At 38.3% G+C, this 144,179-nt stretch overlaps 3 protein-coding genes across 3 annotated transcripts; 1 reads left to right on the top strand and 2 right to left on the bottom strand.

Moving 5' to 3' along the window:
- Nucleotides 1-41,633: 41,633 nt before the first annotated feature.
- Nucleotides 41,634-106,822, bottom strand: lmbr1 (limb development membrane protein 1). Its single transcript, XM_038297934.1, has 17 exons — nt 106,611-106,822; nt 100,157-100,229; nt 96,664-96,703; nt 95,769-95,908; nt 93,330-93,433; nt 79,574-79,700; nt 77,753-77,821; nt 77,582-77,646; nt 77,260-77,332; nt 66,954-67,043; nt 60,677-60,753; nt 60,117-60,194; nt 56,193-56,266; nt 55,863-55,953; nt 55,211-55,277; nt 48,192-48,353; nt 41,634-43,691 (listed from the first exon to the last, which is right to left on the bottom strand). Exons 1-17 carry the CDS (start codon nt 106,671-106,673, stop codon nt 43,606-43,608), a joined length of 1,479 nt encoding a protein of 492 aa, XP_038153862.1. The 5' UTR covers nt 106,674-106,822; the 3' UTR covers nt 41,634-43,605.
- An 8,633-nt stretch (nt 106,823-115,455) lies between these two features.
- Nucleotides 115,456-129,462, top strand: nom1 (nucleolar protein with MIF4G domain 1). Its single transcript, XM_038297877.1, has 10 exons — nt 115,456-116,548; nt 116,641-116,753; nt 117,953-118,148; nt 119,316-119,639; nt 120,678-120,788; nt 121,192-121,424; nt 124,147-124,282; nt 127,376-127,507; nt 127,596-127,705; nt 129,040-129,462. The coding sequence occupies exons 1-10, from the start codon at nt 115,628-115,630 to the stop codon at nt 129,215-129,217; spliced, it is 2,454 nt and encodes an 817-aa protein (XP_038153805.1). The 5' UTR covers nt 115,456-115,627; the 3' UTR covers nt 129,218-129,462.
- A 4,671-nt stretch (nt 129,463-134,133) lies between these two features.
- Nucleotides 134,134-140,481, bottom strand: mnx1 (motor neuron and pancreas homeobox 1). The gene is made up of 3 exons (XM_038297867.1): nt 139,852-140,481; nt 137,970-138,130; nt 134,134-134,708 (listed from the first exon to the last, which is right to left on the bottom strand). The coding sequence occupies exons 1-3, from the start codon at nt 140,360-140,362 to the stop codon at nt 134,418-134,420; spliced, it is 963 nt and encodes a 320-aa protein (XP_038153795.1). The 5' UTR covers nt 140,363-140,481; the 3' UTR covers nt 134,134-134,417.
- Nucleotides 140,482-144,179: the final 3,698 nt, after the last annotated feature.

The following is a 144,179-nucleotide window of genomic DNA, read 5'->3' as shown; positions in this document are numbered from 1 at the left end:
TGAACAGGTTTTGAACAGGTTTTGTCTATGTTGAGGACTGCTGAAAATGCATCAAAACACAATTCAATTTCGTCATAAAATTGATTTATTTTCACTCTTCATTTAAGTGTAAAATATTTGCTAAGCATTACTTTGAGCATGCAACACCATGACGATATATGTTCCTTTAAAACTAGATTTGCAAAAGTCTTATTTAGTTTGAAGAGTTAGATTTTTATGCCTGTGGATAACATTTAATAAGGATGTATTAGCAGAAAAGTGTTGTCTCCCCTGCAGGATCCTGGGAATGTTATTTGCATTTTGCTTGTGTATTCTGTATATCCGCCACCTGCGGTGGATGGCAAACCAAGGAACTTAAAGGATGATAATCTCCTTGGAATTCCTCTGCGTTTTCTTATATGGATGAGAGGAGGGCTGGACAGTCGGGTTGAAAGGTCAACGGGACCAGTTTGCTGAGACCCATCTGTCGGCCCCTGTTCTGTTTACGCACCATCTCAGGAGTGAAAGGCAGGCGTCTCAAGAGCTGTCCTGTTCTCATAACACCGCAGTGCTTCATGTAGCTGAAGAATCCACAGAGGAAAGCTTGTGGTGGTCTGTGCACAACGAAGAGCAGCATTCCTCATCCCATTCATCACTGGATAATAAGCAATAGACTCAAGTTGCTTTTAAGCTTGAGGCGGCGTGGACCACTACGAGACTCTCACGATATAAAAAAATGTTTTTAAAATATGTTTAAATAATGGTCTGTTCAGAAGAAAATATGAAACAAAATTGTACACTATTGGATGGTCAATTTGTGAGAAAATTTGCTTAGGTAGAGGCTGCTGTTGCTTGATTTTCAGGGCAGTTGCACATTAGCTTGTCAACTGAAATCTTTGAACAGTTCCAAATAGGGCCCAAATTATTATATAAATTCAGATTGAAAAAAATAGAAATAAAAGAAAAAGGCCTGTTATTATTATCCTACTTTGAGTTCTTTTAGTTCTATATAACAGTATGATTTTTACTTTTAACACCAAGAGCAGTTCCATTTTTTTTTGTGTGTGTGCAAATCGTTGTATTTCTAAACAAATGAATTTATCTTCACTGTCAGTAAGAGAAAAGGGTAGGTAAGGAAGATAGGAAGAGAACAGCAACGAGTGGGGGATGGGCAGTACTGCATAGCATTTTGGGCAATATTGTATAGCAAGTGTCATTTTAAAAATTGCATTTTTGGACTTTATAGAAAAAAAAAACATAGAAAAATGTATTCCTAAGGGGTTATTCTTATAATATTCCATTAAGATGAACAGAATTAAAAAATAGAAATCATACTTAAAAAAAAACTACTTTGCAAAATCACAATATAGAGATGTATTATCACTTTTTAAATACAAAACAGTATCAAAAGAGAAGGAATTCGTTTCTTATGAAGAAATAACTGACTTGTTACTTATTTTAAACTCAAATCAAATACATCATGACAAGTTTGTGTGTATTCTCTATACTTGCCTTCAGATCAAAGTAAATCTAAGCTTGTTTGAATTCATTCCTTTAAAATGACACACTTCCATCTGGAGGATTGCCAGCAGTAAAATACTCTAACTAAAAGTTTCATACCTGCCACTTCACTGAGTCGTTCCATTCACAAAATCTATGATTATGTGTTTTAATAACACCACTCCACTCGATGAGAGAAAAGGATGGCTCAGGCAATATCAAATGTTGATGTATGCAAAATTAGATGGTTTCCCCACTCAGGTGAAACCATGATACTGTATTTAGAGTGCATTTTGCCTTAACTTGTAAAAATTACAGCCTTGGCTATGTGTTTAAGAGGAGCTGACTAGAGTTGGAAGGCAATATATGAAGTCTATGACCACATTAAACAGTACTTCATTATCTGACTTCAAAGTAGAAGGGAAAAAGCACCAGGAGCAAAAACAATAATTTCACACATAATTATAAATATTAGTTAGGATTTAAAACCATTTTAGATGTGATTTTTACACACTGACCTCATGTGATGAGAGCACTGGAAGACGGATGACAGTTAATGCCTTATCACTATTAATGATTTTTTTTTTTAAACATGTAAATGTATGGAATGTAATGGACTTTAATTATATAGTTTTTCATTGTTATAAATTTATATTTTTAAATCAGAAAATGATATGAACTACCTTGATTGACTATATGATAATCATAATCTAGAATCCGACAAATCTGTAATTTTAGTTCCTGTTTTTTTTTAAACTACTAAGGGAGCTAATGCTGGTTCTAGCTTCTTAATTTTTTAACACAGAAAATACTACTAGATCAGTGCTACTGTAGCTACTTTGTTTGTCTGCTTTGTCTGTGTAAACACCCAGTTGGCAGATTTTCATACACATTTAACCTGGTTGTGCCAGAGAGTTATTCCTGCATAATAGAAGTTTACCTTTCCACTGTAACTAAATCAGTTTGAGGGACTGTTGCAAAGCCAGTGGCACAATGCATTGTAGCTTTGCTAATCTGCTTCAAGGTAGTGAATTTATTCTACAAGGTTTGAATAAAAATCTTTTTTTTCTGTTAATTTACAAATAATCTAAACTTGATTAAACAGCATAACTACAATGAATGGTATTTTATGTACTTGAATTTGAATATATTTGTATGATTCAATAGAAATGTTTTTTTTTTTAAGCAGTGTACATTTTGAACCAAGTATTAGCTAGTAATAAATTATTTTTCAGGTCAATATACAACACTTGGGACGTATCGATGCTCTGTATAGCTGCCCTTCTTAGAAACAAAATCAACTAAATATTTTAGTTTATATAGCCCCTATTCACAGACAAATGTTGTTTAAAAAGGAACTCTATATGGTACCAAAATATATCCTGAATTAGCCCAGTCCAGTTAAACCATATAGATGCATTTATTTTCACTTTCATATATTGCAATATGCTCATTTTTAATTCCGTTTATCATGCAAACCAAATATGAGTGTGTTGTAAAAAGATGCCCAAGTTCGTATATTAAGTCAATGATTTTGTCAAAACCTCTTTAGTGTGTTAGTATGTGGTGACAGTGGTCAGAATTGCATTAATATCAATTAACACCATAATAATGTGCAACAACTAATTTACTCCATCTCTAAACTTATCTGCAATAGGAAATTATATAAATAGTTTTTTGTATAGTTTGTTCACTGGCTTAAGATATTAACTCACTAAATTCTTCAAGCTAGAAAAGCCATGGAAATTACTCTTCAGGAACCTACCCATATTCAGTATCCAATTTGGCGGCCAAACATGAAAATCAAGTAGGAATTAGTAGAAAAAAAAATAAAACATCAAATTTGTATTTTATGTCAAATTAAAAGACGGGAACAAACGCTACACCACTATCTCTGTTTTCCTTTATTATTAGAAAACATAAAATCTGGCTTTGATTATAACATTGTGGCCTATATTGCTACTTGTAGTTACTTGTAGCCTAGGTCTATGAACAAGCCAAGTGGAAATTGCTTAGTTTTTAATTCGAATCTAGAATTAATTTACCCGGGATGAGAACTATACAATTCCAAGATACTTATAGAAAATTGTACATGGCCTTTATCTGTATAGCACTTTCAAGTCCAGGGAGTCAAATTGCTTCACATTACACTCAATCATTTCCCGTTTACACACATGTTGATGGTGGTAAGCTACACTGTAGCCACAGCTGCCCTGGGGCAGACTGACAGAGGTGAGACTGCCATACAATAGGGTCCACCAGGTCCTCTGACCAGCAGCAGCCGAGAAATTTGAAGCGTCTACCTAAAGACACAATGACCGAAAAGGATAGAGCAGGGGCTTAAACTGGACACCCAACAGTTACAGAAAACCTTTACCTCCTAAGTCAGCAATGTCTCAAAGCTTTTCACATCATCTAAAAACAGAAGGATGTTTGACACATACTTTTGGTCTGCCATATGCAAAAGAAATATAAAAAACTACACAGTCCTAGGCAAGGCCAAGCACTTTCAAAATATTATGATATAGTCTTTATACTGTAGATGAAGCACTGAAGACCTACACAATGTAGAGGCTGTGGGAGCTTAGATTGCAGTCCATACAATGTATGAACTTATTACTAGGCTGTATGTTATTTTCAGTTTAAAAATCTATCTTCGTATTTTTTGGGTTGTTTAATAGTAATTATATTTCATTGGATTTCTAGTAACAACAAAAAATAGCTTTTAGAACAAACAAAAATTGAACATTTTGTGTCTTTGTGTACCACTCAACTCTCTGCTGTGTGTATACTATTTTGTATGTTTAAATGCAGGTAGCAAGGCTTTCTAGAAATTTAAAGAGAAGAGACATCATTCTATGTTTCTCTGGAATAAATATTTTGCACATTATAATGCAGAAGCCTGTGAGGCTGCACAGAAATGGTTTATGACATGTAGAACTTTGGAAGAATGAGAATATGATGAAAGCTGATTCAATCACAGATACTGTTAAGTAATAATGGTAAGGATTTCTGGGGGGGATTCAAGATAAATTTCGTAAATTCTAATTATCTCAACCTGGTACCATAGATTAAGTTTCAGGGACAGTATAGTAGTACTGAATAGTACTGATAGTATTACTGAACTACAATGATAGGATCATTGTACTATATTAAACTGTGTCATCAGCAGACAGTGTTGAACTTTATGCGCATTGAAAATACTATTGAAAAGGCCAAGATGGGCCAGTTCAAGTAAAATGATTGTGACAGCCGGAGTCAGCACTCTGCAGGCTGCGCCTAGGAACCTGATGTATAAATTTATACAGTTTGCATAATTCTAGTAATAAGATTACCATGGCCTTTCTAACCCCCGGTTCAGCTCTACTGTACAAGATAGATTTCTCAGCTCTGGACACACAGGTATAGTTCTATTTTGTTTGATTTTTAAAGCAGACTCACTCCCAGCTCATCAAAAATTGGTCCAACCTCCTGGGTTCCGTTAGTTCTGTTAGCTCTACACCTGCCAAAGACACAGACGTCCATCCTCGTTAGGGGTGGGTATTGGCAAAGAAGTCACGATTCGATTCGAATCACGATTCACATGCCACGATGCGATTCTATCACGATGCATCACGATACTTGAAATATTGCGATGCATTGGGATATTTTCACTGAACACTGTAAGAAAAAGATACAGCCCTTACCAGTGGCTGACTGGCTGTGTATGATCTGGATAGTGTCTTCAATTGATACATAACTGAAAGCAACTGAATTCATACATAGCTGTATTTATTGAAATTACTTTTGGAGGTGTTGTCATGAAAACAAATACTGGACAGAAATATTACTATTACTGGTGTGGACACACTGACAAAAAGATCTTAGGATTCATCAAACTTAAAATAACAAAATGAGGATAATCAGTGCCATTTACATGGCCTCAGTGGTCTTTTAAACCAATTAAATGAAAACATTCAAATGTAAGACATTTCCCCTTTTGGAAATTACGTGCGTCATATCAATTTCGTTTTTACCTTCTTTGTTTTTAAAGCCAAAATGCATCCAAGCATCTGACTTGAAATGTGATGGAGCCGCGGGGCGAATTTTCTCAGTCTCCTCCATATTTTGTTTACGAATGACTCTTCTCAGTATCCCAAGGCCGGACATGCTTGCAACACAAAGCAGCAGGCGTCAACACATCCGCAGCGACATCTGCTGGACTGGAAGTGGTATTCCACTTGGTTTGATTGATGTGCGCCAACCATTAATGTATTTTATTTGTTCTTTTTTTTTTTATAATCGATTCTTGCCTTCAAGAATCAATTCAGTAGATCACAAAAATTAGAATCACGATGCATCGATTTGACGATTATTTTGCACACCCTTAATCCTCGTGAACACTGGGACGTAACTCAGTGGTAAAGTAAATTATTCTTATTTCTTATTTCAACTGTTGTGTATATTAGCTACAACATATAATTCAAGATGCTATGACCGAAAACATTAGATTGACAGATGAGAGCTGATATATGATTGGCTGAATATAGGTGTACAAACTGACATATAACTAACTGGCCTGCATAAAATAATGGAAAAAAAAACAGGTTTTAAGACAGGATTTTTTTTTTTATAGAAATTTTCTAACTTTATGGACAATATCTGTCTAATAAAGGGTACATTTATATACATGTATAAGCCAGAATGATTTGAAATTTAAATCTTACTTCCCTACGACTGCATTAGTGTATTTGTACTATTTTTTATGTGAAATTTGGGTCACAAATAAAAGTATCTTTTATCTTACAATGGACTTATGATATCCATCATAGAATAAAGTAAATGCAAAATCTTTACTCTCGCTAGGAAGGTTACAGCCCAGGCTTATTGTACCTTTGACCTAGAGAGGTGATAGTCTACATTGGGACAAACAGTTTATCTTTATAAGTGAGTAAAAAAACAAAAAATTCACTGTAGTACATATGCCGGACACTTTGGTGGTGCTGTGAAACGACCAAAGGAGCAGCAGCCATCCAAACCAGTGACAAAAACACAGGTTATGCGCAGACAGCGACATGGCCATGATGAGGAGCACGCGAGTTACAGTGGTAGTTTGAGATATGTCACCGTTCAAAAAAAAAAAAAAAAGGAAAAGCTTGTATGTACACACTAACACAGGGGTTTCCAACCCTGGTCCTCCAGATCTACAGTCCTACAGGTTTTAAATGCTTCCCTGATCCAACACAGCTGAATCAAATGAATGGCTTTTTACCAGGACTTTGCCAAACTTGATGGCATATTAAGGAGCTAGTTCAGTCATTTGAGCCAGCTGTGTGGATCTAAAACATGAAGGACAACAGTTCTTGAGGAGAAGGGTTGTGTTCTCTGATTTTTCCCACTATGGGCCCCGGTTTCTCAAATGTTCATTTATGCTCTCCCAAATCGTAGGCTCTGTTCAGATACTTAGTTTAGGCAAACCAAAATCTTTGTGGTTTGCCTAATCTCATCTCTGCATGGATAAGGCCCAGGCCAAGACTTTAGTCTCTAGAGCAGAGGTTCCCAAAGTGGGGGTCGGGACTCCCCAGAGGGTGGCAAGGCACCAACCAGGGGGTTGCACAATGGCTTTTACAGTCATCAAGATGTGTTCCATAAGTTATATGGTTGGCCAAAAGGCTTAATGAAATAAATCTCCAATGAAAAATGTACACATAACAAGTATTTATCTATCAAAAAAATAATCAATATAGTAAATTTACAATTGTATTATACCTGATTCAGTTACTCAATGCCAAATTTAATAACTAAATGTCCCATTATGGGAAAACAGTGGCGTTGGATGTAGGAGTTTGCCCTGGAATCGAAGGATTGACGGTTCAAGCCCTGACTCTGACTTTAAGTGTCGTTGTGTCCTTGGGCAAGACACTTCACCTGCATTGTCTACTGATGGTGGTCAGAGGGCCCGGTGGTGCCAGTGTTCGGCAGCCCCGCTTCTGTCAGTGAGCCCCAGGACAGCTGTGGCTACAATGTAGCTTGCCACCATCAGTGTGTGAGTGTGTGTGTGAATGGGTGAATGAATGTAGTGTAAAGCGCTTTGGTCAAGTCTTCTGACTTGAATAAAGGCGCTATATAAGTACATGCCATTTACCATTAAATAATGAAAAGCAAAATCTAGAAAATAAATAAGTAATGTCCACTTATTACTTCACCTTGTATTTTTACATGTTGCCAGTCTGTATCAGTGTTATTTTTGGGTTCGCAGCCTTAACTGTTTGGGAACCTCTTCTTTACAGCAGAAGTCTACAGGTCAACGCTGAAGGCTTTGCTTTTTCAATTTCAGCGCTACACTAATCCAGAAACAAGACAATATTTGTTGTGCGGGAAGGAACATGCCTGAGGACAAGAGGTAGCACATAATTCCATTTTTACCAATTAGGTGGGAGGATTTCCACCAGGCCTAGTTAAAATGTAAACAAACCCATGAGTGAGACAAGATCCAAAAGGAAAGAATTGGTTACACAAGGCTGGTCAGGGTAAAATAACAGCTAATGCATTTACAGCCTTGCTAACACTAGACCAAACATCATCTTTTATCCTATATCAATTAGGTACTCTTCTTTCAGGCATTAGAAGAAACCAGGCCAACAATTGGTCTAAAAATGTATGATTAGTACGTTAGGGCATCTGAAGCTATTTTTGTTGAGGGGAGGTGGGGGAGATTTTTGAATATTATCTCTAGGAGTATGGTATTCATGCTATGTGTATATATATATAAATATATATATCGACATTATTTAAAAACATTTGCATATTGACCTTGTTTGTTTTCTTAAAGGTTAATCAAACCACAAGACAAGATTACAAAATTGCATTTTGATTTGAAGAAATTGTATAATTGCAAAACAGCCCTCTGATCAATCATAATTACAATAATTGATAAAGATTAGGTCGGCTTAGATGAAAGATTTGAATGTTATCAAACACTTAAGCTCAATTAACCTTCCAAAGAAAAAGGAAACAAATGAACATAAATCTTCTGTGATAATTTCTGAGCTGGAGTTGTGTAAACTGGGGAAATTCCTATTGTTGGCAGATGTACCATCAAGCTTTGAAAGTCCTTCAGGCATCTGTTCTACAAGTCCCAGCTTTACGAGACATAGCCTGAGGAGATCTGCCAAAATATTCAATCCAAGTATACAAAATAAGTCATCACATACTCTAGATGAGAGACGGACCAGGAAAAGTCTCATGATGATGATATGCAGGGAGAAGAAAGACATTTGTGTCACTTTAATTTTATGCTGTTCAGTAGGCATAAAATAATAATGGTTTGTGACAAATACAAACATAAAAGATCCTTGTGAATCATTTTGACTTGCGTTGTGCAGACAGGCATTCGCAGGTCTAAACAAGCCCCAATGAACATTTAATAAATCTAACATTGAAGGAGGAAAACCCTCAGCAGATTGATTAACTGCTGACAGCTTTATGACAAAATTACTATTGTTGCACTGAGAGCACTCATCATTAGTTAAATCAATAGTAAGGTATGATCATTTATAGTACACCACACTTCTAGGGTTTCTTTCAACCCTTTCATTTTGTTCAAGTCTATCACCAGTCACCTGCACTACAACATACAGGTTCTCCTAATAGGCAGTACTTATGAATGGACAACCTGTAATGTGACACCTTGAAGCATTTGGGGGGAAACATACCTCTCTAGGTCTGCTGTAAATCCTTCATTTTGTAAACATACAGTTGTTAATGTTTTTATTTTTTTCTCAGGGTTTTAGTTTTAGAAGTGCAGTGCAGACTGCTAAACAACAATTGCTGAGTCAGCAAAGTAGGAGAGGTTTCTATTATACCAAATCACAATAATGTCTTTATAATCATTTCTGGTATGAAATGATGGTACCAGAAATGTCCAACAACTAATTAGGAACACAATTAGTTGTTTTCCCAATATTTTTCTGCTGATGGGTCCAACATTAATAGTGGCACATTCTGGTGACCCCAACCTTTACTAGTGGAAACCAATAGCAGCTGGCAATAACTTTAAAGTTAAAAATAGGCAGAATAGTAGAATAGTAACTACATTTTCATCTCTAGCTACAAATATTAAATAGAAAAAATTATGCTTTTAATATTTTTTCCTTAATTTCTTTCTGAAAAAATAATCTCAATATTCTAAATTTTGTTGTGACCAACAGTGGGTTTACCTTGACCCTATCATTAGAAACCCCCAAGAGAATTGAATTGCTCTTGTTTAATTCTGCTTTTATATAACTTTACAGTGACAGTGCTTTCAGTCCTAATTAAGATCCATGATCTGCCTGGAGTAAAAAAAATAATTAAAAGCAGAAATGTGCCATATACTTATTTTTTTCATGTTTATTTTTGTGATTTTTTTTACAATGGATTGTAAAATTTTGGCTGTTATGGAAACAAATAAACTAAATAATTATTCTGAAAACTGAAAGGTTATTTTTATGATTTCTTTTTTTTTTTTTTCGACTTTTATAGACAGGCTGGATGACAGCATCTTTAAAGCAAAATTCTTGTCGTGTCCCTCAGGGTCCTATCCTCTGCCCTTTGTTTTTTTTTTCCTTTAATGTTTTGACATAGCATTAAATCCTTAAAAAGAAAGTTAATGTTTTACTTTAAAGTGCACTGTTTTCCGTTAAGGGTTGTGCTTGACTGTTTAAAAAATGATAAGGCTGAAAAATACTAAATCTTCCAAAATTAAATCTTATAGAATTAAAATGTAATTCCACTAAATCCCTGATGTTAGCTCAATGGTCCATGATCCCAGGTAGACCTGTATGGTAGCTCCTTCCAAACTGTGGCTAAACTCTCATCCCAGTCTCTTATACACTGGACATTTTTAAAAACTAAGTCACTGTCCCTTCAAAAGAATAATTTTACTTCTGTGTTTAGATATTGACATGAATGTAAATACTTTCTAAATAAGGCTACAGTAAATAATCAATGACTCTTTGACTATGCTGCTCTAAGGCGTATATATTTTTATAGGTATTATGTTTTGTATTTATTATAAAAAGTACCTGCTAAAGCAGCAGATATTCAAATGTAGAATTTATTATTTTGTTTTTTTTTAAAGCTTTTTGCATCAAGCTCAGTTTTTTTTTTTTTTTACTGCACTGTACATTCCTTCAAGGGTTTAGGAAAAGAAATAACCTTCAAGTTGAAAATTTTTAAAAGTAAAGTTTCACCTTAAGTTGTTGGCACCTATTTGTTTTGGCAAATATCGAGTTTCCAGGTGCCAAACTCTTGTAGTCGTACTTCTTAAAGAAGAAAATTTGTCATTGTGGAAATTAAGGGCCTTTTTAAATTTGTGATCTCTTAAAGTGTTATCACAAAAAGCAAACAGTAATATCGCCAGTCATAAAATCAAAATGATGACCTAAACAAGGCCAAATTGCTTAAGGATAGCCAGATTCTATAGGGATAATTGTCATTTGAAGTCTTGGCTTCCATTCTTAAACCTTTTACTTTACACAAGTCATCTAATCCATTATGTTTGCGTAATCTCACAAATATTGCTTGGTGAACCTTTAGGTTGTTTTAATAAAACTGTCAAGAATTACAGTCTTGCTTTGCTTACTTAAGCTAAACATTAAGATGATATATCATGATGGTCAGCCTTACTTCGCCATTTTCTTTTTCAGAGGCAGCATTTTCTTTAAATACAAACTGCCAGTAGAAAAAAAAAAACTCCTACTCTAAACAATACCAACTTGTTTGAGTGAAACGCTTAAGTTTAATCTCATTCAGTCAAACAAAGTAGCTTAAAGCATGAAGAATGTTATGCAAGTTGCCTTATAATAGAAAGACTGGAAAGGAGATTTAGAAATACAAGAACGTCTTATAAATACCAAAGAGTTGGGAAAAATGCACATATGTCCCCAAAGTTTACTAACTACAGTTAATTTCAAATTTGACAATTAGTAAATGCATTATACTGTCAGTTTCAAAAGTGAAGGTTTTTAATAGGATTGTTGTATTTGATCCATCCAAGGTTGTGTATATTTGTAAATTTAAGAAAATATTGCATGGTTTGACATTTTTCTTACAGATGTAATCTTTGGAGTGTAGCATGCATTTGAATTCAATCCCCTTTATGTTGATCCCCTTTACCTGAAATAAAATCAAGTTTTGCCAGCTGCCATCAGAAGGCCTCTATAGGTGTTCTGTTAAGGCCTCTGATGATTATTTGAAAAGATTATTGAAGAATCACTATCATGAAGACCAAGGAACCCGGTGGACAGACCAGGAAAACAGTTGTGAAGAAGTTTAAAGCAGGGTCAGGTTATAAAATAATATCCCAAACTTTAAAAATATACCAAATCACTGCTTCGTTTATTACCATGAAAAGGCTATGGCACAAACAAAAACAAACCCACACACTGACACCCTGAACTGTGTGTGGAGGCCCAGCATTAGGGCAGGAATTTGCCATTTTCAGTCCTGCACAAGAAGAGTCGAGAAAAAGAGCCCTTGAGATTTTAAATTTGCCAAAGGTTATGTTTCCATTTGGAGCTTTGTTTGACCACAGTGCGTAAATTATCTTTGGAAAACCGTAGGTTTGGAAAAAAACAAACAAAAAAAAAACAGTGCATTCCTCTCTTTTTCTTCCATTGCCTTTGCTGTTTCGGCAGGAGGTGTAGGAATGGCGTGGATATCTCTGACAGGGCACAGGAGCTAAGGTAGCTTATCTTACCCTTTAGAGCTAATCTGCCCAGGAACATGTAGGCAACCAGTTTCTCTACAGGGAATGGCAGGACACAAATAAAAAAAAAGATTTGCTTATAGGGTGGAAGTTTTACCTCTAGCAATAAAACAACAATAAGATAACATCCAAGACTGCAATGAAAGTTAGATGGAGAAAAAAAAAAACATTGCTGCATTAGAATGCTGCTATTGAAATCCACACAGAAATCCATATTAGAATCTTTGCCTAGCCTTGAAAATGTTTAAATGCACTCTCCATCCAGTCTGACTGAAGCAGTTTATTTTTACATGGTATAATGGCCAAAAATAATCTGTGTAGATGGGCAAAATTGAAAAGGGACCTAAAGCTCTAATTACCAAGGGTTGGTTTTCTTTAAAAAAAAAAAAAAAAAAAGAAGATATCCTCTGTGTGCTTCAGTGGCACAGTGGTTAGCATGCACAACCCATTTAAGGAGGCCTTAGTCCTTGACGGGGCCAACCTGGATTCAAATCCGACCTGCAATCCTTTGAGGTTGGACAGGGGTGGCCATGGCCACCCCGTGCAATGACCTGGCCACCCCACTCGTCAGTGTAAATTGTAGTACCATCAGTTCAGCATTTCATCCCATTAGGCACAGCTAGTTAATGTCTATATTACCTTCTTACAATTTGACAAAATTCTTCCAGTTTACAAATAATTTGACTTAGGTTAGCCGAGGCAGAAACACGTCGAAAATGTCCATGAAAGCTCTGGAGGGCTTATATTTAAAACCAAAGAAGATCCTAAACACTTGCTGCTGTAAGTGCCATTCAGTAGTATAGGAGATGAGTGCAAACACACACCGTACTTTTAAAATGATAAGATTTTCTATTAAAAAAAATAAAAAATCATGCCTCAATTTACTTTCAACTTTTAATAACGCACAATTTGATTTATCCAAGAAAAATTCTGAGGAAATTTGAATGTTTGGGATTATAAGGTAACAACAGGTGAAAAGGTTGAGTTCCTAAAAGGGGTCAACTGAGCAGGCATAACCCATCTTGCACTTAAAACATTTTGACTAAATCCTGTACAAACCATATCTGCTATTTGAGCCTCACTCGACACGTCCCTCCTCAAGAGGACACCCTATGCCCACTTCCTTCAGCAGCACTCAGTGAGCCACAGCAAATTGTAACTTCAGCTCGTTCTCATCATTTTGCTCAAAAGGTGTATGCTGTTTACAAAACCACAACAAATGTGACACTTGGCGTGTCGGGGTGTACAAAGCCTCAGTTGAGTGATCAAGACCTGGCAGTGAAAGATGAAAGGTCTCACCAAGACTGGAGCATTCGTTTGACACTCAGACAGACAGGTGGAAGGAGAGGACAGAGAAGAAAACCAGGAGTACAGGACAGGGTGGTGGGGGGAGGTTAAGCCAAGGCCAAAGCTAACTTCTTTCCTGTCTGATATACTTTGATATGAGCAGTGCAGGCTGTGAGTGTAAAGGGGTGATAGGCAGGGACTTGTCAGACTCTTTATGGGATGCACCGTTTGTTTATTAATCACTAGGTTCTGTGATGTGTCTCTCATCACTCCAACAGGTATAATTAAGCTTTAAAGGGCATGAGGGAGGCTTGATGTGTCTGCAATTCATTTTATCTCCTTGTTCCTTTTGAAGTCGCTGCATGTGAGTGCACACTGCAGGGTGTGTGTGTACAGTAGGTGAGTAAATCTCTGCATGGTCAGGGGGGCCATTCCATAAGGAATCTGTCTGTGGTTCATGTGTTGCATGACCTGAAATGTCTGCTTACACGCCAGCTCATTTAGACTGACACATCTTGTTCAGCCTCTGTGGATGCTGTCATTTCGAGCCCTGACAGTTCAAAGGTAGGCCGATTTTGATGGCCTTGTATTGTGCTGCGTTGTGGGACATCTTGGGTTCCCAGTAGGCAGCTGCGGTGGCCCTTTTTTCCTCATCTGCTCACAGAAGGTATGTGGCAGGTGTCTGTGGTGAAAACAAAACAAAGGGTTGCATTGTTGTGATTGGTGAAGTGCTGTTGACCAGAACCAAAAGGTTAAGAGAATTGGAATATAGATCAGAGAAATGTTCTTTCTTTACCACTTCATCTGTCCTAAAATTTACTTGTGGTGTCAAATGAGATATTTTGAGCGGGACATCATGTAGGAATGTAAACAAGTCAGCACTGCTCCTCAACAGCCTTGATCTTTTGGCTGTCTTTCAGCAAGATATATTCTTACTCATTTTATCTTTAAACTGGTAAAAAAAAAATCTAGAAACTTTCACAGTCTAGTGTGGTATCTTTTGTTGTTTTTTTCTCACATTTTATTTCTCACAAGAAGAATCAGAAAAATAACTTCACAATCTGGATACATGCTATCAACACCTTTGCTACCTTTAGGTATCCCAGACCATTGTCTAAAGAGTCTGATATTCACAGTCTTTTATTCTGTGTGCTTTGGGGCAAATCTAGGTCCGAAAAGAAGAAAAGAAAAGCTTAAAATCCTCCTATGATTGATGATGTCAATAATGCTTCAAATATTGTAATAAAAGAAATTAAGAAAAGATGCTTTCTCGTTTTATATGTGCTTTTCAAAAGTGTTTTTGCACCTTAAACCTTTTTCTTTTTTACAACTGTGAGTTTATGCTTCTATTGGGAATTTATAGTCTTATAAAAAGTTGGACAAAAAAGTTTTTACTCTTTTACTCTTATAATTTCTGTATGAATTCCAGAGCCACCAATTACCATCTACATTCTGCTAATTAGTAAAAAGACGTTTTATTGCAAATTGCAAAGGCAGACGTGAATTTTGTTAAAAGGCTTACACGCTCAAAGTGAAGCATGGTGCTGGTGGTGACACATTGTGAGATACTTTTCGTCCACAGTGAAAAGAATGGTGGTCAGAGTTTGCAGGAACAGAGATGAAACAAATTGTAACAGTGGGTCTGTACAAGTAGGAAGATGAAGATATATTAATCCAAAACAACACATACAATAAAACAGACTGAAATATTGATTGTAGTGTTAAAAAAACAGTAAAGGAAAATAGACGGTATGACTTCTTTTGCAAAGTACTATGCAGAGAATTTGATAGAAACACCAACCGAATGAACGACCATTAATACTCTGATGACAACTGATGATCCATTTCTGGATTTGAGTAACAAGTTCTGATTGTTACTGTTAAATCTGTCTGTCTAATATGCAATAGTACTGCCTGTAAGGCCGAGTTTATCTATATCCCTTCACTCTGAAGAAGTCTCTAGGAGAAGGGAAGAAACACTTTAACAATGAAAAACCTGTCCTGAGGACTTACTCAACTTTTTTTCATTTGTATTCCTTGAAAATAAACATACATCAGGACAAACTTAACTATTATATTTATTAATTATGTTTTATATTATGCATTAAACATCTAAAAGATAGATTTAAAACTCTTAAATATGTAAATTAATTAACTAAAACAAAGGTTGCGTTGTCTACCGAGTTGTAAATCATGTTTTAATTATGCGTATTGCTCACCTTGTTTTTTTATTCTATTATATGTTAATTTAGACTTAGACAAATTTACAAAACGAAATGACGTTGCTTACAGCTTCCAAAAGTGAAATTAGCAGCTTACAATGGTGAAATTAACATTTATAAAGTGCAGCAGTGACCATCATGTAAACAGTATAGAAGAAAAAGAAAACCAGTAAGAAAAAATAATAATGATGGTACAAAAGGGCATCAATATGGAAGGTTCAGTGCAGTGCAAAATAAATATAGTGCAAAATTGCAGTACAACTTTGAGTTGAGTCTTATTTAAAAGGATTAGAAAAGTTTCTGCCACATTGGTAATGCAAAATAATGCAGAATCCGGTTTAGAGTTTCAAGAGTTCAACAGTCTGATCGCAGCAGGGAAAAAGTTGTTGCAGAAACTGTTGGACCTGCAGCGGATGCTGCAAAGCTTCTTTCCAGAGGGAAGCTGGGAGGTGTCAGGGGTGGTTGATGATGTTATGGGCTCGGGACATGCAGCGCTGGGATGAAACATCTTTAATGGAGGGAAGAGGGGCTCCAACGATCCTAAAAGAGAACAAACAAATAGAGAACATGCTGTTCTCTATTTGTTTAAACCACATTAATTTTCTTATATGGAACATTTATTAAACTGATAACTGTAACCTTCCTACACTCAGGCAAGGGCCTCCTGCTGGTGGTTGCTGCACCAAGTAGCTGCTTAAATAGCTAATGCCTTGGGCCGACCCTGCAGCTGTGCAGCTTTTTACACCTGAGTAGTTTCAGGCTATCAAGCATTGCACTTATATCATAAAATGTGAGGTTGTTCTTTTTATTTTTAAGGCAAGAGAACTTCTAATCTCTAGATGAAATCTTGATAATACGTAAATGATAAGTTAGTTCCTCCTGATAACAGGTTGGAGTTGTCAGTACTGAGCCATTTGATACTTTTAAATAGAACCAATAAAGCAGAGTGTCTATAAATAAACATTTATCAGATTATCAGAGGAATACACTTGATCAAATAGATAGTAGAAACAAAAACATCTGCGGCTGCACCTACTTTTGGCACACTGAGCTACATGCAAATTGCCTGTTCATGCTTCAGTTTTCATCAAGCACTAAGATTAACACTTCTGTTTGACAGGCCCTGAACAGGATACAGCTTTGTTAGCGACACAATGGTAAATTACTGGCAAAGCAATATGAAGGAAGAATAGTTTAGTTTTTTCCACTTCAGGATGCTTTTAAAATTAAAAAGGTTTTGTGTTAGTTCGATTGACCAAATAGAAGTTATGATAGATGTGGATTTGGAAATAAGGAGTTTACAATTGATATTTCTGTTTAAAAAACATATATGTAAGACCTTTTCTGGTAAATAATTGAAGCATTCTGGGCAAAATTCAATCCTCTTTATGTTATGTTATTAGAACATTTATAAACATCTTTCATAAATGAGTTGCAGATAGTTTAACAGAGGGTGATCCAATTACCGTTCTAGTTTTTGCTCAATTGGTTTGCCTTGCAAAAGTTGTCTTAAATATTGTTAATGTTTTACATCTTACAAGAGAAACATATTTCATATGTTTTTATTGTATTTCAATTTTATGTAAAAGAACAAAACAGAAAAAATTGCAAAATGTGAAAAAAATATATATATCTTCACTGTTAAGCTACACCTCAGTGCAAATTATTTTGAAGGATCTAAGAGATTTTCTTCAAGGATTTTATTGCAAATGGTGTCCGTCACATTTCCATAACTTTGACTGTTGTTTTCTAAAAACAAATTGCTAGGACCTCTCTTCATTTTTCTATTTTGCATAAACAAGTATTAATTATCTTTGATTCTATGTGTGAGTGTGTTGGGAAAAAGGTATAGCAATACTTTACGCCTTATAAAACAATTGTACTCATGTTCTTACTGGTTGTCTTCTTGAAGACACTTATTTGTTTGGCATGACAAATAATACTTATGTGCTACGTAGAAATACATTAGAATCAAATCTATTTGGGAATTGTTGAGATCATGCACAGAGGACAAATGTTTTTAAACAGTGGTGAAGGGAACCATCTTTGTCAAAAGAGAAAAGCCACCTCTGTGGGAAGATTGTGGTTTCAGCTACTAAACAGATACAACCAATGATTTGAAACTCAAACCAACTGTGTGGAGTCTCAAATGGCCAAACGCTAAACTAATACACACCAAACAAAAGACTTCAGTGAACCAGAAGAATTACCATTTTTTAATTGATTTGCATCTGACTTTGAATACGAGGAGGATGGGTCTTAGTGTGCCTAAAAATATCAGTGCTCCAATCACAGGTTGCTCTAATAGAAAAAATGTAGTTGGAGAAAGTATTAAATCAAGAAAAAAACAAAATGAGTACAAATTAATGCAAAAAAATCTGTCAGATCTTTGGATCTTAGATTTCATAATGTCACATCATGTTGGTTTATTACGTAAAAGAACACAAAAATATTACTTTAAAGAAGGATTAGGAAATCAAAAAAACAACAACAATCTATTCAGTTAGTTATGTTATGCTGAGTGTGTTTAAATTAAATCCTTTCTGAAGTTCTTTTTGGGTTACAAAACTGATAAATGCAAATAGAAAATTAGTTAATGAGTTGGAAACCAGAACTGACACAGTGCCAACATTTCATTTTAGAGCAATTTGGTTTTTACTTAACTGGTGATATTTTATGTAAACTGATGTTGAGCATACAGATTCCCAACCTCAGGACATTTGCTTGATGTCTTTTCTCTCAGTGAATAAAGATAAAAATGATTTTCTCACTGGTTTTCCAATCTTCTCCAGCTTGATATGATTCAGTTTTGGTGTGTTAAGGTAGCAGGGATGAGACAGTGGGAAAGTCCCCATTTATGTGGTATATCTAGAGAGAGATTATGATATCCATTCTTATTGCCCAAAAGACTATTCAAGACTCCCCTCAAACGCATTCCCGCTAGCAGCACAAGAAAACTACAAGTTTTATAAACCTTTAAAAAAGCCACCAGTTTCCCTATGTGGGTGCTCTTGTTTTTTAATATAGAAAGAGCTAATGAAATAAGATCTTTTACAAAAAGGTTGTTTCAACAGTTCAAGGGGTAAAAAATGACATTTTTAGATGTTCAGAATATTATTAGAGAAGCCATTAATAGACCATGATATGTGAGGCAAATGCTGAGTTTTCTACCTATAACCTTCTTTACATCTGAATTACAGGCATGCGTTGCACCTTTAGCGGTCCATAAAGGTCAGCTGATTGCCTTTTGAGCCTAAAGGGTATGATTTGTCTCAACTGTGTGTGCATTGTATATAATCAGCATGGTGTCAAAAGGTAAGGACAAAAAGTGAATGCACAGAGGTTGCAATGCCCGCTTAGGCACAACGGGGGTGATTGGATTTTCAGTGCCCTCACAGGCCACAATTTATGGCCATTATGGTGGTCTATTTCCAGCTATAGCGATGGATTCTGCTCAATTATTGTCCATTATGGAGAAAGATGGCTGCACAGCCATTCCAGAAATGACTGATTCCTGCAGCAGCACATCACACTGAAATCATCTCTGCTTGTTGAGCTAAACCAAAACTAAAGAAAAATTATATTTTTTTGTTTTGCCACTGATTAAGAGATTCAGACACACAATTTACTTTATCAGAAAGCAATCTAAGCTCTCTATTTATGAGAAATCTGTCTTACACATTTGAACTGACTCATTCTTTTGAATGAAACTGCCAGGCCTGATTATTCCAGGGTCAGAAGAGCCATAAAATAAGTAATATAGTCAACATGAAGTAGGTTAAAAATTTTTAAAAAGGTAACACATCCTGCCCTGGTGTTAAGAAATGTATTAACAAATGATACAGCTTATTCAATGGGCCTCCAATGAACCACAGTTTATCTACAAATATATCTACAAAAATATTTTAAAAATATGGGGGGAAAAAAGTGAACCCTTCCTCAATTAGCCTACCTATCAAAATTATCCCCTAAAAGCATGAACTGCTCCTCAGGGAGGTTAGAAACAAAATATCTAAAGGACTGCAGACTTCAAGTGGATAATAAAAGTTCAATATAACCTGGGAAAACCATAGCATCCATGGCAGAAAACCAAGATAGAAAAAAATAAAACAAAGAAACAACAGCTACTAAAAAACATTGGCTTCAAAAAGGAACCAAAATCTTAAAGTTACTAAAAATGCATCTGCTGATCCCCATAAGTTGTGGAAAGTTTTTGTTGACTGACGGGACAAAAATCTGCATTTTTGGATGGTATATGTCTATTTGCATCCGGTATAAAATTACCACCAGATTTTTGAGAAATAGTATTTTAATGGTTGTGATAATATAAAGGCCAGAGGCAGGTTTACGGTATAAACACACTAACATGATTTGTAATGTTTGCTCTGATGCAGCATACCATGAATGGACCAAAACATGTCCACAGTACTGACACCAATCAAACAGTGAAAGCAGTCAGGTGAGCTCTCGCCATAAAGCATATTGGGATTTGTTTTGCAAATCCCAATATGCAGGTAGCGTGCAATGAGCCAGAGTCTCATGACCAAGGGGCAGCGAAAAGTAGTGATCATCTGGTCGAACGGTCAGTTAATTGATTTCACTATAAAGTCTACTATAGAGTCCCCACTCTATATTGTGATTGAGGGTTTTAGGGATTAGGGCAGATGTTCAGACACGGCCTCTGTCACAGTAAAAGCTGAGCCCATAGCAATGTCTAGGAGAGAAACAGGACTAAAATTGGAAAAACAGGACCAACTCTGTCAGCTATTATGGTAGTTGTTGGTGGCAGCACCCACGCTTATGCCTCCCTTCAGGAAGATGTTGCAGCTCAACAGAACACCAGTCCAGGTGTAAATACTATGATGAGAAGAAGCAGAGAGAACACAAAGTTAAAGTCGTAGGGAAGTCATATTTACATGTGAAATTATTCTGGCTTAAAAATGTACATAAATGAACTCTTTATCAAACAATATTATCCCAAAAGTTAGAAAATTTCTATTTTTAAAAAATTCAGTGTTTTTTTTCAGTTTTTATTTATGTAGGCCAGTTAGTTATACATCAGCTTGTACACCTAATTTCAGCCAATCATGTATCAACAGTCATCTGTCAATCTAATTTTTTTGGTCATAGCATCTTTATTCATGTGTTGCAGCTAATATATGCAATGCTTGAAATAAGAGATAAGAATAATTTACTTTACCATTGAGTTCTGTCCCAGTGTTCACGGGGATGGACGTCTGTGTCTTCTGCAGGCGTAGAGCTAACAGAACTGGCAGCGTTGCGAGGTAAGGGCTCAAACATGCACGGCTGTAAGCCTTCTACACCAAACCAAGCTTCTGCCGCCCTGGTGTCCTCTTCCACAATAACTTCGTCCCCACTTTCCTCCTCTAAATAAAAAATTTATGACGGAGGAGACTCATCCATGACCTCCGACACAAAACTCTCCTCCTCTTGCACGTTTCTGCTGTCCATAGCATTCCTTGACAGTATCGTTGGTAAGTGCTACTTGGTCCCAATGTAATTTTCCATTGGGAACCTACTAACACTAAGTTGCTAACTGGTTAGCAAGATGCTTCCAACAAACCACAACCAAACTTGCATGAGAACCTTCCACCACAACAATCCCCCCCCTTGATAATCGACCAATAGCATTCACTTTATTCACTCGTGTAAATTTGGGCACCACTCGGGAGAATTCGGAAATGCAACGGTTGGAACAGCCATTTCCTTATGACTTTTTAAGTTTAACAAGCAATGCAAAAGTGAAGCGTTGGTTCTGAAGTGCTCTGTTAGGAAGATAAAGGACAAACGGATCTGATATAAGATGGGGCTCGGTTTATTGGGGCTAAGACACATGAAAAAAAAACTTTCAAATTGTATTCCCGATTCAACAGGAAGCCAAAAAAGGGAGGCTGAAATAGAAGAAATATCATCCCTCTCTAAATTTTCATCAGAAATCATTTTGACTGGCTCAGGTCAAAATCAACTAAAGGCTTTTGAATATAGTTGGTGGACTTCCTGATCATAAAGAATGACAAAAGTCCAACCCTGATCAAACGAATGCATGGACTACATCTCAGCATCCAGAAAATTCTAAATACCAGTTCAATATGTGATTGAAATGACAAGTCCTGATAAAAAATAATATTTTTTTACATTATTAATGGAGGCCAATATGATGCAGTCCATATAAAGTGACTCTGATTCAAAGACACTAACTTCTGTCTTTTCTGAATTCAAAAGCAGGACATTTAGAGTCTTCCAGGTTATTTCTTCCACCCATGCATGTACTCTATTTAGCCTGGTCCTCCGGGGCCACTGTCCTTCATGTTTTAGATATATCTCTACTCTAGCACACCTGATTTAAATGATTGCATTTCCTTCTCGACAGCCCTCAAATGCTGCAAAAGCCGTAATTACCTTTTCATTCAGGTCAGGTGTGTCAGGTGTGTGGAGGCAGGGAAACAATAAACATGCAGGACACACACTTGGCCCTGAGAACAAGGGTTAAGGAACCCTGCTCTATTTAACCATACAGCAGAGTACCATCAGCATAACAGTTGAAATTGATCCCATACTGGCTGATCATTTTACCATATAGATAGGCATATAGAAAGGACTGGACCAAGCTTAGATCCCTAAGGTACTCTGCAAGTAACCCAGCAGCTTGAATTTAAATCTAATTTTGTTGAACAAATAAGATTTAAACCACCCTAGTGCTGTTGGCTAACTCCTACAGCACATTCAAGCCTTTCTAAAAGAATATTGTGATTGATTGTATCAAATACAGCACTGAGTACAGACAAGTCCATTATCTGAGGCCATGAGAATATCATTAGTGAAATTTACCATTGCTGTTTTATTGCTATTCAATTCAGGGAAGCGATTTAACATATTTTAAAACAAGATGAACCTAAGAAAGAATTCAAATTCAATGATAAAAAACTAAAAGGCAACAATACGGGAACATAAAAAAAGGAAGAGGCTACAGATCAAACTACAGATGAAACATGAACCTTAGATAAGAAACTGAATCAAACACAAGGATATCATCAGAATTAGTTTGGATCCCTGTTTAAATCCCTGTAATGCTGTGGAGAGGGGAGAGGTTTTTATCCACCGAACCTACAGGCACATCATCACAGACTTAACAAGTGCATTTATATCAAAGAACTTATAGCTTCCTCCACTATTAAGCTCAACATGGACATATAACTGGATCAACTCAGAAATTGTTCACCACAAAGCTTCAATTAATCTTCCCTTGTGGCCGTTTCAGATTCTAGACTTAAAATGGACCAGTGATACTACATCTACCTGGTACAAAAAAAGGACAATATCATTTAATTTTTCTAAGTACTTTTCACCAAGTGCAAAATACATGTTCACCCAATAAATAAAATGTATTAATTCCTCTTTTCATGCCAGAAGTTTTACTATTTTTTTTGAAAAGTTGCCAACTTATAAACTTATAATTAGGCAACACATTTCCTAGACTTTGGTCCTGAGCCACACCATTAACATGATTTCTAAGAAGAGTCTGGAAGCAGGAGGAGCTGCTGTTGTTACGGGCATTGGGGCACTGCAGTGTCTGTAGCATTGCCAGAGCTCAAGCTGGCAGTCAGCACAAACTGCAGGTAATTGAGCAGTCAGTTGAACAGGGGGAGACTCAATGGGCCTCTGAATGCCACAAGCAGACATTAATCAAAATCTTCGATCAATAACTTCTCAAGTGCTAATAAGCACTGGCACATCTAGTGATATGTGAGCCCCTTTATCATTTCAACCACTCGTAGATTTATAGGAAATCCATTGTTAGGTCCAAAGTATGAGGTAATGTAGCACTTAGTAAATGAAGTAAAACCAAAAGCCTGGAGTGATTTGTATTTCATTTACAAAGGACATGTCTAATCATTAGAAGCTCCATCTCTCAAAGAAGCAACAAAACGGCTGTAATGATGGCTATGTTCTTTTATAGTTTACTTACTCAGCAATGATGCAGGACATGACAGCAAGATAGTAAAGCCTTGATGTCCTCCTCTAACTGATCTGCGCCCAGATGGCCACGGGGACTCCAATGCACCATGGAGTGATTAAAGTCATGTTAGGGAAGCATTATCGGTCAAGTCATAAAATAATTTGATTTCTGTTCCCCCTCCACTGTCTTCTATCAAAGTGATTGGTCTCCTGGTCATCTCACTGGCTGACATAATTGGTAATTAACCATTATGGGCTGCCCTTTCTAATCTATATCGCACAGCAGTCATTTATTTGACAACATGCAATGTACAAAAACTGTGTAATGTATGGATAAAGAGCAGATTTCTGCAGTGTAACTTAACTTGATTCTGTAAATTAGCTATTGAAACTAGCATGGGTCTTGAAGGGATAATAGTTTGTTTTTTTAATGACAAGTTGTCAGCCCCTCCATTTGAACTGCTTCACACTTTCTAATATTTCAACCACACTCTTCAGTCTATTTTATGAGCATTATATTCAATTAATCAATACAAAGTAGTGTCCGATTTTATTTGGGTAAAAATTAGTTTTTATATAAATACAAATCTGTTACAGTTTCTATCCCTTACGTATTTTCAATACACAACACCATTTTTATTTTTGAGGTTGTCTCTATCAGCTATGTATATTTAAAAATAAGTATTAATTTTCTTTGCAAATTTGCTCAACAAAGTTCAATAGCTAGGCAAACCTCTCTAGGCTTTTTCACCCTGTGATGGAATTTCTCCCAGGAATGGGCTTATTTAGCTTTATCTAATTCACATTCAACTTACGACATTCACTGATGAAGAAAAAGAAATCCCCACCATGCTGCTGCCTCCCCTATGTGTCTTGGTATTGTTCCTTGGTTCCTTGGTATTGCTTGCTCTCTAAATGATCTCTAACAAACCTTCAACCTTACAGAACAGCTCTGTTTCTACTGAGATTACATTTACACACAGGTGTTCTATTAAATAATTATGTAGCTTCTAGTGGCACTGGGTATTTAGATATATCAGAAATCAAAGGTTCTACTTTTTTAAAAAGCAATATGTGCATATCCCAATCTATCCATTTTATCCACTTCACAGTTATTCAACACCTGGTCTACTAAGTCAATTCCATATAAGATATTGGGAATTTTAAGATATTCAGATGATAAAAGGTGACAAAGTTCAAAGGGAGTAAATTCTCTCTCAGGGCACTGACCTTAGTGAGAGTTTTCCAGGCTTTCCCTTCACATTTAGCTTTCAAACCTTGATCAGCCCATCAGTTTTTCCCCAAGTTAAAGTTGGTTGTCTTTTAAAAAAAGCTCCCCTGAAAAGGCAAAGAGGTGTGGGGGGAAGAAAGTTAAATAAAAAGCTCTTTAAAACATTACTCCCAGACAAAAAGACAAACAACGTCCCTTAAATCCAATCTGATGACAGTTGTAAGAATGAAAGCTTTCTGGTGGACTTGAGCCCCATCTTTGCCGCATCTTTTAAGGATGATTATTTACTTTAAAACAACAAACCAAAGCTACTGGTCTGGCAATGTGGATCACAGGCCTTTGATTGAGCCCTGAGCCTGAATTCTTGGCTAATAAATTGCTCAAATCTTTTGTTTAGGGCATTAACGGCAGTGGTCCACGTTTTTCTAGCCCTAATCTCAAGAATGCGGCAGTCTCTTGAGAAGCTCAGTGGTTTCCTACTCTTTCAGAGATAGGTCATCTCTTTGTTTTCTTAGAGGACTCCTCAGATTGACAGGGCTTGCTGGTAGCCCTCTATTTGGCTAGTAGTTTGGGATAATTCTGACTCATCCCATCAAATTCAAATCAACGCTACAGAGCATTTTAAAAGTCGTACACACCCAAATTGAATGTGGTAAATAGAGAAACTCATCAGCACAAACTTTTGAAATGTGTGTTTATCTTTACAGTTTTACATCTAAGGGCAAACTGGGAGGGATCCCTTAGCTCACTGCATAAGTATGAGCAGCTTCGCTTTGTTCAGCACCTACTCTGACGACAGCTCAGTGAGTCACCTGGACACACCAATGAACTCCCCTTCAGTCAGGCTCCAACTGAACCCTGACAACATGGGCTATAAAACAATCATTAGTTAAATAAAGACCCTCACCTAGGGAGCAGAAGGCTGCAGAATAAGTGCCACCACAAATATGTAACCAAAATAGCCTTTGACTAAAAATATATTTCACAATGTTCAGCTATAAAACAGTACATTTCCTAAACATAGCAACTATCCATTGTTTTCCTTCTGCAACAAGCGGAGGTCAGTAGCATTATCTGATATTGACCTATTTACTGTACATACATATGTTATCATAAAGCTGCCAAATTGAGTATGGCAAAAAAAAAAAAACTTGTTTTATAAAACTATGTGCACTTACAAAACAAAGCAATTTTGTTTTCGAGATCACAGATGTGCCTCAAAGTTTATGCAACATGCTCCACCTCATGTTCGGCTCTCATCAAACCCACACCCAGCAATAAAGAGGACATGCAAAGCACTGCATGATTGTCATTATATATTTAAAATCAACCATGGCGACCGCAGCCAAGAGCGCAGACAAAAATAAGCTATTTAATGAGGGAGAAATAGAAGGTCCTCTGAGCGGATTGGAGATTCACATAAATAGGTTTGGTAGCCACAGTAAATAAAAGGAAGCATTGTTAATCACACCTTCAGAATCTGATGGTCTGATAATGAACATCCAGCAGCATTGTCTTTATCACTAGCTCTGATATCTCAGATTTATGGATAAATTCACAGAATTATTTTTTTCTTAAAAGTGGCATCAGGCAACTGTTGATTATGTTAAAGACGTGTGCATTTGCGCTGCAAGAACTGACAGGTACCACAAAGTGGTCAACAGCTGTATATATTAGAAACAACAATATGTGCAATTTTTCACACATATTAAACATAGGACTAACCCATAATTGCTGAATAAGTTTTTAATTGGATATGTACCATGAGGGGGTGACAGTGGCACTGGACGTAGGAGTTTGCCCTGAAATCAAAGGATTGACATTTCAAGCCCTGGCTCCGAGTTTCATTGTCTTTGTGTCCTTGGGCAAGACACTTCACCTGCATTGTCTACTGATGGTGGTCAGATGGCCTGGTGGCGCCAGTGTACCCAGCTTCTGTCAGTGAGCCCCAGGGCAGCTGTGGCTACAATGTAGCTTGCCACCATCAGTGTGTGAGTGTGTGCGTGAATGGGTGAATGAATGTAGTGTAAAGCGCTTTGGTCAAGTCTCCTGACTTGAATAAAGGTATATATAACTACATGCCATTTACCATTTACCATGAAAAAAGCCTATTTTTCAAACAATGCACATTGACCTCCTGTTTAACCCCTCTGATGAAACAGGATGACGTATGTCTAGTGGATCTATCTCTTCGATACTGGATCCAGTCTACATATAGATCCAATAGCAATACTCTAGGTATACTGATCAGCTGATAAATCAGTCATCATCCTGGGTCAGAAAACATTGGTAATTCCTGAAAATGCATTCTTTCCTAATTCTTCTATTGACAAATTCTCTAGTATATTAAATAATCCATCGTACACCGTTACAAACAGATTGTTCAACGTTATTTAAATGTTAAAGTTAAAGTAAGTTCTTCAGACCTTGTTAGATTTAAACATTTTGATCCATGATACAACCAGGGGTGAAAGTATTTCTAAATTTTTGCCGGTAAAAAAAAAAGAGCCTTCTAAATAAAAATAAAAAGAGCCTACAGGAAGGGCCACAGGGAATTACTGTGGAGTATATAGAAGCAACTTAAGGTCAAGACATGAGAAAGCAAGCAGGCATACAGAGGCTGGAAAGCAAGCCCCAGAAGAACAATATCAGAGACATGTGGTCAGGAATGAAGATGATCACAGGCTTCAAGCAGAAGGATGATCAGACAGTTGCAAGTCTGGACAAAGCCGTAAACTGAATAAATTCTTCAACAGGAACAGTTCAGAAACAAGCTCAGCATTCTTCTCCACAGTCAGAGACATCTCACCCTCCTTTAACCCAAAGCTTCTCTATTACACCTCAAATCTTTAGCTTCCACCTCTGCCATTGACCCTCCTACTTCTTTGCATTTGTTCTCAGTTATATCAGAAGGTTGTGATTCTCCCTCCACCTTTCACTTGTCTTTTTCTTAAAGTCAAGAGAAGGGCCACCAGAGAGGTCCAGATGATATCAGAAGATGCCATCATACAGCTGCTTTAAGAAGCCCTCTGTCCTGACTGGAGAAAAAACTGAAGTCTAAAATAAGAAGACAGGAGCAGACTGAAGCCTGACAAGGAAATGTATGTCCTTCAGAGTTTGCCGCAAGATGTTGCATATCTGCTATAAGTCTTTTGTGGACGGCGGGATATTTTCTGCCATCATCTACTGGAGTAACACCATCAGACAAAATTACTTAACTTTGAACCTTTTAAGGTACCTTGTCATTTGAATATGTTATTTGGAGAAAATAAAGCTTAACAAGCTAATAAAGAAGGCTGGCTCTGTCCTAGGAACTCCTTTAGAACTTCTCAAGCTCATGTGTTATACAACAGATATACAGTATATATACACACACACACATACATATATGACAGGTGGGGACCACAGACAACCTCTCAGTATCTATGCTTTCTGGCTGATGTTTTGGTCACTTTAGAATGTTGGTGGTGCTTTCACACTCCTGATAGCATGAGGTGGACTATACAACCCAAGTGGCTCAGGTAGTGCAGCTCATCTAGGATGGCACATCAATGGGTCCTGTGTCAATAAGGTTTCCTGGTACTTTTAGCACAGTGTCCAGAAGCTGGAGGCGCTACCAGGAAACAGGCCAGTACACATTAGGGCCACACAGCCCTCCATGTGTTTGCCAGAGGTAGCATGAATGCCCTTTGGTACCGAGATGAGATCCTCAAACGCCTTGTGAGACCTCCGGCTGTTGCGGTTGGCCCTGGGTTCCTTCTCAAGCTTGATTTATGTTTGATGTGCCTCCATGTACCAAATGACATCATTTTGGGCTTTCATGCCCCAAAAATGGGAAACTTAAGGATGACTATTTACTTTTAAAAATTTGTATAGATGCAGAAAACATGGTGAGCAGGCAGGAGCTCCTGCTGGCGTGGGTTCGAAAATGTAAACATCTAGATCCTGTGATTTAGGTCATAAACATGACCACTATCGAACAGCATGAAGACGCTTTATTAAAGTTGTAAACGGCTGTGTTTTCTACTTCCTTGTGTAGTGTGGTGTTGTCCGTGTGTTTTTCCACTTCAATTTTGTGCGTGGATCCCCTATTGTTCAAATCCAGGCCTCCGTTGATTTGATTTCCCTTTTTGATTTTTGTGTGATTTTGAGTCAAGCACATTCATCGTTCTACAGAAATTAGTCAATGAGAGTATTTCATTTATTCAGAACTATGATGTGATTTGAGAGTTCCCTTTTTTAAGTATATATATATATATATATATATATATATATATACATACACTCACCGGCCACTTTATTAGGTACACCGGTCCAACTGCTCGTTAACACTTCATTTCTAAGGAGCCAATCACATGGCGGCAACTCAGTGCATTTAGGCATGTAGACATGGTCAAGACAATCTCCTGCAGTTCAAACCGAGCATCGGTATGGGGAAGAAAGCTGACTTCAGTGACTTTGATGATTGTTGGTGCCAGAAGGGCTGGTCTGAGTATTTCAGAAACTGCTGATCTACTGGGATTTTCACGCACAACCATCTCTAGGGTTTACAGAGAATGGTCTGAAAAAGAAAAAACATCCAGTGAGCGGCAGTTCCGTGGGCGGAAATGCCTTGTTGATGCCAGAGGTCAGAGGAGAATGGCCAGACTGGTTCGGGCTGATAGAAGGGCAACAGTGACTCAAATAACCACCCGTTACAACCAAGGTGGGCAGAAGAGCATCTCTGAACGCACAGTACGTCGAACTTTGAGGCAGATGGGCTACAGCAGCAGAAGACCACACCGGGTGCCACTCCTTTCAGCTAAGAACAGGAAACTGAGGCTACAATTTGCACAAGCTCATCGAAATTGGACAATAGAAGATTGGAAAAACGTTGCCTGGTCTGATGAGTCTCGATTTCTGCTACAACATTCGGATGGTAGGGTCAGAATTTGGCGTCTACAACATGAAAGCATTGATCCATCCTGCCTTGTATCAACGGTTCAGGCTGGTGGTGGTGGTGTCATGGTGTGGGGAATATTTTCTTGGCACTCTTTGGGCCCCTTGGTACCAATTGAGCATCGTTGCAACGCCACAGCCTACCTGAGTATTGTTGCTGACCATGTCCATCCCTTTATGACCACAATGTACCCAACTTCTGATGGCTACTTTCAGCAGGATAATGCGCCATGTCATAAAGCTGGAATCATCTCAGACTGGTTTCTTGAACATGACAATGAGTTCACTGTACTCAAATGGCCTCCACAGTCACCAGATCTCAATCCAATAGAGCATCTTTGGGATGTGGTGGAACGGGAGATTCGCATCATGGATGTGCAGCCGACAAATCTGCGGCAACTGTGTGATGCCATCATGTCAATATGGACCAAACTCCCTGAGGAATGCTTCCAGCACCTTGTTGAATCTATGCCACGAAGAATTGAGGCAGTTCTGAAGGCAAAAGGGGGTCCAACCCATTACTAGCATGCGGTACCTAATAAAGTGGCCGGTGAGTGTAAATATATATATATATATATATATCAAGTGGTTCCCAATTTTTTGTGAGATTTAAACTGCAGTTTCCCCCACTTGAAAAGGCAGCTTGCTTCCAGAGATTTCACAGGCTTTCACTCAGAACACCAAAGCTGATTCTTTCCTTTTTTTCTCTTTTATTTGGAAGTTCAGTCAACAATAGTAGCATTACTAGTAATAGGTGGAAAACCTTTAACCATAAACACAGAGAAACAATGATTAACATCCTTTAAATAACAGAATTATCTCTGAAACAAAATATAAGATTTAAACCCAAATCAAACATATGGAAAGTATTATTCAGTGATAATTTTTTGTATTGTAGTATTCATTTACTTTTCTCAAACACATTTCAAATAATTCCTTTTTTAACATTTCATAACATTTTAAGATTTAAATCTGAATATTCAAAAAAATTGTGGCTCACCAGCTCCTTCTCTCAAACTTTCCTGCAGAGTTTTCACCCTCATAGTGCTTATGGCTGCCCAGTGACTGAACATCTCCCAACTAGTCCCTTGATTATCTTCACCTGGAGTCTCCAGGTGAAGATAATCACCACCTATACTCAGTAAGAGGAGGTCGGAGCATGAATACAGCTTAACACATAAATATATATATATATATATATATATATATATATATATATATATATATATATATATATATATATATATATATATATATAAACAGATTTACAGTGGGGGAAATAAGTATTTGGCCCCTTGATGATTTTGCAGGTTTGGCCACTTACAAAGAATGCAACACTCTATAATTTTAATCATATGTACATTCTAACAGTGAGAGACAGAATCCCAAAGAGAATTCCAGAAATTCACATCATATGAATTTATAAAAATTGATAACCATCTGATGAGGAAAAGCAAGTATTTGACCCCCTACCAAACAGCCTGTTAATATTTTGTAGAAAAGCCATTACTGGCCAGCGCAGATGTCCAACGGTTTTTATAGTTGGTGACAAGGTTTGTGCACATTTCGGCAGGGATGTTGGCCCACTCCTCCCTGCAGAAAGCCTCCAAATCATTCAGGTTCCGAGGTTGTCGCCTGGCAACTCGAATTTTAAGCTCCCTCCAAAGATTTTCAATTGGATTCAGGTCTGGAGACTGGCTAGGCCACTCCAGAACCTTGATGTGCTTCTTCTTCAGCCACTCCTTTTTTGCTTTGGCGGTGTGCATAGGGTCGTTGTCGTGCTGAAACACCCATCCTTGACCCATCTTCAACTCTCTCACTGAGGGAAGGAGATGTTGGTCCAGAATTCCACCATACATGGCCCCGTCCATCCTCCCCTCAATGCGATGGAGTTGTCCCGTCCCCTTGGCTGAAAAGCACCCCCAAAGCATGATGTTGCCACCACCATGCTTGACAGTGGGGATGGTGTTCTTTGGGTTGCAATCAGTGTTCTTTGCCCTCCAAACAGGATGAGTTAAGAGAGGCGAAAAAGTTCTATTTTGGTCCCATCTGACCACATCACCTTCTTCCAGGCCTCTTCTGAGTCGTCCAGGTGGTGAATGGTGAACTTCATGCGGGCCTGTATATGTTTCTTCTTCTGCAGGGGGACCTTGCGTGCGCTGCAGGATTTCAATCCATGACGGCGTAGTATGTTACCAACCGTTTCTTTTGTAACTGTGGTCCCAGCTGCCTTCAGTTGATTCATCAGTTCCCCCCATGTGGTTTTGGGATGGTTCCTTACCGTTCGCATAATCAGGGACACCCCACGAGGCGAGATCTTGTGTGGAGGCCCAAACCAAGGGAGGTTGGTGGTGGTGTGGTGCTTCTTCCATTTCCTGATAACTGCACTGACAGTTGATCTTTTCTCTCCAAGTTGCTTTCCGATTCTCTTGTAGCACATCCCAGCCTTGTGCGGATCAACAATCTTGTCCCTAATGTCCGTAGAAAGCTCTTTGGTCTTGCCCATCGTGGTAATGTTGGATGCTGATTGTTTGGGTGTTGACAGGTGTCTTTTATACAGGTAACGAGGTGAGGCAGGTGTATTTGATGTAGATAATTGGTTGGGATTGGGGCTGTGTCTTAAAGAAAGACTAACTGGCTTGTAGGAGCCAGAATACTTGCTGTTTGGTAGGGGCTCAAATATTTGTTTTTCCTCATCAGATGGTTATCAATTTTTATAAATTCATATGATGTGAATTTCTGGAATTTTCTTTGGGATTCTGTCTCTCACTGTTAGAATGTACATATGATTAAAATTGTAGAGTGTTGCATTCTTTGTAAGTGGCCAAACCTGCAAAATCATCAAGGGGCCAAATACTTATTTCCCCCACTGTATGACAAATGAAAAATGGAAAATCAGGATGAATGGAGCCAAAGAAAGGCCAGGTCTGTACTGCAGAAGGGATCAAAAATTCCCATTAGGTCTTTAGGCTCAGGTATTTCTCTACACAGCAGGTGCTGTTAAATCATTTCCCCTTGTGCTTTTTTAATGTCTGTTTTCAGGGAAAGCTGTATTTCTTTCTACGTGGACAGCAACACACACACACAAAGAAATTTCCTTAGTCACCCTCCTCCCCAGTGCTCTTGGATGTTTAAAATCTGTGTAGACAACTGTACAAATTTGCCCATACTGACTTGGAACTCAACTGTGACACGATGATGTTGCAATCAGTGTGTTACTGTGAGGGTCATTCTCTTTTACATCTTTTTGATCCCCACAAGAATGTGTGAAGAGAATAGCCGGCATCACAAAGCACAGTTGCCATAGATGCATGTGTAAATATTAGTTTGACTCAGGGCAAAAACAAAGTGAATGGCAGCGCACTAACATGGGAAAGTGACAGGAAAAAAAACCTTTGTTGAGTTTCCATTTTCCTACAAGCCTTTAAACTGTGACAATGCAATGGTGTTACAATCTTCACTTCACTGATGTGACTGTTGAAACAGCTTACAATAGCAGTTGTGTGAATCAGTGGTACAGACTAGGACAATCGCAAATTTAACAAGTTCTTTTGTCATAAGAATATTAGATTAAAGTTAAAGTATAATTTACAAGTTATTGTATCAGTATATACTCACTGTGTAAGTTTAAACTCTGTTTTATAGTAAAAGAGACTCTACGTTTAGCTAAATGTCAAAGGGTCATGGAAATTGTGCACTGCAGGGAGCCCTTTCACTGGTGATGGAGTGCACTGGCCAGGTCAAAAACAATGGGAAATCAATATGCCTCTCCCTTGCACTCAAGAGGTCTGAGTAAACTGGTTTGTGTACCAGGCTCCATGGCTTTGGTTGTTTCTTTTCAAATGATAAAAAGCTCTCTCTCAAAGGTATGAGGATGTAGTAGTCCAGGTCCTATTTGGCCCACCAAGAGGTTAGAACCAATCAGATAACTAAGGATGTGACTCAAAACTCTAAGCAACATGCTTTTTTTTTTTTATTTTGTAGTCCATGAAACATGTCAACTCATTGAAGAAACTAGCACGCTACATCCAGGGAAAAGATCAAATCAGCAGCTGAAACACACATTGCTCCAACAGAGCAATAATAGCCAAAATGCATCAGAATTAGTTTTGATATGGATAAGTCAGTGGGATATCAAGCTTTCAGCACAGTTGTGACCTGAGCCTTTTAAAAAAACTTGCAAATGGTGCTTAAATGCAGGGTTTGTGTCAGGAAACTAAGTGACCTTTACAATTTCTAAAGAACAACGGTCACAAAATGTCCAGCCAGAAACAATACAGAAACTTGACAATCAAGGGTATTTCTTGCACTCGTTCATGGATATTTGAGCAAACATTCACTGTACTGTACAATCTTTGAACTTACTGGGTTCCTGCCTCCCATATCGAGTTTTCAGCCAGTCACAGCAGCAGTAGCAGCGGAGACATATGTTTATGCATTTAGCATGCTTATGCATTTAGCAGACGCTTTTATTCAATGCGACTTACAAATTAATTCTTAATTTGTATGACAGAGTTAACTGATAATTCAAACTCTGCTTGTTTTTCAAAAAGAAATAATGGGTATTCCAGCTCAAATTGGGGCAGCCATGTTTGCTTTGCTTCAGCCTCGAGTTGAAGCATTGATATCATACATGTCACTGCATTTCATTGGTCCGAACAATTTCTGTATTAAGCTGAATGCATCTGCTTCTGACAAGATGTATTTTCATAAGTTTGTGAATTCCCACATCTTGCGACGATTCATCTTGCTTGCAAGGTAACAATTATACGGCTGGGTATATAAATAAAAACTGAGCTGGATTTGTATAGTTCCAGCAGACATGTGGGGTTTAGGAACATACTGATGGCAGGGCTAACTCTTAAATGTGCACAGACAGATTTGCTTTCCTCACGGATGCACCTTTGATGCTTTGTAAATCATATATTTTGTTCTCAACTGTGGATATGGTTTTGTGTTTTAGTTTAAACAGTCAGACAGTCATGTCAACCCTATCCTTTCTGCTGTGTATGTTTGTGTCTGATTCTGACATTCATATTTCTTGCGTTGTGTAGATGTTGAGGGTAAAAGTCAGTGTGGAGATGAAGGAAAAGCTGAATAGTTTGTGAGCATTTATGTTTTTCTTATGGTAAAAAATGGTGATGTAATAATACATCTCTGACCAATGCTTTTCATATGAGGAGTTTTGGGCTCCATAATAGACAATATGAAAAGGGAACATTGCCATCTAGTGAGTTTGGCCAAGCTGAGACCTTTAATGAACTACAACTACAGTGGTCAATGTTGTTTTCAACCCCTTATCTGCTTTTCATGAAACAGGGAGATTTTTTTTTTTTATTCATCCAGTCACACCTCTTTATGACAGACGAAGCTCCAACAGATTGATGGTCAATGTCAAGTGAAGAGCAGGTGGTAGTTCATTCTGTGTGGAGTGTTGCAATCACACAGAGTGCTTTGCTTCAAAGAGGCTGATTAAGGAAATCGACATATGCATGAGGTCCAGACCTGCAATATGTTGTGAGGGTCAGCGTGTCCTACCCCCACTCCCCTGTCTGGTTGCAACATCTTAACCATGAACCTTTCCTAAACATGTCTCATAAACAGATGCATTATTTATTTAGCCAATTCACTCTGAACTAACATATAACGATTAAGTAGCAGTTTACGCCCTAAGGAGGAAGTTATTCACTATTGTCAGTTTCTTTGTAATTGAGTAAAAATTTAGCACTGGTCTTTTCCACAAACTGGTCCCTTATAATCTCTTGTTCCATATTACAAAGCTGACACATTGTGACCAGCTCTCTTAAAGCAGCAACAAATTAATTTGTGGTTTCACCTGGACGTTGCCCTCTCTGTTTGAAGCGGTAATGTTAGCGCTGCCATCTCGTACTTGTCCTCAGTGACCAGCAGTGTATAAAAAAGCCTCTGACATGCCACACCCCTAATGCGGCAGGTCCGGTTCGAACATTGCTAGCAGGTAGTTGTCAAAAGTCCAGACTCACGTCATTAAAGGGACAGCTGGTTCTCCAACATTTCGTAGAGTGGGCATCATTTGGATTCAAGGCTGCCACCCTAGTCTGCAATAATAATTAATTCCTGCACATAAGATGAATCAAGCAAACTTCCATCCATCTATCTTCTCACGCTTTGTCCTTATCAGGGTTGCCGCGGGGCAAGTGCCTATCTTCAACAGTCTATGGGCGGGAGGCCGGGGTACACACTGGACAGGTCGCGAGTCAGTTGCAGGGATTCAAGGAGACTGAATATCATTTTCCACAAACATAATGGCTGTTGAGTGTAAGTGGACATAGTCTACAAATACTTACCTCTTTGAATTTGTATTTATTGTATGCACTGTACTATGTATAAATGTGCATATAACAAATATACTGTGTGTTTTATCCATCTCAAGCATATTCTTCATTATTATTACTTACCACAAGGTAGAAGCAGAGACAACAATTTGATACTTTAGAACCGTTGTCTAGTTTCCACGTGGTTTACATGGTTTAGTAATGCCTATGGCAATGCTAGTATCCGAGGCTAACTTCCCTCCTATTTAAGCTCTATGCATTGCCATTGCTCTTTGAAATGTTTACCATTATCGCCAAGGGAGATCTCAGAACTCTCTTATCTCTATAGCTCTGGTTGCACCCAGGAACAGCTCTTTGACATTTCAAAGGCTGAAATAAGACTTCAAGCCATCATTTCCAACAATCATAATAAAAAACTGGATATATTTTAGGAAAGCAGGTAGAAGAACACTGAGCCCAAGCAAAAGATACAACAGCATGTAGAAATGCAGTTTTATATGCTTTACTGAAACATGGCTGCAAGATCATATCCCCTTTTCAATGAAATGAACTCAAGCATCCTTCTCTCCTGCCCAAAGTCAAACAGACATCCCGTCCTTCTCTGTCCCAAAACTTGTCTCTCACCCCTCAAACGTTTTATCTTCCATTTCTGCCATAGACTCTTTTGCTTCTGCTCAATTGTTCTTAACCAAATAAGAAGATTGAGCTACTGTCTCCCTCTGCTATCCGTTTGTCTCTAAAAGGCAAATGAAAACCCAACTGGAGAGACTGAATCACAATAGTACACCAAATCTAAGCGGTATCATACAAGTGCCAACATTTGTCACTGATTTATTCCTGGTCTTGGTTTCTTCTGGTCTTGGTCTTATTTCTTGCCTTGACCTAAACAATAGAGAAATGTTTGCATGTTAAATGCACCTGTCAAAAAGATGAGAGGGCAATCAATCAGGAGTAGATTTTCAGGTAAGATATATACTTTATTTTGTTTAAAATGAAGAGTTAGTTTTTTTCTAGAAAACAGTTCACCTGGTTATCTAAACTGGGAAAGAAAGCCACATTTTCTGAAAAAGAATAATAAAAATTTAACTTAAAAAGATTAAATTACATGTGACATTAAAGTTTGGAACGTCATGTGAATGCATTTCTACATTATTTGTGTGATTCAGTGGTTGTTGGGCAGTGGGTGGTCAGTAGATCATCTCGTTTTGTCACACAGGAGGATCTTTAAGGAGAGGGTAACATGGTGCAGACAGGTGTGATTGACGTGATTTTTCAGGGAGAAAGACTTATTTGCTTAGCTGACTGTAATCCAAACAGGCATGTCAGTGCTAAGCCGGGACCTGTGTAAGACGGGGAAACCTATTCTTTCAGTTTTTCTTGTGATAGCACAGAGCAATAAAGCATCTTTGTATCATAAAGCTGCAGGTGTTCACTGAGAGACAAAGGGAAAAAACAGCTACCTATAAGGCCAGCTTCGGTATTCTTATCAGCTATTCCAATGCACAGCTTTCAATTTTTGCTCAGCTACAGAGGTCCGACCCTGAGTCAACACATTAAGCAAGACAGTACGGACACATAGATGGATTGCAGAGAGATAACGCCTCTGGTCCCACCCCCTGCTTCCCCATTTCTCTCATCCACGTCTAAAGTGGAACAAGGCAAAGTTCACCTCAGGCTGTGCCGTTTGCCCTGACAGCCAGCAACATAAAACCCTCCATTTGAATGGTTAAATGTTGTTTAATTAGTGATAAAAGCCTAGCTGTAAAGCAATTCTGATGGGTCTGTGACTTAAGGCTTAAAAGAGAGTATTTGTGTGTGTCAAAGGAGAACAAATTTAAATTTTGCAAGCCTACTGAGTTGTGTAGTGACAGTTAAATATTTTTACTCCAAGAATTGCTCCTATGCGGATACATACACAAAGAGAATATCTGTTATTGTGATATTACACCAACAAACCCTCCATAATAAAATAATATAAAATTTGTTTAACTTTTTTTCCTATGAAGATAGTTTTGTAGTTAAAAATATATCTTCTCATACTGTATGCATATTGTGAGATGTGCAACTATGACATCTAAACTAACATTAGTTGATAAAGGGAATTCACTTGAACTGCTTATAAAAGAAGCCTCACTCTCAAGTTAATATTTTATTTTAAAAAAATACCAACTGTCGACAACTCACATTCCCTGCAAAATTAGCACAACTGAGTCAAATGTTTTATTATGCTTTATCCTTTTGCCTGTCAGGCCTACCCATAACAGCTTTATTTTCTATAGTCATATAAACTTGGAAAGTTTTTGACTGCATGTATGTTATTTTAGAGCATTTTTTTTTTTTTTACAATTTAGTAAAAATCATGGTAAAAAAGTACTGTATGTGAATGAATATAAATAAACCCTGAGCGAAGTGTTGAATTGCTTAACAGTGATATATATTTTTTACTTGTCTCCATTAATTCTTCATGTTATTCAGAGAGATGACAGTATTGATCTGGCTGCTTAACAACTACAACCTGTCAGAATGCCTCAGCCATTACAATAAACTCACAATTAAGCATAGCTGAAAACAGTTCTATTGTGCATCTGAATGAAACACTCACATCCTTTGTGCCACTAAAATGGTTTTTCTAATTAGCTGCAGGAACTGAATGACAGCTTTGTCCGATACTGTCACACCGACATGGAGGGTTTTCTGAGTGATATCGACCGTTCGCTGTCATCAAGCAGACGAGTCTTCAAACAGCTGGAGAGAAAAGGCATCTCAGGTCCTCAGGAGAACGAGTGGGAGCGACTGCAGAGCCCGGTCGGAAACAACACATAGTTGGTCATCATGCAGGATGAATAAAAAGGTCTAATCCTGGTTTGATTCTTCTTTCAGCCTTGCCTTCCTCCTGACATGTTAAAGCTCGAAATGGGACAAGAGCATCAAAGCTGCTTTATAAAGAGTACAGATCTCTATAGATGTGATCAGTCACTTTAAAATGTGAATGTGGATACGTGGGAGTAGTCATCTTTTGTTTACTAAACACATAAGAAAGTCCGATAATGCACAGCAGACTTTTATTCATAGGCTTGACTGCCACCGTGGAGCTGAAAAGACATTAAGATTTGCTGTTCCTTAAGGTCTCATTGTAGGCTTTCTTTACCAGCCGTGTTGTTTCCCTATTCAGGGGACCTGGGTGTGTGCAAAAAAAAAAGGCTTTATTTTTCTTTATCTGGTGTGAAAAGGTTAAGCACGAGGCAGGAGTGGCTCAACCTTGACAAATTCAATTAAATGGAGAGCAACTCGCTATGAAAGATTTTACAGCAGAATACACTGTCCACTAAATACAGGAAGCAGCCACTTGTTAATCATTGGTTGGGCTATCCCACGTTTCCAAGCAAAATTAAACCTGCAGAAGAGATTATTAAATTGACCATTTAAATATTTTGTAATATTGCAGTAAACCTCTAGTCTTTATGTCCCCGCATGCTAAAGATTTTACATACTAAACGCATGATTATTGAGAACAGTGTAGAAAATGTGCCTTAATTGCAATAAATGCCATCTTAAAATATTTAGTATGTGGCATTTTTGTGTTTTGCTCATTAGCTGGAGCCCAATCCTTACTGTTGTCTAATATAGGGGAAGTCGGGTATACGACTATATAAAGCATCTAACAGGCACAATACTGAGATCAATCTATATTTTATGAGTTGAACTAGTCAACGGGAAAAAAGACACAACTGTGAGTTCAATCCCCACTCCCACAGATTGCCACTCTGGGTCCCTGAGCAAGACCCTTAACCTCACACCCCCTAGGTGCCTCACAATGGCAGCCCACTGCTCCCCAAGGGGATAGGGTAAATGCAGAGAAGTATTCAAAATAAAAAAATATATATAAATCACTATTCAAATTAAATTTGATGTGAGTTTCTATGAGTTGTTTCAATAATTCATCTAAAAGTTCTAACTTCCAGGTAAAGTAAATCAATCTGCAATAATTACATGCAAATACATGAGTAAGAAATGGTTTGTCGGCAGGAAAACTGATCAGGAACTGAAACTTGAGCTCAGTACTGTGTCTTTATTAATCTTAGCCTTACTAGTCCAGTGGTGGACGAAGTACTCAACAGTACTCCCCCCTGTCCCCCACTGTCACAAGTTCAGAGCAACAAATTAACTCTCTGTATTTAACCCATCACCTTGGGGAGGAGTAGGCTGCCCTTGTGTGGCGCCCGGGGAGCAGTGTGAGGTTAAGGGTCTTTGCTCAGGGACCCAGAGTCGCAGTCTGTGGGAGTGGGGCTCAAACTCAGAACCTCAGGATTCCAACCTCTATGCCCCAACCACTAAGCCGCCACTCCCCTGCAAAGTACTTGAGTGAAAGTATTGATACTCCTAGTCAAATCTTATTCCACCACAAGTAAAAGTTACTCGGTCAAACATCTACTCCATTTATTTAAGTATCGAAGCATTCACTTTTTGAAAATATATAAGTATTTAAAAGTATTTCTAATATCAGTAGGCTACATTTCTAATTTTCTGAGTAATTTGAAATATCCTTGTAACTTTCAGAAACCGCCTGATTAATTGATGCATAGAACCACCTGCTCCAAATTCTACACCACTTGTTAAGAACTTCAGCATAAAAATGGCACAATTATTTGAAATATTATTTCTTATTTAAAAACAAAATGAAGAAAACAGGAGTTTCTTGATTCTCACTATACTTTCACTATGGAATAGGTTTAAAGTTGAATTTATTACAACAAAGGAACTGCAACTCAGATTTGAGAACTCATCCTACTGAACAAATTAGCCACATGGCAACAACTTATGCATTAATAAAATGTATAAACTACAAATAATATCTGCCTTGAGTTTCTCACATTTGTGAAACGTCATTAAATCTATAAAACAGTGGTGTCCAAAAAAGTACAGTAATTATCTAAATGTACTTTGCTACTTTCCACCCCTGAACTAATCCAATCTTCTACTTTTTCTACGTACGTTTTTGAACAGCAGTAACTACTGATAACACACAGAATAAAAGCTGGTAAACATTTTACTTTTATTTTGAAACACACAAACAACAAAAATACCATTTATCAAACTGAGAAAGTGTAAAAAATACATTCACAAAACATGTACCCAAAATGACATGCAGAGACTGACAGAAATGAAAGCTACACCAGCAGCACACAACTTCCAAGTCCTAACACCCAAATTCATATACACCAGAGATGTGCACTGTAAAACCAAAAACGCCTTTAAAATTAAACACGGTTCAGTATTTAAATGTGATTGTTTATTTTCCTTACTAATTATCAGAGCCCAGTTTTCTTTTTTTCTTTTTAGGGAGTTCAACACAACTGTACACACATAAAATAATTCAACCTTAACACCAACTTATTCAACTGCCATCCTTTTAAAGAAAAGCTATTCAATTCTTAATATCCCTTTTTTCCTTGGTATCACATGGTAGTGTGATCCTAGAGCAAATAAAACATGAACACAACATAGAGTGATTTTTTGTTATCACTATTATTCAGAAATATTGTCCTTTATATAATAATCTCCTGTTTAAAGCATAATGTTGCGGGTTTAAAAAAGAGAATTGTACATTTTTGTTCCAGTCTTGAATGCATATAGTCAGATTTACATTTATGTCATAAAAAAAGAAGAAAAAAAACTTTCACTCTTCATTAAGATAACAGAATCATTTCAACCATGCAAGAAAGTGCTTAGAAGTAAAGCTGCTTAATGAACATGAACTGTGAAAAGTATCAGAAGGTACAGCTGGCTTTGAAGCAGAAAGTTGGTGCAGATAGCATCACAGTGCAGCTGTGCAAAAAGACCAATTACCATTACATCCAGCCTACAAGATGTTTTTCATAAGGCATTCGAGGTGATTGTGAAGACAAAGAAAAATCACAGTTTAGAAGATTATGCAGCACTGCAACAAAATGCAGAGGGATGCCTGAGTTACCAAGTCGTTCTCTTGGCTAGAAAGCTGGCTGGCTTGTGGTGCTCGGTGAACTCAAATACAAATCGTGTGTGTTCTACTGATGTTGGTCCTGAAACAAACCTGCTCTTTTTGCACTTTTTTTGTATTAAATATTGTCTCACTACAATCGTGTTCTTGACAGCCCCTCAATTACTTTGAACTGTCGACTTCCACTTTTAATAGAAGAAGAGACCTACTATCCTTAATGCTGCGAAGGATGAGATCAATGCGATAGGTACCTCTAAGCGGCAGTACTAAACATCATGTGTGAACATTGTAAGGAGAAATATATTTACTTAAAAAGAAAATACTCCAAAAATGCTATATCATTCAGACTTTAGATGGGCTCAGTAAGAAAGGATTATTTACATTAAAAAATGGAATAAATGTGTGAAACAAAATATTATGTACATTTAATTATAACCTTTACAAACAGTTTTCTGTATTTTTTTAAAGAACAAAATTAAATGATATAAGATGTGCAGCAATAAGAAAAAAAAAAATATTCCCTTCAGATAAAGTATTCTGATCAGTGAGATTTAGCTTTACCAAAAACTTTCCCAATTCCTGATTTTCAAAAATCAAAACTGGAGCACCTTTAAAGAAAAAAAAATCCTTCCATATACCAACAGACATCAAAAAGGTTAAATCCCACTTGTAGAAAGCTAGATAAAAACATATATATGACAGCAGGATTACAACATGAGATGGCCGGACCTGACCGGCTGCAATGCCAATACCCTGCCCACGATGCTGTGCAGCATTCTGCACCGGCTCTGTGGAGTGGGAATAACCATAAAGCATATTCCATTGTTTTTCTATTTAAAAAATACAAACTGACACACCTCTCATGCTTGCATCACTTTTCAAAATATTAAAAAATAAAATGTATTCAGTTTTAAACCTACATGAATAAAAAAAAAAACTTTAAATACATTTCCAACTAATCAGATTTTTATTTTTTTATTTATTTCAGCTAGTTACAGAGACTAATTTAAGACTTTGATACAACGGAACCAAGCAGAAGATGCATCATCTGCTTACAGCTAGTGCAAAGGGAGGGGTTGCAGAACAAAATAATAAGGTGTCAAATGCTGGGAGCAAGAATGCCCCAGAAGAAACGGGATGGGTAGTTCAAAGTCACAGTCGAGGTTGAGGTTAGCATCAAGGTCAGAACACTGATGCCAGTCTTTTTCACTCCTGTCTCCGCCTGGCTTTGTCCCAGCTTCCATCAGAGACGCAGAGGATGGAATGTCACGAAGGTAAATTGCTCTCAGCCTCCATTTGCAGCAACAGTCAGACACTGCCTGGGTTTATTAAGTTCCTTCCTTTCCTTTTCACCTTTCAGCACTCAGACAGTACTGTCGAAATCTCCCTGTGGCTCAGCTACGTGTGTGTGTGTGTGTGTGTTATGTGTGTGTGTTGTTCCATCGTCCCTTTCAGAGAGTTTTCTGATGCCCATTGGCAGAGAGCTTTCCAGATTCGGGGTCTGCGGGGCTGTTTGACAGTTGCAATTTATCCAGACCTGGGTGGTGGAAGATAAGGCAGAGAAATCTCATAAATAAAAAAACCTCAGACTTTTATTGAGGTTGAGGTATTGATGTTCTTTTCTCCCCTCGGTGCCTCTATCTGACAGTTCCTAACCCTTTTCCATCCAGTATATCAAACATTTAAGGCCAGTCAGACAAAGTCTTTAAAACCACACAATCTTTACTATTTTGTGTCTCACTAGGTCATACAATTTGAGAAAATAAATTAATTCGCACATGCATTGCCGGAAAATCAGAATATCACTAAAAAGCTTATTTATTTCAGCAACTGAATTCAAAAAGTGGACTGAAAATAAAAAAATAAATTGTTTTTCAGAAATTAGGTTGGCATACAAAGGATTATTAATATAGAAATGTGAGCCTAGTTTGATCTAAGATAGTAAAAAATTGTAAAAGTTTAGAGTGAGACATATCAAGCCTCTTTCTTTTGATATTTGTTATTATGGCTTAAAGGTGGCAAACTGAACTTAGCTTTTGAAAAATGCATTATTTTATGAAATAATAATAAAAACTGATATTTTAAACAGAAATGTAAGGCATCAGCCTGTAACATTGGCCTAGTGAGATGTAATGGATGCCCAGATTGCTTTAATAGCTGCCTCCTCTTTACCTGCATAGCGGAGTCTGTTGTTTGTCATCTCATTCTTGAAAATGCTCCATCAACTCCTTAGGGATTCATGGCGCTAGACTATGTTGGCCAATCAAGCACAGTAACGGTACCACGGTACCAGGGACAGTGCAGGCTAGTGTCAAGTCCTACTGGTAAATGAAATCAGCATCTCTATACGGCTTTTCAGCAGAGCTTATCCCATGTTCTAACCCTTCCTGGTAGATTGTGGGCATCACTGGACCAACACCAGCAGATTGCATGGCACCCCAAATCAAACTTCACATTAGACTTAATGCAATGTGGTTGCTCCAGAAATACCAACTGCATCTACAGTCTACTGCCTGGGAACCTCAACCCAAAGTCTTGAATGGATTTTTCTTGACAATCCTCTTAAGGCTGTTGCTCTCACTGGTACTGGGACAACTATCCCTACCGCACTTTTTCCTCCCACTAAACTTTCTGTAAATATACTTGGATACATCCCAGATAAACCAGCTTCATGTAGCTATGGTCTCTGCTGGCTCACCCTCTTTGATAGATCCCAATTGTTGTCTTCTGGACATCAGTGTAGCCTGTGATATGGCCATAACCAATTATCTATATATTAAAATGCTTTTCTTTTTCTTTCAATCTTACTGAATATTGATGTACTGACACTCTATAAATCAAAACTGATCAATTTTAATTTAATCTAAGTCTGCCATTTTTTTAATGTACAGTATATTTTTTTCCCCTGAATTTTTTTAAATATTTATTATTCTTTCTTGTGTGTCACTGTATGCATTAACTGCCTGTTTGCTTTGTTACTACAACACCCAATTACACCCAATTATTATGAGTATCTGAAAAAAATCAAATCAAATCAAAACTGCAATAAATAAATGCTCTAAAAATTTCTGTTTGGGATTTATGTATCTTTTACTAAAGTATTAAACTTTGTATTCTTATTTAGGTGTACCCATACATTGCACTGTTATTTGGCTTGTTTTGCATTATTTGTTGCCTCAATGCAACAAAGGATGAAGGTTATTTGTTACTTAGTTAAGGTTTTAGTTTAAATGCAACCCAGAATGCTTTTTAAATCTGCCTTTAGCTCCTTTGCATTATTGGGTCTGGAATCACTCCTATTCTCTTTATAATACCTTATAATTTATCACGCAGTGGTCCCCAAAGCCAGTCCTCAATGGCTGTTGGTTTTTTTTTTTCAAGGTTTTTCCAGTACAAACACCAGATTGAAAACAATGAGTCTTTGCTAGGCTACTGGAAAACCTGGTGACACACCGAGGAGTAAATTACATGGCTCCAAAACAATCTACTGACCATGGAAATTTCCCAATGGACCCAAAGCAACTTGGATTCTATGCCCACCTTGATTTACAAACAACAGACAGGTTCATCCTTTCATCAGGACAAATGCACAACAGCCCAGTACCTTTACCTGGGATAACATTAAGTTAAGGTTTTCACGACCATAAGGCGCACCGTACTAAAAGGCGCACTCTCAGTTATGTGTCCCATTTCTGTATTTAACACACACATAAGGCGCACCGGACTATAGGGCGCGTTTTTTATATACAGGTACATGTCCTCTACTACCTTTAAATACCTCTACTGCGTATTTAAAAATACAGCGGGAGCAAAACTGAGTATGACTGTGCTTTATTCATGTATTTATTACAAAGTATTAATCAAACCTGGGAGCTGACCGTGAGACAGACACATCGCAGATGACACAGCGCTGTGGTCACTCCTAAATTAACTTAAAATCCTGAAACCTGCCGACAGAATATGTTCGCTTTTATTACCGGTATCCTGGTGCCTGCAGTTTAAATTATTTAGATGAAAAACACCTGCCAGCCGCCGCGTTGAACCCGGAGGCTACCCAGCCTAGAGGGATTTCTACTGTTGGTGCACCGCTGGTATGTGGGGGTCTGAGCGCCTCCGACAGAAATAGATAATCTGGATGAACTGACTGCAATTATTAAGTTTTCAGGTGGACTTTCTCACTTAAAAACATATTAAAACTACTTTATTCCCACTGATCACAGCAAATATAGCTGCAAGATTTAGATTATTTAGATGAAAAAACACCTGCCAGCCGCCGCGGTGAAGAGGAGACCCGCCCAGAGGCTGCTGTTGAATTAAGTTTTCAGGTAGAAAAATAGAGCGGGAGCAAAACTGAGTATGTTTGTGCTTTATTCATGTATTTATTACAAAGTATTAATCGAACCCATCAAAGTCATCATCCTCTGTTTCTGAATTAAACAGCTGCGCTAAATCAGACATGCCAATTTCCCTTTCTTCGCTGTCAGAGTCACTTTCCGTGCCGGGCGGCTCCTCAGAAATAATGCCGGCTTTTGCGAAAGCTTGAACAACAGAGCCAGCAGACACGTTAGTCCAAGCATCTACAATCCATCCGCAAACTGTGGCGTAACTTGCCCGGCGCTGCCTTCCACTTATCCTGAAACTGTGGTCTCAGTCTGTCATCCATCGCTCCCATGCCGCTCGCAGCCTTACTTTGAACAGCTGGTTCACACCGATGTCGAGCGGTTGAAGTTCCTTTGTCAGACCCCCGAGATAACGGCGAGCACAGCGTTTATTTTTTTTCACCATGTTTTTCACATCAGCTGTGAGATGGGCACGCATGGAGTCACATATTAAAAGCGATGGTGATGCGTGGAAAAAAACCACCTGGTCTCCTCACATAGCCTACACCTCCCTCAGCCACTCTTTCATCATCTCCTCATCCATCCAGCCTTTTTCATTTGCTTTAAAATCATATGTCATCAGAGCGATGTGTCTGTCTCGCTGTCAGCTCCCAGATCAGCTTCTCTGATTGGTTGATGCGGCGCGTCCAGCAGCAAAACTTCAATTTTTTCCATCTCGAGCAGCAGCAGCGCGTTGGCGGCGCGCTCCCGACTCGCTGCGCCTGCTGCTCAAAACGCGCTGCGGGACCTTTTGCTGCGTCTATACGCTCGTCAACCGTTGACTTTGCATGTAAACTCGCTGCTACTGCTGCACCTGGTTGACAGCGAGCACAGCATTAATTTGTTTCCCCATGTTTTTCACATCAGCTGTGAGATGGGCACGCATGGAGTCATATTAACGGCGATGGTGATGAGTGGGAAAAAAAAACACCTGGTCTCCTTACATTCAGCCACTCTTTCATCATCTCCTCAATGAGGTGGTCTCAAAAGTCGCAGTTGCAACACACATAGGGCGCACCGCACCATAGGGCGCACCGCACATTTTGAGGGGAAAAAAAGACGTTTATGTGCGCCTTATAGTCGTGAAAATACGGTAGCTTTGCTTCAGAGTTATTTAAAGACAGAGGCTATACTTGTTGCTTGTACACTCTTACTTTTTTTTTTATTTCCCATTAATATTTTTGCAAACAGCATTCAAGAGCTGGCTTCTTAAGCAATGGCTTTTTGTCTTTCCTTCTCTGCAGAAAGTGTCATCAACTATCTGCAAGATGAGGACCAGGTCTGCAGTTTTTGCCATAATTATGTAGGCCAACCATCTGATTAAATGAATTTTGCTGTGTTAATGTATTTGATGTGATCATTTTGAAGACCTTCAGGATTTTGATGTCTGTGAAAGGTGCTATAGAAATACTAATTATTTACTTGATAAACCTTCATCATTACAATCAAAAGAAGAAAAGTTTTGAAAATATCTCTCTGTGTGCATAGTGTCTTTTAAATATGAATGTAACTTAGAATTGTACCACTGAAAAAAATGAACATTTAAGTGACATTCTCATTCTCATATTAAAATGCAACAATGAGTTGTTTATGTTTTAGATTGGATAAAAAAAAACAACATTAAAGTTCGGTTAGAAAAAGGATTAAGAGACAATTACCTAAGGCCTTCAGGAGTTCCTCCCGCACTGCTGAAGTGAATTTTCTCACAAGACAAAGAGTTGTCACAACAGCAAAAAGCAAGTTGTATGAGAGGACGATGTAGATGTTTCCCAGCCAATTAAATCTCCCGAAGTCTCCCAAGAGATCAAACCTAGTGATACCTGTAAAGCACAAACATAAGTGTCACATATTTTTTTCAAAGTGTTTTGGAAACGTCATGTCCCACCCAATAGAATCAAAGTAAAACAAGGCTCTTAGAAGTGTTTGAATTTTTCACCATTATGCTTCAACTGTTTAAAGTTGTATTAGTGAGAGGCATCGAAAGAAGCTGAGTGACCAGTTTTCCCCAAACTTAAAGAATGCTGCTAACCCCTCACTAACATATAAGACAAGTCTGACTGTTTTGACATCATACTGATTACAATAAACAAGGCAAATGAAAGGGGAAAAAAAGGAAATGCCAAAATTAACTCACTAACTTACACCTCTAATGCTGTAGTTTGATATGCATGCTTGGCACTATAAAAATACATATAATACAAAAACCTCATTCAAGCAGACAATAATGAGAGTGGAAAGGCATTAAAGGTGACTACCCTCGTCAAAATGATAGATGTAGTTAATTTTGAAGGTCTCTTCTTGCTCCAGACTTCCACAACAGTGCATATATTTTTATTTTTCTCATTGCACCCTTAAACAAATGATACTGACTCCTATTATAGTAGAATAATGAAAGTTATTAGGATTAACAACACATCTTAGGCTGTCATTAGAATACAGCTTTACTTATTATGATGAAGAGATCAAGCAAACCACCATTTTAAGCTTGTGTTTCATAACTGCCCAATCTCTCCTACAATTTGTATGCAGTAGTCATATTCTGATGTGTCAGACTGAAGAAGCCCCAGTCTCTGGGCACTACTTCTCCTGTAACATCTTCACGATCTCTCCCGTCAATTAGATTGAGCTATCGATCCGGTGTCTGCAGAGATGTATTTGCAGCCACAGTATGCAGTTTGGCATGCATCACAGACCTTTAACAAAATTGCCCGCGAAGAGGCAGGGAGAAAAATGACGGAGACCTCAGTCAATACAGCTAGCCACTGTGGTCTGGCCAAATTTGTTTCTAATACCATAGGGTTTTGATCCTAGTTTGGTAATTTGATAAAATCTGATTAGAGTTTAAAAAATTGACTTTTGAATTTTGTAGAGCATATCCCTAGTAGAGAGTTGCAGAGATCTGCATGCTGCTGGTTCCACATCCTAGAGGCATTCATCGGTTATATCATGGTCTGTTGCTGTTAAAATATTTTATATTATGTAAGTCAGATAAACTAAATACAGATTCTTTGTCAAAAAATGTCCCAGTTGTATTATAAACTACTCAAAAAAAATTAAAGGAACACTTTGTAATCAGAGTATTGCATTAAGTTAATTACACTTCTGGGATCTATGTACACACCCATTCAGATCTTTGGAGTAAAATTATCTCCACTGCGCATGTGTGCAACACATAATTCAATCCTTCTTTTCAACTGAAAGGTAATTAAGGAAAGGAAAATACTTAAACTCGACAGCATCTGACAATTCCCTGTCCATGTTAACTGAGATTTTGAACTTTTGATCAACCAAGATTTAGACTGGACGGGGAAATGCACATGTAAACATATCTACTGGTTTTAATGTATAAAACGTAGTGAAGCATGAAACCTTTCCCACCAATGTCATCTGTAAGCCTAATTTGATCCTAGTTTACACAACAAAAAATAGAATCCATAAAATATGTTCTAATTTTTTGGTATAAAAAGGCATATATTATTTTTGCTGCAAAATAACATTAATCATTAAATAATATTAATCATCATTTGTCCTTGAATCTTACACATTCCAGTAAAATCTATCCTGTGCTTTTGATTCGCACCATAGGGAGGAGTGGCCTACTGCTGTGCAGGCATTTGGGTAGGAAGTTTTATGGCAGAAGTGCAAGATGAAACATTTGAGGTGTGACAGGGAAACTTTGGGTCCAATGAAGGCATATGTCTGACTGTGGGCAGGAGAGAAGAATGTTTTTGAAGAATGTCTAGTTCATTGGCTCTGTCCAGACTTCAGATCCTGCTTAAAGCCAGTGTCCTTCTTTATCGTTGACAAGAAATCTCTGATATTGTTCTGCTGGAACTTGCTCTCCTGCTGCTTCCTGTATACCTTCCTACTTTCTCTTAACTTGACTAAGTTGCTTCTGTACACTCCACAATAACTAGGGGGTTCTTCTCATTTTTTTGTAGTTCCTTCAGGTCACATGATATTACGGGTTTATTATTGGGGAGGCCTCTCATCATTATGGTGGGGATGATGCCATCTACAGTGAGGTTTATACAGCTAGCCATTGCACTTATGTCTCCTTCATAATTCATAATGTGACCTCAAAACAATCTTTCATGGCTTCTTCAGCTTCCTGTCACCATCTTCTCTTTAATGCAAGTTGTCTTTTATAAAGGGGGTTTTATTCTGAGCAGAAAAAACAAGATTGTGATCCAATTTCTCAAGAAGAGGTCTTACTTTAAAGATGTATGAGTCCCTAACATTTTTATTGAAAAACTCCCAAATTGTCTTTTCACTGGTTCGGGAGCTAGCAAAATGAGAACTGCAAGTGTAACAGAGAGGAAGGGATCATTAAATCGCCAGCTATTGCCACAAATTAATTAGCCTATTGTGTCTGTAGCTTAGAAACAACAGAAAGGATTAGATTCAACATACAGCCACCTAGAACAGCACATTTCTAGAATCCATAACATTTTACTCTGTGAACCTGCTATTGAATTTTGAAACCACAAACTGATTTATTGGATATTATATTGAAAAAGTGTTAAAATTATTTTAATTTATTAACTATCACCATATTCCTCAAAGAAGAGTGTCTCTTTTATTAGATGCAGCTTGTTAAAGTGTGCAAAAAGATGAAGAACTTATAGAAAAATAATTCCAGCATTTCATCTCATTGAAAGTTATTTTGATGGTAGGAACAATGCATCAGATTTTTTTAGCCTATACCCTGTGATGTTAACCTGTCATCTTAGTAAAAGCCATCAGGGACTCCCAGAGATGTTTAAGGATTAATCTGTTAGTAGGAGAAAAATGCTTAATATTCCTCACAACCTGGAAAATCAGGAATAAAACTTTAGATATTCAGTTTTGCATAACAACCCTCACTTCAATCAATAGGAGACACTGACTCTCTGTCTCAAACTTAAGGTTTATTTAGGTTAGTAACCCCATCCCTGGGAAGGGGTAAAGATATGCAGCTGATGTAACATATTTGCCACCTTTCTAATAAGATGGCATACAACCTGCATAGCTTTGTCTTCCCACATCTAAAAGTACACAAAAACTCACAAAACTCTTTTGACACGTCACTGCTTCACACTCGACTTTCAATGCGTTTTTTCCTCTCCAGCTCCATCTCAGTCATGTATTCCTTTCATTTATTCAGCGTCATAAAGCAGAACCTGTTGATATTTTGTAAAGCTCTCTGTGACTCACTGTATGTTTGCTCCATCCCATTCTCAAACCAGTCACACACACACACATACACACACACACATACCAACACACAGAAGAGAGTTTAAACAGCTGGGCTCTGCATGTTTATTGCGGACATTATGATGGTGCCACTCCGGGTATTTTCACCCTTTTTATTTGCACTCTGGTCTAGTGTCACAGAAGGAAATGTAAGTAAAATGGATCTAAATGACCTCACATTTAAGAGTGAATCTGAAAATGCCTGTATAGGAGCCATGTTTACAGTACATGTCGCTCCCATCACAGTTTTTGAAGTGCTAAGTTGCTATTATAATATGCTATTTTTTAACAATTAATTACTCCAGCACCCTGCCAGCTGTCATCTTAACATGGTGGGATTGTTTGAGTGAGCAGATGATACTAGGAGCTATGTGGTCCAGGGCGTTATGCCCCTGGTAGGGTCTCCCATGGCAAAAAGCTCCTGAGGGGAGAAGCTGCAGGCTGGGGTGGCCTGGCTCATTGCCGCCCATCTCAAGGGCTGGTTACACTCCCCGCAGCATTGTGTCGCAATGAGCTTGATGCAGACATTTTCGATTTATCAGAAAAACAAAACAAGCCGGCCTCCTGTCTGTGGCACTGTCTGCTGTCACCTACAATTTGGGAGAGGTGCAGCAGAGCTGCAGGGGGGACAGGTCTCTTACCGTTGTCTCGGCCTATGGGCCCAACATCAGTGCAGAGCACTTGGCCTTCTTGGAGTGCTTGGGATGGGAACTAAATGGGGCTCCAACAGGGGACTCCATTGTTCTACTGGGGAACTTCAACTCCAAACAGGCAGCGACAGTAAGACTTGTACAGGGGTGATCTGTATGAACTGCCTCCCTGATCTGAACCCAAGCGGTGTTCTGTTATTGGACTTCGGTGCTAATCCCAGTTTGTCCATAACAAACACCATGTTTGAGGACGAGGGTGACCATAATGGGTGAGTGGCGGCCTAGTGGTTAGGGCATAGGGCTTTGAATCTTGAGGTTGTCAGTTTGATCCCCCACTCCCACAGACTGCCACTCTGGGTCTCTGAGCAAAGACCCTTAACCCCACACAGCTCCCCGGGCGCCGCACAATGGCAGCCCACTACTCCCCAAGGGGATGTGTTAAATGCAGAGAATTCATTTCATTGCTCTGTACTTGTGACAGTGTAATGACAATAAAATTGAATTATATAAAAAATTATATTATATATTAGCGCACGTGGCACGAGGATAGCCTAGGCCGGAGGTTGATGATCAACTTTGTAGTTGTAGCATCTGATCTCCAGTCACGTGTCTCTGACACTCTGGTGAAGAGAGGGGAAGAGCTGTCAACCGATCACCACCTGGTGGTAAGCTCAGTTCGCTGGCAGGGGAGGGAGCTGGTCAGACCCGGCAGGCCTAAGCATGTTGCGAGGGTCTGTTGGGAACGTCTAGTGGTACCTGTTAGTGCGGTCTTTAACTTCAACCTCCAGACAAGTTTCCTGAGGGAGGTTGGAGACATGGAGTCAGAGTTGTCCATGCTCGAAGGTTCGTTGGAGTTCGCCCACATGTGTTTTGTGGATCTGGAGGTGTTCAACAGTGTCCCTCCTGGTCCTCAGGTGGGTGTTCTGGGAGTATGGGGTCCGGGGCCCTCCATTAAGGGCTGTCTGCTCTCTGTATAAATGCAGCAGGAGGTTGGGTCACATTGCCGGCAGTAAGTCAGATCTGTTCCTGGTGCATGTTGGTTTTCGCCAGGGCTGCCCTTTGTCTCAGGTTCTGTTCAATACATTAATGGACAGAATTTGTAGGCGAGGTCAGGGACCGGAGGGTGTCCTCAGAATATCATCTCTGCTGTTTGAAGATGATGTTGTCCTGTAGCCTTATCAAACCAGGACCTTTGGCATGCACTAGCGCGGTTTGCAGCAGAGTATAAAGTGGCTGGGATGAGGATCAGCACCTCCAAATCCGAGGCCATAGTTCTCCACCGCAGAAAGGTGGACTCCCCTCTTCAAGTGTGTGGAGAGTTCTTGTCTCAAGTGGAGGAGTTCAAGTACCTTTGGGTCTTGTTCACGAGTGAGGGACGGAGTGTGAGATCGACAGACGGTGTGGCGTCGGCAGTGATGCAGTCCCTGCATCGGACTTTGAAGAGGGAGCAGAGTCTGGGGCAAAGCTCTCGATTTACCAATCAATCTATGTTCCCACCCCCACTTATGGTCATGAGATCTGGGTAATGACCGAAAGGACAAGACAGCGAATACAAGCAGCCCAAATAAGTTTCCTTCGCAGGTTGGCTGGGCACACCCTTCGAGATCGGGAGAGGAGCTGAGTTATCCGGGAGGAGCTATGAGTAGAGTTGTTGCTCCTCCATGTCGAAAGGAGCCAGCTGAGGTGGCTCGGGCATCTGTTCCGGATGCTTCCTGGTTGCCTCCCTTGGGAGGTGTTCCAGGCATGTCCCTATTGGGAGGAGGCTTCGTGGAAAGCCCAGGACACGCTGGAGGGACTATGTCTCTGAACTGGCCTGGTGTCGCCTCGGGGTCCCCCCAGAGCAGCTGGAGGAGCCGTGTGTGGATCAGGAAGTTTGAGCATTTCTGCTAAGACTGCTGCCTCCGAGACCCGGCCATGGATGGATGGATGGATGGATTACTCTAGTATTTACTCTTCTATTCTAAAAAAGGAATTCTTGAAATAATCACAATGTGGTCTTATTTTTTTAAGAACATGGGCTGTTTCTCAATATGTTTACTTGTGCATTTCTTAGCCTGTCTACAGCAGTCCTCTGGGAATAGCCGTGTGTGAAGTACTGCTGGTTCTGATGGAGGTTTTAAGTTATATCTGGCAAAATGTTCATTTAATTTGTGTTTATCTGACTGTGTAAACTATTATTCCCCCACTAAATGAAAAAAAGTAAATGATTTATTATTATCTAGAGAATTATCAATAACAGGAGGTGAAATGCAGCTGCAGACGAGCCAAGCCTGTGGTGATGTTACAAGTACGTTTCTGTTCCAATTGACCCATATTTATGCTGCATGCTCCCGTTCTCCTCAAGTCCATACTTTCCCTGTGTTCTTGCACGAACATACTAGGCGAGAACACACTCACATTCTTGCGAATTGAGAAACGGCCATGAGCTACTGTACAAAGTGTACTGTGACTTCAACATTACAAAACATACAGTGAAAGGGGATAGATAATTTTTTAAAGCACCATATTGTTTACAGTCAGGTCATCAGGTAGATGAAAATCTAAATAAAAGCAGCTTTAAAACGTGCAAATTTACATTTTAAAATTTGTTCTTAGAATGACACAAAAATGTAAACTTTATTTTTTCCTGGTTAAATAATACCAAGCAAGTTTAGACACATAAAGCCTTGTCAGTCAGTCTCTGTTTTGCATAAAATTAGATGCTCAGATGTAAAATCCAATTTACCTTTTTAATTCATAAAATGTTCCTCATACAAGCAGACAAAAACAGACTGGTACAAAAGCAAACTCACCAAGAGTTCTGGACATTACAGGTAGAGCTGAGCTCAGGACCAAGATGGACACACAGCAGCCAATGATCTAAAAATAAGAAAATTGTCCCATTTTAGTTTTCAGGCCGCTCAAGCACATAATGTACACTTTATTTGTGGAGAAATAAAACACTTCGACAGTTCCAGTGCTGATGTGCCCACACACATACACCCCACTCGATGTTAAATTGGTTCCACATATTACACAATTAGTACCTCTGAAGTTGCTCATTACCAGGCTCCCTCCATTGTCCTTTCAAGCCCTTTCACTAAAGCGTCATGGCTAGTTAACAAGCTCCGCCACTCCCAAACTCATTACCAAGTGAAAAGGTGCCACTATAGGCTGAACAGAGCACACATCCTCAACCCCCTAAAAACCCATTCTTCCTCTGATGTATAAGAAAGGAGCTTGCACTTTGTCAGTGTTTACACAACCCACAAACAAATATTGGACACATTGAGGAAAGCCGTTGTAAAACCTTGAAGAAACCGCTGGGAAGCCTTAGGGATTCAGGGAAAAAGGAAGCTGATGGAGGAGGAAAAAAAAAACGGACAAAGAGAAGGAGCCCCAAAACATATCAGAACCTCTGGGGGTAATTTCAGCATCTTCACTCCCTCTTCAGCCCATCTTTACCGTTGTCATGGTTGTGTCATCCTTCCTGGGAGTGAATCCCTCAAAGACACGCAGGCTGTAGAATCCAACGACGGAAGACACCATCAAGTAGCTGTTCAACAAATCAATCAAGGACCAAAAACACTTTGCAGCAAAGACGTTTTCTTAAGTCTTTCACATGTTTTCCAGGATTGCTTCTTTTCAACTTTAATAAAAGGTGATGAAACAACACAAAATGCTCCCGGAAGGTGTTTGGCTGAGCTATGCCCTAAGCAAACAAAGCTGCCTTGGTGGTGCTGCTTTTGGTCATGGAGCATACAACAGACAAAAGGGAGGTCACTTGAAGGATACAACATGAGGATGATCTCCAGCACTGCCTGAACCACGCCAAATGTGGACAAGGATGTGTTCCCAATTCCTCGATCCTGGACGATAGAAACAACAACAAAAAAAAAAAAAAAAAAAACAATGTATTAGCAGTCATATAGCATCACTTAAACATAAAAACATCCTAAATCCAAACAAAAGGTTTATGATAGCACTAGTTACTGGGACTAGTTCACATTATCTCAGGAGGTATATATATTGCACAAGGAATATTCCAACTTGACAAAAAAGTAATTCAATCTCACTAAATAATAAATGAAAGAGGATGAAAGAAGCTCCTTCCAAATCGCTGTTCATCACACAATATGTGAACAGGTGTTCAAACAAAAACACCATATTGCTTACGGTAAGAAGCGTAGACAGGCTGAGAGCTTGCCAAAAACATGGAAACAACTTAAACAAATACTTAAGCAAATACTCTACAAGCCCCCCTCCCCAACTAAAGATCTTTTGAAAAAGACAAAGACAAACATCTACATTCTCTGAACATTTCAAGCTAGTGTTTTATTTGATTAATATTTGCTTTTGTTAGACTTGGCACAAGAACTAATCTTTCAATAACAAATTATAGCTCATACCTTAATTACTTTATTGAGCCAAGTAGTTTAAAAGTTGAACTCAATCTTTTCAAAAGTGAAATTAAAATACCTACAATACAAAAGCAAAAATGTAGTTGCTCTTACTTTTACAGAGAAAAAAAAAGATGTAATAAATACATTTTTCTGAAGTATGTTGAATTTTGCATAAACATACTGTAATCCTGGAAAACATTTTTACATTTAAACGTTTGAAAGTTTATTCCGTCCGAGTCGTATTTGTTATTATTCATGTTTTTATGATCAGTAGACTTTACCTTTAAGTCTTCTTAGTCTGATCTGTTTTCTGAAACAGCCTTCAAGAAAAAAACAAAACAAAACAAAAGACTCCTGTCTGGCACGTTGTTTCATGCCTGCAAATGCAACTGTCATCTTTCTTAGCTTACTGCAATGCCACACTGCAGAGTTCTTAGTCCATTACATAGCTAGCTTAGCAACCTGATGTCTTTATGGTTGCAGGAATGGTAAACATAGTGACTTATATATTAAATGCGACAATTTACACATTTACATCAACTAGCTTTTCATACATACCAACTATCAGGTGTGGTACAGTTCAGCATGGTTTCAGGCTGCAGAGTGACATTTACTCTTCAGACAGAGTTAAGAAATGGGGATGCCCATTGTTATTAATTATATATTAATTTAATAAATTGTATCTCTGTGCAACTGACCATGTCTGCTGCAGAAGTTTTTTTTACAGAGTCTCAGGCCATGTAAATGTAAACATGTTACCCATGTTTACATTTGGGATTATAATTAGCCAAGCAGAAAATGAAGATCACAATAACCATAATGTATTTAAAAACAAAACAAACAAGCACATTTCAGATTAGTAACACATAGGAAACCCTGATAACCTTAAAGGGGAAGTTCATGTTTTTGGACATGAAGTGTGAAACGTTCACCATCTGTAGCTGACATATAATATTTTAAGTAGCTGGTTTTGCTAATGGGGGTTAGCACATCAGCAAATTGCACATCCAACTGATTTTTTTTTCTGGTGACTACAACGTTACCAAATACGGTTTGACGTCTGTCCAAGTTGTGCACTGCAAAAACTATCTAGAAATAAGTAAAAATGTCTTAAATTAAGTGCATTTACTCTTAATTTGAGTAGGTAAATAAAATGATTTGCAAATGGAATTAGTAGTTTCACTCTTTAAATAAGATAAGTAGATAATATGTGCTTGAAATAAGACAGAACCATGTTATTTATTTTAAATGTAAATGGTTTTGTTGCAGATGGCAAAAAAATTTATATCTAAATAGGTAATTTTTTCTAAAAAGAAGTGCATTTTTTCTTGAATTGAGGAGGTAATTAAGACACTTTGCCAATGGAAGAAGATGATTTACTTTTAAAAATAAGAAAAAAAATCAATTGCATCGTTTTGTTTCAAGTGCATATTATCTAATTATCTTATTGTAAGACTAAAAATACTCATTCCATTGGCAAATCATCTTATTGACCTACTCAAATTACTCTTAATTTAGAAAGCTTTTACTTATTTCTAATCGGTTTTTTTGCAGTGCATTGGCAGTCTGTCACTTAACTACTCAATTCAAGGAAAACACCCTTATTTTCAGAAAAAAAACAACCTCTCATTTAATTTTTTTGCAATGTGACAGACTTTCAAGACAACTCCAAAAGGTTCCATTATTGACTTCAGCAAGGCCATAATAATCAGCAGCTTTATAGCTTGCATTATTAACTATACGGTGTGTGTAGGCTGTAACCCACCATCGCACATCCATAGCTACAAGCTGCAGATTCAACTAGTAATAAATGTATACACTAGCATTCAAAAATATTTGAAAACCCTGAAAGCAGAGCAGACAAGTCCGGGTTTTTATTTGGATCTTTGAATATGTTCCAGTTAAAAAAGATATTTTTAACCAAGATATTAAAATTTTCATTTTTTAAAGACCAAATGCAGTTGGATAGAAAAAGCCATAAACCTGCAGCTTATTGCCCATTGTAATAAAATACAATGTCAGTGTGATAGCTACCAAAGGAAAAGAGCTGCAATAACATCTTTACTAGTCCCCCTCAAAGAGTTGGTTCACACAGCCATAAAATACTGCTTCCCTTAATAGAAGTAGCGACAGCTTTGCATGTTCTCTGGTTCTTTCTCTTTTTACTCTTCTGTTCTGTAAAGCTGAGCAGGACATTGCTCTGTATGCTAGAGACTGCAGTAGGATGCTCAGTTGGAAAGGAAGACAAACGTTGACGGGGCATTTTCATTGTGTGCTCTTCGTATAACAATTAGCATATCAGGGGTTCATTTGACTTTCCCACAGTCGGAGTCGCTGCTCGGGTCGTGGCTTGTCCAGATGTCAAACCAGATGTTTCCCAACTTTCTTTCCACCATCCTCATTTCTTACAAACTATTAAACTTTGGGCAGAGGGAATTTTTGTGCCAGAGGGGCAGAGTGGATTAATGTATAGGTTACATAGGTAAACAGATGGATTTCATATCAGTATTGATTGTTTAAAAAGACGACACACCCCTTCTACTGGTCCTATGAGATTAGATCAGACGTGTGGCATCCATCCAGTTGAAAAGAGGCATGACCTGTTTAATTGAGCCAAACGTTAAGGGAGGACAGTTTCAAGCTACATGACGAGTGTAATTTAGGGGGATTTTCACAGATGCGTCAAGCCAAAGCAAACATCCTCTCAATAAAATAAATGGAATGTGGACGGCAGCTCTTTCAGATGCCCGCCAGACGAAGAATAATGTGGTAGAAATAGGATACATAATGTTGCCCCTTCCCAGACAAGAATGCAACCACAAGCACACGCGCATACACGTAAGAGCACACATGCATGCACCGCTGCGTGTGGGGATGAGATACAGAAAGCTTAACACAGGTCCGCTTGTTAGTTGAAGATGTAAATCTCTAAGAGTCATTCTACTCAATCAGACTCACACCAGATTCCCTCTGCTTGGCCCCGCTTGACTTTGCAGTAACAAGGAGAGGCAGCTTTTTCAATCACTGTGGACATGAAACACGTAACAAGCTCACTGACCCTGCAGGTTGCTGTGAAATGACTCTGAATGAACTTCAAAAAACAAAACCAGTAACACATGGTTTTGATACAGATTACCATCTCTTTGGGTTCCTTTTTTTCCACAGCACCTGAGCATATCCGGAATTTGATTTATGTCTCAGCCGAGGACATGGCAAGTCTCATAGGCAGGCTCCTCTGCAGTTTACATTCTGGGTGTGTGCCGGTGAGTATGAGAGAAAAAGCTAAAGGAGTCCTGCAGTTAGACAGAGGGCTTACCGTGGATCCCTTGGGCATGGCCGTCTCATCCACTAGAAGGTAGAGAATGTTCAGGGCCACCATAATAACAGAAATCGTCTGCAAACAGAGAGGAAGATATAGATTTGTTGACATATAGCGTAGAGGGTAATTGGTCTTTTTTTCTCAGAATTTGCTATCACAATATATTTAACTTGCTGATTTGCAGGGATGGTAAGGTATAATCACTATTTTGTGATTAGAAACAGCCCCGAAATAAAGCTTAAAATAGGCCGAACAATAAGAAGTACGCAGGAGTGTGACGCACGTGCCATGCTACACACATGGCCGCTTTGCTTTTTCTAGTGGTATAAGTTGGCATAAATAGTATTTTTCACTGTGTAATTTATTGAAAATCCCAGTTATTGCAGGCAGCTAATCAGCATTGTTTAAAACAACTATTAGATAAAAGTAGTTTCTCCACCCAGACTCTGTGGGAAAGAAGAGTTTGAAGGTGACTGTTTTAGCTCCAGTGGCCAGCAGCCAGGTTGCATACGCCGTGAGCAAACAGAGCCTAATGACAGGTCAGCTTCAGCACTTACCGTTCCTGCGAGCAGGATCAGCATTACTATGGGATACAACAAGTTCTTCTCCCATCCTGATGCTTTCTTTCTTCTCTCTGAGGTACAGCAAAGCGGAGAGTTAACCATCATAAATATTATATACCAAACATGTAAGGGACAAAAATAGGTGTAGAGTTATTTTTACGCTCTTTTCAGGATTAATGAATTCGGCCTTGACCTTAGGATACACTCAAATCCAAGAGTCAGTCATGTGCACAAATTTAGATCAGGGTGAACTCAATGAAACAGAGGAAATCATTATGAATAACAGAACCATTCATCTATAGTAGTAAACTAATATTTGAAGTGATTTCAGGTTATAAGCTACTTTTGATTAAAAACTTCTTTGTGTACTCTGAAAATTAGAAACCAACATAAACAATAAGGGAGGCTTGCTTGCTCCTAAAGCTGGTTGGAAAAAATTTTATAGTACAAATGTTGGCAATGGGTCATTGGTTGTTGCCCAGTTGCACAGACCATGAAATGTGACCATGACCACAGTGATGTTGTTGAATTAGCTGTCTGCGGCTGTTGGTCTACTGTAATTGCACACAGGGGGGGATCTGATTTGTCTTTATAAAGAGAAATATGACCAGATCATCTCAAATCTACACATCCCACCCACTTTATGGAAACATTTCTAAATAACATCAATGGACCTTTTAGATTTCTATACTGAATCGTTTTTAAAACATCTTTATGACAAGTGTGTTAAATTCAAAATAGCTCACATTTTATTGCTCATGGGTGCTAGTGGGGTTCATTTTTAGTTGACTTCTTTCTTCTTTGGAATAATCTAAAGTGATACGAAAAAGGTAAAAACTTCCAGACATCCAGCTAAAACAAAATGCAGTAAGATCTGTTCTTACTCTGCCAATGGAGAACAGATCTTGGTGGGTTGTTGTTGTGCTAAATATGAAAAATGGTCAAAAATAACAAAATTTGAGAATTCAATTGAATCTGTTTTGTTTCTTTTCCTTTGAGATAAACTTTGGTCACTAATGCCAGAATTCGTTCATCAGACCTGATTGTTTTGGAAATCATTAATAACACATGACAGGGGCCTAATATAGTTTACCATTGCACATCACTAAGCTACACCATAAAATCAAAATGGCATTCCAGGGTATGTCATAATAAATTTATGATCAGCTCGAGAACTGCACTTAAAAAGGGGAAAACTAGCATCTAAACAAATGTTTTTGGTCAGTTTTTCAACAGCAGGATCTCTCAGAGGGAGATCAGGAAAACTTTTATTTGGACACAGGCTGCTATAATGCTGTGCATTAGGTTACCATAGTAAAGGTGCCATATAGCTAGATCTAAAACTACATAACTAATTATTTAGCAAAGCAATTAATCTGTTGATTATTTTTTTTGCTTAATCAAATAATAATCAGATAGCCAGAGGTTCCTTAAAGAAATTTTCACGAAATTAAACCTGGCGAAACTCAAAATGTTCCACTTGAGGAGACAAAAAAAAATAAATAAATAAATAAATATATATATATATACACTATATTGCCAAAAGTATTTGCTCACCCATCCAAATTATTGGAATCAGGTGTTCCAATCACTTCCATGGCCACAGGTGTATAAATTCAAGCACCTAGGCATGCAGACTGTTTTTACAAACATTTGTGAAAGAATGGGTCGCTCTCAGGAGCTCAGTGAATTCCAGCGTGGAACTGTGATAGGATGCCACCTGTGCAACAAATCCAGTCGTGAAATTTCCTCGCTCCTAAATATTCCACAGTCAAATGTCAGCTGTATTATAAGAAAATGGAAGTGTTTGGGAACGACAGCAACTCAGCCACGAAGTGGTAGGCCACGTAAACTGACGGAGCGGGGTCAGCGGATGCTGACGCGCATAGTGCGAAGAGGTCGCCAACTTTCTGCAGAGTCAATCACTACAGACCTCCAAACTTCATGTGGCCTTCAGATTAGCTCAAGAACAGTGCGCAGAGAGCTTCATGGAATGGGTTTCCATGGTCGAGCAGCTGCATCCAAGCCATACATCACCAAGTGCAATGCAAAGCGTCGGATGCGGTGGTGTAAAGCACGCCGCCACTGGACTCTAGAGCAGTGGAGACGCGTTCTCTGGAGTGACGAATCGCGCTTCTCCATCTGGCAATCTGATGGACGGGTCTGGGTTTGGCGGTTGCCAGGAGAACGGTACTTGTCTGACTGCATTGTGCCAAGTGTAAAGTTTGGTGGAGGGGGGATTATGGTGTGGGGTTGTTTTTCAGGAGCTGGGCTTGGCCCCTTAGTTCCAGTGAAAGGAACTCTGAATGCTTCAGCATACCAAGACATTTTGGACAATTCCATGCTCCCAACTTTGTGGGAACAGTTTGGAGCTGGCCCCTTCCTCTTCCAACATGACTGTGCACCAGTGCACAAAGCAAGGTCCATAAAGACATGGATGACAGAGTCTGGTGTGGATGAACTTGACTGGCCTGCACAGAGTCCTGACCTCAACCCGATAGAACACCTTTGGGATGAATTAGAGCGGAGACTGAGAGCCAGGCCTTCTCGTCCAACATCAGTGTGCGACCTCACAAATGCGCTTCTGGAAGAATGGTCAAAAATTCCCATAAACACACTCCTAAACCTTGTGGACAGCCTTCCCAGAAGAGTTGAAGCTGTTCTAGCTGCAAAGGGTGGACCGACGTCATATTGAACCCTATGGATTAGGAACGGGATGTCACTTAAGCTCATATGTGAGTCAAGGCAGGTGAGCAAATACTTTTGGCAATATAGTGTATATATATATATATATATTTTTTTTTTTTTTTTTTTTTTTATCTTAAACACAATATGTGTATGCATTTTTTACAATTTTGATATAATCATTGCTCTAAGTTTGTCATTCTGTCAGCTAAAAGCATGTTATAGAGCCTCTATACTCCAGGTAACAATTAATCAATTACTAGATTACCGTATTTTCACGAGCATAAGGCGCACCGTACTAAAAGGCGCACTCTCAGTTATGTGTCCCATTCCTGTATTTAAAACACACATAAGGCGCACCGGACTATAGGGCGCGTTTTTTATATACAGGTACATGTCCTCTACTACCTTTAAATACCTCTACTGCGTATTTAAAAATACAGCGGGGGCAAAACTGAGTATGATTGTGCTTTATTCATGTATTTATTACAAAGTATTAATCAAACCTGGGTGCTGGCCGTGAGACAGACACATCGCAGATGACACAGCGCTGTGATCACTCCTAAATTAACTTAAAATCCTGAAACCTGCCAACGGAATTTGTTCGCTTTTATTACCGGTATCCTGGTGGCTGCAGTTTAAATTATTTAGATGAAAAACACCTGCCAGCAGCCGCTGTGAACCTAGAGGCTACACTGCCTAGAGGCTGCTGATGAAGGGATTGCTGCTGTCAGTGCACCGCAGGTATGTGGGGGTCTGAGCGCCTCCTACAGAAATAGATAATCTGGATGAACTGACTGCAATTATGAAGTTTTCAGGTGGACTTTCTCACTTAAAAACATATTAAAACTACTTTATTCCCACTGATCACAGCAAATATAGCTGCAAGATTTAGATTATTTAGATGAAAAAACACCTGCCATCCGCCGCGGTGAAGAGGAGGAGACCCGCCCAGAGGCTGCTGTTGAATTAAGTTTTCAGGTAGAAAAATAGAGCGGGAGCAAAACTGAGTATGATTGTGCTTTATTCATGTATTTATTACAAAGTATTAATCAAACCCATCAAAGTCATCATCCTCTGTTTCTCAATTAAACAGCTGCGCTAAATCAGACATGCCAGTTTCCCCTTCTTCGCTGTCAGAGTTACTTTCCGTGCCGGGCGGCTCCTCAGAAATAATGCCTGCTTTTGCAAAAGCTTGAACAACAGAGCCAGCAGACACGTTAGTCCAAGCATCTACAATCCATCCGCAAACAGTGGCGTAACTTGCCCGGCGCTGCCTTCCACTTATCCTGAAACTGTGGTCTCTGTCTGTCACCCATCGCTCCCACGCCGCTCGCAGCCTTACTTTGAACGGTCGCTTCACATCGATGTCGAGCGGTTGAAGTTCCTTTGTCAGACCTCCCGGGATAACGGTGAGCACAGCGTCCATTTGATTCACCATGTTTTTCTCATCAGCTGTGAGATGGGCACGCATGGAGTCACAGATTAACTGGTGATGGTGATGCGTGGAAAAAAAACACCTGTTCTCCTCACATACACCTCCCTCAGCCACTCTTTCATCATCTCCTCATCCATCCAGCCCTTTTCATTTGCGTTAATATCATATGTCATCAGAGCGATGTGTCTGTCTCGCTGTCAGCTCCCAGATCAGCTTCTCTGATTGGTTGATGCGGCGCGTCCAGCAGCAAAACTTAAATTTTTCCATCTCGAGCAGCCGCAGCGCGTTGCCAGATGCTTAAACGCTCCTGCTGCTCAAAACGCGCTGCGGGACCTTTTGCTGCACCTATACACGCGTCAACCATTGACTTTGCATGTAAACTCGCTGCTTCTGCTGCACCTGCTGGGTCCGGTTCACACCGATGTCGAGCGGTTGAACAGCGAGCACAGTGTTAATTTGTTTCCCCATGTTTTTCACATCAGCTGTGAGATGGGCACGCATGGAGTCACAGATTGACAGCGATGGTGATGAGTGGGAAAAAACACCTGGTCTCCTTACATTCAGCCACTCTTTCATCATCTCCTCAATGAGGTGGTCTCAAAAGTCGCAGTTACAACACATAGGGCGCACCGCACCAAAGGGCGCACCGCACATTTTGAGGGAAAAAAAAGACGTTTAAGTGCGCCTTATAGTCGTGAAAATACGGTAGTAGACGATTATTTCAATAATCAATTGAACACAATTACTCAGATTGTTTCAGGCCTACATGTATCAACCTGAAGAAATCTGCAGTAAATCACTGAGAAACTTTAAGACTTTGAGTTTTAAAGGACTGCACTGGGCATTAAATAGATATGCTGCACTAGAATATCAGGTTTGATTTTGTACCCTGGAGTGTGAAAAACAAATCTATTCTGTATGTTTCCTGTGTGGTGCAACTTTAATTTAAAAACCTGAGATGCAAACCAATAAGTTGCTTTTTTATTTGTCCCTGCTTATTCATCTAATGTTTTGCATGTTGTGGGAGAGCTCATCAAAGCATTGATTAAATAGGGGTGTGGAAACACTTAAACTGCTTCTGTTATCAGCCACTAGATTTATAAACCCCTGACATACGTTGGTACCTGCTGGTATAAACAAATGTTTCATAAATCATATGTGAAAGTTGTTCCACAATCATTTCTGTGCCAAAAGCTACCCCAGTTTTTGAACACAAGAGGCTCTTCTTAAGCAGATAAACTTCTACATCTGAAACCCTGCAACATCTGACTGATGGTTTGTAATGTTTGTTTTGGTGAAATCATATTGTAAGCATGCGAGCGAAACACATCTCAGCTGTGACTGAAACCACACCACCTCCAGGTAATACACATCTCATAACCATCAAAAACGATGCTCTTCCTCTTTAATCAGCCGCACTCATCATTGCCTTAATTAGCGGAAACAGTGATAAATCTTGGATGAAATAAAACGCAGCAAAATTAATTTTGTGATTTATATTTTGGTTTGAACTTCTAAGAGTGTGGTGGGCAACCAACGTGACTTTCTTCCAAGCCAGATGAAACATTTCAATTTTATATCAACGTCGTATTTCAGCAGTTGATCAGTCATGTTTGTAGACGCTACTGACAGCTTGTAAACCTCATGCACTCTGTGGCTGTAACATCCGCTGTTCTCTTACAATATGTGTGTGTGACTGCCCTTATATCTCTGGCATATTGATTGTCTTTGTCTATTGCAAACCAACAGTCAGTTCTCTGTATTCCCAAAGTGTATTCAGTCTGCCTGCCCGAGAAGTTTGCCAAGTGCATTTTATATGCACCATCCTTCTAAATTAATGACATCACTAAAAGGCTTGCTACAATATAAAGTTTGCATCTTGTCCAATATCCTAAGTGCCTTTGTGCTCTCCTTTCTCCGCCACACTGCTCCCCAAAAGGCTCTGCCTTCATTTATAATACCCTAAAATGGATGGAAAATTATCAGGCAGGTCTGATCCAAGTCCAAATTAAGAAATTAAGGCAGATGAGGGAGCAGCTGCCTGTCAGCAATATGTAAAAAACTAATGTCTTTGGCGTACATCGCAGTGGTAATTCAAGGTCTTAAAAAGACTATACATCAGACTTGACATAGAATACAAACACTTACCTAGTTTATTCTTCTGACTTCTAATATTGTCCAGTTCTTTGGTGAGTTGATAGGTAAAGCTCCCTCGGATGTAGGTGAGTGAAGATGATCCTGTGGAAGAAAAAAATGTTGATCCAGCAACTTAAGAATTGTTCTTGTTACTGATAAGTGTTGTTTTATCCTTCACAAAATACTGTTAGCGATGATCCTTAATGTTATATTTATCATTGTAATGTTATAATTAGGGCTGCAACAACGAATCGATAAAATCGATAAAAATCGACTTTTAAAAGCGTTGGCAACGAATTTCATCATCGATTAGTTGTGTCGCACGATTAATGCGTCATCCGCCGCCGCCGGCGTCGTCATTGCCGTGGGGCGCCTCCCCCATCCCAACCCTGTTCTGCCGCGGCGCTCCCGCAGGAGTCCCTCTCAGCGCTGCAGTCAGAGCCGCAGGATTGCAAATGAAGCGCGCATGCGCCGGGATTGACGGCGCAAATTGATCACAATAATTAAAATAGCCTGCGCTTTGTAAAGCGAAAAAAGTCTTAACATGCAACTTTTGAAAAAACAAATGAACATGGCACGGAAGCACCACTGTTATGACGCAGCACCTGTAAAGACAACATGCTGGAGCCTTCGATGGCAGTGAAGAGAGCTGATCAGCAGGATGAGTAACCATGTTTGTTTCGTTTTAAAGTGGGGAAACGTAACGTTAGTTTCTCAGGTAGCTCATCTGATGCTTTCCTTACCGTGTTAGTAGGTTACAGACAGTGATAAGGTTGGCTACTTATTTTACTTTTAATTTCATTTGAATTAGCTTAAGCGGCGTTTATATTTTCTTTATAAATAAATTAACTTGCAAATTATGAGGGCAAGGCTTTTAAAGTTTAAATCTTCTGGCAAAGATAAAGTAAAGATCCTGCAATTTATGGAAGTAAAGCAGAATAAAATCCAGCAAGATCAGTAATATGTCAATTAATTATATTTGCCACATTCCCATGTAAATATCTGTCTTTGGAGGATGTGTTTTTTAGCACCCCTAGTTCTCTCATTTTTATTCCAAATACAATTTATAATTTGAATCACAGGGCTATTTTTATCTCTATGGTTCAGTATTTTCTCAAGTAGCAACTTTAACTGCTATACTTTCCTGTCTTAAAAGGCAGAACTCTTCTAGTCTAAAAAAAACTCATTTGTTGAAATGGGGGGACCTATTGTAGGAACCCCTCAGGGGCTTTTAAAAACAAAACAAAGTACCCTATATTTTGTGGATGTACAGCAACATTTCTCATGTAAGTTTGCGTAGTTTTAACACAAACATTTATTTTTCATATTGCACCAGGACATTTAATGAGCAACCTGTACTTGTTTGTTCTGTCTAAAAATGTTTATTTTGGAATAAAGAAGTTAATATAAAAAATATTTTTTGTCCGATTCATCGATTAATCGAAAAAATAATCGGCCGATTCATCGATTTTTAAAATAATCATTAGTTGCAGCCCTAGTTATAATATATATATATATATATATATATATATATATATATATATATACACACTCACCGGTCATTTTATTAGGTACACCTGTCCAACTGCTCGTTAACACTAAATTTCTAAGCAGCCAATCACATGGCGGCAACTCAGTGCATTTAGGCATGTAGACATGGTCAAGACAATCTCCTGCAGTTCAAACCGAGCATCAGTATGGGGAAGAAAGGTGATTTGAGTGACTTTGAACGTGGCATGATTGTTGGTGCCAGAAGGGCTGGTCTGAGTATTTCAGAAACTGCTGATCTACTGGGATTTTCACGCACAACCATCTCTAGGGTTTACAGAGAATGGTCCGAAAAAGAAAAAACATCCAGTGAGCGGCAGTTCTGGGGCGGAAATGCCTTGTTGATGCCAGAGGTCAGAGGAGAATGGCCAGACTGGTTGGAGCTGATAGAAGGGCAACAGTGACTCAAATAACCACCCGTTACAACCAAGGTGGGCAGAAGAGCATCTCTGAACGCACAGTACGTCGAACTTTGAGGCAGATGGGCTACAGCAGCAGAAGACCACACCGGGTGCCACTCCTTTCAGCTAAGAACAGGAAACTGAAGCTACAATTTGCACAAGCTCATCGAAATTGGACAATAGAAGATTGGAAAAACGTTGCCTGGTCTGATGAGTCTCGATTTCTGCTGCGACATTCGGATGGTAGGGTCAGAATTTGCCGTCTACAACATGAAAGCATGGATCCATCCTGCCTTGTATCAACGGTTCAGGCTGGTGGTGGTGGTGTCATGGTGTGGGGAATATTTTCTTGGCACTCTTTGGGCCCCTTGGTACCAATTGAGTATCGTTGCAACGCCACAGCCTACCTGAGTATTGTTGCTGACCATGTCCATCCCTTTAGGACCACAATGTGCCCAACTTCTGATGGCTACTTGCAGCAGGATAATGCGCCATGTCATAAAGCTGGAATCATCTCAGACTGGTTTCTTGAACATGACAATGAGTTCACTGTACTCAAATGGCCTCCACAGTCACCAGATCTCAATCCAATAGAGCATCTTTGGGATGTGGTGGAACGGGAGATACGCATCATGGATGTGCAGCCGACAAATCTGCGGCAACTGTGTGATGCCATCATGTCAATATGGACCAAACTCCCTGAGGAATGCTTCCAGCACCTTGTTGAATCTATGCCACGAAGAATTGAGGCAGTTCTGAAGGCAAAAGGGGGTCCAACCCGTTACTAGCATGGGGTACCTAATAAAGTGGCCGGTGAGTGTATATATATATATATATATATATATATATATATATATATATATATATATATATAGAAACAATGCCAAAAAATTATCTACCTCATTTATTAAAACTGAATGAATAGAATTGAAACAAACATCTCATTATTGTCCCACAGTGGAGAAATGTTGGAGTTACAGCAGCAAAAGCATTACAGCAAATGTGGTCACACAAATGTGGACCTTAAAAAGTGTATTAAAAATAAACGAATAAGTGACATAGTTAAAAAAATAAAAAATACTGTACTGTAAAGTGTTTTTACAATATAAATAAAATAAGATATAATAACATAAAATATATAGAATAAGACCTTGTATAAGCAACAGCATTCACCTGGTCACATTGTGTCATTACTTTTTAACATCAAACCAACCTATGTAGCCTTACAAACTAATTTCACTAAGAATTAAAGGATTAAGAAGCTTCAAGTAAATGCAGCTAAATAATTGAGATGCAGCAGACCTGAAACCCCCATTAAAACACAAATTACAACCACTAAACAATATCTTAACAAATTCAAAAGGTGCCCCGGTGATGTCATCAGATCTATAATTTTGATATAAAGGATAAAAGACACAGAAGGGTTCAAATTTCCTTATAACTGTCATAAAAGACAATTACATCAATTTGTAAAAGTTATATACCGTATTTTCACGACTATAAGGCGCATATAAACGTCTTTTTTTCCCCTCAAAATGTGCGGCGCGCCCTATGTGTTACTGCGGACGTTGTTGAGACCACCATGAGAACGTTAAAGGGGGAAGCGTGGATTGTGTCTAAAATAACAGGTATGTGCTTTATGCAGAACATTGTTGTCATAACAACCCTGAAAATGGCAAAGAGACACACCTATGAGTGAAATTTTTCCATCCGGACCACGACTATAGTAGCTCAGCAACGTCCGGCGGATTATAATGAAAAGCTAGCGAGCTTCCACTCCTACTGCAGCAAACACATCGCCGACAAACGCATCCAGCCAAGCCACATCACCAACATGGACGAGGTGCCGCTCACTTTCGACATCCCGGTGAATCACAGAGCGGAGAAGAAGGGGACCAGCACGGTAGCGATACACACAACGGGGTATGAAAAGGCATTGTTTACTTTTGTACTTGGCTGCCACGCAAATGGACAGAAACTGCCGCCTATGGTGATTTTTAAGCAAAAGACTTTGCCTAAAGAGACTTTTCCAGCTGGAGTCGTTATTAAGGCAAATGAAAAGGGCTGGATGGATGAGGAGATGAAAAAAGCGTGGCTGAGGGAGGTGTATGTAAAAAGACCAGGTGGTTTTTTTTCCACGCATCACCATGGCTGTTAATCTGTGACTCCATGCGTGCCCATCTCACAGCCGATGTGAAAAAAAAAAAGGTGAACAAATGAAAAGTGGAAGGCAGTGCCGGGCAAGTTATGCCACAGTTTGCGGATGGATTGTTGATGCTTGGACTAACGTGTCTGCTGGCTCTGTTGTTCGAGCTTTCGCAAAAGCCGGCATCATTTCCGAGGAGCCGCCCGGCACGGAAAGTGACTCTGACAGCGAAGAAGGGGAAATTGGCATGTCTGATTTAGCGCAGCTGTTTAATTCAGAAAAAGAGGATTATGACTTTGATGGGTTTGATTAATACTTTGTAATAAATACATGAATAAAGCACAAACATACTCAGTTTTGCTCCCGCTCTATTTTTAAATACACAGTAGAGGTATTTAAACGTAGTAGAGGATATGTACCGGTATATAAAACCTGCGCCCGGTGCGCCTTATGTGTGTGTTAAATACAGTAATGGCACACATAACTGAGACTGCGCCTTTTAGTACGGTGCGCCTTATGGTCATGAAAATACGGTAAAAGTTATTCTCTCATATGAAATAACATATCTCAACAGTTCCTTTAAGTTTGTAAATAGGCAAAGTGTATTCTATCATTTCCATATAAGTACTCGATTTTTAAGACTTTGTAAGGAATAAACTGTTTATGCCTGTTTTTGTCTGCTCTGTTTATGGAAATTCCACCCAAGCATGTAAGGGTGTTTAGCACACAGCAATATTTTTCAAATTTCAACCATGTGAATTTAAACTAAAAAACAATCTTGTGTCAGGGGCTGTCTAGCACATGATACGACTGGTTGACTGGGCTCAGCAGCGGCAAGGGATTCTCCAGGAAAACCACAAGGCCAGCTCATTTAGGGCTAATTCATCTATTTTACTCTGTTTTCCTTCCAGACTGACACACTAGCATTGAAGGCCGCTGAAGGCAAAGTGGAAAAGTATCTATTTGCATCCCCTCAGGGTGACTGGCAGATGGAGACCAATTAGTTCAGTGTTACATCGTTACTACCATGCAATAAAGTATACCATCTTTCATCTTTGTTACAGAAGTGAAGGACTGATCACTTTGATCAGACCTGTTTCTTTCCACTTTCATTATGACACGCCCTGTCTGGATGAGCTGAAGTAGGTTGCAAAGGTGAGATAGGAAGGGAGCAAGGTAAAGGTCTATGTCAAAGCCTTTAGAGATAAGAGTACCTGTTCTTGGATCTGAAAAGGGGAAACTCTGAACGCTCAGAGCAAAATCAAGGAGAAAAAAAAAATGTAGCACAACAAGAGGAAATGTCATCAATAGTTCAGTTAGTTTTCTTTTCCCTCCAAGTTCAAACTAAACTGAGCCCCAGGCTAAATGTACCCGTTCAACTTAACTGTTTTATCACCTTTTCACAAAATATTTCCAAATACACCTTTAGATATCATGAGCAGAGATAAATCATGGCTTAAATTAAATCTTCACAGCTTATAGATTACATTTAAAAACAAACGACTTATCAGTTTCTAAAGCAGAAAGGGGGAATAGTGAGAAACGGAGCTGCAGTATCTTCAATGACATCATTCCATATTGAAGTTACATATATCCTTCCTCTCCCTCTGCTGGCACCGTCAAGTAACAGACTGAGTTACAGCGAGGCAGAGATGCTGAGTGAGTGCTCTGGCAGCCAGGAGGGCTCAGAGTTAATTCAACATATCCTCTCCAACCTTCTCTAATGCTCAAAAAATTACGTCATCCCCAAATATGCTAAACACCATGCTGAGAAAAGAGAGGCAGTGGCAAGGTCATTGTGCCGCATAGCATCTGGACGAGCACCATGTTGCTTTGTTTTTAGAACACCAGGATCACAAAACATGTGCATCAGTTTACCTTTGCAGTATGACATTCATATTTACCTTAAAATGATTACTTTCAGTTGCAAGTCTTTTTCTATCTTGTTTTTGAGACCTTACCTTTGCACTACAAAAACAATCTAGAAATAAGTAAAAATGCCTTAAATTAAGTGTATTTACCCTTAATTTGAGTAGGTAAATAAGATTATCTGCTAATGGAATGAGCATTTTTACTCTTAAAATAAGATAATTAGATAATATGCACTTGAAATAAGACAATGCAATTGTTATTGCTTATTTTAAATGTAAATTGTCTTGTTCCATTGCCAATGTGTCTCACTTACCGCCTAAATTCAAGAACAAATGCACTTAATTTAAGGAAAATTGACTTATCTAGATTTTGATTTTTTTTCCAGCGTGTCTAGTAATTAAATTCTGGACAGATTTACACAAATTCTGAAAACAAAATGATCAGTTTTACAAGCAATGGCTGTTTGGTAAGATGCTAAAGAGATCAAAAGTTTGCACAGATCCAAAGAAAATTTGGCAACACTGTAAACAAAACTGAGCATATATATGCACTGAAAGTTTAAATCCTTCTTTTAATAACATTTATATGAGTCAATGAGTTTGTGATAAGCCATGTTTCTCTATGTTCCATAAGTCATAAAAGTAATTTAATTTACGGCCTTTAAGAGTGTTAGCTGTACAGTGATATTAATTGTGTTGTTTTTAACTATATTTACTTGGGTCATAAACAAAAATTGATCCATCCATATATGACTGATTCATTAAGGTGTCATCATAGTGTGACAAAATAACAAGTCCCATTAAGTAGGGATGGAGCTAACGGCGTATTGTCAGCACTGAAGTCTGGTAACCAATGTGTAAGAGGCACTCCAGTCACATGTCAAAGAACACTTAGGAATGACATTTATTGGATGAGTTAAACAGCTATTAAGTAAGAACACTTGGGGATGATTGTTTTTGAAAGGAATGTATGTGATTTGTCAGTTTTATTATGAAAACTAAGGGAGGGGGACAGATTAATAAAAAAATGATTGGAGATTTGATTTTTAAGCCATCATTTCCCAGGTCCAATTCAAACTGAATATAAATGATTTGAAGGTTTCTAAAAAAAATTATTTAAAGAAAAAAAAATAGGGAAGTGGTCTTTTGATTCAACTTATGTGTAGCACAAAACTACAAAAAAAAGTCATTTTTTGGTCAGTTAAACAGGTTCCTTTCATAAGCAGAATCAAATCTTATCATCAAGTCAGGTTGAAAATCCAATTACATTAAACAGAAATCCATCATATTTACAACAATACATCACCAAGTCAGTTGATAGTGAAATCTGTTGCTGCTAGAAGTGCTAAAAAGCGTGGTGTAAAAAAGCACCACCAAACGGCATACAAGGAAGAGGTCACTATACAGTATAGTGACAGCTGGGAGACTCTTCTGTTGCCAAAACTGCTGCCCATTGCTGGTAACACTAGCAACTTAGCAGAAACAATTTGATGGAACATAAAGAAAGTGTACGCTGTGACACCATCAACCTATAGCACCAGTAAAAGTAGCACCATTACAGCCAAGCATAGCTTTAACAGGCATTCTTTCAAGACATTGTGCAGGAGAGCCTTTACAAGCAAGGTAAAATTTCACTTATTCAAAGACATTTCCCCACTCGGCCAGTCAAACGAGATGGGTATAGGCCAATACTTAAAACGCTGGATTCAAGGTATGTTTTAATGGGATGAAAATGCTTTAGCCAAACTGCTATCCCAACATCACCAAAGGAAGCTGGGAATGGAGCTATGAGCATCACCCGGTTTTCAACAGCAACAGACCCGTGGTCAAGTCGCACAATAGTCAAACTTAATCATCGCTGTGCACTTCAAGCACCAAGCATTAAAGGCCCATTTAATGTTTCTGGAACCACCTTCAGATTTTTTTTTTTTTTTTTTTTTTGGAAAGAAAGCAGTGTTAGGCAGTAATAATTTTGTAGGACAAACCAATTGATGCTTTTGCCACCACAAGTTTAAGCCTTTTACTACAAACAATAAAATTAGCCTTAGACAAACTTGTGTGATGTTGGTTAATTAAGAACAAAATGACTGTGATACAACGTGAATTCTGTTGTCATACCATCAAGCACAAGTTTAATCCTAAAAATGTTATCCAGGGGCGTCTGGCTACTGAAGCCTCCAGCAGAACCAGGTTAATCTGAAGTAACTAACTTGTATGAACCTCATACACAAAGATTTCTTTTATTATTATTATTATTATTATGTTACCAGGTTAGATGGCTCTCTTACAGAGCCTGGTTCTGCTGGAGGTTCCTTCCTGTTAAAAGAGAGTTTTTCCTCTCCACTGTCGCTACAACCCGTGTGAGGTCGATGAGTCGATGCAATCAGCTGGTTTTCATAAATAGAGAAGTTGAACCAATCTGTATCATCTGATTGAATTGTTTCTGTTAAGTGCCTTGAGATAACATGTGTGCGCTACATAAATAAACTGAATTAAACTGAATTGAAAAAGAGCGTAAAGAGTCCATCCATCCTATCAGCTTAAAAGTTTGTAAATTATAAAAACATGACACTTAACATAGTTGTTGCAATAACTTGTGTGTATATATATTGGACAGCTCAAACTGTATCAATAGTGGCGTAAATGTAGTATTTGGACTAATAGATTCATGTTCATTTAAAACAATGACAAATACATTTTACATTGGTTTGATGTAAAAGGGATGTAATGTTTAGAATATTTGCTCAGACTCAACTTCTAACTCTACCAAATTATCAGCAATTTATTTCCAGCTTTTATAAAGATTAAATCCTTATCTGACTTGTTTACTATTGTTATTTTTCATTTTAAAGCAACAAAGCTGTTACAAAAGATGTTTATCATTGCAAATTATTTTCATAAACTTTTCTCTTTTTCACTTCAAAGAAAGTAGACACACACAAATAATAAAGAAAGGGCCATTATGTAGAGAACTAAACAATATCAAACGCCAAGATGCTACTTTAAAATGGGCAATTTCAGATCCAAGAACCACCGCAAAGAGCCTGACACGCAAACAAACATAAATGCATCGACTGATGAGGCTCAACAGCTTGTTTCTAGAAAACACAAACTGAAAAGCTTGATGATGTATCAGAAAGCGGGCACGGGTGAAGCCAGAACACCTCACTGGAGTGTATCCTGTGAACTGTTCCTGAACCAATTTTTTTTTAAATACTGTAAGATCAAAGATATCCCAACTGAGCCTTTGCTTTCACCTACAGACGAGTATGAAAAACAAGTATTTGCATGTGCTTAAAACATTTCTGATAAGGATACGTTTATTCCTCCACTGCACAAAAAAACCTACCTCACCTCTAACTCCCTCCTCTTTAACAGGCAGATTGAGATGCAGTTTGGCCTCAAACATGTGTTGACCACAGTTATTTGTTTTCCCTCCCTCACAGGGACTTGTAAAGATCAAACAATTCAGGAAATGATAAAGAACAGATTACAATTATTCTATCAGTTAGTTCAAAGCAGTGCAGTGGAATGAGCCCCTAACAGTCCTTACGCATTGGTGGCAGTCTATGGACGAGGCAGGCGGTGCGTTAAAAAAAACACATACTATCAGGAGGTGATCTCGCTTACCTTCCTGGTTTGAAAGGACGCTTGTCCTCTTCATTTACTCACATCTGTACACTTGGTTGCGTGGTTGAGTTAATGCTAAAGTAGGTTTTGAAACTTCACTTCCTGCTTTTGGAGATAATTTAACGTCAAACAAGGATTTTGTTGAACACAGAAGGCTAGACTTGGGAGGGAAATGCAGGCTAAAAAAATAACATTTTTATCATCTTTGAACTCTAAACTTTCCCTTTGTTTAAAATTCTTAAGAAAAGCTATGTTATTTCAAACATCAATAAAAAAAACTTGTCTTTAATGTCCACAGCATCGGGCTGCAAAAAAAAAGTACTTTAACGCTACAATTTCTCCATTGTGGGACAATAAAGGGATTTTCTATTTCTAAATTTCTCAAAAAAATTTAATTTCCTCCCTATTAACCCATGTTACCATTCTAGACCCAATGTTAAATAAGGCAATCACTTCACCAGCGGTGACAGAGGCTTTGCAGTAAACCTTCTTAACCATTAAATACATCCACGGTTAAGGCGGCTACTTTGACCTTTAGCAGAAAGTTAGACGACTGAGGCGGTGTGTGGAAAAACTTGTGTCAAGTGTGTGTGGATTTTGTTCGCCCAGCTAGATTTTTTCATGCTAATTGATTCCAGTGAGGCCGGCTTTTATCACACCCAATAGTGCAGTCAACCTCTACCCCTGCCTATAACGTGTCAACACGTCTCCCACAGACATACCGTTTAATCTCCTCTGAAGGGCTTCCTCCTGCAAATGGATGCAGTAAATCTGCTCATCCAGGTCCTCCAGGATCTAAAGGGGAGGGGAGCAGAGAAGGGAAAGATGAAATGGGTTATAATTAGGTCCAAAGTGGGACTGGAGCAATGGCAGATGGGAGGATGAGTAGGTGATGTATTTGTAGTCCTGTCATGCTTCTAATGGCTGAATGTGAGAGCTTTAGCAGAGCATACAGTTTCAGACCTGACACAGATTTTGTTCAAAAACAGAATAAAGTGTTTCTACTCGTCCCATCCAAATATCTTAACCTGATCAGTTACTTACTGTTGGTTTCACTAATAACTGGCCCATGACAGTGAACATCCTGGACATCCCCACAGGAGTGCACACTGCGTAGAAGACAGAAAACACTGAATATCGGCTCTGTTAAGGTGCTATGGATAAAAGCCAAATAAGGGCAGCTCAATGAGTAAAGAACTGAATCAAACAACTTACTTAGCAAAAGTAGGCCACCCATCAGGGATATGCAGGAATAGAGGTATGGCAGGTAGAATTCCCAAAGATCTAAAAGAAGAATATTAACTTTTTTTAGTTGACCTAGCATGAGTTTATTTTTCACCAATGCCTAACAATTTTTACACATTGCTCATTTATAAACACAACTTTGTGTCACAGCTAAACTTCCAAATCCTGGTGAAGTAAATGACACAAGTACATTGATGGGTTTCACCATTTCTATGCTCCACAAATCAGAGCGATAAGCAAGCGTTTCTTTTGGGAGGCGACATCTGGACCTAATAAGATTACCTCCATTTAATTTTTAAAATCATTTATTGAATTAGGATTAATGTCCTCCTGAATGCAGATTCTTTAAAATGTGAAGGTACATTCATCTGAAAAGCAAAGGTGGCAAATTTTCCCACACGATTCAACCGGCTTTGGTCATGTGACACTCTGCTTCACTCTTCCAATTTCCCCGAATTGTGTGGTGAACCTCTACCCAGCTCGCTTCGATGCGTCATTAAATACAGGGAGCGTCTATTTCTGCCTGGATCCTGCTGTTTGTTTAACTGACCTTGGCGGACCCTAATTTTAGTGAGCAATGGTGTCATATGTGTAATGGAAAGCTAAACAATTGCATCGGCATCCCCTGATCCACTAAGTTTGGCCAGTACCACCTGCTCCAGGACATGCAGCTGGATAATCACTTCCAGTATGTACAGTCATCTGTCCTACCTGTGGTACATAAGCCTATATCAAAACTACATCCAGTCCCTGATTGCTGATTGGTGAACTCGAGATTCACTGACTGAGAGTTCAGATTTGTTGAAGTACAGCAACATTTCCCTGTGCTCTATCTTTGCATCCACCATGCCTATCTCTGTACTGCAACCCTCTGATTGCTCAATATTCTCCATCCACATCATCTGAAATGTCTCCTTTGCATCAACAACCAATTAGTCACTCTTGAAAGGATCTTTACATAGGCATAACATGGAAATCACTTAATCAAGAGGCTGTATTTGTGTACCTTGTGTATGAACCTTAAGGGATATTCTGTTTAAGAAAAAAGAAAACAAAACTGAAACTTAAGTGCAGGGAGACCTTCCTTTAAACAAAAAGGTCCACTTTGACACCCTTAGTTAACAATATTAATAGACTACAACACACTTAATGACTTTTTAATACACGAGTCATAAATATGTAAAAAACTAAATTCTATATGGAGAAATCAGACTTTTATGTATTTCAATTTCTATTTTTCCCTATTCCTTTAATCAGACCAGATGATAGAATTCTACAGTAAATATCATGGCAATAAATATCTTGATAGCTAATTTTAAATCTCCTCGCAGAAAGGAAATCATCTCTTTATTTTTTATGGATTTATTTCTATGTCATAAAGTGGATATTTAGAAGCCTTCTTTCATATTTCTGGGTCGTTGTTTAAAACCTGCCCCCTCTCTGACCATTTTATAGGTTAGGTTTTATTAGAAGGACAGAGTTTTTGACAAATGGTGAATGCTTCATTCTTGTAAGACAGTCCTTGAACATATTTCTAGTGGACCTGTTTGTCTAAAACATGGTCTGTTTTAGTGTATCCCAGAAAAAAATATGTTAATGTAGCCTGAAAAAAGAGAGTAAAGGTTGGGTTTGGTTATAGGAGCACACCAAGCCAATACCATTTAGACACCAATGGACATCAAGTAGACTGTTTTTTACATTTTTGTTTTTAGCCCCACGGCTTTGCCTCATTTTGAAATGTACAACATTAACAGTTAATATGAAAAATTAAAATAATCACAAGCCGCATACCATAGAGTGATTCCATACTGGCTGCATCGTTGTCAATCAGGGCTGATGCCACCCACACAATGCCAAGAATGAGCAAAGCCAACAGGAAGAGCATCACAAATGTCTCCAAAATGCGTGCCTTTATGCCCTGAAAGGAGAAAAAGAAAAGAGGGAGCAACTGTTCAGGAGTTTTCCAATGAGAGAGCTACAAAAAACACATGAGAATTTCAGCAAAGCAACAGTCTGTTTTGGTTTAGCCATACACTGAAGCAACCGAATTAAAATTGAAAAACATTACAAATATTACAATAAACCAAGACTACATTTGTGTCCATGCATAGTAGGTGAACAAAAAATAAAAACACTTAAAGAAAACTTGAAAAGTACAAGACAAAATATACAACATCCTTATACAGTAGCTGTTAAATATTATGTTAAATAATATTGAATCAGCTGCCATTTTTCAAGCAAATGTGCTTTGCTTTTTCGCTCCGTTTCCATATCTAAGGAAAAAAGAAAAAAAAAAGAGAAAAACACAATAGGCAATGGGTAAAAATTCAAACTCCTTCAGAAAAACTTGCACATTGCCACCCATTAAAAAAAGCAGCTAGCCATTTATTTTTCTTTTTTAGGTATTTATGTCAATAATGTTTTCGATTCTAAAGGTTTAGAGTCGCATCAACCAAAGCTGCCATTTTATGCTTTTGACGTGTGGTACATTTGGACAACAAAAACAACAGAGAATCCCTGTTTAAAAGGTAAACAGGAAAAACAACAGTTAGGTGGTGTTATGCAAAGGTAAAGCAAAAGAGGGAAATACAAAATGAACAAGTTTGAGCAAGAATACAGAAGGGAAATTGACAGTTTGTCTTATAATTGACACAGCTGCCAATCTCTGATATGGCAGATCATCAGGCCTTTCTACTATGATCATTAGCCCAAATACAAATATCTACGATTTCCATTGTGCTATTGGTGTTTATTTTTAACTGATATGTCATTGTAGTCCATTTACCAGGAATGTTTATAACAGGATCTGTCTATTAAAGCAGTCTACAACTGCTTGAACTGCTATTTTCTACCCTCACTCCTGCTAGAGGAAACATGTTTACAGTTTTACAGGAAAATGATAAATATAGGTTTTGATAAATATCTATTCTTGTCATAAAAAAGGAAAAAAAACAACATAAATTTACATTTACAAGTTGTTTTGAAATGTATATATTTATATAAAAAAATTATAAAAAATGACAATGGATGTTCTATGGGATTTGGATTATTGTGTTAAACTATGTTAATAAGAAACAGCACATAGTTTCAAGCTTATCAAATGAAAGGCAGATCTAAAGACAGATTACTGGCACTTTAAGTGCCTTCCTGTAGCAGAAATGTAATGCAAATATCTAATTGAAAAACTAAAGAAAAAAGAAAAAACTAACATGTATTTGTTATTATCTAGCCGCCTGTACCTCCTTACATGTACAGGGTGAGGGGCTATCTTCAATGATCATTGGGCAAAACACCCTGAACAAGTAAACCGTCCATCACAGGTCAGACACACACAGGACTAACAACTGCTAGATATTAATGCACACATGCACTCAGACCTACAGCGATCAGGTAACCTAACCTAAACATCATTTCTGATGAGTGAAGCAACCGGAGGGCCTGAGGAGAACCTATGCACACATATGAGAAACATTTAGGCTAAATTTAAAAAAGGTCCTAAGGGCCAGATGCACCTTAGAGCCTTAGTCTGCAGTAGACCAGGGGGTCAGGAACATGGTGCCCGTTGCCATCAAGGGGACCTCAAGAGCCACACGGGATGACTCAAAAAGATTGGTGACCCCTCCAGATAGATCACCAAGGCAGATAGAAAACAGAATAAAGCATGCAAACTTGGGTCGACCCAGATCAATTCATGGAAAAAAGGAATACAATAGGCAATGGGTAAAAATTCAAACTCATTCAGAAAAACTTGCACACTGTCATCTATTAAATAAGCAGCTAGCCATTTATTTTTCTTTAAACTACCCATAAATTCGTTTTTTTTTTTTACCAGATGTCATTTCCAACATCTGACGTTAACATTTTCAACAGGAAACAAAATTCACCCAACACCAAATCACTCCTTTCTAAACAGCCTCACTTAATGACAGCATGACTTCCACTAACACTACACAAACATCACATAAAGGCTCCCATGGATCTTTGTGTAAAACAGCTCTTTTATACACGCTTATTGTAGTCTATAAAATGGGCCTAACACAGGCTGACAGTGGCAGAGGCAAAATTAAAAAGAGGAGGGGAGCAGGGGGGCTCTGAGGGGTGCAGCTACTGTCTGCGATCAAGAGCAGACCTCCCATATGGGGCCGATTAGCAACTCCCAGAGCACTGCGGCCAAGTCCCACGTTGTGTAGGCGAGAGAGTTTTGGGGTAATTTGGGTTTTCCGGGTCACAAACTGCTGAGTGGTTAATAAAGCCCCTTCCTATCTGTTTTCACAGTTTCTAAAACCTCCCTCCCCTGGTGGGGACACGAGCCGTCTAGCGCAGAAAGATAGATAGGTGCCCCCATGCACATGTCAGGTACGCAACCAGACATGGGATAACAAGCATTCCCTGCCTTTTTTTTTTGGGGGGGGGGAGTCATTTAAATTAAGGACATGTGAGCAATTTGTTACCAACTAACATAATGGCTGTGTGGTTGCTGTTCAGTATTTGCCAACAAGTACATTAAGGAGGTCTCTTTTTGAATGCTTCCCCTCTTAATCATGAGGCCACTTTATAGAGTAGAACCGGCTGTAGTTCATGGAAGTAAATCATACTATGTTCTTTATTCCCCAGCACCATTTAAAGTACACCTGTCCTTTGAGGTCTGCTTTCTTACACAGATCAACCACTGAATAAAAGCTGTTTTCTCTCCATAGCACCGATCATTTGTCATTTACTTTTAAACTGCTTGATAGCACACTGCTTTGTGAAGACACACGCAATACAAACATACAATAGGTTCCAAATTTTGTTTTCTAATTTTTTCACACTGCAAACTTTGGAGTCAAAGTCTTTAAATATTTTGCATTTAAGGAAAACAAAACACTTTTTCAACTTTCAATAAGCTCCATCCAAAACTCCACAATAAGTAAAGTTTTAGTTTCACCTGGTTTAAATCTGTTTAAAAATAATCTACTTTAAAGAACCTTTTGCTATCTGATTATTAATCGATTAATCAAAAAATATAATCGACAGATTAACCGATAAGCAAATAAAACATTCTTTGCAGCCCTACTTTTTGAACTTTTTCAACCAAAAAGGAAAAAAACCTGAAAAGTGTGGAAATAATTTATTTCCAAACTCCTCTGAGCAAACACTTTGAAAACATTTATGCTTGCTGTTCTCTAGAAAGAACCTTAGTAGTAGTTTTAACCTAGCTGAATTTTTGTGGTATTTATACGTTAACAAACACAAGATTCCATCTTGTACCACACCAGCTTAAATCATTCAACAAATTTGAAACAGGTCGGACAGTCAGGTTTGCAGCATTATTATGGGTAAATTCAATACCCAATTCAATTCAAACGTACTTTATTGATCCGAAAGGAAAATTCAATCAGGAGGGACAAACAATAAATATGGAGGTACACAAAACTGTGAGGAAGGTGAGAGCTGCATAGGACACAGCGGAACCAAAATAATAATGGCAGTGCAGCACGACATGCTACGTGCAGCAGCTGCTATCACATCTCTTTAGTCAGAATGCACAATTTCAACTTTGAAAGATGAAAAGCAAAGGAATTGGAAGAATAAAGGCCAATTTAAGGCCAAAACTTACAGGTCTTCAATAAACAGCTGGATTAATGGAGATTAAATTACTTAGGGCTAGGTGACAAATTAGCTGAGTTCTGAAGGTAACTGGTTGCTCTAGATTTTATTCAAGCATATCAGGTTAAACGGGGAAAAACAGATATTAAAGTCACACTTTATATTTTTACTTACTAAAAAGAAAACTGGTGAAATATGTGCATCCCCTTCTGTCATCTTCCTGATCATGTTGTCTTGTGTTGGTCTATCAAATATAATCCCAATAAAATCCAATAAAACATGAAGAAGTGTCTGGTTGTAATAAAATAATGTTCAAGGGGTACCCCTTAGTTAGTATCAGATATCTGATCGAACATCTACACTTAACCAATCATTTATTAAGCTTGTATTAACAACCCTAGTAGAGTGATGAGAATGGAGGCTAATCCTTGAAAATGTAAATCCCCTGCAGCATCCCTTTGCGATTATTGAGCAATTACATGCCAATCACTTCCTCTTATGTGTGGAAAAGCCTCAGCAAGGGTAGAAATTTCTAGCACAACCAAGAAGACTATGGGCAGAGACCAGAGTGCCCCAGTGTGGTGAACACAAACACTGCAGCTGTTTCACAGCTAACTGGGTAGGCACAGAGAAACATTTAACACATTCAAACTGGTTGCATTTTTTTTCCTATCAAACAAAACAACCTCAGGTCTGTGTTTCAATGCAGATTAAAAATGTATCTAAAAACTTGCCTAACATTTTTTTTCCATACTGTCTTTTTTGTGTGATTTAAACACATTCATCACAAAACAAGGAGAAAAAGAAGACAAAGGAGTGATAACGAGGGAACAGCATAGGAAGACTGGGATAGGAAAGGAGTCGACTGAGCAAATCTTACTCCCAAGAGTTGAGAGAGGTGAGAGAGGGGAATGCTTTCAGGGACTTCAACCACGTCTCACACGTGCACTCTTAAGGATGCATCAGAACACGCAAAACCCACAGGCAGGACATGTGTCCATTCAAGCACACCAGTCCACCTTAACAAGCTGCCCGCTCCACGCTGAAGGTATATTCCCTTTAGCTGGGTCTCTCAATCATTTATAAGTCTCAAATCATTCCACATTCACATCATTTAGGGCAAAGGCAGAGCTCATCACCTCCTTTACTATCCTCCACAATCTACAGTGCCAGACATAACTTCCCTCATAGAATATTACTGCTGAGGAAAAAAGGGCACTCGTTTCTAATCACAGTAGCTGCAAACACGAAAGTGTGGTTTATAAATAGAAGATGTCCAAAGAAGTCCCCATCATTGATCAAAGATTTTATGATCAAATGGTGACAGCTCGGGGGGAAAAAAAGAAAAATATCTGCCCCTTTTGTATCCAGAGTGCCCGTTGAAAGTTTCTATTCTTGCTATTCTAAATGTGTAACTACCTCTAAATATAGCAGTTCTAAAATATTCAACATCCCCTGATCCTCACACCGACATCCAGCAAGGGGCTGCTTGCCTGCAGATTGGCTTATACAAGACTGGAGAGATTTCCAAGAAAAGTGTGTTTGGGCCAGAGAAAAATTTCAAAGCTTCATAAAAGACATTTGACATTTAATAAGTCAGATGTACCTGACATTATACCCCTTAAACAATTCCACATTAAGTCGAATTATAGCCAAACACTAAAATGTGTTTATTATGTCAGACCTTTACGGGACAGAGATAATCAAAGAAGTTAATTACTAAGAGTAGGAAAAAGTACTAATTCCAAAGAACAAAAAGCCTCACCCTCACTTATCAAGGCTGCTGGAGATAGATCAACCTGTGGAAACAGGAAGAGCTGCAAGATCCATGACTCCATCACTGCTAGCTGTGTGCTCCATGAATTTGAACCTTATGTAACAGAGATGAAAGTAATTTTTTTAAAGAAAGCCATCTTTGCGTTGATTATGTGGGGGAAAACGCCAGCACAGGAAAGAAGCTATTGTATTGGCCAACATGAAAAACCCTATGTATGGCAGTAAACTAACACTGGGACAATAACCTTAAAGGTATAGTGGAGGATGTTCTTTTTCTGGGTGGATCATCAAAATAAGTGGTCCTCCTAATTGTCAATCTTTCTGGTTATATGTTTACCTAAGTCCATCCTACATGCTCGTCCCCGAAGGTAGCTACCTTTTTCATGTGCATGCGCCTTTTCAGACTTTGGGATTACTCCTTCTGGAAACCTCTGGTTCTAGTAGCTTATATAGAGTACAAAGAGTTCAAGCAAGATGCCATTAAAGATAAATATACAAAAGACAAAATAAAGAGAGTGTATATAGTACAAAAAAGCATTAAAAAAAGTTGTAATGTCCTGGAATGTTTCTATTTAGATATAAAAATATTGAAAATAATATAAAAATATAGTATATGTGTGGTGAGCTTCAATTTCAGTCATTGAAGCTTACCAACGTGGATCTATGAAAATGGCCGTGAGTCGTAAGAGTAGGGCTGGGTACCGAACTTCGGTTCTTTTATGGTACCGACCGAAATGCTTTGGTTCTACAGAGTATCGAAACACGCCTCGTCTTTCGATACCAAGTTTCGGTGATTGGCTGTAACACTTAACGTGATTGCGTCATCCAGGAAAAATACACAGGTGTTCACGCCTACAGCCAGGATTCATGCGTATCTGTTGTGAACTGGTTGCGAGCGTCGTAGAACCCCTTTAAAATGCCCCCCAGGTCAAAAGTGCAGCTTAACTTTATTAAGACTGATGCCAATAGTGCGCAATGCAATACATCGTGCACGGAAACAATTTAAGAGCAGAAGGTTGCTCGGTGTTTGACTGCAAGAAGAGCGGACCGCAGCCGGCGCGACCATCCTCCTCTTAGCAGCCCGTGGGCAGAGCAAAGCCAGAGCGGAGTGAATCATGCTGCTTTCAAACTGGACGCAGCAGGAGCAGCAAAATCCCGTCTGCTGCTTCCTTTTTGCTGCTTGTACCAGCTTCTGACGCGCGGCTGAAGAAGCGGTCGAAAAGTGGCTCTGACGCGCGTTGGGCGGAGCTACTCTATCCTTTCTTTGCCTTGCAGCTATATTTGCTGTGATCAGTGGGAATAAAGTAGTTTTATTATGTTTTTAAGTGGGAAAATCCACCTGAAAACTTAATCAGTGCAGTCAGTTCATCCTGCCTTCCAATATTTCTGTCGGAGCCGCTCAGACCCCCACATACCAGCGGTGCGCTGTCAGTAGGATCCCATTCAACGGGCTTGTTTGTCAGACATGGTAATTTTTCTAAAGGAAAACTGCTAAGTAAAAAGGTCCTCACAATGTAACAGTGAATATTAGACACTGAATTTTTTTTTTTTATGTAAGAGGAAAAATGTAAATGGAAAAATCAAAGCTTAAAATAAAACTCAAGATTTGTACTTTTTTATGTTGTGTGATTTTCTTTTTCTTCGAATTGATATTATAGAACTGGTATCGAAAAAAGTATCGTTCAGGAACCGGTATCGAAGTGAAGGTATCGGTATTGGTACCGGAACCGAAAATTTTTGAACAATACTCAGCCCTACGTAAGAGTGAGTGTCTACGAAGTGTATGAGAAGAAGAGAAAGGCCTCAGAAGACAAACAACGCAATGGATTCCGCTGAAAGCACAGTTCGGGCTTCCCACTGATGCCTCGGTTGCAAAGTTTCTACTCGACGGGTCCAGTTTGGCATGCTATTTGGAGAAATCTATTTCACATCACTGCTGGTAAAAGTTATCTACCTCTACATTCTAACTTTCCAGGGAAGGCAAGATTATTTATTTTGTAATTTGCATCGTTAGTAGTTATACGGTGGTCACAGATCCTCATTTAACTCGCTAACACGTCCAAATTTCCACTGCAGCACACACACACAAACACACACAAGCAGGTCATGTTTTTTTTTTTTTTTTATTTACCTGTAGTCTTATTTGCAGGGAAACTTTTTTTATATAAATGTGGATGAGATGAGATCCATCCGAGCGACCATCTTATTGCTTCACCGCAAAATGGGCTCCTGCATGCTCACACATACATTTAATAGACTTTACCTCAAGGGAGCGGGTACAGGGTTGTGCATGTGCAAATTTTTATTTGATCTTTTTTTAAATGGAGAGGGCAAGTCTTTTCGAAATTCGTGAAAATCCTTCATTATACCTTTAAGCATAAATCCAGAGCAAAAGGCTAGACCTAAATCCATTGAGAAGCTGTACTAAGAATTCAAAACCAATATTGGTAGAGGGTCTCTCTTCAGTCTGATAAAAGCAAATCTAATTTGGAATAAAGAAAGGGCAAAACTTGAAGTCTTCAGGCAAAGCTGGTTAAGACTGAAATTGTACCTGTAAGCACAGCCAGGGGTGGGCAAAAAGCATATATGTACCACTTTAAAAAGGAAAATTACAGCGGAAATGTAAAATCCAATGCATAGGCATCTGAAAGGCACGGGGTTCAAGTTTTCATAGTGCCTTTTTCATATATATGTGCAAATAAGACTGTAAATGTGTTTAACCTGTGGATAGTTTAACATGGATTAAATGTCATATTATTAGCCAAATTTCAGTGTAGTTTTGGCAACTTTCAGAGCAACCAGCGGTTGCACTGGAATATGCTGGACAGAGCCATGGGGGAAGAAGCCCAGATGTCAGTCAAGGGCAAATACACTCCTAAAAAATTGGTTAATCAGTCATATTTCTGCGTAGCAGTGAAGAATTTTAGCACAGTGTCCTCATAGGCTTAAGTACACTAGCATTCGGTCATGTTTTTAACATGACAGAATGTGAAAAGATTTCATGGATTCAACTGAACTGGAAAATGTTTGCAAGGTAATGCCTCTAAAAGCTAAATGAAGACAAGTGTATAAGATCTTTGCTCTGTTGCATAACTGTTTTAATGAAGAAAAAAATATAAGACTTAAGTGAGAGAGAAAGGAAGAGGGTTCAACAGGAGCTTCCTTGCCTCTGCAATCAATCTTGAGCAGGTCAGCAGGTTGTGGCAGAGATCATCCTGTACGCCATCTCTCTGCTGACTGTCAGGTAAGCGTTCAACAAGGGCCAAGAGTGTAAAAAGGGGAGGGGGGCAGGGCCCTTTTCACATCTTAGCAAAGAACACTGTTCTCTTTGGTAAAGACATGCCAGATGCTTGGGGACCTTATTAGCGTATCCTTCAACCAGTCGGCAGCAGTGCAATGACCGTGTCAAAGACAGAAAGCAGAAAAGAAGGACATTTCCCTGTAAACCCGCTCGGTACACTTCTAAAGAGTGTTTCGACTTCTTAATGAAGCACCAATGACATCTTAGCCTGCAAAACGGACATTGCTGAAGTCAAATCACGCAGTAATGCCCTGAAAATAACCAGATTATGAGCTGAATTTAGTAATTAGGCCAAAAATCAAACTATTAGCATGAAATAAGAAGAATCTGGTCTCTGTTATGCATATAAAGTTTCTTTCTGGGTTACAAATTAATACATGTCTCCTCTATTATTTTGACAGCGAGCAGCTCAAGACATAATCAACTTTTCCAAACTCTGCCCGAATGATTGATCTCTTTCTCTTAGCAAAAACAGCTTGGAATTTGGTCAAGAATCAGTTAAGTTTCAGTCACAACGTTTCGCTTCAGTTTAGAAAAACTGAGTCATGAAAGGACAGGAAAATCTTGTTTGTCCTTTTTAAAATTCCCCTGCTCAAGCTAATATGTTGCTGTGGTAACCAACATTGTAACGGGCAGCTTTAGGGAGACACTGTGACCTTAAAGGAAGGTATGTAAACACCACTATATTCTCTGGCTGGGCCTGCCTAGAAAGAAGGCCTGGGAAAAATGTCTGCATGTGCAGGAGATTTGAAATAAATATCCAGGCCCCCATTGTGGAGCTCCAACAAAGGGGAGTATCTTAGTAACACCAAACAGGGTTTGCTCGGCGAGACATTTTCTCTCCCCCCCGCGCCTCCCCCTCCTCCACAATAAACACACTTCTCATCATCGGCGGGTTAGGGCTTAGGATGAGATTGATGAGGAGTTTCTTTAACTACCAGATGAAACCTGTTGGCCCTTCGCTGGGGCAGTCATGGGGTCAAACTCGTTCCAACTCGCTTCAGGATCAAAAAGATTTCAATACTGGCCAGGACTAAAAAAGCCATTCAACCCATAGCGCCCCTTCAGTTGTTAGTATCATTCTAAACTAAGAAAAGAAAAATCAATTAACAGCCTTAACCAAGGCAAAAATAGATACTTCTCACTTGGATACTAAAAATGATTTAGGTTGTCTTTATCCAGACATTTATCGTAACATTCATCTTATAGTTCCACATAAAAACAGCTTTAAACTACCAAGAGTTCCCTTTGGTTGATTGAAGTCGCATAGATGGTTGAAGAAGACATCTTCACAGTCTTTTGGAAGATGTGCAGATTGTTTCAGTGGGTTATCATTACCACAATACCATCTAATAATAATAATAATAATAATAAAGGGATGACTAATAAACCAAATCTGTGAGACTCACAAGTTGAGCTGCTTAAACTCTAATAAGCAATAGTAACAGCTAACACCACAATAACCCCTGGCGCCAAAAGTAATACAGGTCTTTAGCAAAAATCTGAGAACACGGCCATAAAGCGGGAGACATTTTACAGCAGCAACTAAAAGCTAGATAATAACTTCTGACATCACAACCCTTGGTCCCCCCCTGATTCATCCACAATTTGGACAATTTGTTAAACTGTTAATCATTCAGGGTGACAGAGCCCCTAAAGAGTTGTGCATTAAAAAAACCCACACATTAAAAAAGAAAAAACATCCACATTTCCATCCTTATGCCATTGGCGTCTTTTAGTACATCGTCAAAAGTAAACACAGCCACATGAAAAGGCTGACTTATAGCGTCAGCGGTAAGGTTCATCATTCCCTTCATTTCCGCAGTCAAAGAGACCTTGCAGGACTACAACATAAGCCCAGGAGGTTAAAATGCCACATAAAACCTTATTACATTTCGGTTTAATGCTATTATTGGATGAAAGGATAATATCACATTCTAAAAACCTAGATGTGTGTTTTACGTTCTTCTTGCTTGCGGAGACATTATTTCCTTTACAGGCAGCTCAGATTTTTTTTTTTTTTTTGAGGAAGCCCAAGTGTCAAACCCCCCCCGCCCAGACACAATATATATCTAAAAGTGAAGCACAACACTGAACAGTGCTTCCTCTGAACAGATTTATGGAAGCGACGCTCAAGTCACTGTTTTCTAAACCACAAACTTGAACATACTTTACTAGCCGTCGTATTTGTGATCTGGATGGGAAACTTTCCATTGTTTTTAAGCTGTTTTGGGGTTTTTGTTTAGTCTTTGTATTCAAACCAGACTATGCACACCTAAAGACTAAAGATTTCACTTACCAGGCTTGCTAAATTGCTTCTGCAAATAGCCATTTCTTAGTACTGTAACTAGATTCCAAATTGAATCAAGCTCCAGACTTTGACTGGACCATTTTCCTGCAGGAAGGTGAGCTCTACCTAGCTTCTCCTTTGTTCCCAAAATTGTATACCTACAAACTGACCCTTACCACCACGTGTTTTTTGTTTAGTATTCTGTGCTCAGGGTACTAGTTTCTTTCTGCTTGTTGTCGACACGGCTGGGCAGAACTTTTTTCCCTCATGTCTAAATGCGATTGGATTTGCTAAGTAGGAAAAGTGGAGATGATTACCCCCTTTTTTAGGTGGAAATTCCCCTCTTATTTAAGGTTAAGATATGTAGACATTGCTGTACATTGATAATGATTAGTTTTCCGATTGGTTTGTGTTGAGAAAATGTACAAACAAAGCGCGACCATTTGTATAATATGACTTCTTGCTCCCTTTCTCCTGGTGGATCTGAAAAATGCTCCATTTAGCAAAGTGTAGCTGTTGTGTTTTCTTTTGCAGGTGTGACGTTAGCAACATTAAACTGGAAGTTTCTTGGTTCTTGCTAAATTTTGTGGCAAGCTTAAAGGTTTATAGTCAGATTATGTGCCTATACAAAACAGATCGAAAAAGTATTAGATCAGGATAAAATAACCGTATATGCAGCAAGCATCCATTCTTATATAGTCTTTTTTTAGCCTAAATAGAATTCCAGCACCGAGCACAATGAGCGGACATAAACAGATGAGGTGCAATCTACAGACAGTAGTGCAGACCTATCAGAGAGCCCGATGGAGACTAAATAAAGCCTGTAATGCCTAGCTGTGACGCGACAGCTCAAAATGGAAGAAGAATAACAGATATTGATTAGATTAAACAATCTACAGCAACTCCAACTTCTTAATCCTCCTCAGAGCCTCCTATTAGATCAAGGAAAAAGGAAATTCTGTTCCTAACAAACACAAACAGGTACACATCATCAAGGTAACATCAAATCAATCCATCCTTTTATGATGTCATTTGAATTTGGACTGTAGAGACTAAGAATATCATTGCATCATTGTATCATGGCATCTTATGAGGAGAGGGCGAAAAAAAACTTTCTTCCACTTTTTTCAAGTGCCTCTAGTAGCATAAGCTACTAGATAAGCCGCTTCTTCCTTGGTATGTCTCTTAAGGGGGACGTAGTGTCTTATTGAGTTTGCATGTGAGCCATACTATTGTGAGTTTCAGACGATGCATTGAGACGCTCGAAGCTTTGAAAGCTGTTCACTAACCTAATCCTGCTGTTAAATTTTCCACAACTTTATCCCTGACATGTCATATATGTACCCTGGTCTTCATGACATTTTGTCTTCACTGAACTATATTGACAATGAGAGTTTGGGGAAAAAAAAGCTGATACCACACTTTTCCCTGGATTCTGTTGGTGAAGTTTAAAAAAATTGGTAACGTTTTTGATTGATTGTTTAAGCTCCAATATGCATTTTTTTTTAACGGCACTAGTGGATTGTTTTTCTGACAGTAGGCTGACAGGAAAGGGGGTATAAGAGAGGGGAGGAGACATGCGGCAAAGGACCACAGGCCAGATTCGAACCCAGGTCAGCCGTGTCAAGAACTGAGGCCTCCGTTTATGGGTCGTGCGCGTTAACCAAAGCTCACATGCAAGCCCCATGCATTTTTATAAAATATGAATCAACTTTTTCTCCGTTTCAAAAACAAATAAAACTTGCTTTAAAAAAATAAAAAAATAAGAGAGACGTGTTCTTTTGCAAAAAGGAATCAAATTGAAACAATTAGCGGGGTTCCTGCACCCTACAGTATGGACAGATTTTTATGTGCATTGGCCAGAAGGAACATAAACCAGAGAGGTTTCAAACTGTGACACAGGATGAGGCATATTAAAGGTAAATCTTTCCCTTTCCTTTCTGCAAGGCTCTATTGTCCTGTCATGTTGCTTCCACTTTATGGGCTTCTGGGACACGAGCACCAAGCCCTTTTTTTTCTCCTTATGGTAAGGTTTGGGGGGGTGGTGGTGGTGGTGCGGGGGTAATCAATTAAACGAGGAAGTTCGCTGAGCCTTACAACTCGATTATTAGCCTGTGCTTTTGAAGTTTTATTTCCAGAAGGCTGGGGAGGGGGTGACAAGGAATCAGGCTTTAAATCAGTGAGGCCGATGCAGCAGTGTTGAAGCGTTAGCAGCCTACGGCCTTATTGAAAGGGTTTGTCAAGATGTGGCACTGAGCGAAGACCAGATTCAGACTTTCATGGCTAATGAGCTTTCTGCTGGGGCAGTTACAGTGGCCTGTCTGAGTCAATCTGAGGGCACAGGCTGCGCACCTGCTGCTGCTGACTGCTCTCAGGAAATCTCTTGATTGGGGATAAATACATCCTTATGATTCACTATGAAATAAAAGAAAACCTTTTCCTGGACAAATGCACTCAAAGCAAGAATGTAGAGAAATCTCACTAAGATGTTCAATTATATTCAAATGTGCGTTAGATGATAAAGTTCTCTCAAAGTTCTCTTAGAATCTCTGAAATATATTGTGTGGAATCTGTTTTTATAAGACATGTACCTTTTTTGATCCAGCAAATCCCTCAGACTCCAAGAAGAAATAGGCAAATGGCATCAGGACAAAGAGGCAAAGGTTGGAGAAGAGCGACACCAGGTTCCACAGACCTACATGAACGGAACACATCACATTAGCAACACATAAAAAACAGCAATTCATAGTTCATTACTTCAACTTTTAAAGATACCATGTCGTCCATTTATGCTGGTTTCCTTCAGTCTTTCTACAGGATTTAAGGAGTCAATAAAACTGGTTTTATCAAACAGAATCAGTTTTTAAATTATGGTCTCCGCTGCCACCTAGTGGATTTCAGGCAACATAGCACCTCTGAATAAACATTTGTTCAGTACATTTTATTAAACAGGGAATGTTGGAGTCCTCCAGAGTTTCAAAGGATTTCTCATTTTACAGTTTGATTTGCTTCTAGACTCCAAAGCTCCTGATTTCTTGGTCAATCTTGTTTATAGCTTAATACTAAATATAGGGGAAATTTAAATGTGCAGCAGCTGTTTCTATAGTGACCAGAAGGTCAGGTTTAAGAAGGTAAAATAGAAAAAAAAAACTGTAAACAGAAAGTAAGATAAGAGATTACACTTCCCTGACATTTTTCTAATGAACTTATGGTAAAAAAAAAAAAAAAAAAAAAGAACTTTAAAGGAATATTCAGGCAAATATTATCCCTTACCTTTATTTATTCTCCAATCCTTAATCAGACCAATCAGAATCAAATTTCATTGTTTTGCACTCTGTAGACTGTTGTTTGATCCATTAGCATTATAATATAATTTACACAAATCTGACCTTTTCTGTGACAAAAATTTATGTTATTTCTAATACAAATAATTTTTTTTCAGTCCCATATTAATCAACTGGGTGACAAACAAAACATCTGTTTAACAATGATGAATTTTTGAGCCATTAAAATCCTACCCAAAGACAGCTACTTTATTAATAATGCAAATAAGCACTAGAATAGTTTTCTACGTTTGGTGGTGATCCGAGTTTTTAACCGTATTCTCATTATGGTGACAAAGAAAAATTCCAATGGTGACAGTTTTTTTGGTAGAACCGTATAAAGGTGCTAACACAGAGGTGGATATAGGAAGGCCGCGGTCATCACTGGAAAACGTTTAATATTAATCGAATCCAGAAATAAATTCAGTCTAAATTCTCTTCAATTTTTATGTGCTGCACTACAGTTTCATTGCTTCCCTAGGCTAACTAGCGTAAGCTTAAAGTAAAATGTAGGCGTTAAGTTAACACAGTAATATCTGCTTGGATTTAAAACTTTTAGGGGGAAAAGATGACAAGTTTGGACATGATGTTTTCTAAACAAAAGTGATTATTTTGGTCTTTTTTTTGCTGGTTGAGTAACATCCTGGGTAGATTTAAACAAATCTTATATTTCTGAAACATGAAAATTATCTGTGCAGAGGGCACCTGGGGAATAGCTGAGGGCAGGTTTTGTAGCTAATTGTGGTCTTAATTATGTTTGGTGATCGTACTAATAGTTAATATCAGCTTTAAGCACGATTCTCACTTTTCTGTGGATAGCATATGGGTCTACATTTAACTAACAGTTAAACTCATCTCCAGTGATTTAAGGCTTGCCACCTCCATCTGCAAGCAGTTTGACACGCCTCCTTGGATTTTTTTTATTTGATCTTTTCTGGTATTAACCAGACTTCTTTTAGTCTTGATTCCACAAAAGAAAACAACAATCATATGTTCACTCCAGTGGTTTCCAAAAATCTCCAAATTTAAAGCTTTTATAGGGTGCATCACATCCACATCACACGGTATCCTGCTTCTTAATCTTTTTAATAATCTGTTTTTGTACCAATTCATGATAATGTCCAACTAGACGAACAATCCGGGTCTTCCTTAATGCCTTAAATGAGTTAGTTGTGAGTCTGCTAGCCAGTGAGCAACTGTTTACTAAATAAATAAGAATACAAGGCCAAATGTGGATACTTTTACATCAAATAAAATATTGATTGCATAAACATTTGAACTGGCTGATTTTTAGCTTTCTGACTAAACATCAAAACTTCCATCTACAGAATTACATACTGGTATATTTTTTTTAACCTTGACAAGCATATTTATCTATTGAGAAAGAAAAGGTAACGATTTCTGTGAAAAAAATAAAATTTAAATAAAATTACATTTGAACTATCACTTTAAATATTATTTCATATATTAAAAACATTAGTAATTAATGGAAATTATGAAAATACATGTATTCTTACTTAATGATAGGGTAATTAAAGCACTGATATACATGAAGACCGTATTTTTTGTTTATCTGCTACAAATATAATGTATAAAACAATCATTTAATTCTATCATCAACTCTTTTTTACCTTCATCATGTATAAAGTTCACAGAAACTACAGATTTATCAGCAACTAAAATGCAAAAACAGAGTGAAGCACTGACCATGAATGAGGGAGCCATTGAGCCACTGGATGTAGTAGTTTCTGGGGAAGGAGAGGAGGATCTCGTTGCTAATAATTGAGAACGGCAGCAGGAATACGGCACCGCCAGACACCGCCAGCGTGAAGGTGCACAAATATAATCTGTAGGTTTAACCAAGACAAAAACAAAACCGACACAAAAACACTTCAGTTACAATAACATCTATATTCCAAAAAAAAAAAAAATATGTTTTACAATTTTACAAATAAGATAAACATCGAATGATTGGTAGAATTTTGGATTGGCAAAATGTTAGCTTTGTATACACTCTTTGAATATAAAATGACAATAAAAGTTGTCCAAGTATGACAGAATATAGACTTTAAATGGAAAACGGAGATATAGCTGGTATAGCAGCTAACTAACTACCAGCTTACTGCCTAGAACAGAGCCAAATTCATTGCATGATCAGCCTGCTGTTTACTAAGATTCAATAAAACGTGCTAACAGGTGTGGTACAAACCCCTCTATATATTGGAATAAAATGAATTTGTTTCCAGGGGTCCTGCTACCCAAAGCATTACTCTCAACAATTACCAGGATCTTTCTTTTAGCATTTGTAATAATATTGCTATAGCTATACTTTCCGCCATTTACCGTCATCTTTCTCAGAGACAGGCTATGAAAGCATGAATACAAAGAGTCTTGAATGCATGAAATATTGCTCATTGATCTTGAGTTATCTCATTCTTACATAAACAAATATTATATCAAAATAAAATACAGACTATTATTTCCATAATAGTAAATTCCACAAGCTTTGTTTCTATTTCTGACAAGTACTGGGTCAGCAGAATAAGAAGTATTTGCTTCTCAAAGAGGAGAGGGATAAAAAAAAAAAATCAGCAACACTCACGATATCCTGTTAACGACCGCATCTTCATCCTCATGATCATCTGGAAAGTAAATCAAAACACTTTATAGACCAGAATGTCAACAGTATTACACTTCATTCACTTTTATTTATTTTTTATTAAGAAAGGGATTTAGTTTGAATTTTTTTTAGCAAACACAATTCTAGCCAGGTTAAGAATAAAGTTGAGATGCTCCATGGCTGGTTTTCCACCTAAAATGTTAATGTGTAATGATGTAGAGTTGAATGTGCTTTAAAGGGGTCATAGAATGACTATATGCAGTCATGGCCAAAAATTTTGAGAAAGATTCAAATGTTAATATTTACAAAGTCTACTGCTTCAGTTTTTGTAATGGCAATTTGCATATACCCCAGAATGTTATAAAGAGTGATTGGCATAACAGCAATTAAATGCAAAGTCAATATTTGCCTAGAAAATGAACTTTATCCCCCAAAAACATTTCAACGTCATCCAATAACACAGGTGTGGGTGGTGATGAGGACAGGGCTGGAGATCAACCTGTCATGATTAAGCAAGAATGACACCACTGGACACTTTAAAAAGAGGCTGGTGCTTGGCATCATCGTTTCTCTTCTGTGAACCATGGTTATCTCTAAAGAACGTGCAGTCATCATTGCACTGCACAAAAATGGCTTAACAGGAAAGAGAATCGCAGCTTAGTCAACAATCTATCGCATCATCAAGAACTTCAAGGAGAGAGGTTCCATTGTTGCCAAAAAGGCTCCAGGGCGCCTAAGAAAGACCAGTAAGCGCCAGGACCGTCTTTTAAAAGTGTTTCAGCTGCGGGATCGAGCTACCAGCAGCGCAGAGCTTGCTCAGGAATGGCAGCAGGCAGGTGTGAGTGCATCTGCACGTACTGTGAGGTGGAGGCTCTTGGAGCAAAGCCTGGTCTGAAGAAGGGCAGCAAAGAAGCCACTTCTCTCCAGGAAAAACATCAGGGACAGACTGATATTCAGCTAAAGGTACAGGGAGTGGACAGCTGAGGACTGGGGGAAAGTCATTTTCTCTGATGAATCCCCTTTCCGATTGTTTGGGACATCTGGAAAACAGCTTGTTCGGATAAGACGAGGTGAGCACTACCACCAGTCTTGTCTCATGCCAACTGTAAAGCATCATGAAACCATTCATGTGTGGGGTTGCTTCTCAGCCAAGGGAGTCGGCTCTCTCACAGTCTTACCTAAAAAATCAGCCATGAATAAAGAATGGTACCAGAATGTCCTCCGAGAGCAACTTCTTCTAACTGTCCAAGAGCAGTTTGGTGATGAACAATGCCTTTTCCAGCATGATGGAGCACCTTGCGATAATGCAAAGGTGATATCTAACTGGCTCAGGGAACAAAACATGGAGATTTTGGGTTCCATGGCCTGGAAACTTCCCTGATCTTAATCTCATTGAAAACTTGTGGTCAATCATCAAGAGATGGGTGGACAAACGAAAACCTAGGAATTCTGACAAAATGCAAGGATTGATGCAAGAATGGACTGCTATCAGTCAGGATTTGGTCCAGAAGTTGATTGAGAGCATGCCAGGGAGAATTGCAGAGGTCCTGAAGGAGAGGAGTCAACACTGCAAATATTGACTTGCTGCATGAACTTCTGTCATTAAAAGCTTTTGTTACTCATAATATGATTGCAATTGTATTTCTGTTTGTGATGGCAACATCTGACATACACATATGAAAACCAGAGGGCACCAGATCATGTGAAAATATAATATTTGTGTCATTCTCAATACTTTTGGCTATGACTGTAGGGTATCTGGTGCTGGTCCTTAAGGTCTCTGAATAGGGTGCGTAACATTGGTTGGGCTTAAAATGGCATATTTGTTGTTCTAAGAGCCCTAATGGTGATGCAAGCAATGCAAGCTTGATTATAAGAAAAAATAAAAAAAGGTTTTCTTCCTTTTATGGTATGCTCATGAATATTTAGATGAGCTGTGCGCTGATTGGTTGGTTTACAACGAGCGAAGCTGCTGAGACACATAACAAAAACACTCACTCACTGAAACATCAAGTTGTTGATATGGTAGGGTGACCAGACATCCCCTTTTTCCTGGACATGTCCTACTTTTCATACCTAAAAAACCAGTGGGCTGGTCTGTATGTCATTTTTGGATTACTAAATTAGTTGACGATTATTTCCATAATTTATGATTAATCTGATTAAATGTTTCAGCCCTAGCCAAAACAGATTTTTGATTGCCAAAATTATTTCATCTATTTTGACAAAAGCTCTGTTTTATCTGAAGAAAAGTAACCCCAGAGGATGATGGTTCCACCACCATGTTCTAATGATGGTCAAATGTTTACGTTTTCTTTCATTAGCCAGGCCATAACGCAACATATCAAAGAACAGACGGTTGCGTTGTAATTCCACTCCCTAGAAGATATATTCAGAGAATACATGAAAGGTGTATAAGAAAACTCAAAGAAACACAATAACTAGGAAATGTCTAAAGGTTGCTAGTCTCTATCAGTTTCATTATTTTTCCATTTAAGAATAAATGTGAAATTCTCAGTAATGTCACTGCTTCCTCATATTTTCTCTTTACAGTAACAACATATGCTGTTATCAGTGTGCCATGGTAGCAACAAACGCTTTTTGAAAGCAAAACCTTCCAGCAAACATTGGATTAATCAAAAGGCTCCAAATGAGAGTAAAAACTGAAGAGGACCCTGCATCAGATCAGATTCAGCTCATTATTACTGGAGGCATATGTGAAAACAGGAGGTCTGAATGCTGACATCTAATAGCATGGAGCTTTGAACCGTCATTTGTTATGTTTACCCTCAAATAGATGTGTTTGTTTTTCATCTAGAAAAGAGTAGACATGCTTCAAAATAAAGGTGGAAAAAGCTTGAACATGATTTCTTCTGATCTTGTTTTATTTTAAATCACAGACACCTGACATTCAATTCGCAATTTAGCATAAAATAGTAAGGAAAAGAGCACTTAATGCAACATCATGTTTAGGAATGACTAAAAAAACAGGAAGATAAGGTGACCTGCTGTTTACATAGAAGAGAGAAAGGCTAGCTGACCCAGACACTTTGTCCTCAAATAAAGAGATTAGCTTCATTATTTGTTAGAGTATAATGTTAAAGATCTCACAAAAAGACTGACTTTACCTCGCTAGCCACTGATCCCTACAGAAAATGGATTGTCAGAATTAAGAAGATTTTTTTACTCTTTACATTACAGGCATCCAAAGCCCTAAACAACTAAGGGTGGATACAGCTTATGCTGACAGAGCTACAGGTGACAGACGGCACAGAAGAAAAGGGTGTTGTCTGTTCGACATTCTCCAGGAGATTTTATTTTAATGACTTTGTTTTAATCTGAACACAAAGAGAGGTTGTGTCTGTGAGCAAACAAGGCCTTTCCCAGCTCTGAATCATCCTCAGAGTTCCTGCAGGTGATGTAAAAGGAAATTGTTTTTTTCCTGAGGTATTGAACATGCTTGAAAGAGACTCACCGCTTTTCCTTTTATATCTGGTTATGATGCAGTAGGACACAATGTAGAGGACGGCAAACAGGAGGAAGCAAATCTGAAAACAGCAAGGGAAGAATTTTTAGAATGCAGAAGAGGTTTAAATCCAGAGATGTTTTTGCTACAACTTTGATTTACGACTTTGACCCCAAAGTTTTTGGGGATTTTCTGGGAGAGCGGTCTCTAAAGAATGGGTGCGACATTCAGACATCAACTTTGTGAATAGTGCTGCTTCTCCATGTGCTTTAGAGATGATTATGATGTATTTTTTGCATGCTCTTCTTTCTAAACAGCGTTTTAGGTGGAAATGTGGGGTTTTTTTTACTACAAAAAATGACTAATTGTACCCCCTGTTATTCTGGTGCTTGCAGTTTGTACCACATACCTGAAAACCCTAACATCTACTTCTAGCTGCCACGAAGAGTAGGAGAAATTCCCTAAGAGGTGACGAGCGGTCTGAGGCAGCTGCTGCTGGATTCCCAGTGACGGTGTCGGTATGTGGGGTCTGACCCCAGGCTCACACCGACTCCGGTCTTACCGTTGCGGTGCGGTGGGTGCGGCGCCGCAGTGATTCCAAGTCATTAAAAAGACGTAAACCTCTCTCACCAGCTGCTGAGCTGTCCGGCTGCGGTTACCGAGACACTCCGGCGCTGCAGAAAATTCCGCAAGAAAGCTATCCTTGCGGCGTGCCGGAGCCCTCCGCAACAAGCTCTCGCAAAAATCCTTTATTTGGGCTGTGTTATCGCGTGAAGTTACGTGAACTCAAGTGAACTTCTGTTAAATCTCCGGACCTGTTGCCGGAGCCGCAGAGCCGCACCGCACCGTAGTCAAAAGGGCGGTGTGAGAGGGGGTGTGCGGGAGTTGCGGTCTCCGTCGGCTCGGTAACTGCACCGGAGCCAGTGTGAGCAAGGGGTGAGCGGCTCCGACAGCGATATAATATTTTATGGCAGGACCTTAATCTTGATAAACTGACTGCACAGATATGTTTTGAGGTGAACTTTCTCACATAAAAATATATCAAAACTACTTTTTACCCCTTATCACAGCAAATATAGCAAGGCCGCTCTCTGCCACTGACAGACGCATCTGTATACACTTTACTGGACATATCAAAGATGCTCTTGAGGCGAGTCTTACCATAATGTATACAAGCATCAAAAATGAAGCAGCAGGTGCTTTTTGCTGCTCAAATTACACTTTTTGGTTGTTTGAATTAAGCTATTAAATATAATATTGTCATTGTTATGAAACTTCCATCTCTAGTCAATTACACACACTTCCCATAATCAGGACAAAAGTAGTGTTGGAACAAAGATAAAAAATGTTATCTAAATTCCACCTAAAAATGCAGGAAATAGCATTTCAGAGAGCCTAAATTTCAAAAATAACCCCGGACCCCCCTATTCCATGCAAAGCCTAAAGATGTGATACACCAAGCTGTACACACTATGAAATATTACTAGCTAAAATTCAGTTTCCAAATATCCATCCTTGTGTTCTCTACAATGGTTTATTCCTGCAGGGTCTCAGGGGGTCTGAACCCTCTGAGACCCTCAGGTCCTGAAAGGAAACCAGAGCACCCAGAGAGAACTCATGCATGCAAAAGGAGAAAATGCAAACTAGCTAAGATATAAACCGCCGACTTTCTTGCTGCAAAAGTACCCATCATGTGACACCATGTGAAATAAAATGTACAAGAATGTTATGAAACCTTTTACTATTTGGGTGTCAAAATGCAATATAGCATACAACAACTGATTACTCTTAGATTTGATGAGGTTTAATATTTTAATGGCCTCACAGACACATTTTGAAACTTTACTTTAAAATACCGGTTGGACAGAATAAAAGGTTTTTACCTCAAAGAGTTTCGAAGGACTCAGGTAGTTTCAGCTGATTGATTAGCAATAAAAACGCGACACTATTAAAATAATCAATATGATCCACTGATAGAGCATTTGTGATCATTTAATACTATGTTGTTGTTTTTTCTAGTCTAATGGTAAAAAGAAATAACATCAGGGTGAAAACTGTCTGGCTAGTTTGGATCATATACCACATTCCTAATTCCAACTGGAAAACTAATCAGGATGCAGCTAAAATTAGAAACTCACTTCGGTACGTCGCACACTGTTAACACTGCATAAATCATTCTGAATATAGAGATTACTCAGCTAAAATATGCATTTCGGACATATGTTATATGAAAGCGCCCCCCACATGCTGTGCACAAGCCATTGAAAAAAGACTTAAGCATTTAAGGCTTCTTACCATTTGGAAGTTATCTGTGGGGCAAACCCAAAATAACCCAGAATCAGGTGCTGAGTGCTGATAAACAGGCTCACAACAGAAACAGAAAGACACCAGCCAGCCAACATTCTAATCTTCTTCACACCCAGTTTCCCCCTTAGATAATTACAAACAAAGTTGAAAAAAAGAAAATTAGATTTTTTTCGTTCCAAGAAACCTTTAAATTCCTGATACTAACATTATTTCCCATCTAAAAGCTGGTTAAAGCTGCAAGATTTCTAAATCGTTGGGTGATTTTCCCCATGTGTAACGATCACAAATCAGTATACAGCGTTTTCTCTACTGCCACACCACAAGCGTAGCACATTAAACATCAACCAACTCTGATGATCTAGACGCGCATCAAGCAAAGACTCAACAGACGGCCTGTGTTTACAGCAGTAGGTGAGACATAGGTTTGCTTTATTTGCTGCATAAATGGGAAAAAGTAGTTATAAGGTGTCAAAATGTAATTTCACAGGACTATGATCCTACGGTTAAATGGCGTTTTCTCCCTGGAGCGGGTACAGGGCTGTGCATGAAAATCCTCCACTATAGCTTTACGCCGGCCAAGCACTAAGGATTTCCTGCTGCTGTTCCTACAAGTTGGAAATCACTATACAGTGTTGTTTTTTGGTTGCAAAAATATACATCTAGTTGAAAATGAAGGTACCACTATAGAAGATTTTATTTTTTTCTGGCTGGCAGGTTTTTAACAGTTTTAGTTCATATTTTTCCACACTTGAGTGAGAAAATGTTTTAATGGAGTAATAATGATCAGAGCTTGCTCTCTTATATTCATATTTAAAACAATACATTTTCCTTGCTTTTTAAATTTTGTTGAGTTTCACCCCTTTAAATGTATTCATTTTTCCTATTCTGACAGCTCTGCATAAGTGATAGCGCCTTGCAGTTAGCGTCTGTCTCTACCAAAACTGCTTGATTACCTTTACTGATTAATAAAGGAGTTGTGTCAAGCTGCAAAAAGTTCAGAGCGTTGAACGCTCTGACCCACCACTCCTGTTGCTCGGATGCACCGCAGCATCTCTGATGCTGTCCACCATAGACTTTTAATGTAAATCAGATCCTCGGACACCAAGAAAGCATTGCGTCTGACAAACCACTATAAACTGTTTTTTCGCCACAATCCGGTAACAAAATATTTCAGTGGAGCGAATAGAGCAGTCATATTCTTCACTGTACACAAAAGATAAAAAAACAATGCTCATATAAATATATATATATATATATATATATATATTTATATATATATATATATATATATATATATATATATATATATATATTTATATATATATATAAATTTTGAGAGATAATGGCTCTCATAATTGGGAAGATCGGGAAGAAATTGGCACAATTATCTTGTGCTAATTATCTTGCCAGATGAACCAGCCTATTACTATACAAAAAGCTAAACTGGAAAGGAAGTATAGCACTGTTTCTGCCTTTAAAAGATCTAAGTAAAATTCTACATAACACTCAAACAACCTCAGCGTTGATATTGCTTCTCTGCTTCAGTTAAACACTCCACAGTCCTGTGCTGCATAATCACCACATGACCAACCCCATCTCCTTCCCCTCTACTCCTTTTCACAAAGCACAAACAACAACCAGATGGAATTGGATGGATCTGTTAACAAGAGTGGCCCAATTTTACTTATTTGAGCGATTCAGAACAGCATAGAACACAGATGTTAACACCAGTATATTCAAGATCAATACACATTGTAAGGAAAAAATACAGCACAGACCTCTATATAGATAAACTAGCCTAGTAAACTAGCCCCACCCGCCAGCGGCCAAATCCTTTTTTGCCTGCGAGTGGTCTAGCCTCGATCAATGCCCCAGGCCCTAGAACAGGCAGGCCAAACACAGCGTAGAGATGTGTTTTAAATTTTTGGATGCAATGTGGGCGGGGTTTTGACGTGAGGTCAAAGCTGAGAAAGCACAACAAGGTAGATTGCAACAACTATTGAACAGTTTTCGTTTGACTCAGCTTTGGAATCAGTTTTGGAAGGATTAGACTTGGGGTTTTCATTGAAACGTGAGCAGGGGGATGCTCATTCATTTTTAAGAAGGACGTATTCGCCATTTTACCGATAGGCTGTTTGTTTACACTCCCCCACCAGCTTTCTGTCGCACTTACTACGTCACAGTCAGTTGCTGTTCTCATCAACAATCTTCTGATGTCTCAATCATCAGGCCAGACTAAATTACACATTTAATCCCACATTTAGTCTGGTTTATCAGGCTGTTGGTAAACAGCTAAATTATGAAAATATAATAAATACAGTTTTTGGATTGAAGTAGAGGTGGTTTACAAAAGCAGACTGCTTTGTTAATTTGTTCTATAAAGGATGCCTGACCATGACATTCTGGTTATATTTCTGCTGCATAAAAGCCAGACTTTGTGTGTTTTTTGTGTGCCCGTTTTAAGATTGAATTAATCTATCGTACAGCAAGAATTCACCAGCTACACATCAATTAGAGGCATACCCTCTTGTCAAAGAGTGGAGTCAACCTATTTTTAAACCTAACCAAGAGTAGCCTGGACTGCAAAGTTAGCACAGGCCCCTTTAAATATGCTTGAGTAAATCCATCCATAAGCTGACTCACAGAAACACTGCTGATAAACGATACTCTTACTTCACAACGTGGTGTTAAGCATGTTGATATGGGATATTAAGGTACACAGGCGCTTAGAAGAACACGTATGACCCTACGGTGAAAAAAAAAATAAAAAATACGAGCCTACTTGCTGCTGAGACATTTGATAGTTTATCAAATATTTTTCACAAATATATCTGAACTAACCCAGACAGAGTATTACCCAGAGTTCCCTAATTTTTTTCTCACTGACAATGTAGCAACATAAACCTCCCCCCCCAAAAAAAAACAACTTGAAACTATTTACTCATAGAGCAGATGTGCACATTAAAAGGAAAAACATGTTTTTAAAATATTGAAAATCCCATACTGGTGACACTAGATTATCCAAAATTTTCGACATCTTTTATTATTTATTTCCTATGTTGTCACTACTTTCTCTGAAGTATAGGATGTGGGTTGGTTAGATCGAAATCAGCTGCAGGCATCAAGGGCAATACACTACTCTTTTAAATGACATAAAAAGAATAGAATACAAAATCCCTTTATTGTCACACAAAGGGGACATCCTGGTGCTTACAGCATAGAAATAAGAATGGCACAATAGTTTTTAAAAATTATTCACAGACAGAAAATGAACGCACACTGTAATGATAAAGGAAATATTGCATCTAAGCAATCCTATGCAGGTATTATATTGTATAAAATAAAAAACATATTGCAGCTCTACAAGAGGCTTTATATGGGGAAAAAAAACAATTAGCATTATCATCCATCCCTGTGAAGTTCAATAAAATAAAACAAAAATACAAATTATTTTAACCCTACCAGTCCAAACCTAAAGAACTGTGTAAAATATACACATCTAAGTATTTCTTCATTGTTTTTTAAAAATTGACAATTTGTGAACCTAGACATAATCTATGATTGATTGAGACAGTTTATGTAAATAATGCAAAATTCGAATAAATTACTATATATTGATAAAGCATAAAAATTTGCAAAATAATGAGTGACAAAAAGAATGCCGTTCTTTATTAATTAATGCAATAATTAACTTGGGTTTATTAACGTCTAGGTTGGTGTTAGCTGTGCTGATAATGGATTTTCTAATTCACCTGCTGATTTTAGTATTATTTTCTAAAAAAATTATGACGAATTGTGTTTTATTTTTATTTATTTTGAGCAAAAAATAGAACTAGCTTAATCCTAAATAAGTATAGTATAAAACCAAAAATGTGTTTTAAAAAAAGTTAAAAGATAGGAAATAAAATACCAACAGATTGCTTAGAGGCAACTTGTTATGAAGCGCTAGTTAGCTAGCAACGCCAACGTCAGATTATTCTGCTTTCAAAATGCGGTTTAATTATTTTTTTTTTATCCAGCAAGTGGAAATTTTCAAAATTTAAAAAGTTTCACGTTTTGAAAATTCTCTAAAATCGGCCCGCTTGATTATAAAGCCGATGCTAACCCTCACTGATATGCTGTAAGGGGACGTTAGCCAGCTAGCTCCGTTACTTACGATGTACTCTCGCACTTGGCTGTGGAAATTCTGCTCTCTGATAGAAACATCGTCTTCTTCCATTCTTCATATTGCAAATAAAAAGATGCTACGGGTTCGCTACATTCTAGCTTGCATAAGTAGAAATTCAGTCACACAAGTCTCTTACTCTCCACTAGGCGCAAACCATGTAGACCGCTTAAGCTCAGTGGAAAGTGGAAAAAAAAACGCCCCAAAATAAAACGCGTCATATCAAAGCGTCGAGGTTTTACAGGAAGGATGTTCAAACGTAAGCGTCGCCGCCATATTGGAGAGGGAAGGATTTTCTTTTCTTCTTCTGTTTCTTCTTCTACTTCTTCTTCTTCTTAGAGGATTTTTCTTTTTTTTTATTAGGTCAAAAACGTTTACATGAAAAAATACTCTCAGAGAGGATAGCAAAGGTGTACATGAACAGATAAAGATCAATTACAATAAAAGAAAAACAAAAAAGTAAGTCATTAATACACCAGTGAAAGGAAGGTTTAGAATTTCTCCATTTAGCACAGTGGATATGATATTTACCAAACAGCAGGAGGACATTGATAGTATAAGAAAAAGTCTGGGGAAGATGGTCGATATAAAAAATGACATCATTTAGTGCAAATGGGGGGACATCATTAATTTTTAAAGAAATCCAGTCTTTCAACTCTTTCCAGAAGCTGTGTGTAGTAGGACAGAGGTAAACCGTATGTTCAAAGGTTTCTCTATTTCTTGAAGGATTTTATTCAGTTGTGGGGTTTTAAAAACATTTTATGTACTGTGTCAGATGATGGAGAACTGCATTTTAACAAGCTCCTAATTTAATGATTTTAACTGACACTTGTTTTCACAGTACGAGTATGAGTACTTGTTTTCACTTTAACAGTGATTTTTAACTGACACTTGTTTTACGTCAATTGTTGATATGTTTGAATTGTGCAAATAAAGTGTTGTTAAAAGTCAACAAGTCTTTTTTTCTTCTTCTTCTTCTTCCTCTTCTTCTTCTTATGGGATTTTATGGCGGTTGGCAGACTTGTGAATTGTGCATTACCGCCACCAACTGATATGGAGTAAAGCAAGAAAACAGGAAACGATTCACCCCCCCAAAAAAAAAAAAAAAAAAAAAAAAAAAAAAAAAAAAAAAAAAAAAAAAAAAAACCTGTGTAACTTAAACCAACATAATACTAAATCACATTTGCCCATATAATTTTAATTTACTCTAGGTCATCTTAACTCTGCCAGTTTCTGATGGTCCCATCGGTCCTCCCATCATACTTCCAACCATCTCCCAGTTCAAATCTTTAATGTCCAGATATTTTTCTGCAGCCTTCACTATTATTTTGATTTTTTCCGTTTTTTTTGTTGTCTGTGCAGTACAATTAATAACTTCTACCATGAAAAGAACAAAATTTGTCTTTTTAACAATAAGTGAGTCTTCATCAATTTTTAGAGATTTCTCTAGAGGTTTGGAATTTGCTGTGTGTTGAACTGTAGGTTTGGGTTTTTCTGACTGAGATGGGATCCTTTTTGCAGCTTCAGCGTAGGTTATTCCGAGCTCAAATTTCATTTTTTTAATTTCCTCAGACCTTTTGCTTGCTTCACAGCCGCGATAGGCAGCAGTATGTTCTCCACCACAATTACAGCATTTTATTTTAGCTTCTTTTCCACATTTTCCGTACTCATGTTCTCCTGCACACCTTCCACACCTCTGTTTCCCTTTACAAACTGCTGCAATGTGACCGAATTTTTGGCATTTGAAACATCTCAATGGTGGAGGATTGTAGATTTTGACATTATAGCTTATGTAACCGATGAATACTTTGCTTGGTAATTGCTCTTCTTCGAATTTAATTAGCACAGATAAACTGTCAGATCTTTCTCCGTTTCTTGTTGTTTTTACCGTTTTACATTCTACTTGATACTTTTCAGCACACAAGTCTCTTATCTCTAGCAAACCAGAATCCTTTTGCTCATGAAATTTGATAAGAGAAAACCCCCAAATAAAACCTCATATCAAAGCGAACTTTTAAAAGATGTTCCCAAATAAGCTGCATTGAGAGGGAAGGATTTCTTTTCTTCTTCTGTATTCTTCTTCTACTTCTCTCGTCTTAAGGATTTTTCCTTTTTTTATTAGGTCAAAAACGTACATGAAAAAATACTCTCAGAAGGATAGCAAAGGTGTCATGAACAATAAAGACAATTACAATAAAGAACAAACAAAAAAGTAAGTCATTAATACACCATGAAGGAAGTTTAGAATTTTCATTTGCACAGTGGATATATATTACCAAACGCAGGAGGACCATTGATAGTATAGAAAAAGTCTGGGTAAGATGTACGATATTAAAAATTGACATCATTTTAGTTGCAATGGTGGGACATCATTAATTTTTAAAGAAATCAGTCTTTCAATCTTTCAGAAGCTGTGTGTAGTAGGACAGAGTAAACCGTATTCAAGGTTTCCTCTATTTCTTAAGGATTTTATTCATGTTGTGGTTTTAAAAACATTTATGTACGTGTCAATGATGGTAGACCTGCATTTTCAACAAGCCCTATTTAATGATTTAACTGACACTTGTTTCACGGACCGAGTATGACTACTTTTATATCACTTTACAGTGATTTAACTGCCATGTTTTACGTCAATTGTTGATATGTTTGAATTGTGCAAATAAAGTGTTGTTAAAAGTCAACAAGTCTTTTTTTCTTCTTCTTCTTCTTCCTCTTCTTCTTCTTCTTCTTCTTTGATTTATTGGATGTTGGCAACAAACCGGCCACTTTATTAGGTACACCCGTCCAACTGCTCGTTAACACTTAATTTTTAAGCAGCCAATCACATGGCGGCAACTCAGTGCATTTAGGCATGTAGACATGGTCAAGACAATCTCCTGCAGTTCAAACCGAGCATCAGTATGGGGAAGAAAAGTGATTTGAGTGACTTTGAATGTGGCATGATTGTTGGTGCCAGAAGGGCTGGTCTGAGTATTTCAGAAACTGCTGATCTACTGGGATTTTCACGCACAAACATCTCTAGGGTTTACAGAGAATGGTCCGAAAAAGAAAAAACATCCGGTGAGCGGCAGTTCTGTGGGCGGAAATGCCTTGTTGATGCCAGAGGTCAGAGGAGAATGGCCAGACTGGTTCGAGCTGATAGAAGGGCAACAGTGACTCAAATAACCAACCGTTACAACCAAGGTGGGGAGAAGAGCATCTCTGAATGCACAGTACGTCAAACTTTGAGGCAGATGGGCTACAGCAGCAGAAGACCACACCGGGTGCCACTCCTTTCAGCTAAGAACAGGAAACTGAGGCTACAATTTACACAAGCTCATCGAAATTGGACAATAGAAGATTGGAAAAATGTTGCCTGGTCTGATGAGTCTCGATTTCTGCTGCGACATTCGGATGGTAGGGTCAGAATTTGCCGTCTACAACATGAAACCATGGATCCATCCTGCCTTGTGTCAACGGTCCCTTTATGACCACAATGTACCCAACTTCTGATGGCTACTTTCAGCAGGATACTGCGCCATGTCATAAAGCTGGAATCATCTCAGACTGGTTTCTTGAACATGACAATGAGTTCACTGTACTCAAATGGCCTCCACAGTCACCAGATCTCTATCCAATAGAGCATCTTTGGGATGTGGTGGAACGGGAGATTCGCATCATGGATGTGCAGCCGACAAATCTGCGGCAACTGTGTGATGCCATCATGTCAATATTGACCAAACTCCCTGAGGAATGCTTCCAGCACCTTGTTGAATCTATGCCACGAAGAATTGAGGCAGTTCTGAAGGCAAAAGGGGGTCCAACCCGTTACTAGCATGGGGTACCTAATAAAGTGGCCGGTGAGTGTAATTCCTAATAAAAAAATAAAGCAAAAACAAAAAAACGACATACTTATACATAACTTTGTATTCTACCCGTCTATATCATAGACACATTCACCCTCGCTATAATCAAATTCTATGAAATAATTTACTCGTACTCGTACTCGTCGTCTCCCGCTTTATCCGGAACCGGGTCGCGGGGGCAGCAGACTAAGCAGAGACTCCCAGACTTCCCTCTCCGCAGACACCTCCTCCAGCTCTGTTGGGGGAAGCCCTAGGCGCTCCCAGGCCAGCCGAGAGACATAGTCTCTCCAGCGTGTCCTGGGTCGTCCCCTGGGCCTCCTCCCGGTGGGACGTGCCTGGAACACCTCCCGAGGGAGGCATCCAGGGGGCATCCGAAAAAGATGTCCGAGCCACCTCAACTGACTCCTCTCGATGTGGAGGTGAACCGGCTCTACTCTGAGCCTCTCCCGAATGACCGAGCTCCTCACCCTATCTCTAAGGGAGAGCCCAGCCACGCTGCGGAGAAAGCTAATTTCAGCCGCCTGTATCCGGGATCTCGTTCTTTCGGTCATGATCCAAATTTCATGACCATAGGTGAGGGTAGGAACGTAGACCGACCGGTAAATTGAGAGCTTTGCCTTTTCGCTCAGCTCTCTCTTCACCACGACAGACCGGTGCAGCGTCTGCATTATTGCAGCAGTCGCACCGATCCGTCTATCGATCTCCCGCTCCATTCTTCCCTCACTCGTGAACAGGACCCCAGGATACTTGAACTCCTCCACTTGAGGCAGGGACTCTCCTCGACCCTGAAGGGGACAAGCCACCTTTTTCCGGTCGAGAACCATGGCCTCGGACTTGGAGGAGCTGATTCTCATCCCGGCCGCTTCACAATCGGCTGCGAACCGCCCCAGCGCACGTTGTAGGTCTTGGCAGGAGGGAGCCAGCAGAACTACGTCATCCGCAAAAAGCAGGGACGAGATCCGCTGTTCCCCAAACCAGACCCCCTCCGGTCCTTGGCTGCGCCTAGAAATCCTGTCCATAAAAGTTATGAACAGGACCGGTGACAGAGGGCAGCCCTGTTGGAGTCCAACATGCACTGGGAACAGGTCCGACTTAGTGCCGGCAATGCAAACCAGACTCCTGCTCCGCTTGTACAGAGAACGGATGGCCCCTAATAAAGGGTCCCCGACTCCATACTCCTGGAGCACCCCCCACAGGGCAGTACGAGGGACACGGTCGAATGCCTTCTCCAAGTCCACAAAACACATGTGGACTGGTTGGGCAAACTCCCATGAACCCTCAAGCACCCTGCAGAGGGTGTAGAGCTGGTCCACTGTTCCACGGCCAGGACGAAAACCACACTGTTCCTCCTGCAGCCGAGGTTCGACAATCAGCCGGACTCTCCTCTCCAGCACCCTGGCATAGGCCTTTCCGGGGAGGCTGAGAAGTGTGATTCCCCGATAATTGGAACACACCCTCCGGTCCCCCTTCTTATGGAGGGGAACCACCACCCCAGTCTGCCAATCCAGGGGAACTGTCACCGACCTCCATGCGATGCTGAAGAGACGTGTCAACCATGACAGTCCGACAACATCCAGAGCTCTAAGATACTCAGGACGGATCTCGTCCACCCCCGAAGCCTTGCCACCGTGGAGTTTTTTGACCACCTCGGTGACTTGGGCCTGGGTGATGAACGATCCCAGCCCCAAGCACGCCGTCTCTTCTTCCCCCACGGAAGGCGTATCCGTCGGGTTGAGGAGATCCTCAAAGTATTCCTTCCACCGCCCAACAATATCCTCCTTCAAGGTCAGCAGCTCCCCACTCCCACTGAAAACAGTGTTAGCGAAGCACTGCTTTCCCCTCCGGAGGCGCCGGACGGTTTGCCAGAATCGCTTTGAGGCCAACTGATAGTCTTTTTCCATGGCCTCTCTGAACTCCTCCCAGGCCCAAGATTTTGCCTCTGCAACCGCCCAGGCCGTGAAACGCTTGGCCTCACGGTACCTGCTTGCTGCTTCAGGAGTCCCACAAGCCAGCCAAGCTCGATAGGACTCCTTCTTCAGCTTGACAGCATCCCTTACTATCGGTGTCCACCACCGGGTTCGGGGATTGCCACCACGACAGGCACCGCAAACCTTACGGCCACAGCTACGGGCAGCTGCATCGACAATAGAGGCAGAGAACAGAGCCCATTCGGACTCCATGTCTCCAACCTCCCTCGGAACCTGAGAGAAGCTCTCCCAGAGGTGGGAGTTGAACACGTCCCTGACCGTGGGTTCCACCAGACGTTCCCAGCAGACTCTCACTACACGTTTGGGCCTGCCGAGTCTTTCAGGCTTCCTCCTCTTCCAGCATATCCAGCTCACCACCAGGTGGTGGTCGGTGGACAGCTCCGCCCCTCTCTTCACCCGAGTGTCCAGGACATGCGGCCGAAGATCAGAAGATACGACTACAAAGTTGATCATCGACCTTCGGCCTAGGGTGTCCTGGTGTCAAGTGCACCGATGGACATCCTTATGCCTGAACATGGTGTTCATTATGGACAATCCGTGACTTGCACAGAAGTCAAATAATGAGACACCGCTTGGGTTCAGAGCTGGGGGCCCGTTCCTCCCGATCACGCCCCTCCAGGTGTCACTGTCGTTTCCCACGTGGGCGTTGAAGTCTCCCAGCAGAATGATGGAATCCCCGGGAGGGGGGCCCTCCCCAGGGATGCTAAGAAGGCCTGGTACTCTGTACTGCCGTTCGGCCCATAGGCCGAAACAACTGTCAGAGTCCTCCCCTCAACCCGAAGGCGAAGGGATGCGACCCTCTCGTCTACAGGGGTGAACTCCAACACGAGACGGCTGAGCTGGGGGGAGACAAGCAGCCCCGCCCTCCGCCTCTCCCCGCGGGTCACTCCAGAGTAGAAGAGAGTCCAGCCTCTCTCAAGGAGCTCGGTTCCAGAGCCCTGGCTGTGCGTAGAGGTGAGCCAAACTATTTCAAGCTGGTATCGCTCCACCTCCCGCACAAGTTCAGGCTCCTTCCCCGCCAGTGAGGTGACATTCCACGTCCCCAGAGCCAGTTTAAGCGCCCGCGGATCAGGTCGCCGAGGTCTCTGCCTCTGGCTGCCGCCCAATCCACTTTGCACCGGTCCCTCATGGTTCCCCCTGCAGGTGGTGGGCCCACTGGGGGATGGCCTCGCGTCGCTCCTTCGGGCTGGGCCCGGCCGGGTCCCACGAGGAAGAACCCGACCACCAGGCGCTCGCCAACGAACCCCAACCCCAGGCCTGGCTCCAGGGTGGGGTCCCGGCTCCGCCGTACCGGGCGATGTCACTTGCCTCGTTGTTGTGCTCATCATAAGGGTTTTTGAACCGCTCTTCGTCTGACCTGTCTGCCTTGACCCTAACCCTAACCCTAACCTTTAACCCTAACCCTTGAAATAATTTAGTTTTCTTTAAAAATTTAATAAAATAAATATATAATAAATAAAAAAAATAATTATTTGTATATGTTTACTGCCCAAATTCTTCCTCAAACTATCTAATAAATTAATATTTTCCTTAATACATTCAAACTATTTCCTCATATATCTTCTCTCGCTTTCATATTTATGATATTCCAGTATAACATGTTCCATTGTTTAATATTTTCCACAGTCATCACATTTCCAGTAGTATGCTTTTGAATTTATGTATAATTAAGTCCAGTATGCCCAAATCTTAACCTCGTTATCACTCTCTCCTCCTTTCTATTTCGTCTTTCTTTCTTTATCAACATCAACTTTAAATTGTATCTAGTTCGTAGCATAATTACATAAGCTGAAAATTTTTGACTATTCAAAAAATGTTGATGCACATGGATACTATGAAGAGGAAATTATTAGATTTATAGTAGTACATCTCTGATATTTCAAGCAAAATATTGAAATGCATTTAAATTACTATGAGTCTTCATTGCTTTTAGATTAGTTAATCCGTTTAAAGTTTGAATTCAGATTTTCAGTTTAGTATTGAACTGAGGTGAAGGCTTTTGAAATTCAGAAGATACTTTTAAAAAAATCCAAAATGTAATTGTTCCTCAAAGGGGGTTTCGTTAGCGAGTTGTTGATGTAGATGCTGGTGGTTGAAAGCAGTTGGTTCCACATTACAATTTTCCGTAGACCATTAAAATGAATAAATGTTTTTGGTTTTCCAAATAGAATCAAATTTATTTACAGTTTATTTTTGTATGCATTTAGTGTTATTAAACAGTTTTGTCTTGATAGGATAAATATAGATCAAGTTTACATGTCTGGGTGGCCTTACAACAGGGCTTTGCACTATTACACTGATCATAATAATTCATTAGAAACTAATCTCTGAGCTAAATAATTATGATGCACAAGCATCCCTTAAAACGTATTGGGCATTTCCATTTTAGTATTTGTACTGCTGTTTTTTCCTATTTCAAATTGTTTAAGATAGGAAATTGAAAATCAAACATTAAAGAATCAATAAAAACTTTATTAAAAAGTGCTCAAAATAACAAAGAAAGATTTATTTTTTTTAAAGACTGCCATATTTAACGTAGAGAAAAATAGTCATAATATTCGGATTTTAAAGGTTTAAATTGTTAAAGAAAAAAACGGTGCTGTGATAGATGCTATCGATTCACATCTTCTACCAAGCTAGTTTAAACACCAACTTCTTCTTCTTTATTAGATTGGCGGATAGCAAACAGCTTATAGATGCATACCGCCACCTACTGTACATAAGTTTGTAGCTCTATAGTTCCACCTACTACATTCTATTTTTTATTTTTTATTTTATTTTTTTGTGTGTGTTATGTAAAAATAAAAACAATGCTTTATTAATAACCAAATGTTCCTCCCTATCTCCATCTTAAACCCCAACTAGATTAAATATCCCCTTTTATTCGGTTCACTTCAGTGGTCCAAATGTTCCGCGTCTCCTCTCCCAATATGGCGGACTCTTTCTCGCTTCCCTTTAACGTAAATTTCACATCGACGACGTAAGTGGCGTAACCCGGAAGTAAATAGTAAACCAACGAAACCTTTCCTCATAGATAGATATCCATGTGCAATGTGAGGTATTTATTTGATCGAAATAGGCATCGTTAGAGTTACTGCCGTAGACTGCAGTTTTACATTTAGTGTCGCCGGTTTCAAACATTTTTTAAGCTAATTTTCGCAGGGTGTTTGTGGAAATGAAAGGTGGGAAATGGAAGCAAAACAGCAAGAAGAAAAAAGGGAACGAGGTTTTACAGAAATACATGAATGCGGTCGACGAGTTTGTAAAAGGTAAAAGTGATCAGGATGGAGCAGACGGAGGACAGGGGCTGCGATCCGTGAAAACCAAAAGCAGAAAGGAGCTACGCAAAGAAAAGAGAAGGCTTAAAAAAGCCAAGATGAAAAGTCACTATGAAGGGAAAAAATTCGACAGTTTTGCCTCAGATCATGTAGGAAAAGCGGCGGTTGGATCTGGTAATGATTCCCAGGGTCAGAAGAAGAAAGCTGATAAACCCAAAAGGGACGTCACAAAAACACCTGCAAACAAAAACATGGGGCTTCCTGCAGAGAAATCCGCCTCTTCTGGGTCCAAGTCCTCCAAGAAAACCAACAAGCTTAAAGAAACTAGAAAAATGGCTCTGCTGGAGGCAAATGAGCAAGAGGACAGGGAGATAAAAAAGCTGGAGCGATACCTTGGATTAAACAAAAGGAAAAACAAGAAAAGTCTCCCTCAGTCATTTGTGAGCGATGGACTAGATTACATCCTTGGAGTGCTGGACTCCAGCTCATCAGGAGCAGGGATGTATGATGAAGACTGTGATGCTGATGAGGACATGGAGGCTGCTAAGGACAACTTTGAAAAGCTGGGTGAGGAATCTGTGTCAGAAGAAGAGGTGGAAGCTGAGGATGAGATGGAGAGTGAAGGAAGTGAGGGTGCTGAAGACGAGGAGATTGGGAGTGAAGAAGATGTTGATGACAACGATGATGATGATGATGATGATGATGATGATGATGATGATGATGATGATGAAATGAACAAAACTGATGCTGGTGCTGATTCCGGAGCTGATAGTGAAACCGAGGAGGCAAACCCCAAACCTGACTCAACATCACAAGCTGTGAGTTCAGATCCTTAACTTTGCTGCTCAAATTTTTCCCAAAAAAAGCAATAATTATCCTGTCTTGATCTCCATTCAATAATTTCTCAAAGGGCACCTCAAGGGAGAACAAGTATGTCCCACCTCAGCTGCGAAACACTGGAGATGATAAACGCAAAGCTGAGCTGGAGAAGCTGAAGAGGAAAGTCAAAGGCCTGTTGAATAGGTAACATTCCTGCAGCAACACAATTCAGATAGTAAAAAGCTGCAGAAGTAGCTTTGAATCACCAATTTTTATACAACACACATATACATTCGTCTGATACAGTGTATCTTTTTCATTATTTTATACAAATGCCCTTAACTCCAGTCATCATCAGTGTGGGATTCTCTATAAATCTGCAGCAACAGCTGTACTAATTAATCTTTTTTTGATGGGAGGGCATGGATGCAAAGAATTTGCTCCATTTCAGCATAAAAACATAATTTAAAGAATGTCATGCCATCCACATATTTTTTTTCTATAAATGTTTTATTGTGAACACACCATCATTAGCTGGATACTTCCCACAATTATTTTCTTAAATCCTTGTGAAAAGGAATATTTTTTTTTCTTCATTTTGTTAAAACAGAAACTGGATGAAAAGTTTTCATTAACTTTTCTGAATAATTGATTGTTTTGTCTCAATGTGTAAACATCTTGTCCATCTTGGGTCCCTTGGATAACAACATCTTTTAAAAATTAATGAATATTAAGAAAAATTTTATTCTTCACCCCCCATATCAAATATTCATTATTTTTATTTACTGAACCACTTAGATGTGACTTTTAAAATCTATTTTTCCTAAAATAAGACAGAACAATTTTTTTCTCATATTTTTTTTTTTTTTTTTTTTTGTTAGGATACTTCAAAGTTTGTCTGAAATGTTAAGAATATTTATATATATATATATTCAATTTTCTGGCAGAAGTTTATATACTGTAAATATTGGCATGGATGTAAAGTTCAATTTATTCCCTTTAATGCTGTAGTACTAAATAACTTTAGTTTTTGTGGATGTTGGCTCCCCCCAGTGGACAAAAACTGTATTGTTTTGAATGAAGAAAATATAAATGTAAATCCCTTTATTGTCCCACAATGGGGAAATTTACTTTATGCATTTAAGCCATCCCCTTGGGCAGCAGTGGGCTGCCATTGTGTGGTACCTGGGAGGCAGTGTGGGGTTAAGGGTCTTGCTCAGAGACCCATAGTGGCAGTCTATGGGTATCGAACCGGGTACCTCTCTATGCTAGGAAACTATGCATTAGGTAAACCATTAGAAACATTTGACCCAAAATAGAAGATATCAAAGCTCATCCTATAATGATGATGACACCATCTGATATTAGTGCTCAGAAATTGACTTTTTTCTCATCAATTTCAGGCTGAGCGAGCCCAGCATGGCCTATATCAGCAGTCAGCTGGAGGAGCTGTACATGAGCTGCAGCAGGAAGGACATGAACGACACCCTGACTGACGTGCTGCTCGCAGCCTGCGTCACACCTACCCTGATGCCCGACAGGCTGCTGATGGAGCACGTGCTGCTGGTCAGCATCCTTCATCATGCTGTGGGACTGGAGGTGAGTGTCTTATTAGCCTCTGAAAGGAGATGGTCGAACACTGACAGCAGATTACATTATATTTATCCCTTCAGCGCATCGGTCTGCAACCTTTGCAATCCATAGAGCTGTATTTACATTCAGTCCAGCTAATAGAGCTGAAGACATTGGGTGATGTTTTTTAAAGGGAGAAAAAGACAACTTAAATTTTATAAAAATCTACCAAACATTTGTTAAAATGAAGGAAAAAAGTTACAAAAAGAGAATAGATAAATTTTTTATGGGTTGCTGACATTTTGGGAAAATTTGTGTAAGGTGAAATAGTAAAAAAGAAAAACAACTTGTTTGCAGATGAGTCCTGCAGTTCTGTGTTTTGGCCACAGGTGGCAGTGCCAATTGAAACCTCTGCTATGCCTCATAAAAAACAGTTTTTTTCCACTTAAAAAAGATGAAAAAAATAAATAAATCTGTTTTACATAGAGTCAGTTTATTATAGAAATTAAACCAAATGAATTAATGGAGAGAATGCTAACCAGCCTTTGTTACTGTATTGTTTTTTTCAAAGATTATTTTGCTGATGAAGAGCAAGTTTGTAAAGGGCCAAAGGTTGCAGACCCCTGCTTTTGTGCATGAATGGTCATATTATTTCTTCTTTGTCGGTTTTCTTCATTTGAACTTGATTTGTTTTGCAGTAAATTTCTTCACATTTTTTTTAGCTAAAGCTCTTCAAAAATAATTGGAAAGCAATAACTACTTCTTGTAGTTAGCTATTACTGTATTCATATGCGTTTAATTTTATTTTTGAATTTGTTCTTTAATCACTGGCATAATCTTTATTAATTAAAGGTTAATTATTTTTATTTTTCTGATTCTGGGGAGCTGTGGACTTTAAAATTATTTTTTTTATTTCCAATCCTGTAGTCGCTATGATAAATATTTTATTTTATTTTATTTTTTCTCCTGCTTTTTTCTGATATTCTGAAATAAAATTAGACATAAAAATGTTTTCTTCCTTCCTTCTTTCCTTACTTACTTATGGGTTTTATTGGTTCCATTTTTAAAATATAAACTTTAAAAAGAGACTTAATTGTATGTATCATGCATATTTTACTGAGCTCCTCCATAAATGTGCAGGTTTTGCATCTGCTCCATGTCATTTGAAGCTGACCACATTGTGTCCCATTCCAGGTAGGAGCCCATTTCCTTGAGACAGTTGTGCATAGGTTTGACGAGGTCTACAAGAGCTCCAGCGAGGACAAAGAGTGTGACAACCTCGTCGCCATCGTCGCCCACCTCTATAACTTCCAGGTGGTGCATTCTGTCCTCATATTTGACCTTCTGAAGCTACTGGTGGGAGCGTTCACAGAGAAGGACATCGAGTTAGTCCTGTTTGTGCTGAAGAACGTCGGCTTTGCCCTGAGGAAAGACGATGCTCTCGCTCTCAAAGAGCTCATCTCCGAAGCTCAGCGAAAGGCTAATGAGATGGGAGCAAAGTTCAAGGATCAAACCAGGGTAGGTCACCCAAAAAAAATGTTTTTTACCTTCACCGTAAAATCAGTACATGTTAAGGTTGATTATATCCTTATAAATTGTAACCCATTAAAGGAATAGTACACCCAAAACATGATTAGTCTTCATTTTCTACTCACCCCAATGCTGAACAACACTCTGGAGTACTTTTTTGATATCTCAAATGCATCTGGAGATCTGGGAGGCTTCTTGCTGTCTGCTGACATTCAAATAATGGAGGTCCATGGTGACTGAGGCAGAAAGGTCCATAAAAGTCCACAAAAAACGTGTCAATATTCCTCCATACTGCTCGTCCAATGTATTCCAAGTGTCCTGAGTGGGTAGCATCCAGAATTAACTCGAAACAAAGTCATTTAGAATGTTTTTAGAGCATAAACAGTAGTGTATAGTATTTCCTGAAAGCGCGCGCCAGCGCGTTCATGACGCTACGGAAGCCGGCAGACCAAACCAGATGAAAGTGCGCATTCAGCGTTTGCTCTGCCAATAATGCAAGCGTAGAAGAAGAAATGTGCCGTTTACCTGTGCAAAGAAAGAAACAACGAAAGAAAAATGTCTGAGGACTTCAGTGTTGAGGAAGAGCATGAGTTCTTTGCCGAGCTGAATGCGCTGGTTTGGTCTGCCGGCTTCCGTAGCGTCGTGATCGCGCATGTGCGCGCTTTCAGGAAATCCTATACACTACTGTTTATGCTCTAAAAACATTCTAAATGACTTCGTTTCGAGTAAATTCTGGACGCTACCCACTCAGGACACTTGGAATACATTGGACGAGCAGTATGGAGGAATATTGACACGTTTTTTGTGGACTTTTATGGACCTTTCTGTCTCGGTCACCATAGACCTCCATTATTTGAATGTCAGCAGACAGCAAGAAGCCTCCCAGATCTCCAGATGCATTTGAGATATCAAAAAAGTACTCCAGAGTGTTGTTCAGCATGGGGGTGAGTAGAAAATGAAGGCTAATTATGTTTTGGGTGTACTATTCCTTTAAGGCTGCTAAAAGATGCGTGAACTTACCTCCAGGTGCGATTCATGCTGGAAACTATGCTGGCTTTGAAGAACAATGATATGAGGAAGATACCGGGCTATGATCCTGAGCCTGTAGAGAGACTGAGGAAGCTGCAGAGAACTCTGGTGAGTGATGATGAGACCAGGTTGACTAATCCTTCACCATAAATGCACACGTACAACTGCAGACTATTAGTGAGGCATCCCACTGTTGTTTTTGTGATTCAGTGTCATTTTTTTAATCTAAAAACTGTTTAGTATTGTTTGTTTGAGATGGATTAACAGACAAAAGGAATAGCTTTGTTCCTCACCTTGCTTAAATGTTTAAATCTAATTACATAGTTGTTTTCTGCTGGGAAGGGACCTTTCTTTTTAAAGCTGCTGATTGTGATATTTTATTTCACCAAGAGGTGGCACCAGAGTCCCTTTTCCACATAGGTCACTTTCAGCATCACAAAGCTGATTTTTTTGTTTAGCCTTTTTACATTAATCAAATATTACTACTTATTGGTGAATTTTCGATTCTCAGATCCACAGCAGTGCTGGTGGCAGTGATCTGAAGCTGAGGGTGTCTCTGGAAAACATCCTGAATGCAGAGCAGGTGGGCCGTTGGTGGATTGTAGGTTCGTCGTGGAGCGGAGCGCCAATGATCAGCAAACAGGCTGACACACCATCCCAGCAGAGCTCTGCTGAAGGACAGGTAGAGAAGAGTATGACTGAAATATATGCTGTTTCCTCTACATTCACCACCAATATCTTGGAGCTAATTCCCTATTAAAGGTATTGTGGAGGATTAATTAAAAGACCTGCCATCGCCACGTTAAAAAAAATGCGCGTGCAAGAGCATGCACGAGCCCCTTTCTCCTCGTGCACGCCCTGTTTAAAATGTGCATAGCTCATACAAGCTTACTGTGTCCACATACAGCGGGGGCTATATGGTGAACTTTATATCAAAATCTGTCAACTGACCGTTCGGACAGATGATCACTGCTTTTTGCTCCCCATTGGTCACCTAACTCCTCCTCCACTGCACGGTGTCTGCACCATCTTTGATATTAGTCGCCATTGTGGGGTTGTGACAGTGGGCCGCTGTGACGGCAAATCCCATAGTGCTTTGCGAGGAAAATTCTCCGTGCGAAGCATTCTGGGATAGATCTGCCTCCTCTCCTTTTTTCTTCTTATACACTTCGTAGACATTTTTACAGTCGTAGATTTACAACCCTCGGCCATTTTCAAAGAGCAGCGGCGAGAGGGGTGAGCTTCAACGACTGTCTGAAACCCTAGCTCACCATACATATGCGGCTGAAAGATAGCTAACGGGACGAGCACGTAGGACGGCCTTACATAAACATATCACCAAAATGACTGACAATTAGGAGGACCACTTACAGAAAAAACGTAAAACCCAGAAAAGAGAACAGAATATGGAATAAAATAGAATAGAGTTTAACTTTATTATCATTACACTGACACAAGTACAAAGCAATGAAATGTAGTTTGCACCTGTCTGGAAGTGCTATACAGGATATAAATACGTATCTACATATGCACAGAGACTATGTAGGTTGACTGTAAATGGTATATATAAACAGAGATTAATTTTAAATGGCTATAAAATAAGTACATATGAAAACTATTTACGGATTTAGTTAGGAAATGGAATTTATATATATATTTATTAGTGGGATTATATAGAAGAGCAGGCATTAAGGTTCACATACACTGGTTTCTATATAGCTAAGTAAGATGTATATTGTTTCTTATTATTTTATCATTTTAATTGGATTTTGAATTTGGAGATGAGCAAAGTGCAACCTTTTCCCACTTTATTGACATTCCATATTTTTTATTACATGCATTAATTATTTTAATATTAATAAAAAATGTTTCTATCTATCTATCTATTTTATCTATATAAATATATATATTATTATATATTATATATATATAAAATAATAATGTATATATATAATAAATATATATTAATATATAATATATATATATATATATAAATATATATATATATATTATATAATATGTATATATTAAGTTATATATATTAATATAAATATAATATATATATATATATATATACATATATATAATATATATATTTTAATTATATATATTAACATAAGTAATATAAATATAAATATATATATAATAATGTATCAAATGTATAAAAAATATATATATTTTATATATATAAAATATAATATATAATATAATTATATAATATCTAATACTACATACAAACAAAAACAAATTAAAATACATAAAAATTACAAACAAAAAAAAAATAAATATATCCAAACTATTCAATAACAATTAATAAAATATAAGAAATAAATAAAATGAAAAAAAAAAAATACAAAAATATAAAAAATAAAAATTAACAATAACAACTAACTAAATACAAATAAATTAAATACTAAACATAATAAATACAAACATAAAAAAATAACCCCAAACCCAAAAACAACACACTCACACACCACTAACCCACACACAAACCCCACAACACACAAAACACTACCAACAATACACAAAAACACTATTACACCACAACAATACACACACACTCCCACACACACCACCCACACACACACTACACAACCACCCACACACCAAACCACACGAACCACAACACACACACACACCACACCCACACACCACACACACACACACAACACACACACACACACAACTACACATACACACCACACACACACACAACCACATACCCACAAACACACCACACACTCACACACACAATACACACACACACACAACACATAACACAACACACACACACACACATACACAACTAATACACACACAACAAACACACATACATCCACACCACATACACGAACACACAAACACACACACAACAGTACACACAACAACACACACACAACACACACACACAAACCACACCCACACATACACAACATACTACACACACCTACACACACTAACACATACACACAACACACCACACACCATACACACACACACACAACACATACCACACACACACACAACACACCCCAAATTTACCACAAACAAACACCCCCCCCACCCCAACCACCACCCCCCACCATCAACACACCCCCCCCCCCCCTTCTTCTGTAACCCCCACCACTTCCAAAAAAATCCCTACATTACCAACCCCTAACCATCCCTCCACACCCCACATTGCCAACCCAAAACCCCCAATAGTAAAAAACCCAACAGTTTTCCTTCCAAAAAAATTAGATTTGCGACGCCACAAGGATACCCCAGAAGTCAGGAGGAACATATTTGAGATCAAAGCCCATAGGACAACCGGATCATCGCGAAATTGGGTTGAGGTAAGTTTCAGTTTCAATTTTTTACATTAATCCCATTTGGGTTAAATGCTTCAAGCAAACTTAGATCTCCTAATTTTCCAGTAGTTTAGTTCACTTTAAGCTTCTTTTTTTTCTGTGAATCTCCTGTGAAGAATTGGTCTAAAGGACAAGCAGGAGAGAGAGATCGTCCACGTTCTGATGGACTGCTGTCTGCAGGAGAAATCCTTTAACGCATTCTATGCTGTACTTGGAGAGAAGTTCTGCTCCCAAGATCGACGCTTCCAGGTAAGGGGGTAACAATACTCTGAGTGTTGGCCTAGTGGTCAGAGCAGTGCGCTTGTGCTCTAAGAAGGTTGCAAGTATCAGGTTTGATCCCCACAGCCTGCAGTCCCTGAGCAAAAACCCTTAACCTCACACTGCTCCCCAGGCGCCACACAATGGCAGCCCACTGCAGAGAGTGAATTTCCCCATTGTGGGACAATCAAGGGATTAACAACATTCCTCTGATCCAAATCGTCATGTTAAGAAAGACGCCTTTAATTCAAAAACTATAACCTATGACCTATTTTCATTTTTTATAAATGAATCCGAATTTTTTGGTTTAGATCCCTTTAAGAGTTTAGAAGTAAACAGTCAAACTATATGTGAGTTCCTTTTTTTGTGTGTTAATATAAATGTAAACTATAAATTGACAAAGCGGCGTAGTTTGTGATATCACCGACCTTCATATCGTCATCCAAACAAAATGATGACATAAGATCCTGCTTAAACTGGGGGATTAGCACCTATCAGGAACGCCCACAGCATATAAAACATCATGCATAGTTACTTATTAATGTAGTTACTGTAATAAGTGTCTGATAAGGGAGTTTAGGTAAAAAAAAAGGTTATGGGTAGCTAAGGGAAACGTATTTATTTTTTGCAAGTTTTGTCGTATTATATTGATTTAGGAGTTTTTATTAACAATATGATTTTCATTAATGTTTTATTTTAAGTAGACAGTTTTTTTATGTTCTGTTAGTGAATTTCCAGATGTTTGGGATCTTTGTGGGATGCCTTTTTAGTTGCATTTAAACATACAAATAGTGTTAGATAAATAATGACTTTCAGGTTTAAATGACCACCCAGTTTGTGTTTGTGTGCGATCCGATCGCGGCCTCCATTTCACCTCTTCAGTGTGAGAGACCCCGACACCTCTGGCTCCTGATTTGAGGGCAAACAATGGGACTGAGAGAGCACACCTCCTACATTACTGCCATGTTGGTCAGCAGCTCATATCAGAGCCCAGTGGGCATTGTCCTCATCAAAGAGCTTTAAATGGAGCTGCTGGGAATGTTTGCGCTTTGTAAACTGGACTTACAGTTTCTTACAGTTAATCTTTTGCCTCTAATGATGTTCAGGTTTAACTCTCACGTCTCAGGGAATTGTGAGAAGTTGTTTGTACATGAAAACATCTGCAATAATTTATTGGAGTTTTCTTAGATGCAAAATAAAGATATTATTGGTTTTGTTTTTTTCTTAACATTTTGACAGATGATAAGTTAATGTTGGTGATTAAAAAAAAAGTGAAGGGAAACATTTGCAATCATTCTTTTACATATCTTCCTGCATTTTCTATTTTTTTTTTTTATTTAACTTTTTTGTCCTTTTGGCTTTGTATCCCTTTTTCCTATTGCTGGTTTGTTCTACCGTTTCCTGCAAACATGTTTGCATTCTGTCTGGACCGTTCTCACCTTGGATTGAAGCATTTCCTGCTCATGTGTTTAACCATTAAGTATTTAACAGTCAAATATTTTAGTTAAAATTTAAAAGGTTAATGATGAAAAGTCTCAAACGAATGTATAACTTTATTTAGTTGTGCATTATTTCTAAGTTTTTTTTTTAATCCCACCTTTTTTCCACAGCATGTGGTTCTGATCACTGCTTGAGTCATTTAGCTCTTGTGAATTGTGAGAATATATATGATCCCTTTATCAGACCAAAACAACTGATGAATATTTCTATACTTTTATTTGTATTAGTGTTACTAAAATAAGCCTGTAGATAAGTATGGATCCATTATAGAAAGTCACTTTGATTCTGGTGTCAGGGCAGGTTTAAAACCCCTCCCAGTTTAGTATGAGTTAACCAATGGTCAGTAGGAAGTGTCCTTTTATAGTTCTAAGTTGGTGCAATCAACCTAAGATGCTAAAGTTTGTAATGTTGATTGTTTGAAACACCGGGAACCCAGTTTTGCTATAACCTGCTTTGTTTTGTTTTGTTTTTGTTTGTTGTTTTTTTGGTCCCTTAGAACCACTGTACTTTACACTGTTTCTCATCTTATTAGCATATTAATGGAAACATTCTCTTAAGAGAAAACGTGTTTTTACCGAAAGGTAAAACAAAAAAAAAGCTATGGTTGCAGCATTTTTTGTTATATTTTGTAACCTTTTTCTAAGAAATTAAGCTTCTCCATTAACTGTTATCCATGATCATATTATCTGTAAAAATTAGATTTACATATCCCACTGTATGGGGAAAATGTTTTCTTTTTTATTTCAGATACTAAAATAGAGTTAAATTTACTCATATGTCAAAGGAATTAGATGCATCTTTTTATCTGTAGTTCTACTGGAGCTTTGTCAGTTGAATTTGAGGTGAGCATTTTCAGTCAGTCTGTTTTTTTTAATCACACATCATTTCTCATTTCTCTGTTGCTTTTAACTCAGTTTTATATATATATATATATATATATATATATATATATATATATATATATATATATATATATATATATTTATCTTTTATTCATTTTTATCTGTGCACTTTAGTCATGATTGAAATTTTTAAAGTGTTTTATAAGTGGAGTTGTATTGTATCATGTCCTTTGGGCATTTAAATCGTTTTTTTCTATAGCCCTCTGGTCTTCAGGAAGCTTAAAGCTGTCCAAAGTTTGCTTAAAACTCAAGCAGTACCTGTTTAGTGATTTACTTGCAAACTTAACTCCTCTAAAAAAAAGTCAGAGTAGAGAAGGACTAAAAAAGCACATTGAGAGAATGCTGCTGATGATTATTATTTAATTATTAAGAAATGTGTTGTTGTTATTTTAATTATTATTTCCCCCTGAGGTACAATAGGGTTATTTGTTTGGTTTTCTTATGGAGCTAATTTGAAGGTAATTAAACTACGACTGAAGTTTTTGCACAAGACTTTATGTTCTGACCATATTCTGCAGACACAGTTTCTTTATTTTCTTTTAGTGTGTTTAGTACAGGTTCACTAAAAATGTGCTGAAATCCCACCTGTGGATCTCACTTTTCCTACAGTTTACTGCTAAATGATGAAATGTACGTACATAAAATTTTTTCTATTTGCCAATAACCATTTCTGCTTACCTAGATGACATTCCAGTTCTCCTTATGGGACAAGTTCAAAGAGTTGTCTAACCTTCCCAGTGGTGCATTTACCAATCTGGTCCAGTTGGTGTCTCACTTCCTTCAGAGGAAATGCCTCCCCCTCTCCATCCTCAAGGTGACTCATTTGGAATGGACCACCATGTTTTGCTAGAAAATCAAATAAAACATGTCTCTTGTGCTTTTCTTTCTCGTTCCTTGTGCAGGTTATAGAGTTTGGGGAGTTGGATAAGCCCACGGTGCGCTTTTTACGTCAGGTGCTGATTAAGCTGCTAAAAGAAACCGAGCCTGAGGAGATAGCCAGCATATTTGGGAGGTGGGTTATTTTTATTTATTCGTTTATTTTTATTGTCATTACACTGTTACAAGTACAGAGCAACCCATTTAACTCATCTTCTTTTGGGAGCAGTAGGCTGCCATTGTGAAGCGAACTGTGTGCAGTGTGGGGTTAAGGGTCTTGCTCAGGGACCCAGAGTGGCAGTCTGTGGGAGTGTGTGGGACTTAAACCTCCGACACCCAAGCACAATGCTCTAACCACTAGGCTACCACTCCCCTAAAAAAATGAGTTACAGACTTATATCAGACAAATCATTAAACATGCTACCATTTAGAGGAACATAATCACTACAATCATAACATGGTAGACTCTTAAAATCTGCACTTACAAATGTGTTCATACAACCTGAAATTCAAGTTTTTCATATTAGAACCTAAACATTTAATCTATTGTATTAGGATTCCATGTTTCAGGCAAATTAAAAAACTGGGATATTGTTTTTAAAGTCACCCTAACACTCATAAAGTCAGGAGGATACAGTAGATGTGTGGAAGGAGCAGCTCTGGTTGCATGAAATTGGGCTGAGAAGCAAAATGCTTTATGTGGCTGAAATGCATTAAGTCGCCATCCACATTATAAAACATGGTGGTGGTAGCATTATGCAGAGTTACCAGTTATATGCATTGCTTAGAGCACAGGTGTCAAACTGGTTCCAGAAAGGGCTGTGTGGCTGCAGGTTTTCTTTCCAACCAAGCAATAGTACACCAGACTCCATTCATATCATCAAGTCATCATGTTCAGATTGGACTCCCTTGATGAAATGACTGGAGTCTGGTGTGCTATTGTTTGGTTGGAAAGAAAACCTGCAGCCACAAGGCCCTTTCTGGAACCAGTTTGAGGATGCAGATAGTAAACATATAGCCAGACCTAAAGTGTTCAATCAAAGCGTATATGTTAGATTGGTCTAGTCAAAGTCTAGACCTTAATCCAACAAGAAGTTGTAGCAAGACTTTAAAAATCAATGCAAACTGAGCTTGAAACAATTTGCAGACATGTTTCTAAATGCCCACCCAGGGCCACTCTGTTCTTGCTATGGTTAACAGTAGTTACCAGTAGTTCCTGCAAATTTAAAACATGCTGTGGTTCAACCCTTACTTAAAAAACCTGTTCTTCATCCCATAATTTTTTCAAACTATAGGCCAATTTCTAAGCTTTCATGATAGCATGATAATGTGTTAAGTTCCTTGTCATTTAAACCACTATTTTGAATTATACAACAACTCAAATGACCTGAAAGGTTTTGGGAAATGTTTTCTTTTTGACACTTTGTGAAAGTCTGATAACAAATATCTCTGGTATCTCCATGTTTTCAGGATTTCAGGGATTCCTAAGCTGGGGATGCTGCGAGAGGGATTGAAGCTTTTCATCAGTCACTTCCTGCTAAAGAACTCCCAGTCTCAGGGGTCCGCTGAGCATTTGGCACTTCTGCAGGAGCGCGCCCAGGTCGCCACCAAAGCAATGGAGGCCAAAGATGCCAAGCTCAAACTGTAAAACAGATCCAGAGGGCGTCCAGCCTTCTGAGGCAGGAACTAATCCTCAGAGAAGGACATAAAGACACAGTAGCTGTAAACATGAAGGTGTGGTTTTGGCAAGCAGGTCTGATGTCCACTTTTGGGGTCCTGCTACAGCAAACTAAAAATATTTTGCAATCTTTGATTTACCGGTAATAAAAAAAAAAAAAAAAGTTTAATATCTTTGTATATTTGCCTATAAACATGACAATATCTCTTTATTCTCTCCTGTCCTTATATCACAGCATATCTACCCTTTTACAGGCAGTGTACAGTCAGAGTTTTACCTTATTATGTGTATTCTTGGTATTCTTTCCAAAAAGAATATGCTAAAACCTTTAAAGCTTGCTTTTTTTTTTTGACTGCAGCATTGCTTCCTTAGTGTTTACACGCCCTGATCAAATGACCGGGGCATGCTGAATATTGTCTGTCCTGTTTCTCCGCTGACACCAGTATATTTGCCACATGGTTCACATAGCAGAGTCATTCTGTTACATTTGATACTTGCTTCTATAAATTAGCTCTGCAGATGCCTGTATTGTTCTAAAGCAGGATGGGCAGTCAGGGGGGTCGGGAACTGGCCACTAGGGTCAACCAGATCAAATGTTTGTCCATAGTTCATAAAGCAGGCAGGAGCTAAAGCGACATCTGATGGTTTTTCCATTAAAGACGAATAAGATCAGGAAAAATATTTACATTTCTGGAACTTATTAACGTTTGGTCATGATGATACTACACCTGTCAGAAATGTTAACTGGGAAGGAAAAATTAGGGACATTTTAAAAATTTATTAGAAATAAAGTTCGGAAAAGTTAGCCCTGCTTATGTTTTAAAACCCCATTTACTCTCAAACCCCTTAGTTAAATAAACAATCTGGTTTCTGGTTGCGCACTACAGGTCTCTGTAGACCCGAGTGTGTGCCTCAGGGATCATCCAATGAGAACCAAGTTCTGTTAAGTGATTGGCCGGGGGATGCTGAATGTTATGAGGTTTATCACATGTTTAAAAACCACTGCACCTCTAGGTGACCATTTTTCTCACACACCTACCAACACATTCACATATATTATCTAAATGGAAGCAGAATTTACAAAAACATTTCCTTTAGCTTACATTTTAAATTAAATCCCAGATAGATACTTGATTAAATATCAATTAAGGTATTTTTATTTTATTTATTTTTGTGGTACCCTTTCTGTAAAACAAAAGTTTTCTGGCACATTTATGTGACCATATTTCCATAGAATACTAGAAATACCAAGATAGCAAACATAAGGTAAATGTTTTTAGAATAAACTGTCCATTCCTAATGTGGCAGTCTAACACAAAAAAAACTAAACTGTATTTGATGCAATGAAAAATTCAGGTAAAGGGTTTGCATTGTTTAGTTGCACTATTTTAGCATGAAAAGGCTGAACTGAAAAGGAAAAATATGAGCTAAATTGTTGGTAAAAATAGATCTGTGAGCTCACTAATGCTTTTGTTTTACCTGCTGACCCTAAGCTGAACTTTAGGTAAACCTGCTAAAGCAAACGGCTGAAGGTAACCAAAAGATTACTCAGTAAACCTGCCGTTAATGGTGTGGAAATCTCTCAGCTGTTGCTGTAGATTAACAGTAATCACTACAGGAAGACAAATTCTTTTTAAGTTGCCGCATTGCACAAAAAAAACAGGGCTTTGCTTTTAAAATCTCGTTTAAAATCAACCATTTCAGACCATATAAGGACAAAATAAAAAAGAATGCCAAAAGCAAATATTGAATCAGACGTTACCATAAAAATTCATCCAGCTTGCTTTAGAGATAAATTGCAGCATGTGAAAAACACATAACATCGATTTTTTTTTTTTTTTTTTTTTTGTGGCTTTTGTTATTTGGTTCTAGATCCTGTAATCAAGACAAAATCCCGACACGATCTCATGCATCTGGTGACATAATCTGGGGTGTAATTAGCAGGAGGGTTATGGCCCTCTAAAAAGTCTGAGAAAGCCAGTATAATACAACAAGGATACCAAATTATTATTAAGTTATAAAATTATTTTGCATGAATAATTGGGGGGTTTTTCTCTTTTTTTTCCCCTGTACTTTTTACGCATTTTTCTAGTCTGTGGTTTTACTTTGAAAACATGATAAGGCAGACAGTTTTTACTGATTTTTTGTTTTTGCTCTAAAATCTCATATAAGATTTAGAAAGGTGCATCTGTTAAAGAGATGCATTAAGCCCAGAAATAACATTAGATTTCCCATCTTATCTGACAGCAGTTAGGTCTTTTTTATACTGTTTGCCTATTTGTATTTATTGGTTTATACAATTTTTATTAAGAAATATCTATTTTATTATTATTTTATGAAGAGATATATTTTATTATTATTTATAATCCTCCCAACTTCACTATGGGTGGTCCTAGACCGGAGCCCCTATACTGGAGGTGAAATAATTATAATAATACTATATGATTTACTCTAACAAAGAAATCAAAGCTGATTGGTCCCTCAATCATATTTTGAATTATACATATAAACATGAACAAGGATGGAACAATGAGGGTGTAACATTTTTAGCTTCAACAATAGGGAGATTGGAACACAGTTTTCACACGCTAGAACAGAGAAATACAACCTGAAGCTCCACAGTTGCAAGAGGCTCTTTGCTTCTGTGGCCCACTAAACATGTCAAATGACGAAACATTGCGCTGTTGTTTCGGTTCATTTATTTTTGTTCTGAAAAGTAAAAAAAAAAAAAAACACTTGTCCCACCTGGGCCTCCTGGTAAATGTGTTTTAGAACCGCCACTGTGATTAGGGCACTATGACTGTATTAAACAATACTGACACAACATTGGGCAACACTTTTAATGCCCCCCTAATAGTTCACCCAAAGTCATGCAATAGGTCAGTGCTTGCTTCTTTTTTTTTTATTCTAGCTTTCCAATAAATACCCAGATGTTCATATTCAAATCCCTCCTTCACATGTATTTACTTTTTATCTGCATCCAGTAGGCTACCATAGAGGGTGTTCTGACCAGCTGACCACTGTGGAGGCTGCAGCGCCTCAGACTAGAAGAAAGTGAGCAGAGTGGTGAGAACAGCAGAGAAGATCAGTGGGGCTCCTCTTCCTTCGATAAAAGACATTTCATCCCAGCACTGCATGTCCCGAGCCCATAACATCAATGACCACTCACACCCCCACCATGGACTGTTCTCCCTGCTGCCTTCTGGGAAGCAGCTTTACAGCATTCAATGCGGGTCCAGCAGATTCTGCAACAGCTTCTTGCCCACTGCCTTCAGACTGCTGAACTGTTAAAAAAAAAAACTCTAAATCACGTCACAGACTCTGCATCACACTGACAACACCAAAATTCTGCATACTTGCACCATATATATTCAATGCTCTGAACTTCCATTCCGATGCCTTTTTGCACCATGTTTTTATTTTCTCCCGCACTGTTTACAATTGATCACTGCTGCACTTTAAGGAATGGAAATGTTCTGAAAGCTGTACAAAATGACATTTTGTTTTGTATACACTGTATACAAAATGAAAAAAGTTGTCTAAGTCTAATTGTTAACATAATCTACAGCCTTTTATATTCATAAGGGAAGAACTCCATCTGTCATCTCTGCCTCTGTCATTTAAGGTTCAGCCTTATATATTTAATTGCGGTATAAACTCTGGCAAAATCTGTTAAAAGTTTCTTCTTCACCATCTTGGATGATCAGATGTTATTGACTCTAAAACAAGCAAAACTAAGTTTTTCTTTAGTAATGTTTGTATTTCTTGGAAATTAGTTAACCAGCTGTGTTTTAATATGAGTATATTTATTAGCAAACAGAATTAATCAAATCTTACAAGTGGATAGTTTTAGACTTCCCCATTAGTTTCTAAACTAACCTCATAGTTTTTTTCTTTTTATATTTTTTTCAAAAAACACTTAATTGCAATGTTTATAACTAATGATCTTGGAATCTCTCTAGTCTAGGAAACTGCATTCATGTTTCCCTGCCTATAACTGTTTAAAGGGTGCATTAATATGTGCCTATTCCCATTGTGGTGTGAAATGTTTCCTGTGTCTGACTGCCTGCTCGCTGTTTGCTCTCACTGCCCGTTTGCACAGATCCGACAGCGCTATTAACAGTGATTCCCATGACCCGAGCTGTCAGAGCAAAGAGAGGGAACACAAGGCTCAAACACCCCCAGTAAATCATGAATGAACCACTGTGTTTCTGTTAGAAAAAAAAAAGAACCCAACCGTTAACTGGATTTATTCTTTAATAATAAAAAAAACTTTTTTTTCCTTTACAGTATTTGCAGGAAAGGCTGAAGGATTATTTTCAACATGCATTTTATGAGTAGTTTATTGTATAAATACGTCATAGAAAAATATTTTTGCAGTTTTTGCATGTTTTTTTTCTGTTAGAAAAAAAAAAAGAACCCAACCGTTAACTGGATTTATTCTTTAATAATAAAAAAAACTTTTTTTTCTTTACAGTATTTGCAGGAAAGGCTGGAGGAATATTTTCAACATGCATTTTATGAGTAGTTTATTGTATAAATACGTCATAGAAAAATATTTTTGCAGTTTCTGCATGTTTTTTTCTGTTAGAAAAAAAAAAAGAACCCAACCGTTAACTGGATTTATTCTTTAATAATAAAAAAAACTTTTTTTTTCTTTACAGTATTTGCAGGAAAGGCTGGAGGAATATTTTCAACATGCATTTTATGTGTAGTTTATTGTATAAATACGTCATAGAAAAATATTTTTGCAGTTTCTGCATGTTTTTTTTCTGTTAGAAAAAAAATGAACCCAACCGTTAACTGGATTTATTCTTTAATAATAAAAAAAACATTTTTTTTCCTCTACAGTATTTGCAGGAAAGGCTGAAGGATTATTTTCAACATGCATTTTATGTGTAGTTTATTGTATAAATACGTCATAGAAAAATATTTTTGCAGTTTTTGCATTTTTTTTTTTTTTTTTTTGCAATATCTCAATAATTTCGACCCACTTTACAGATTCATGCAGTGTTGATGCGCATTTAAGCGCATCCACACTTTTTTTTTTTTTTTTTTTACACCAGAGTCGCTTTTTAAAGTTATTTTTATTGGAAAATGTTTGGATTACATGCTTATTTTTAACATATATATATATTTTTTACATTTAATCTTCCCATATTCAGTTAGTTCAGTTAGGTTGCGGACTGACGTCACTGTTTTGATTCCGCTCTTCATCCGAGGAGCAATCCGAAGAGTTGTAGAGGAAAGTGTCGCCCTCATCGTCACTGTCCCTGAAGTCTCTTATCCTGCCATTTTTTGAATCTGTCTTGCTGTGAAAATCCGACTGATCGAGTCCGTCTGATTTCTCCTGGCCGCTCTTGTTTGTGCCTTTTAGTTTCTCCGCCTCCTGAGCGGCCTGCTCTTTGGCTTTCTTGCTCCTCTTCCATTTCATGCGTCTGTTCTGGAACCAAATCTTTACCTGATGGGAAGCAGATTCAATCATTTATCTGACTCAAGCATCAAAAGGGGCATAAATAAATAATCATTCTAGTATATTTTTAGTTCTCCGTTTTAAATCCATTACATTCTGAGTTTATTTTAATTTTTACAATCTGTTATTTTTATTTTTCTTTACAAAATTAAATGGATAAATATAAGTGCAATAACCATTCACACCACTTTGCACTCGATTTGTGCTGGAAAAGACATAAAACATGTAATTTTAAAAAATTCCAAAATTTATTGTATATATATATATATATATATATATATATATATATATATATATATAGTCATAAAAATGTCTATGGACTATGGACGGCCAGGCAGGGTGTTGTTATTCACTTTATACCATTTATAGACCTATTTTAAAAGCTATGCAGATATTTCACCTGTTTTTTTCACTAATTATTTTCTCTTTGCATATGCTGCAAGCTCAGTTGCATGTGACTTAAATTGCTCTGGGCTTAAATGCTCAGAGCAAGCATACATGGTATATGATGTGTGTGTGTGTGTGTGTGTGTGTGTGTGTGTGTGTGTGTGTGTGTGTGTGTGTGTGTGTGTGTGTGTGTGTGTGTGTGTGTGTGTGTGTGTGTGTGTGTGTGTGTTTACTTAATTCATGAGTTGATCAAGTTGACCAATTTTGTCTTTTTTTGTTGCTATGTATATTATTTTTCCTTGGACTTAAAAGATATCAAGCAGTAAGTAAACTGGGTTCCACAAAGGGAGGTGCTGGGTGGGAACTTTTATGAACACAGGGTCACCTTACAATATACATCAAATAATAAGAACAAAAACAGCTACAATAAAAACATTGGAAAAGTAATTCAAAATAAGAAGAATTTTACAATAGTCACCTGGATTTACATCAACAGAATAATAACTTGGTGTTCAAACAACAAAATGGACCCCATTTGGCCATCATTTTAAAAGCTTTTGGAGGCACCCTTGTCAGTACTTAACTAATTAAAAACATTCATAATAAAAGGTCTTTTATTTGGTGAATCAGAAATTTGGAGATTTTCTTGTGTCTACGGAATAAAGAAAAGGCAACATGTGCCATTCATCCAAAGAAGTACAAATTTGGCTGAAAAATAAGTTAAAAAGACAATAATTCAGTCAAAATTGTAGAAGGTGTTTGCCATCAAAATTGTTTAATGTTCCTTTGAGCATATCAGATTGTAAATGTGATGTTGAATAGCGGTTCGTTTTTAATATTAACATTTTGATGAGAATTTAACTTTCAGAGGTTGACCGTACATCTGAATTTTCATGGGTTGTGTTCATCAAAGGACAGTAAGACTGATAATTTGGTTAATAAAATGGTATAGAATGTTCCGTCATAACTCAACTGTCCAAAGTTTGAGTGTTGGAGCATTAATTGAATTTTCCTTCAGCAAGTTTACCAAGCAATGTTACCAACGCTAACATCAAACTTGCAACCAATACAGGCTTTATCCATTAATTACAAACAACCATTGATTTTATTACATTCAAAGCCAAACCGATTAAGCAAAATGATCTTAGTTATTAGACTTTACCAAATGCAGGTATAGCATATTTTAGTTATTAAACTGATATTATGTAGGCTAAACTCAGACATACTGATTAAAATGTATGTCCAAAATGTTTGAAATAGTGCTACCAGTAATTTTTTTTTTTTTACAGCATTAAAAGAATGCCAATATCTGAATCTATTTTGAAATGTATGTATAGTTAAAATTGTAATATATTTCAAGTCCATCATAAAAAAAAAGTTGAGCTTTTATTTGAATAGTTAAAAGCAAAAGTTATCAAAATCTGGAAAGCATTCTTTATTGGCATAGAAATGTTACTTTACTTCATAAAGGAACTGCAAGCTTTATTTTAAAAATAGTGTAGTAAGAAACTCAAAATACGGACATCAAGTCATCTGATTTGTTCTGGTTTAAAGGTGAACTTTTATCAGATGGGCTAAAAAACACAATAATAGCATCTTTGTTTTGACTAACTTGTGGACCTAGTCTAGGAGTGTTTAAAGGGCTGTAAATATTAGTAAGATTACAATAATTTAGATCAAACATGTTGAATTTTGTTGCTCTTTTCAGTAACAAATCCCTTTCAATTTGCAAAGATGATGTTCATTCAGTTCGCTGTAATTTATCATTTATTTCGTGTCCATGGGAGAATCTGATGGATAATGTGTTCTCGTCACATTTGGATTTTATAGCAGGATTTCATGTTGGAAGTTTCTTTGTTGGAGCAAGTCTAAGTTCAAATCTAATTTAGCAACAGAGCAAAACTAAAGTTTGGTTGGAATCTAAAGTCCTTAACTTTGATCGAACTGCTCCTTAGTTGTGGCTTTTAATTTTAGAATTGGTACGGACGCTATAAGGCGGATATACTTCTGAAATTTATTTTCTTAAAGATGCGGTGTAAAACTGTTCTTTAAAGGTCAAACATATTTGTCAAGCAAAACTTTGTAAACTTGTGTAGCAAATTCATTGCTCACAAATTGCAAGTCTTATCTGGCAGTCAGAGAAAAGGGTTTAATATACAACCGTGATAGAAATAGATTTTTAAAGTATTTGTTCAGTTTGACCTATATTAGCAAAAGCACTTGTATTAAAATGAAAGAAATGGCAAATCTTAGCTGTGGCTGTTAGGAAAACTGTTTTAATGGAACCTCTGTGAGAATGTAGCTATACCAGTGGCTGATCTGAGCTTAGCTGTTTTCTAAAGGAAGACAACTGGAAATTTAACATAAAATCATTTATCTTGGTGTTTAGCAGTTGTGTTAGTGGTTTGTTTCTCACTTTAATCATAATAAATATAATAATATAATAAATATTATAATAAATTGAAAAAAAAGAATGTTTGTGCAGTCTAAATTATTTTACATTATTTATTTTATATCAATAGAAACTAGGTGATATGTTTGAGAAATATGATGAACTTGAATAAAAGATAATTTTACATTTTTGGTAAATAAGAAGTTACAATGTTTACCCTGCATCTTTCTCTGGGATAATAGATTAGAATTTGTTTTTCACTGTAAGTTAAAATAAATTTAAAATAAAGCCTATAGGCTGCTCAGATAAGCAATACAGCGATAAGCAATACAACATGAAATATATAAGGTTGTACCTTTTTTAAGAGTTGATGCATAAAGGGGTTTTATTTATTTTTAAGGCAGGCCTTCAACATCTTATTAACCTTTATCCTACATCACTTTTTTTAAACGTGCAGAAATGAGTTATACCTGAGTTTCTGTTAACATGAGCGACGTGGCCACCTCGAATCGCTTTGGTCTTGACAAATACTTGTTCAGCTTGAACTGATGCTCCAGCTCCAGCAGCTGCTGACTGGTGAATGCTGTCCTCGGTCTTCTGCACTTGCCCAGTAGGTTGGACTGTGTCTGAGCTGCAAAACAAAACGATTACATTTGCACACATCTTTTTTTTTTTTTTTTTGTCTGTGCAAAAAAACAACAACAGAACCCAATTGCAAATGCATACATTTTTGACATAGGCTGTGTTTAATTTGCGTCTCCTGCAAGTTTTTTTTTTATTATTATTATTATTTTTTTTTTTTGGCCTAAATAAAAATTAATGCAACCAAGAGATAAAGTCCAAAGAATAGACCCACTTTCCGTCCCTTCATTTTGAACAAATCTGCTAAAGTGCGGAGAAACAAAAAAGGCAGTATCTGGTGAGCAAATCGCATGTCGGCTGTGGCTTTCACACTCCTCTGCCACTTTCCCCTCTGTCCATTATCTGTCAATTTTAGTTCCTCTGCAGAAAAAAACATCGAACCTATGCATCGAGACGTTACTGACGGAAATGTGTCCCAAAACAGATTAAAAAAAGAAAGAAAGAAAGAAAGAAAATAACATGCAGTTATATTTTAAGCTTTGGTGCATGCTGTCTTAAAGCACCTTTGTATGCGCCTTGGTGTCATTTTGTGCCTTTTCATCTTCTTTAGTAGCATAAATTATATCCGACAGCAGCAATTAAAACAGTCAGAATATTTTGAATCTGCTAATTTTCTTTATGATTTTATAGCATATTTACAACAGTTTACCCGTTCTTCCAAACAAAATACCAGTTTAGCAGTGACGTGCGGTCAGGGGAGGCAGGTGAGGCAGTGCCTCACCAGCCATCATGGAAAGAAAGAAAATATATAATCATAAAGTAATTTAAATTGTTATATTCATCCGGTGGTTTGTACTAAAAAATATTCATTTTTCATGTAGCTTCACCAATTTCGATTTTTATTTGTTCAAAATCGCTGAATTTTCTTATTTTCCCATTCAAATGCTTGGAAGCGATGCCGGTGAGGCAGCAGCGAGCTCTGCCTCACCTTGGATTGCGCAACCCCTGGCTCTGCGCTGGCTGCAAAGCGGAGAGAGCATGTTGCTGTACGGCGTCAATAAAATGGTTTAAACAAATGTAATATGTGAACTTATTTCTAATAATTTGGCTTATGTATATAATGTACAGAGCTTTTTGTCACCAACTGTGTTTGTGTAACGTGTTTCGTGTAATGAGCGATTATAAACGGCAGAGAACAAGTTCGAGGTGAGGCAGGCAGTTCTCTTGCCTCATGGCAGGGGGTGCTCAAGAGACTGAAAACATAAGGCAGGAACAGGACGGATCAAGGAAGGCTTTCTTCCCTGGCAGTGATCTCCATTGAGACAGAGAGACTTTTAAAACTGAAGGAAGATAAGGAGGACTTCTATTCATTTATAAGTAAAGGTAAGACAGTAATAACATTTATTTTGTTTTGTTTTTTAAGGAAATGTGTGTTTTGTGAGCTACAGTTTGTATGTGTAAGGATGCAGAAGTGAAACATAACCTGTAAACTGCTGTCAATCTATGCATCTATTTGCAAATCTGATTCTGATGACGTCAGTGCCTCACCAGCTATGAACCTCACCGCACGTCACTGTTATTGGTATTTTGTTACTTCAATTTTAACATGCTTCTATTTTATTGATGTCATCAGAATATATTTTTTTGTTCTTCTAAAATATTTAGTATTTAATTATTTATCTAAATAAAACAATTAAAATACGCATTTCATCCTGATTCAAATATTTGAGAGAAATGGGGATAGCCTTCTATTAGGAAGCTGAAACTCACCATTAAAATCGGACATTTTTGGGAGCATCATCCCAGCTGTGGACATTCTCAGCCAGTGGTCCAGCTGGAAGGTGCTGGCCGTCAGTTTAATGGGATCACTGGTGTGGTGGTGATGCGAGCCGTGCGGGTAGGAGTAGGACAGTGCGGGATGTTGGCCCGTGAGCGCAGCGGCGGAGTATGAATACATGGGATGGCCGTAGAGAGCCTGCGCCGGGATCCCCCCGCTGCTCTGCGGGTGTAGTCCCACCATGCCGTGCGCGCTGTTCAGGAACCCCGGTTTGGGAATCAGACCGCAGGTGGAAACCCTCGGCGGAGACGGCGGCGTCTCGGCGCGTAAAGACTCGGCCGCGGCTGAGAGCTCCGGGGCCGCTCCGCCTCCTGACTGCGGGATGGAGGATGAAGAGGCAGAGGATGAGGAGAGGGAAGTCACAAGTGCCAGCGGTGAGGTCTGCGCCTTGGGTGTATCGACTGCTAGAAGCGCGTCGATGCGAAAGTTTTTGGATTTCTCCATTGGTTCGGCCGGTGCGCGTCCCGGTTGCCTCTGCGGCCGCTAAAGTGATGGAGAAATCAGTCCTGTTTTCTTCACCTTTCACAAGTTGATGATATGCTCCGGAGTGTGAGAGAGGAGCTCCGATTGACACTTAATCCCGGTCAGATGGAGGCGATTGGTGCAGCGTGAAACAGGGGGGCTGTCCCAACGTAGCCATCCAGAGGACCAACAACGCCTCCTGCCCCACCATCCCAAAGCAGGATGGTGGCATTAATATTCATTTCCTAATAACTTGATGATGCAAACGTTTCCTTCTGTGGAATAAAATAAAATTATATATATATATATATATATATATATATATATATATATATATATATATATATATATATATATATATATATATATATATATATATAATAATATATATATATATATATATATATATATATATATATATATATATATATATATATATATATATATATATATATATATATATATATATATATATATATATATATATATATATATTATTACCTGTAAGTACCTGTAAAGGTGGGCCAGTTGTGATATCCCTTATCGTATTTTGCATATATATATATATATATATATATATATATATATATATATATATATATATATATATATATATATATATATATATATATATATATATATATATGTATTATTATTTTTTTTTTTTACTTTTGTAAAAAGTAAGGAAGGTCATCCATTCTGAAGATGAACATTTCCACCGCGTAAAGTGTTCTCTCCTTATCAATGCCTGTTTACTGAGCTTGCTCCCAGGCCATGGATGCTCAAAAGTATTTTCTTGTTCAATTCTGGGTCAAAGCGGATTTTTATACGATCTTTAATTCAGTCTTTTTGAGGATAAACAGTTAAACATCATTAAACTAACAGAATTAACCTCTGTCATGTGTAAAGCATTGACATTGCCTCCATTTCCAAGGGGCTCAAGGTCAAAGTCTGTTATACGCAATTTTTACATACACTATCTCCTTTTTTTATTCCAAATACAGTTCAGCAGACTTAGACTTTCCATCTTTTAATCAGTAATAAAAATAAATCGTAAAATACCGATCTTATTTAGCTTCCAATGGAATGATTAGGGTTTTGGTCAACTGAAGGATCTTTTTTTTTTTTATGCATATTAGACAACTTTCATTGTCATTTTGTATGCAAACAGTTTATACAAAACAAAATATCAAACTTACTTTTAACTTTGAATGAAAAACTGTTGTCTTTATGGAAGACTTTCACTTTTCCCCCCACTATCATTAAACGATAAATGGTATTTTGTTTAAGATAAATAAATTAATAAAAAGAAAAATAAATTAATAAAAAGAAAAATAAATTAATAAAAAGTTCAAATTAGCTGCAGGCGGAAGGGGTCCGGCCTGAATGAGCCACTTAAAGCTAATTGAAGAGGAGGTCGAAAACCAGAATTATTGACACCCCGTTGCCCTTAACCTGTCTCCCAATAAAGCTGATTGGTTTTTGTCGATTCATCAGCGAAGCGCGGTCTCTGGGACGTTTATTTGCTCGGGGGAAATCAACAAGTCAGCGAGGAGTTTTCTAGTAAAGGATGGCCGTTTAATTGCGGCCCCTGATGATCATGACCAATTAGGGAATGATAACTGGGAGATTGATGTGGGGACTGAGATGTATTCATGGTGGCCTGCAAGGAAACCTTATTATAGCACAGTTTAATTTATTATAAATGTTTTTTTCTTTATCAGTTTGGATCGGATGTATTTTTCTTTGTTATTAAAAGAGGTGCTAAGACTTGGGAAACCATTTGCGCACTTTTGGAGTCTAATAAAAAACTGAGGGTTTCTTTTCTTCGGCTAAAAGCGCAACTTTTGGGTTTATTTGAAAAAAAAAAAACAACAACAACAACACAAACAATCCTTTAAATGCAACTTATCAGCCTCATTTAACAGCTGGTTTTCATGGGCACACAAGTATAATTTCATTAAAGGCCCCAAACATAAATATTTCTATTAAGGCAACGGTGAAATATGAGGGCATTTACTATCGGCCCCGGCCGATCACCCAGATTTATGGCCTCTTTTCATCACATCTTTAAGCCAGAGAGAAATTAATAAGGCTCCCCGAGCCGGAGCCGGACCTACTAAGCCTTTTTCTTCCCTGAAAGCTGTTAATTTGCCCCGTAATTACGTCCACAATTAAGTAAAAATACAAATCAAGGTGACAAATTGGAGGAGTTTATATATTAATTACCTGCTGGTGGATTAAGTGGGAGCTGCTCTGTCTCTTTTAATGCAATAAATATATTCGCCCCAACTGGCCCAAATGGATGCCTTTATGAAATGTTGGAAAATGCTTTTGGAAACATTAACTACTCATAATCAGTATAGTTTTATTTCTCTTTTTATAGCACAATCTCCCCTTGGCTGTTCTTTTACAGTATCAGGGAGAATGGATCATTTAAGCGTATATTTTAATTTCTCTCATATCAGTAGAAAATCCACTCAGTTTATTACAAGGCCACAAGTTTAATACATATAAACAAAATATGAATAGAAAATATTAGGTGAAAATATTGCATTTGTTGTTTACTGTAACTGCTTTAACAATTTATCTAATTGAATTTCTGATTAACTTTTATTCTCTTATTTTCTTTTAATGCGAAGACTTAGAATACATGTTAAATTAGAAAGACTTAATTTAAACTGATTAACCAATGAATCAATGAGCATCAGTCTGTGTTGAGCTGAGCCTGTATTGCACAGGTTCTCATAAGCTCATTTGGGGACAACGTTAAAAGTTTTCATTTATATCACAAAGAACAGCTTTTCAAGTATTGTTTCCAAATACAAATAGATTTTTATAAACATCTGATGGACACAAGACTTTTGCATCATCCAATTTATTGTTTTTCAGTTTTACTTCTTATTCAATAGAGTTTGCTAATTTGGCTCATCTATCAAATTTAAATTTTCCTATTTCTTTGCATTAACTAAAAGCTTATTTCTATGTTTTATTAATCTGCTGTAAAGCAAATTGGACTTTTTAAATGTAGTGTTAGTAAATTTAAGATTGGGTAAATTTTCTGGCCTCTTTCCTCTGTTAGGTCGCTCTGTTGATATCCAATTTCTAAAAGGTAGTACTGGAAAACTAAACAAAAACACTTTAAGTGATGCAGTATTGACCACAGAAAAAAAATAAAGATTGATTTGATTGGATAAACTTTTGGCATAAAATTAAAAAATAACAAGCCGTCAGTTTAATGCTCCAGGATGCTCTTTTTTTTTTTTTTTGCCTATTATCTTTCCCTTCCAATCTGCAAAAGCAAGATTAGCTTTGCATCCCTGTTTTATTTTAATTGTGGTCACGGGCCAGCTAGACTAAAAATGTGGGCAAAAACACCCAAAAGGAAAACAAATTTTCAATTCTAAAGACACACACACCATCGTTATTAATCGGGCCATATCTATCATCACACTGCAAAGTTTATTTCTTCTTGTTCTTTCAACCTTAATAATTAATATCGTGACTCTTAAAAATAAAGCATATTTATCCGGAATCTCTTGAGAATTATAAGTTGTCTCTTTTATAAAAGTTCATGTAACATGCAGCTAATTACAAGTTTTTCCAGTTTGAGAGAAAAAGGGGCAGCTTGGATTACAAAGGTTGCAGACTCCTGGATTAGCATAAAGTGGTGTTTAATTTGGAGTGAAAGGAAAATAACAAAGGGTTTTAACACTAGTAAATTATTCAAGTTAAGAACTACTTGAAAAAATATAGTTCCACATCTTTGGCAGTATGTCTCTACCTGCTTTGAACATCT

Source organism: Cyprinodon tularosa, unplaced genomic scaffold (assembly GCF_016077235.1).
Source record: "Cyprinodon tularosa strain WSP-4 unplaced genomic scaffold, ASM1607723v1 ctg4, whole genome shotgun sequence".
In the NCBI taxonomy this organism is placed as follows: domain Eukaryota; kingdom Metazoa; phylum Chordata; class Actinopteri; order Cyprinodontiformes; family Cyprinodontidae; genus Cyprinodon; species Cyprinodon tularosa.
Note: the sequence above shows the minus strand (reverse complement) of the source record. Positions and strands in the feature narration are given on the sequence as shown.

Bases quoted from the DNA above. Each gene is read 5' to 3' on its own strand.
- lmbr1 (XM_038297934.1), bottom strand. From the start codon at position 106,673: ATGGAAGAAGACGATGTTTCTATCAGAGAGCAGAATTTCCACAGCCAA. The intron at 67,044-77,259 runs GTATGTCTGTGG...TTTCTTCCACAG, and splicing joins CCTTCAGAGGAGATTAAACG to GATCATCTTCACTCACCTAC. The intron at 48,354-55,210 runs GTGAGTTTGCTT...TGTGCTTTACAG, and splicing joins TGTAATGTCCAGAACTCTTG to GTATCACTAGGTTTGATCTC.
- nom1 (XM_038297877.1), top strand. From the start codon at position 115,628: ATGAAAGGTGGGAAATGGAAGCAAAACAGCAAGAAGAAAAAAGGGAAC. The intron at 116,549-116,640 runs GTGAGTTCAGAT...AATTTCTCAAAG, and splicing joins CTGACTCAACATCACAAGCT to GGCACCTCAAGGGAGAACAA. The intron at 127,706-129,039 runs GTGGGTTATTTT...CCATGTTTTCAG, and splicing joins ATAGCCAGCATATTTGGGAG to GATTTCAGGGATTCCTAAGC.
- mnx1 (XM_038297867.1), bottom strand. From the start codon at position 140,362: ATGGAGAAATCCAAAAACTTTCGCATCGACGCGCTTCTAGCAGTCGAT. The intron at 138,131-139,851 runs GTGAGTTTCAGC...TTTGTTTTGCAG, and splicing joins AAAAATGTCCGATTTTAATG to CTCAGACACAGTCCAACCTA. The intron at 134,709-137,969 runs GTATAACTCATT...GCTTCCCATCAG, and splicing joins TCATGTTAACAGAAACTCAG to GTAAAGATTTGGTTCCAGAA.